The 111,478-nt window shown below is 50.3% G+C and overlaps 7 protein-coding genes and 1 long non-coding RNA gene across 13 annotated transcripts; 2 read left to right on the forward strand and 6 right to left on the reverse strand.

Annotated features, from left to right (window-relative positions):
• Positions 1 to 2,725: 2,725 nt before the first annotated feature.
• IGFBP4 (insulin like growth factor binding protein 4) lies at positions 2,726 to 11,516 on the forward strand. The gene is made up of 4 exons (XM_058858052.1): positions 2,726 to 3,169; positions 8,847 to 9,001; positions 9,109 to 9,243; positions 9,482 to 11,516. Exons 1-4 carry the CDS (start codon positions 2,788 to 2,790, stop codon positions 9,608 to 9,610), a joined length of 801 nt encoding a protein of 266 aa, XP_058714035.1. The 5' UTR covers positions 2,726 to 2,787; the 3' UTR covers positions 9,611 to 11,516.
• Positions 11,517 to 11,669: 153 nt separating this feature from the next.
• Positions 11,670 to 30,057, reverse strand: TNS4 (tensin 4). 3 transcript variants are annotated; one of them, XM_058858050.1, is made up of 13 exons: positions 29,946 to 30,057; positions 23,414 to 24,021; positions 19,488 to 19,899; positions 18,919 to 19,325; positions 18,058 to 18,144; positions 17,483 to 17,602; positions 17,131 to 17,223; positions 16,773 to 16,850; positions 16,301 to 16,372; positions 15,163 to 15,331; positions 14,804 to 14,872; positions 14,563 to 14,589; positions 11,670 to 14,033 (listed from the first exon to the last, which is right to left on the reverse strand). In XM_058858050.1, the coding sequence occupies exons 2-13, from the start codon at positions 23,898 to 23,900 to the stop codon at positions 13,904 to 13,906; spliced, it is 2,151 nt and encodes a 716-aa protein (XP_058714033.1). In that variant the 5' UTR covers positions 23,901 to 24,021; positions 29,946 to 30,057; the 3' UTR covers positions 11,670 to 13,903. The 3 variants fall into 3 exon arrangements, 2 of the variants coding, with proteins under 2 accessions (XP_058714033.1, XP_058714032.1); XM_058858049.1 differs by having other exon boundaries at positions 18,919 to 19,328; XR_009279680.1 differs by having other exon boundaries at positions 14,009 to 14,033; positions 14,563 to 14,647; positions 18,919 to 19,328.
• Positions 30,058 to 41,057: 11,000 nt separating this feature from the next.
• Positions 41,058 to 63,643, forward strand: LOC131588927 (uncharacterized). Of its 3 annotated transcripts, none has more exons than XR_009279674.1 (6): positions 41,058 to 41,083; positions 43,590 to 43,726; positions 44,223 to 44,415; positions 44,585 to 44,739; positions 62,009 to 62,528; positions 63,557 to 63,643. It is a non-coding gene; the product is annotated as an uncharacterized LOC131588927 (long non-coding RNA). The 3 variants fall into 3 exon arrangements; XR_009279673.1 differs by having other exon boundaries at positions 44,242 to 44,415; XR_009279672.1 differs by lacking the exon at positions 44,223 to 44,415.
• Positions 49,029 to 57,545, reverse strand: CCR7 (C-C motif chemokine receptor 7). Its single transcript, XM_058857997.1, has 3 exons — positions 57,439 to 57,545; positions 52,440 to 52,489; positions 49,029 to 51,132 (listed from the first exon to the last, which is right to left on the reverse strand). The coding sequence occupies exons 1-3, from the start codon at positions 57,446 to 57,448 to the stop codon at positions 50,068 to 50,070; spliced, it is 1,125 nt and encodes a 374-aa protein (XP_058713980.1). The 5' UTR covers positions 57,449 to 57,545; the 3' UTR covers positions 49,029 to 50,067.
• A 1,537-nt stretch (positions 63,644 to 65,180) lies between the features above and the next one.
• On the reverse strand, positions 65,181 to 80,793 carry SMARCE1 (SWI/SNF related, matrix associated, actin dependent regulator of chromatin, subfamily e, member 1). 2 transcript variants are annotated; one of them, XM_058857995.1, is made up of 11 exons: positions 80,712 to 80,793; positions 79,914 to 79,964; positions 79,367 to 79,410; positions 76,382 to 76,486; positions 74,018 to 74,098; positions 72,769 to 72,900; positions 71,082 to 71,253; positions 69,279 to 69,451; positions 68,144 to 68,245; positions 67,442 to 67,652; positions 65,181 to 66,730 (listed from the first exon to the last, which is right to left on the reverse strand). In XM_058857995.1, the coding sequence occupies exons 2-11, from the start codon at positions 79,918 to 79,920 to the stop codon at positions 66,519 to 66,521; spliced, it is 1,239 nt and encodes a 412-aa protein (XP_058713978.1). In that variant the 5' UTR covers positions 79,921 to 79,964; positions 80,712 to 80,793; the 3' UTR covers positions 65,181 to 66,518. The 2 variants fall into 2 exon arrangements, with proteins under 2 accessions (XP_058713978.1, XP_058713979.1); XM_058857996.1 differs by lacking the exon at positions 80,712 to 80,793 and adding an exon at positions 80,391 to 80,683.
• A 4,285-nt stretch (positions 80,794 to 85,078) lies between these two features.
• Positions 85,079 to 90,630, reverse strand: KRT222 (keratin 222). The gene is made up of 6 exons (XM_058858097.1): positions 90,514 to 90,630; positions 88,753 to 88,881; positions 87,811 to 88,031; positions 87,219 to 87,295; positions 86,939 to 87,044; positions 85,079 to 85,613 (listed from the first exon to the last, which is right to left on the reverse strand). The coding sequence occupies exons 1-6, from the start codon at positions 90,607 to 90,609 to the stop codon at positions 85,400 to 85,402; spliced, it is 843 nt and encodes a 280-aa protein (XP_058714080.1). The 5' UTR covers positions 90,610 to 90,630; the 3' UTR covers positions 85,079 to 85,399.
• Positions 90,631 to 92,541: 1,911 nt separating this feature from the next.
• LOC131589015 (keratin, type I cytoskeletal 12-like) lies at positions 92,542 to 95,429 on the reverse strand. The gene is given in 7 exon segments (XM_058858115.1): positions 92,542 to 92,639; positions 93,117 to 93,399; positions 93,761 to 93,886; positions 93,985 to 94,146; positions 94,414 to 94,570; positions 94,800 to 94,882; positions 95,229 to 95,429. Coding segments are annotated over 7 exon segments (1,095 nt in total). The 5' UTR covers positions 95,415 to 95,429.
• Positions 95,430 to 97,594: 2,165 nt separating this feature from the next.
• Positions 97,595 to 101,971, reverse strand: KRT20 (keratin 20). The gene is made up of 8 exons (XM_058858114.1): positions 101,549 to 101,971; positions 100,710 to 100,792; positions 100,348 to 100,504; positions 99,675 to 99,836; positions 99,468 to 99,593; positions 99,103 to 99,323; positions 98,503 to 98,543; positions 97,595 to 97,853 (listed from the first exon to the last, which is right to left on the reverse strand). The coding sequence occupies exons 1-8, from the start codon at positions 101,969 to 101,971 to the stop codon at positions 97,756 to 97,758; spliced, it is 1,311 nt and encodes a 436-aa protein (XP_058714097.1). The 3' UTR covers positions 97,595 to 97,755.
• Between the last annotated feature and the right edge of the window lie 9,507 nt (positions 101,972 to 111,478).

Below are 111,478 nucleotides of genomic sequence, written 5' to 3' on the forward strand. Positions count from 1 at the left end.
TCCCCCTGGAGGCTTGGTTCCGGCGTCTAGGGGCTGTTGCCAGAGGAGGTTTGCTCAGCAGCACCTTCCCCACGCGCTCCACGCTGGTGTCTGTGTCTGCAGGAGCAGAGGAACGCTGGGATGGGAGGTGGTACCAGGCTGGAGGGGTACCAGGCTGGCACAGCACTCCCAGTTCCCAGCACCTGCCATGGCCACAGCAGTGCCAGCAGCAGCCCTAGACCCTGGCACCCTCCACATCACCCTCCAAGTGCCCCCTCCATGCTGAGGTGCAGGAATTCGGGGTGCTGGGATCCCCATCCTGCCATGCCTACCTTCCTCCCCATCCAGGGCGGCGGGCGTGGGGCTGGTGCCTGGATCGGGGGTGGTGTCCTCTGAGCCCAGGGAAAACCACTGGGCCGTGGCAGGGTGCAGGCACCCGGCCAGCACCGAGACGATGCAGAGGGTGCGGAGGAGTCTCAGGAGACTGCTGGACCCCATTCCGCTGCCTCGGGGCCCGGCAGCCCAGGATGGAGATCCTTGGATCATCCCACTCGTCTGGTCCCGCGGCCCCGGCACGGCGCCCGCTGTTATCGGCGGCCCCCGACACGCCCCTTGCCCGCCCCGCACCCGCACCCCACGGACCGCACCCTACGGACCGCATCCGGCGGTGCTGGGCACCCACGCAGCCAGGTCACCGCCTGTCCTGCCAGCACAGGGAGAGGGGGGCAGTGGGAACCACAGGAAAGGAGCCAGGACCAGGAGGAGATGCCAGAATGGATGCGAGGGAGGGCTGGGGAGGAGAAGCTGCCTGGAAATGGGGAGTAAATCCAGTGGAGGAGTGGGCTGGCTGAGAAGGTCCTCGCTGGGGTCTGTCCTGCTGCTGGTGGCTGGAGGCAGGAGGTATTGGCGACCTGCAGCATCTTTGCAGGCACTGTGTCCCAAAGCACCTTCAAAGGGTCTGGGGTCTCACTGGTTTCATCAGAGCCACCCTCAGTTGTGGGGCTACAGCCTTCTCTGATCCCCAGCCCCCTCCTGCTCCTGCTGGTCTGCGACCTCTCCCCAGGGCTGGGGCAGCTCCAGACCCTGCTGGGGTGTGTGGCTAAGGAGCAGCAGCCAGTTTGGGCCCCCACAGCCTTTGGAATCCTGAAGAGCTCCCCCATCAAGGACTGAGGGCATGGAGCTGCCCCAGGCAAGGACCTGGGCTACACTGAGCACCAAACACCAGCACTGAGCCCCTGCGTGGCCTCAGAGCTGTGGTTGGGGTAGGGGCAGCACGACTGCGGGGGCACCAGCCCAGCCCCAATCCATTTTACAGGATGGTGCTGGGACAGAGACCTGGAGGAGCAGTGCCTGGGTGGAGGTGAGGGAACACTGTCCCCCCCGTGTGCCCCACTGGCCGCTGGCGCTGCCTCTGCCTGCAGACACAACAGTCTCCCTGGCGAGCACTCAGTGCTGCCAAGGCCTGATAAGGTGCCACAGCCTGAGCGGGGCTGGGCACCTGTTTGGGTTTGGTCTCTGCTGGGACACTGGGTCAAGGCTGGTGCCTCTGCCCCGAGTCACGGCCACTGTGCAGCAGTGCCAAGCAGAGCAGGGGCTCAGAGCAGTGCTGGGTGACCATACCTTGTGGGGCCTGGGGGGCGCAGGGGACATAGACCCTGTTTGCCCCTGTCCTGTCTGCACTTGCCCAACTGACCTGCAGGGGAGAGAGAAGATGGTCTGGAGAGCCCTGGTGGCAATGCCATCAGTGCTGTTGCTCAAGCCTCAAAATGCCAGTTTAAGCACTAGATGTACTCATCCATGAGATGAGTTTGGGGCTCTCAGCCTAGGCCCTGCATGACAGGCAGCTCTGCTCCTCTTGTCCCACCCACCACACTGACTCCCACACCACGGCCCCCCGCTATATCCAAGACCCCCGTGCTGTGCCCAAGACCCTGCTGCAGTGCCCACGACCCTCTTGCCACATGTAGACAGGTCCCTCCAATTGCCCCAGTCCCGATGTTGACTGAGATGCCCCGGGGCTCGGGGATCACCAGCCCCGGGTGACGCTCGGGGACTGTTCCCCGGGCACAGGGGCTGCTCCCTGCCGTCTCCCGAGCCCTCGCCCGGTGCTGCGGGGACTGACGGGGCCGGGGTCCCAGGAGGCAGCCGGGGCTTCCGCCCGCTCCCTCTTTTCCCGAGTAGCCACTAGGTGCCGGCAGCCTTCAACCTATCCCGGGCTGTGCGGGGCGGGGGGCGCGGGGGGCCGCGGCTGCGGGACCGGGGGCAGGTGGGCTCGGGGAGCCGGCAGGGCCGCCCTGGGCCGTCCCGGGCAGACCGGGGCCGAGCCGCACGGGACGCTCCTTTGTCAGCAGCACTTTTCCTCCCGCCGGGGCCCCCCACCACCCGGAGCCCGGAGCCCACCCCGGGGGTCCCGGCCGCATTCCCCGCGCTGCAGCCCCGCACGGTGTGTCCCCCGTTCATCCCCGTTGCTCTCCGGACTGAGCAGGGGGTCGAGGGGGCGGGTGATTCGGGTGGGTGTCTCGGGGCTGGGGGCTCCGGGCCGGCTCTCCGCACTGCCCGGCGCAGGGGCTGCCCCGCCGGCGGCCCCGCTGCTGAAGCCGCCGGTGCCAGTGCCGGTGTGGCCGCCGCCGGGGGGAGCGTCGCTGCCCGGTGAGTTCCCGGTGGCGACGGGGGCGGCCCCGCCGGTGGCCCCGGTGGCGGCGGCGGGAGGTGTGGCCAGGGGCCGCATAAAGCCGCATAAAGCCGCCGCCGCCGCCCCGCGCCCGCCGCCAGCCGAGCGCCGCGGAGCGGGGCCGGAGCGGGGCCGCCATGCGCCCGGGGCCGGGGCTGCCGGTGCTGCCGGCGCTGCCGGTGCTGCCGGTGGTGCTGGCGCTGCTGGCGGCGGCGGCGCGGCCGGGCAGCGGCGAGGAGGCGATCCAGTGCCCGCCGTGCTCGGAGGAGCGGCTGGCGCGGTGCAAGGCTCCGCAGGGCTGCGCGGAGCTGGTGCGGGAGCCGGGCTGCGGGTGCTGCGCGACCTGCGCTCTGCCCCGCGGCACCGCCTGCGGCGTCTACACCGCTCGCTGCGGTGCGGGGCTGCGCTGCTACCCACCCCGCGGCGAGCCCCGGCCCCTCCGCACCCTCATGCACGGCCAGGGCATCTGCACAGACCTGGCCGACGTCGAGGCCATCCAGGAGAGCCTCCAGCCCCCAGGTGAGGCGGCGGAGGGGCGGCAGAGGGTGGGTGCCCAGGGTGGGTACCCTGGGTGGGTGCCTGGGGGTCCTTGTCCCTCACAGGGGCAGTGGCATAACCCCTGTTGGCACCAACCCACTCCCTGCTCACTCGGCAAGAGCTGTGACTAAAGGATTGGACTCATCAGGGACCTTCCCGTACTTAGAGGAAGCTGATAAAAATGATGAGGAGTGACTTTTACACTGATAGATTGTGGCAGGGCAAGGGGAAGGATTTTAAACTAAGAACGGAAGATTTAGATTAGATGTTAGGAAGAAATTCCTCCCTGTGAGGGTGGTGAAGCTCTGGCACAGGTTGCCCAGAATATTTCTGGCTGCCCCATCCCTGGAAGTGTTCAAGGCGAAGTGGGATGAGGTTTGGAGCAACCTCGTTGGGTGGAAGGTGTCCCTGCCCATGGCAGGAGGGTGGAACTGGGTGGTCTTTAAGGTCCCTTCCAGCCCAAACAATTCCATGACTCTAAGAAGCAGGATGGGAATGCAGGGAGCATGTTCCAGGGAGCAGAGACAGGCTGCAGGAGACCTGGTACAAGTGGCTCCCGTTTGTGCCATCCTTACCCACTGTGGGCACAGCAGTGTCACAGCCACTGACACCACATGTGCTGGAGAGGCAAACCTTCACCTGCTGTGCCCTGGCTGCAACGTGGACAGCCCAGTGTCCCACGAGCACCTGCAGCCCTTGGGGACACATCCCGGCTGCCAGGGAAGCTCCCGTTGCACAGTGACCCCTGGGATGCTGCCAGCAGATCTGGCTGCACTGCCGGGAGGAAACAGGAAAGAGGGCACGGGGCACCTGCTTTCCTCCAGGCTGTGTGGGAGCTGTGCTGTGCTGGACAGGGCAGCGGGGTGCAGGCAGGGCCAGGCTGGAGGAGCTGCTGCCCGTGTGCTCTGTCTGCCTTGCAGGTGGTGATCGTGGCCCCCCTGCCACGCCCCTGCTGCTCGGGCAGGATCTGGGGTCTGAGAGCAGAGCTGGCAGTGGGAACCCACCCCAGAGCTGTGCAAGTCGCACCATGGGAATGAAGCTGCTCCCAGGGAATGAGTGTGGGGACCTGGTCCATCGGTGGTCTCCTTTTCCCATCCTGTGACCAGGACTATGTCCCCTGATGCTGGGGAGTGTCATCCCAGAACAATCTACAAGCTGCTCTAGCCTGACCCTGGGTCCGCACGTGGGGTCACTCGGAGCTCCCTGGGGGGCAGAAGGGACTGGAGCAATGTTTGTCCCTGCCCATGCAGGGAGCTGGATCCCACTTCCATTCCCTCCTTGCACGTCTGATCCATGGCATCTCCTCTGGTGTCCCTGCTGTGATGAGTGCCGTTCGTGGATAGACCCCTCTAGGCACCCCCCTGCAGGGACAGGAGCTGGCTGGGAGTGCTTGGAGCCCCCCTGTCCTGCCTGTCTGTCCTCATCCCACATCCTGCAGGAGCTGTCTGGGCTCCCTGGCCCGGGGCTGCGCCGTGCTGCCAAGCCCTGTTGGTTTTGGCCGTGCCCTGTGTAATGCAACATTTTTTCCCAGAGCCTTTAGGAAACAGACTTGCATTTTTTCCCTTCCTTCCCGCGGTGTTTTGGCTTGGCCGGGGATGGGTGGGTGGCTGCGGGAGCCGGGTCGCCCGCCGGGCACTGTGCTGGCCAGGCAGCAGGATGGGCAGGAGGAGCCCGTGTGTCCCGGACAGCCCGTCAGGATGTGGGCAGGACACCCACAGAATATTGGTCGGTGCAGTCCCAGTGGTACCTTCCCCCGCGGGTCCCTGACCTGCTCCGCAGCCCGGGGACACCGGGAGTGTGGGGCTGGGGGCTGCGGGACCCCTCGCTCCCACACAACGCTGCCTGGCACAGCGAGGGCACCCTGGCACGGCCTCTGATGTGTCCCTCGGGATCAGCAGAAGGGAATGAAATGCCTGTTCAGGGACAGGGGCGTACGGAGCAGGTGCCCCCGGCTGTGCCCGCGGCCCCGGGGCCGAGCGGGTGCCGGCGGCTGGGAAGCGGTTAACGCGCAGCTCGTACAGTAAACACTTTGTCTGGGGGCTCTGTCCGGGGGGCTCCGCATTCCAGGGAAGAGGCTGGGATCAGGGGGCTGGGCTTTCTGAACAGTTGGACATGGCTCCCGGTTCCATAGCCAGGAAGAGCCTCTCTGCTCACCCGGGAGCTGTGGCACCCGAGGGATGTGAGGGAGCACTGGCTGCTCGCCTGACTTGAGACCGTCTTCCATGGCAGTGGGCACCTTGTGCTGGACCCTGTCCCTTGTCACTCCCTCCCAGCCCCGCCAGCTCAGGACTGGCTTTGGGATCCCACTCCTCGGCCAAAGTCCTGTGCAGGGACTGGCTCCAAAACGTCCCAACCATGGCTTTCCATCACAGCTGGAGGTGGTGGTGGCTGAGCCCGTGTGTGGCAGCCAGGAGGAGGTGAGGACATACTCCCCAACACACAGGATGAGTGATTTAGTGTTGGGTAAATGATTATGTCTGGGAAAACCTGACCCATGGGAGCTGCGTTCATCCCGTGTGGTCTCTGTAAACTGGGACAGATCATGTTTCCTTCCTATGTGCAGTGACTGGGAGGAATGGCAGTGGCTGAGCCATGGCTGGACCGTGCACAGGTAGGGAGGACAGGCTTGGTTCGGCCAGGCAAGGATCAGCCGTGTCCCATCTGTCCCCTGGGGTGGGGCTCATCCACACCTGGGTTTTTCCAGGCTGGGTGCTGCTCCTGGCAATGTTCTGGCGCCTCTGGGGAATCACCTCCATCTGCATCCCTCACTCCCTGTCCTGCATCCTGACCTGCCCTCCCTCGGTCCCACACTGGTGGGAGGTGCTCAGCCGTGTTTGAGCAGGGCAGCGTGTCCCGGGATGGGGACAGGCCAAACTCCCAGCTGCCACCCCAGGCCAAGGGGCAGTAGGTGCCTGGTGCCTGCTCCCCTGCCACCCCCATCCCCAGCTCCCCACATTCTGCCAGAGCCAGCACTTGGCAAAAAGAGCGCAGCCCTCCCAGTGCTGGCGCCTGCCAAGTCGGGAGCCCAGAAAGGCAAGAGCCAGCACTGCCACGGTCCTGCCAGGACCACCCACATGTGGCACTGGGGGTGCTGGGCAGGGACATGGAGGGTGCTGGAGCTCGCTGCGGCTCCTGCCATGTTGGCCACAGACACGTGGATGTCCTTTCTGGCCTTTGAGGCATCAGAGGTCCTTCGTGCTGGGGCTGGTGGCACAGGGAGCAGCAGCGCTGGGGCTGTGAGGGTCAGTGACACTTGTCTGTCCCCATGGACACACGCACGAGGTCCCAGGGCTTTGCTGGCTGCCCCAGGCTCTGCTCCCACGGGATCCGCGCGGTGGAGCCGGAGCCCTTCACCGCTCCCTCGGACTCAGCGCTGTGAATCACAAGTTCGGCACGTGACCAACCTCATTTGCAGCTCCCGTTAATTGAAGGCGATGCTGAATGACTCGTTTGTGTCCCCTGTCCACAGGCCGGGCAGGAATCCTCCTCCTCCTCCCGGGACAGGCTGTTTTATGTGTCCGGCGAGGGCAGCACCCCCTCCCATCCCCTCGGCACCCACTTCCATTCCAAAGCGAGCAGAGAGACTTTCCTTGGCCAAATCGGGACCCCCCCTACCCTCCATCCCTCCAGGGTGGTGGTGCCCATGCATAGGTGGCAGACTGGATGGCATCAGGGCAGCTCTGGGCTCCACACATGTTGCCTTTCCCAAGTCTTTGTGCTGAGGGTGAATTTTCTGATCCAGTCTGATTTCCAGGGAGGCGAGAGGCTCCCTGAGCAGCTGTGTGTCACTTTGCAGGGGGACAGTAACCCCAAGGGCAGCAGCGATGCTGGAGCTTCCCTGAGAGCCGGGGACCGCGGTCCCGGGTGCTGTCAGGAGCCGCCTCGCTGCCCGGAGGCACCGGCGTTTCATGTGACCTTATGAAAATGTTATTGGCATCTGGTTTTATTTAAGCCGGGAGATTTGATGCTCTGGAGACGGCTGGCGGGCGGAGGAGGGGGTGTTTGGCTGTGCCGGCGATCGGTGAGGGTTTCCCTGCGGGGGCAGCGCCGGTGCCTCCCGGTCCCGCCTTTCCATGGAGTGGGAGCAGCGCATGGAAGTGCCGGAATTTTGGCATGGTGGTCCCCACCGGTGCCAAATCTGCCCAGCTCTTCCTCTGTGTGTCCCCACAGGGGTACAGGGGAGGGAAAGAGCATCCTTGCCAGAGCCCCTGAGCCCCCGGCAGGGCTCTGCCACCAGCGCCCGCGTTGCGCCACAGCCTCATGGCGCTGGCACCGCTCTGTGCAGGGTCCTGGAGACTTTGGGTTTGTGTTTCAAATTTCAAGGGCATGAGCTATTTCCTGGAAAATATGGACAGATTAAGCAAAAAGTAAATAACACCCACGAGGGAGGGGGCTTTGATTTGGGCTTCGCTCTGGACTTTAACCAGACCCCCAGGAGCTGGGCCAGGAGCCCTGCACTGCAAGGGACCGTGGCAAGAGGTGCCAATGGGAGATCAGGAGCGGGATGCCGTGGGGATACAGTGGGCAGGAAACTGCGGCTCCGACCCCTCTGCCCGCCTGTGGGAAGCGCCTGTACCAGGCATCACCCAGCAGCCCCTGTCCTGGCACTGTGAGCCCCTGGGTGTGCCACCGACAAGTGACCACCCCCTGCCTGGTTTGGGAAGGTTTTCCCTGCTGCCAGCTGCAATATTGATTTGTTTAAGCCCAACCCCACGAATTTCAGCCACTTCCCTGCACAGCCCAGGTGGGCTGGGGGCAAAACACTGCTCGGGCTGTGCCTGATGCAGCTCTGAGCACAGGAGGAACACTGGCTCCTGGGGTGTCCCCCTTCCACAGAGTCTTCACGGGCCCCAAACCGGAGGAACCGACAGCTTTTTAAAAACTAAAGTCACGCCGAGCCCTCGTCTCATGACGCTCTGTCCAGCTGCCAACATCTGGGCCGGCAGCTTGGCTGCGCTCCTGGCGCAGGCGGGGATGCCAAGTGCCGCCTTTTGGGATTGGCCCCTCGGGAGATTAACTTTCTTATTCCAGGAATTTCTTCTTTCATGTCTTGGCGGGGGCCGTGCCCCGCAGCAGAGCTCGGCTCCACTCCCGGCTGTGGCGCCCGGTGCTGCCCCGGGCGTGGCGGGGGCTCAGCACCGCCCCGGTGCCCCCACTGCCACTGCAGCTCCTCAGAGGCAGATTTTGGGGGGCACTGGGGGTGTCCTGGGGTTCATTGGCTGTGTGTCCCAGGGTCAGCTTCCAGGCCTGTAGCTCCAGTGCTGTGGGTGAGCCCCTGGTGCCCGGTGACACGTGGCTGGCAAGGGCACAGCCAGAGCCAGCACACAGGAGCCACTGCCCAGCACTTGCAGCAGGCATTTGTGACCCTGCAATAACAAACACATGGCAACAAGTTGTTAGTCGTGGCTAATGAGTAGGAAAAGCTCCCAGGAGTCTTTCCCAGTGCTGCAGGGAGCTCAGCCCTGCAGGGGCAGGATGGACGCAGGACTGTGAATGACGCCTGTGGGGAGCAGAGATGGTGATGTGCAGCCTGCCAGAATCCACTGCATGCTGCTCCTCGGGGTGCAAGTGGCACTGTGGAGACTGGGGCACCGTGGGGGCTCTGCCACTCCCAGGCCTGCCCTGTGGCACTGAGCTCCCTTGGTCTGTGTCTCTGCAGAGAAGGAGGAGATCGACCACCCCAACAACAGCTTCAGCCCCTGCAGCATCCACGACCGCAAGTGCCTGCAGAAGCAGCAGGCGAAGAGGGTCAACAACGGCAACAAGATGCGCAGCAGCGGGAGCCCTCACCACCGCGAGGACACGCGGGTCATGGTGAGCACGAGGCTGGGGAGGGCAGGGTGGCTGCTCCAGGGTTTTGGGGCTCTGGGCCAGGAGCAGGTGCCAGCCCTGCCACCAGCTCAGCCCCTCCTTTTCCCCAGGCACAGGGCTCGTGCCAGAGCGAGCTGCACCGGGCTCTGGAGAGGCTGGCGGCCTCGCAGACCCGGACACATGAGGACCTGTATGTCATCCCCATCCCCAACTGCGACCGCAACGGCAACTTCCACCCCAAGCAGGTAGGAGGGGCTCTGACCTATCGTGGGGAACAGGGGCGGATTTTTAGAGCCAGGGTGAGGCTGGGAAGGCTCCTGGCTTTGGTGGGAATTACCCTTGCCACGCTGGGGACCCTTTACAAAAGCCCCAGGGTGGGGTGGGGGTGGTAAAGCCCCAAAGAAAGCTCCTGGTTGCCAGGCAGCCCATGGGAATGGCCACGGGGCCCAGGCTGGGTGTCCTTGACCGAAGCCATCCCCACAGTGTCACCCGGCGCTGGATGGGCAGCGGGGCAAGTGCTGGTGTGTGGACCGCAAGACGGGAGTGAAGCTGCCGGGCTTCCTGGAGCTGAAGGGGGACTTGGACTGTCACCAGCTGGCGGACAGCATGTGAGCGTGACCGCGGCGGCCCCGCGCCGTGCAGGGCCAGGACCCCCGCCGGGGCTGCCTTGGAGAGAAGGAGAGGGGACGTGACTGCTGAGCAGCGCCCTGGTGCCGGGGGACCCCGGGATGCGCCTCGGATGGCAGCGTGCTCTGCGCCACGGGCTGCCCACGGCACCGCCACCTGCGCCATGACCACTATCGGCCACTGCCAGGGGTCCCGGCACACGCCAGCGGCACCTCCATCCCACACGGACACGGCTTGGAGCATGCTGCTCTGGGGCTGGGGTCGGGCTGTCTGGGTGGAGTGGGTGGGAGGTACCCTTGATGCTGCTGCTGCTGCCCTGTGGTACCCCTGGTTTTCAGCCTGGCCCCGCAGGCACCCCTGGACACCTGGCACCTCGGGGGGTGCAGTGGCAGCATCGCATTTGCAGCTCGGTGCCCTCCATGCTGCACCTCTGCAGCAGCAGAAGTGCCTCATCCTGCCCTCCCTGCTGGTGAGAGGCTGCCCAGGCAAGGACTGGGGGAATCTGGAGAGACCCCCCCTCGCCTGCATCCCACCCCGAGCGTGTGTGTGTGAAGGGCACTGCGGCCTCACAGAGCAATAAGAAACCTTCCCCCTCCCTGCTGCAGCCTCCCAGCCCCATAGCCCGGGACCTCCTCCCCACAGCCCAGCCCCATCCCACTCCCTGTGCAGGGACAAAGCCTCCCATCCATCCCGTCTCCCCTCCTCCATCCTGGGGTCAGGGGGTCGGGATCCCCAGGCAAGCAGCATTGAGGGGAGGGTGGAGGGGTGAGGGATGCCCAGGAAACACATCCCAGGGGGAAGAGCTTCTTTTGGTTCGAGATTTTTCTTTCTTCCCTAAATTTTTTAGTATTTAAAAAATGTTGTTGGTGGGATCTGTGTGACTGTGAGAGGCCCCGAGGCTGGAATTCTCCATCCCCAGGGACCAGGGCATGATGATGGCTGGTGATGGCTTTGGTGATGGCTCCTGTCTTCTCTTCTTGGCCAATGTGACAAAACTGGGATGGATTCTGGAATGTCTCCGTGATGGGATCTGCAGATTTCACCAGCACAAAGTTCTCAGCTGAGAAATTGTCACTGGTTTTGTACCTGTTTTTTCTTCAAGCTGGGATGGAAATTTTTCACATAAAAATGCCGTGGAAAGTGTGCCAAAGACAGAGGGGACTTCTCCAATCCCCTCCTGCCCCACCCTCTGGCTCCATGGCCCCAGTGGTAGGTTTTGGTTTTCCACGTGGATTTGTCCTGTCCAAGGCCCCCGCAATGGGAATGAAGTGTTTCAGTTTTAGTGAAACACCCTCTGCTCTCCTGATCCCCTGCCTGCCCCGTGCTCTGCCAGATCCCTGCCTGCCCTGGCTGCCCGTGGCCCTGCTCACACACAGCTTCTAAACCGAGTCAATTTGCCAGGACAGTCCTCGGTGGGGAGGGGGGTCCCTGCTGCTGCCACCCCCCAGAGCCAGCGCACCAAGGAAGGGGTTCCCAGGGCCAGTCCCAGTGCCAGTCCCCTGCGGCAGCCCCGGACACTGCGCAGTGGCAGCGCCAGCCCGGTGGCCTTGGCCACTCGGCCGCTCCCCGTGGACACCAGGGCAGCTCCAGCAGGGCCTTTCCTGGTGTGGGGGCTCCTGGCAATGCCGAGGCACCAGGGCACGTTCTGTGTCCCGCTCTGAGGGCTCCAGCGTTTCGTAGCATCTCTCCTGTAGTTTAGGGCTGTATTTACACACAACCATGTACCAGTGTCCCCCACCCCCAGCGCATCCCCTGGTGCCCAAGGGGTCCCTGTCCGTCCCTCCCGGGCCAAGCCCGTCCCATCAGATTCCTGTGTAGCACCGACCTTTTACAGTACACATGAGCCTTTGTATCCTCAAAAAAGGTAATTACTGTATTTAATTTCCTGTTATTTGATGTGTTTCTATTGAGTGTGTTTTGTCTTTTATGGCTTTAAGTTATGGGAGAGGAGGGAGGCAGAGCAGGAGGAGGGGCTGTGGGATCCCACTGGTGTGGGGACAGGCTCTGGTCACCACCTCTGTCCAAGGACTTGGTGTCCTGGCTCTGCATTGGGTTTGGGGTTCAGCAGCCCTGGAAACCCAAAAGCCCACAAGCCTCTGGAATAACTTCACTGAGCAGGGATGGGGTGGGAAACAAATGTTTTCTTGCTTCCTTGTGACTCCCAGCTCAGAGTCTCCAGCGGTGCCACCGGGAGGATCGTCACTGTCACAGCAACACTGCAGACGGCGCCAGGCTGGGGAGGGGACCCTGGACTGGCTTCAAAGTTCAGGAGAGGACAGGGACAGGCACTGGCTGCTCCAGGGACACGGGCTCGTGGCCAGGCTGTGCTGACAGCCTTGATGAGCCACAGCCCATGTGCAGGTGCCTGCTGGTGCTGGGGTGCACCGGGCATCTCCAGCCCTGCTCGGTGTTTTGGGAGGGTGTCAGGATGCGGGCGGGAGATGTCCAGGCACAGGAATTCTGACAGCCGCACACTTCCCGGTCATGGCTTGGCTCTCTCCCAATGTCTGCAGCCAGTGCTGCCCAGGGTCACAGCCCAGGAGCTCGCTGAGTCCCTGTTTGGTGGCTCCCGGGGCCGGCAGTGCCATCTGGGGCTGGTGCCAGCCCGATGCCCCGGTTACCGGAGCCGGGCGGCCGGCGGTGCTGGTGTTGTGCAAACACCGCCGGGATGAGGCCGGAGGTGGCTGCAGCCAATACAGACAGCCCAGAAATCTGCTGGCATGGCAGATCGGCCACCAGACCAGGGCTGACACCAGCCCTCTTGGAGCCCAGCCCTGTGTCCTGGCCCTGTGCTGGTGGCTACCAGGGCTGGCTGGGATCAGGGGAGGCAGCACAACCTCCCCAAAGCACCGTGTGGAGCCAAAGCCTTTGCCTGTCCCCACCCCCATCCTGACCAGCAACACAATAACCACATCAGAGTCCAGCTCTGGGGGTCCCAGGCCTGCCCCAGGGTCTCGGGGCTGAGGTCCCACAGCCTGAGCTGCCTGTGGCCTTGGGGAGCTGCAGGCCCCTGGTCCCTGCAGCACAATGGGGACAGCAGAGGCTCCTGGATCCCCTGGGCATCAGCTCCCCGGCTCACCCTGCAGTGCTGGGATCACTGAGCAGAGCACAGGGCAGAGGGACCAGGGGGACAAAGCTGCTCCTGTGTCCTCGCAGAGCCCCATGTGCCCCCTCTGTGGTGACCCCAATATCTGTTTTGGTCATTGCCAAGAGTGGCCACAGCTGGAGCCTCTCCACAGCCTGGCTGCAGAAGAAGGGCTCTGCCATGGGTGCATCTGTTCAGCTGCTCTGGAGCAGAGCGAGTGTCTCTGTTGCTGCCATCCCTGTGGTGCCTGTGGCAGGATAAATGTTCTACTGCTTTACTGAAAATACCCCTGAGAGGGCTTGTTAGCCAAAATTAAACCAATGCAGAGGCACCAAATGAGAACTAAGGTAGAGAAGAGCGTGGTGTCCTCAGAGCCGCTTTCTGCTCCAAGCTACAGCATGAGCTGACCCTTCAGCTGCTGCAGATCACGGCAGCACCGTCTTCCTCAAGGCCCTGCCAATTTACGTCATCTGAGAATCCAGCCCAAATTCAGGCAAGTCATTTCCAAAAACCCGATGTTTCACTGTCATGGAAATGTCACCATTTATTTCCCAGCTCTCTGCAATGCTGGGAGGTCGAGCCCGCCCGCAACCCTGCGCTGCGTAAAAGGGCAGGAGAATTTCCCAGCATCAGGAAAAATGCACTGCTCTGTCATTCCTGCCTGTGGAAGCTCCTCGAGGGGAACAGGTTTCCAGCAGGACTTAGTCATTTTATACACTTTGATTTGCAAAGCTGCCTCTTTGTGCTGCTCAGGGGGGCGATTCCTTCCCCAGACTTTCCCTCCGGCAGCACTGGGGCGTCAGGGCTGGGTCCCCAGTGGTGGGAGCTCAGCCAAGCTCCTTGACCTCCCTCAGCCCAGACACCCCAAGAACAGAGAACCTCATGGCTGGTAGTGCACAGAGCACTGTGGTCCAGCTGGGGGACAGTGGTTCCAGAGAGAGCACAGCTCCCGTCCCTCCCGGGCAGCTCTCACCCCTTCCCCAGGGCAGCCAGTGCCCCACGGAGAGGCTGGAGGAGCATCTCATCCCAGCAGAGCTGAAAGTCTTTAGCTGAGACTCCTGACGTGACGGTGCGTAACAAAAAAGTCTAAATACATGCTGTTGCCAAAATGCAACCCAGAAGCAGAAGGGGAGCAGGAGAAGCTCAGCAGAACGTGGGCAGCTGCTGGCCCTGAGCGTCCCAGGGTTCTGTCCCTACGGGCTGGGCAGGAGCTGGCGGAGCAGGTCGATGACAAGGGACACTGGCTGCACGGTGTCGTACTCTGCAAACAGGTGACACAGGTTCTCCGAGTCTGCCTGGTTTTTGGCCACGAACCCGAAGATTCTTTGAGAAAAAAAAGAGGCTTATTCAGTTTGCATCCAGGAATCTGAAGGAATAGGCTGAAACCAGCCCAGCCACAAAGCCAAATCCCAGTTCCAGCAATTCCACCTTGGCCCGCTCCCCAATCACGTTTCCTTGGAAGCCAAGCAGCCGGGAGGAGCATTTTTGGCAAGGCTTCCCCAGCTGCGAAAAGATTCTTGAGCACAAGGTAGAGCCAGATATAAACTCACTTCCTGAGCCCAGCACAAGTCCCTGGGAAGGCTGTGGGATTTGGATGAGGGGTTCTGCACAAGGGGATGTGGAGAACTGGGCTCAGCCAAACCTCTCATCCAAACCTACAGAGAAACTCTCTCCCCACAAAGCTTCACCCATCAGTCCCACGCCTCATCCTGCCACCATGGTAACTTCTATCACATCCCCTTCTCATTTTTAAGCTCATTCTTTGCTGCTCTGCAATGCAACCACTTCCCAAAGCAGCACCATTCCCCTGGATTCCAGCCCCCCACTCCATGCGGGAAGTTCCTGCTCTTACCTGGAGGACTTGCAGTACTTCTGCCACCTGGGGGAAGAACAGAATTGGAGTTGCTCAAAGGCTGATGTTTAACTCATTCCATCAGCTGCAAAGCCAAGGGTTATGTTTAGATCCACCCCAGCACAGTGTGCCCAGGGCAGTTTTATGGGATTTGGGGTCTGAAGTGGTGCAGAGGCACTGGGAACCACAGAGAAGGGAGCACAGCGAGTGGCTCTGACAGGCACAGCTGCCCAAAACTCACTTTCTGTTCTCAGGGTCCATCCCACAGAACCTGATGGCAGCCAAGGGGTAGTGTCGCCTGAAAAACACCCTGGAAGAGGAGAGGGAATTGTTAGGAAATGAAGGGCCTGGGCAATGACACAAATTCACAAATCCAAGCCCTGTTGTGCTTGTGGGAGATTGAGGATCCCAAGGCATCCCAAAATCCCAACCCTGGTTCCTGCATCCCACCCCTGCCATGGGGTTGTTAAGGGGTCCAGTCCATCCCTGGATTGTGACATGAGATTGTCCAACCAGGACAGGTTTTCCTGAGGATGGGAGGTGAGGACAGAGCTGGAAACCTCCCTGGGGCCACCCCCCTGGCCCATCCTGGGCTCTTACTTCCTCTGCACGTCGGTCAGCGTGACGCCCTGCTCCGCCACCCTGAAGTGCACCAGGGTGGGTGTGGGCAGTGTCTCCAGCTCCAAGGTGCAGGAGATGGCTTTCAGGATGGCTGGGGCTCCTGTCAGTGTCTCCACGTTCACAGAATTGAGGTACAGGACGTTGCACACTGCAGGAACAGCACAGGGCCCTGCTCAGTGCGGGTGTGACCCGGGCCAGATCCAGGGCTGGGTCCCAGGGGTCATCCTGCAGATCCCTCACACGGACCCAGGTCAGGTTTGTTTTGACGAAAATTAAAAGATTTGGTGACTCAGAAATTCTTCACTAATTTAGTTTGGTTTACTTTAATTCTTTGCACTAATTGTTGTAAAAGTCAAAGTATTTAATTTCCCGTTTCTAAATGTCACATTTGCTGTTTTCTTTTTTTTCTGTTTATTACATATTTCCTTTAATGAAAAGCAGAAATACCCCAAGCCAACGAAGGGCTGAAGGCCAACCTAAAACATGACATTTCAGGCTGATTGAGCTGTTTAAAGGGCTATGCTGGGTCAAACTAAACTTTCCAGCTTGCCAACTGATTTTTCAGAATTTCCAGCAAAACAAAGCACTCCCCAGCTCCCCAGCCTGCGTTGCGACCCATCCGTGTGGTCTCCTGCCCTTCGTTCTTTGCCCTCACCTGCAGCCCACCCAGGCTGAGGTGCACAGACCCTTCCCTGTCATTCCCACATGTGCTCCATAAGGTCCCTTCAGCAGCCCCTGACTGCCCATCCCTCTCCTAAAGCCCCAGCTGTTCCACCCCCATCGAAGCCCATCAGGAGAGAGGCTTAAAAATCAGGAACTCATTAAACCATGGAAACCAGGGGTCTTTTATCGACCTCATGACCTCAAGAACTGTGTTTTCGAGCATCTTGAGGACCCCAAGTCTCCTTTCCTTAAAAATATCAGCTTCCCTTGCAGCCCAGGGAAAAATCTGCAGAAATCCTGCAGGTATCTCCAGCCCCATGGGGAAGCTGAGGGGGATGTCACACCAGTGCCCACCACTGCACAGGGGTGATCTGCTGCTGTCACAGCGTCCCCAAGGCTCCAGCTCTTGCCAGCCAGGCTGTCCCCAGGGCCAGCAGCCAGCTCCTGTCCTCACCTGCAGTTTTCCTGGCCAGGGACGGCGCAGATTCAGGGGCGCAGTCAGGGCTGTCCTCTCCATCAGCGAGATCTGCACAAAGGACAAGCAGGAGCAGTGATGCCACAGGCCGGGCTGAGCTGGTCACCTCTTTGGCCGTTCCTTATCTCACAAGAGGCTCAAAGGCCCAGGACAACTCTAATTGCAGGGGTTTAGAGCAGTAATTAACTTAATTGTCCTTCATTTCCCTCTCCAGGCTCTGTTCACCTCTGCTTCACCCACTCCTGCTTCCCTTGCCCTCTCCCCATCCCCAGAGGAATGGAGTCACCACCATCCCATCCCCAGGTCAGCTCTGCAGGTCCCTGCTCCACCTGCAGCCAGGGGAGCAGCCCCTCGCAGGCACCTGGGGGGATTCAGACCCCTCCCCACAGCAGAACCGCTCCCACCTGCCCGGAGGGGCCGCTCGGAGCATCCCTCGTGTCCCATCACCTACCTCGGGTGGGGATGCTGAGCTTGCAGGGCAGTGCCAGCGGGGTGATGGAGTGCTGGTAGACAAAGGCAGAGAGGCTCCCTGCAACCAGAACTGTGAGTTGGGGGGGGTCTGGTGCCTGGAACACTCCCCACCCACACACCTCCAGCCTGCAGCAGTGTCCCGGGGAGCTCATGCTCCTGTTTTGGAGCCACTGCCACCGTCTCACTGTCAGGGAAGTGCAGGCAGGACCTGGGGCTGGGGGGTTCCTGTGCTGGCAGGTGTGCAACACATTCACCAGGTCCTGGCTGGTGCTTCCAGGGGCTTTGGAAGCAGCTCCTGGGGCTGCTAGAGCTGCTGTGGGCAGCAGCAGTGTCCTTACCAAAGTACAGCTCCTCGCTGGCACCTTTCAGGTGAACCCCTTTGGTGGAGGACTCGATGAGGAAGTGCCGGACGAGGTCACTGCTCTCCTTCCCTGCAAGAGGGACCAGCATCAGCATCAGCACTGGCCCCAGTGCCACTCTGCCACCCCTGCCCACCCCAGAGTGCTGTCCTGGGGCATCACTGGAGCTGCTTTGTGCCATCACCGTGGTGCCAGCCCCTGTGAGAAGTGGAATGGGCACCCACAGACTCGCTGCCAGCACCTCCCAGACTCCTGTGGCTTCTCATCTGGCTTTAGTTTGAGTAGCCTCAGTTAAACCCTCGAAGCAATCCCCCCATTTGCACCCCTGTACCTGTCTGGCTGTCGGAGGGAGAGGCAGGAACCTTCATGGCCAGTCCAAAGGAGCCCCGGAATGAGGTGCTGTCCCGCACGAGGAACGTGCCCGGCTCCTTGTCCCTCAGCAGCTGGATTGCTGTCAGAGCACAGGCAGGGGCTCAGCCAAACACAGCAGGTGGGACCCCCTGCTCTGTGCCCTGCTGCTCTGCAGGGAGTCGCTCCTTGGCAGCGGCAGGAAAAGCTCTGGAGCGTGTGCCAAGGACACGCACAGCCCTTGTGTGGCACCAGCTGCAGCGTCCCTGCAGGGCCCTGGCTTGGTGCCATGGCCCCTGCAGTCCCCAGGACACTCAGCCCTTGCCCAGACCACACTGTGTGACAGCTTTGCTGGACTTGGAGGGCACAGAGGGGCCGTGGCACAGTCCTTGTTTCTGTGCCACCCCCCCTCAGCCTGTGAGAAGGTCCCTCCACACCCATCAGCCCCCAGTAGGCTTTGATTTGCCCCCACTGAGTCCCCACAGGGACACCAGAGAACTCCAGGGACAGGCCAGAGCCTGAGGTGGTCTCACACCTGTGGAGCCCTTCCTGCCTCACCTCGGTCCCTGCTGATGCTTGGCTTGAACCAGTATTTTGAAGTGTCCATCACAAACTTCATGGTGGGCTGCCCTGCCTTCAGGGGACCTGCAAGAGACCACAGGGATGTCAAGGCCAGCAGGAACCTGAAGGACCTCCACAGATGGCAGAGCCCAACAAAGACATTTCTCGCTCAGGCTGGCCAGGGCTGAAGGTTTTTCAATCCTTTTGAATCCTTTCCTCCCCACTCCTCAGAATAGCTCATTCTCCATGTAATTATCTCTCTTGGCAGGCTGTGATGTAGTGCAGAGAGGGTCACATGGAATCCCCTGGCAGTGCCAGCCTGTCCAGCCCTGCACAATCCACTGGACCATGGGATTTACACCAGGATCTGACCCACACACCCTCTTGCTATTTCCATAAGGATCCCAATTAAAACCCTCTGCCCTGAGAGCTGCCTCTGCTCATCTCCTCCAGAGAACAATAGCCCCAGTGTTTGCTCTTGAATGAGGGACCTGGTGAACCCTGGTACCTTTGGATGTCCTCAGAGCAAATGGGAACCCCAACCCCTCCTCACAGCCTGGTCTGGGGCAGCAAACAGGACTGAAGGACATTTCTCATTCTCAGGTACTATAAATAGGTGCATCTGCATCTCCTGGAGGGAGCAGAGCATTCCTGGCTGCCGAGCCCATGCCCCAGGACGCCGGTGGGCAGAAGGCTGTGGCTAATCCAGGGTCAGGAGACCACCTGGAGCATGGGGAGCAAGGAGCTCTCATCCACAGCCTCTCATCTCATCCTCTGCTAAAGCAAAATGGGGTTTGCTCCCCCTTTCCCAGCAGGTTTTGGGGTCTGCAGCTCCTCCCTGCCCTGCCCGTGACTCACTGTCGGAGAGGCAGCTGAGTGCGGGCGCTGAGAGCGCATTGTTCAGGCCACCGAGCCTCGAGGCTGGGCTGCAGCCGGGCATGGGGGGCTGTGTGCCACAGCTGGGGGGGGCTTTGGCCAGCTGAGCAGGTCCATCTCCCTGTTCCAGGCACCCGTTCACCAGCAGCACCGGGATGTCGGCAGCGGAGGTGAGGATGGAGGGGGGGCAGCTGCTGGCCTGGCCCTTCTGGCCCAGGGAGGTGCTGGGGGAGCTGCCTGCCTGGGGCTGCGTGGGGCTCTGGCCAAAAGCCTCCCTGGAGTGAGACACGATGGCAGAGGAAGGAGAGCAGGGGCTTCCCAGGGAGCTGACGGGGGACGGGGAGGCAGCGGCCGAAGCATCCGAGTCCTCGTTGTGGAGCGAGTGGGTGCTGCTGCAGGAGGGAGACAGAGCAGAGATCAGGGGGTTGTTCACGCACAGACACCGTCCCAGCCACTGCAGCAACCCTGCAGGGCATCATCTCCCAGCCCAAGGAATGAGGGACTTGGGGCACTGCCCTGTGCCCCTTCCACCAGGCACAGGTGGCATTTACCTGCCCAGGATGTAGCTGGTGTCAGAGCCAGGGCTCGTGGAGAGCTGGGACACCCAACTGCCCCTCTGCCGGGCCCTCAACACCTGCAAGGGCTTCAGCAGATTGTCAACACCTGGGGAGGTGCTGAGGGCCCCGGGGCTGTGGGAGACTGTGTCCGTGTGTCCTGCCAGGCACTGCCAGGGCGTGCTGGTGCTGCAGCTCAGGGCGGCCGACTGCGGGCTGGAGGGTCCGGGTGGGCTGGAGAAAACCACGCTGTCACTGCTGCTGTATTTGCCTCCGAGTGCCCCTTTTTGGGGCAGGAAGCTGTTGGCCTGGGGGGATCTGGAGAAGGGGGTGCCCGAAGGGCTGGGGGTGCCCCGTGGCTGGTCGGGCCCCGTGGCTCTGCCCGGTGTCAGCTCTATGTATTTGATGTCTGCAGAGAGAGAGAGAGGAGGTCATGAAGGGTCTGGTGTGCAAGCTGGGTTCCTTAGCAAGGCTCTGTGAGGAACGTGTGTCTTCTGTTCTTCCTGCTGTGAATTCTGGCTCTGTGGGGCTGGGGGTCCAGCAGTACCCTTTGTTGAGAGCCTGTGAGGGCTGATTCCCCACAGATCCCAAGGTGAGGTGACCCCCCGGTGCTGGCAGGCTCCCAGGGAAGGGGGTTACGTGCGGTCACGTCTGGCTGCTCAGACCCCCCTCGCCAGCATTACCCAGCCAGGACCTGCCGAGACATGCAGCCAGAGGTGGGTGTTCCCTCCAGCAGCTGCTCTGTTTGTACCTGACTCAAGAGAAAAACACCTGGCTGCTCCCCCCAGGGTGACGTCAGGTTCGGAGGGTGGCCCTGCACACCCGGGGCAGAGGAACAGGGGGATGTCACCTGGCCCCAGGTACAGCTGGACTTCCATCCACACTGTGGCAGTGAGGCAGAGGAAATCCACGTGGGACAGGGGCAGTTACAACACTCTTGGTGTCCACTGCAGGACCAGACCTGGCAGGGGCTGGCTGCTCCCTCCTCCTTTCTCCCACCCTGCACAAATCTCTCCAGAGAATTAACTTCCAAGGCAGCCTCTGTGCCTGTGTCCTGTTGTGGGATTCTTCCCTCTCTTCCATTGGTGCTGAGAGGCAGCCCCTCCTTCTGACAGAGCATCTCCTGTCCCAGACCCTCAGTGGAACCTCACAGCCAGCACCAGGGCTCCTGATGCACGTCCTGGCTTCCTTGGACAAAGCCAGCATTTCTGGCTGAGCTGGAAGAGGCCTTTTAGCAAGAGACATTCAGATTGATTTGAGTGCTTGCAGCGATGGCAGATCCATCACATCCCAGGGAAGCTGCTCTGGTGGTTAATCACTCCAGTGCCAGAGGTGTGCACCTCCCTTCCAGTCTGGACGTGCCCAGCTTTGCTTCCAGCGCCTGGTTCCTGCCCTGCCATGGAGTTCAGGAAAGTTCCCCTTCTCAAAGGTGTTTCTCTGAGAGAGAAAATTCTTTTTACTGCAGCAAACTGCTTGGAAAGCCGTGAGCTCCCTGCCCAGGGTGTGACAGGTCCTGATGGACCTGCTGTGCAGGAGCTTCTGGCCCTGGCTACTGCAAGCAACAGCCTGAGCTCTGGGCACGGAGCTGGATGAGCAGGAAAAGCACGTGGCTTTACAGAAGTTACTCCCTGAGCCCTTTCTCTGTGCCCATCCCAGCACCAGACTGGATAAACACGGCCAGCCACGAGCACCAAGGAGGCGCTGGGTGAGCCAGGAGGGCTGGTCCCAGTGGGGACACAGCTGGATCAGGCAGGACAGAGCCAGAGCCAGAGCCACAGCCTTGCCCCTCCACAGCCTGGCTGCCAGCAGCAGCTCCTCCAGTGCCCAGCCTGGGGGAAGCTCTGTGGCCACGTGTCCTGGCACAAACCCTTGCAGTTGAGCTGGCCAGAAGCTGGCCGGATGCTTTTTGTCAACGTCTCCCCAAAAGGAGAAAGAAATGGGGATTTTAATTGTGCTTTAAAGGACTGACAAGCATCCGTGCACCAGCCTCATGAGGCCTTTTACCTCCTACTTCTCTGCCTTTGCTCCTCTTATCACCTGTGGTTAAACCTCAAATATTTGCTCAAGACCTTGGCAAGTTTTCCAGCATCAAGGAGTGGCAAAAGTGCCACAAATACAGAGCTCAGATGTCACGCAAGCCGAGATCTGAGATCTCCTTTCTCCTCTAGGAACTAGAAGGATCCAGAGGGAATAGTGCTTCTCATGAACGTGCCTCCTGTTGCTGCAGCATTTCACAGAATGACAGACTGTGCTGAGTGTGGTGGTTTTAAAACTAGCACACTGAGTTGGAAGGGACCCATCAGGATTGAGTGCCATGTTTAAAGCTTCCTCGTGGTCTCCACAAGACAAGAACAGGCCCCTCTCGCCTCTCTTGGGCTCCATCAGTCCCTGCCACCCTCACATCAGGGCACAGGTTGCAGGGCTGGAGCAGGAGGAGGTGAGTGAACAGGGACACTGCCCCATGGGAGGAAGTTTGTGTAAAAAAAACAAGAGCTGTTAAAAGAAAATGAAAGCTGAAGTGAGGCTTTTCCCACTGAATTCCTGGCCAGCTTTCCAGATGTTCAGTTCCACACTTGGAGCCAGATTCTCCAGACCACCAGCACGTTACCTGTGGAGCTGCTTGGGGCTCCAGCCCCCGAGCATGGAGCAGGGCAGTGGAATGGGTCAGGCACTGAGCAGCCAGAGCTGAATCTGCACTTTGTCACGGTATTTTATCTGCAAGGCCACCCTGTCCATCCCAGCAGGAAGCAGGGACACTGCTCTGGAACTGCCTGGCTGCTGCCCTGTCCTGTGCCACCTCATCCTTCTCCAGCCCCACCATCCTCGTGTTTGAGGGCTCACATCCTTGTTGTGTGAGGGCTCAGGGAGAACTGAATTTTTTTCTTGTCTTTAACATCCTCACATTTGCTGTGGAAAGAAGCCTGAGGACTGATTGTCAAGATATTTCTGTGTGTAAAAGACAGGGACAGGCAATAAGGATTTTGGGAAGTACCTGAGGCACCTGAACCACCCTGGACCTGTCCTGCCAGCAGTGTCAGCTCCCCACGCGCTGGGGCTGTGCCGTGCACAAGGTGTTGAACACCTAAAATGAGCAGGAGAGCCCAGGCAGGAATACTTGGATCAGGAGCAGCTCGCAAATCAGAGCTTGGGTTGCAGGGATGACAGGGAAGAGCTGCACAAGGGTTCACATAAGGCACTTGTGAGCAGAGACAGGGCTGGTATGTGCTGCTGGTGCCTTGCCTATGCCAGGTATGCTGCCTGGGGAGTGCACAAGCCCTGGAAAAAGAAATTTCCCTGGCAAAAGAACTGGGAACACTTAAATGGGATGGTTGTGCAACACTCGATACCTTAGCCCAGGGCTCTGGAAATCTGGCTGCAAATCCATGGGCTCCCACAGGTCAAGTGTGACCCTGGGAAAGGTTCTGCTGCCCTTGAGGGGAGCAGGGTCCTCACTGGGCACCCAGAGCCCAGGGCCAGTCCCTGGTGGTGACAACTGGGATTCGAAGTTTTCCAAGAGCAGCAAGTCCCATTTGTAATGAGAATTGTTTTCTCCAAACACAGGGAAATGAACATCAGGTAGAACTAAAGGCTGTTTTCCCTCTTCCCTTCTGGAGCCCTTTGAGCTGTCTGGACATGAGATACGTCAACAGCAATCAGACCAGGGCCATGGAAACACCGGAGATCGGCAGAGCTTGGATACACAGCCTGTCCTGCTCCTTAACCCTGATGTCAGAGAACAGTCCTCCACGCTGAGCCCCCTGGGGACAGTGGGGAATGTCCCTGATGCCCATTTCCAGCCTCCCCAGGAGCACAGCACCTTGTGTGGGTCCAGGGGACAGGAGTGTGCCCAACCCCTGTGCCCCAGGTTTTCACCAGGTGGGAGCTTCTCTGTCTCCACAGCCCGAGCGCTGCCTTTGCCTCACCTACTGCCTCCGGCTCTGGCTTCTTGGTGGCCGCAGTGCCGCCCTGAGCAGGCTGGGCTGCATCCTCCACCGGCCTGTGCGGCAGCGGCTGGAAGGTCGGATCGATTTCTAGGATCATCTGGTTGAGGGTCTCGATGGTTATGTCCAGGGAGGGAGACGTGGGCTGAGCCTCGGGGTCTGTGCCGGTGTTCTCCTCCCCGCTCGGCTGGCGCGGGGCAGGGGCTCTCTCCAAGGAGGAATTCTGCTGGTTCCTCCCCTCCAACACAGGCTGGGCTCCGTACGCTCTCGTGCTGGGGAGCAGGGGAGCCTTGGGGCGCACCTTGGAGTGGGGATCAGTCCAGGTCTCTGTGGAGTAGTAGACGTACCTGGCCGGCAGCGCGGAGCAGCCCGGGTACCCCGCCGGGCGCAGGCTCTCGCTCTCCTCCGGTGAGGAAATACACACAGTCTGTCCAACACGCAACACGTGGGATTCTATCACCTGTGACATGCTTTGGTTTTCCGGTTTCGCAGCTTAGAGGCCAAGGGAAACCTCCTCCTCCTCCTCGCCTCCTTCCTCCACCAGGGACCTCAGACCCCGTCTTCACTCCAGTCTCCAGCAGAATAAGAATCTGAGGAATGCAGAGAGGAGCGGTTACACAGGCATGCCCCGGGCAGGAGCAGACTTCAGCGGAAAAGTCTATAAAAGCAGGGATTTGGAGTGAAAGCTGGAATTCAGCTCAAATGAAAACAAGTCACCCTCTTCCTGCTTTTCCACCCCCTCCAGCCTCTGCTCCCGGTGCCACCGTGCAGCAAGACAAGAACATGAAAGACTCATTGGCAACAGCTTTTCAGGATTCAAAGGCCTAAAATGGAATCCTGCTTTTATTTGCTAATTTTCTGGATTAAGAATGAAATGAAGGCTCTAACAGCCTTCCCATGGGACCCTGACCCCCCGGGAGCCAGCCAAGGACAGGCAGCAAGCCTGGAGCCCTGCAGGGCAGAGAGCTGGAGCTGCCTGCCAGGGCAGTGTCCTGCAAGTGGGTGTACAGCTAATCCAGGATTTTGTTTTCCTGGTACAGTGAGAGTGTGGAGCCTGTGGACGTGGCTGCTGCCTCAGTCGTGGTGCTGCTCAAGGAATCAGACTGCAGATACATTTTGAATACTCCCTGGCTTTGCTTTAGGCATAAAGTATTTTTTTATTCCTCATTATAAAGCCCTGTGGAAGAGGTTGGCTTCCCTCAGGAGTATGAGAAAGAGGGTCTTGGGATGCTGTTTGGAGGTGGGGAGGTTGTCCTGCAGAATCAGCGATCAAATGGGGCTCCCCCAGCTGCTGCCCCCTCTGCTTGGCAGGAGCTGTCCCTCAGGACACCAAACAGAGAGAGCCTCACTCCTTTGGCTCGGGATGAGGACAATAACCCCATCCCACCTCGGTGCCCACTGTGGCAGCTAAGCCTGGTGTCTGTGTGCTGGGGACATCCAGGCCCTGCACATTCCCCGTGTCAGCACAGCCCATCCTCTCTGCTCCCTGGGGAGGCAGCGCTGGTGGGGACCACAGGAGATCCAGAGATCCAGAGGTTTGCTGGCAGGAGTTAATGCCACAGCTCAGGGCTCCCTCTCCACATCCCGCACAGATCTGGTGTGTGACACTCGCAAACAGAGGGGAACACTTCAGAAAATATTTATCCTCTCCTGCACCAGTCTCCAATGACGGACTTATTTACTCCCTTATCCTGGGCTGATTAACGATGGAGTCACAGGATTAGGAACGAGACACGTTGCTCCAAGGCAGCCGGTCCCTCAGCCCCGTGGGCTGGGCTGGAGCCCTGCGTCACTGACTGTAATCGGTGACTAATTGCCCCGCCAGGTGTTGAGAGCAAGTACGGAGGGTGGCTCAAAACGGAGCAGCCGTGGCCTGGCTGAGTTATATAACCCTGGAGAAGCTCCACATCTTGCTAGAGAGACACCCGGAATAGCCCGGGCTCATGAAGTGTAGGGAATTAGAAGCAAAACATCGCTGCTGTCTGCTGCTGCTGTCAGCACCTGGCCCCGGGCGAGTCACGGCAGGTAAATCCCTCTCCAGGGCTTCCGAGAGCTGCAGGAGTGAATAAATACCTCAAGCCCATTTACCTTCCTGTCAGCCCGGCCCCCGCCGTGTCTCCTGAGCCTCTGAGAGGTTTTAGTTACAGGACTGGCATAGGAAAGGCTTGGGAGCAGGGCTGTGCTGCAGGAAGGGAAGAACCTCTGGAGCCAGAATTCGACAGGTCCAAGGCACCTCTGAATTGTTGCTGATTATTCCTAGAGGTGGGAACCTCTGGGAATTGGGGGCTATTGGAGCCAGGTCTGTCCCAGTTCCCAGAGGAGATGGACTGAGTCTGGGACCAGTTATCCCCGTGGGGAACCAGCTGTGAAGGGATCTGCCAGGAACTGGGGTGCAGGTGGGTGAGGAGCTGCAGGAGGTGGGGTCCCTCCTCTGACTGCAGCAGTGCCACAGCCCAGGGTGACCTCCCATGGCCACAGCACCAGCACGTGGCTCTTCCTTGCCATTTCCAGACCCCAAGCCCAGGGCACAGTGGACACAGGAGCAGGACCCTGCCCCTCTTTCCCACAGCAGCTGGGCTGTGCCAGGGCTCTGCCCACAAAGTTCGTGTCCCCTCTGGTCAAGTGACAGCACAGCTCTGCCTGGGGGTGGTCAGAGCCCAGGTAAGCAGGTGCCCACCTTGGGAAACCACCCAGGGTCTCCTGCCTCGGGGCACCCTGTGCCACAACACTGCCAGCTCTGCGTGAGAAGTGCAGTGTGGTACAAGGCTCAGAGGGAGCGTTTGTTAAATATAAAAAGAAGAGTCATTCCAGGTCAAAAACACAAGCGAGATGGAGTGAAAATTGGATTCTCCCCTGGGGAGAAGAACTGCCTGGCTCCAGTCAGCATCTGCAAGAAAAGGCTGGTTTTAATTTAAGTAGGTACAGAAATAACGTGCAGGATGCATGAACCAGGGCTGTCAGGGCTTCCAGGAGCATGCACGCAACAGCTTCCCTCCTTTCTTGTACTCCTGCCCCGAGTTTTTGATCTTTCTCATGTGTGATGCTGCCAGAATTAGCCTCCAAACCTCATTTCTCCTCCCTTCCCTTCCCTTCCCTGGGTTGAAGTGAGAGGTCTCCTGGGCTCCTCACAGGAATTTTGGGCCTCAGCTGCGGGCTCTTGTGCTTGGAGGAGCAAAGGAGAGGGGCTGAGGTGAAGGAGGTGAATCACAGGGTGGCTGCTGGCCACCAGCATGGCACAGCCATGGGATGGGCAAACACTGGCCACAGACATCAGGACGTCCCCAGAGCCGTGTCCCCATGCACAGGCCCAGTGTGGGCTGGGCAGGGTCTGGCTCTGTCCCCCAGACGTGGGCACAGGTATCACACATCCCCACAGCGTGCCATCAGCCGTGCCCTGGGCTCGTGGCAGCAGCAGACAGCTCTGGGACACTCAGGGCAGCCCTGGCAGAGGGAACCCCAGCACTGCAGCCATGCCTGGACAGGCTGGTTCAGCCAGGGCTGGGAGATCAACTGCATGGAAATTCCTGGGAAGGAGCTCTGTTGTCTCAGCTAAGTCAAGGCTAGCACAGAAAGAGATGGAAATAAGCTGGCACAAACACATCCAGACTGGAAATTGCAGAGTTTCTGCTACTGGAAGCAGACTGTGGAACACAATTCTCTCTAAGCAGAAGGGGACGAGTCACAGATTTCACATGCTGATGGACACTCCTAGAAACGTCCTGAGTGAGGGACCTGCCAGCTGTACCAGGACACCCAGGCTGTGGGGCTGGAGCTGTAGCTCAGCCCAGTAACCCCAGCTCTGCTCCAGCCCGGCTTGGCAGGCAGCAAAATGAGCTGGGCTGGGGGTGTGAGGAGCGGGACTGCAGCACCCAGGCGGGGCAGGAGCTGGGGGGCTGGGTTTGGAGGGCTGCAGGGCGCTCCTGGGCGCGGCTGCGAGAAGCCGGGTGCCCTGGGGCCAGGGCTGTGCCACACCCCGGCTGCTCGATAACCACCCGCCCTTCCCAAAGCCGCCGGGCACGGGCCGAGCCCGGGGATCCGCACCGAGCAAAGTCCCTCCCGCTTCGTCTGCGGCAGCTCAGGGAGCCCGTGGGACCCCCCAGCCCCCGCAGCGGCTCGGGCAGGGGAAGGGCAGAGCTGGCAGAGCTGCCCCGCAGCATCGCCGGCAGCTGCACGCTGGGTGTCCCAGAGAGGATATTTGCAGCTCAGACATACGAGCCGGGACACGGCCTCGCTCCCTGTCTGCGCAGACCCCAAAACAGCTCAGCCAGCTGCCAAGTCTGGTTGTTTTTCCTTGCAACGTGAGCCCTGGGAGCCTCCCGATGACAAGGCTGTTACACAGCCCCTCGCCAGGAAGGGCAGAGGGAACTGCTGGGACACCCAGGATTTCCAGAGCTCATTATACACCGTTTAATCGCTGCGAGGGCTGCGGGCGACTTTCCTGGATTAGAGGGGCGTGCTGAGGGGGCTGAGGAAAAGAAGTTCCCATGGTTATGATGTGTTTTCCCTGCAGAGCAGGGAGAGCCGCGGTATCACATGGCAGATATTAATAAATCCCAGCTCCGGGGGGTTCCAGCACCTGGTGCCCGAGGAGGGGCTGCCCTCCCACGCCGAGAGAGAAGGACAGTCTGTCAGAGCCTCCTCCCTCGCTCAGACACGGGCGATTAGCAATCTCAGCGGCAAGGAAAAGAAGCGTTTATGAAATCCCAGACAGCATCTCGGTATCTGAGCAGCCCCCGGAGCCGCAGCACGGGGCAGAGCCCGCATGGGCAGTGCCAGTGAAGGAGGTTTTGGTGGGGCAAAAGAAACCCTCCAGTGCAAGCCGAGAGCATCCACAGCAGGAGCCACCCACCCCCAGCGACCCCCCTGAGGACCCCCCCGCCCTCCAGAAGTGCTGCTTGTTTAGCAACATTTCAGACTTCTGGAAGGGTCTCCAGGCTTTTGGAGGAGGCGGGTCATTAGGAATGTTGAAATCGCTGCTCCAGCAGCTCCCCCTCCCACTGCCTTACAGCCTTTTCCTCTCCCGGGACAGCTCTTTCCCCTCTGGCAAGAGCTTCTCTGGGTACAAGATCAGCACAGAGCCTGGGCCCCGTTTCCAAGAGAAGTCCCAGCACAGCAGGAGAAGTTTCCCCTCCCCTCTTTGTGGGTGAGCAGTTGACATGGGAGGCTCAGGGACAACAACGTCTTTAGAACAGGGTGTCTGTCTAAAAATAGGCTAAATTAGCAAATCCTAGGAATGTTTGAGATGAGTTACAGGAACAGACACTAACGAGCTCCTCGGAACACCAGCCAGGATGTTTCTTCTCTGAGACCATGAGAGCATCTCCCTCCAGCCCTTGTGGGATTCACCAGGCAGCATCAGACAGAGGAATCTGCAGCATAAGAGACTGTTTCCCTGCATTTCAGGGGTGCCCAGGGGAGGGAGAGGATGGCAGCTGCTGCAAAAGGGGGGCTCTGCACACTGCAGGTGTTTCAGAAGGGCCCTGAACATCTGTGCTGGCCTGGGCACCTCCCCTGCTCCAAAGCGCTGCACCCAGGCCTGGAAACCTCGTGAAGCACCAGAACATGCTTCAGGCTCTTCCCTTGGGTCCAAGCAGTAGAGGTGGGACTGGATCCTTTTCCTCCCATCCTCAGACTCCATTTTCCTCCCAATACCTCTACCTACACCAGCAGCAGATCCCAGTGCTCCCACCTGGAGCCCTGGCTGCACAGCTTCTATGCCATCCTCCCCATAATCCCTCTCCCTGACACAAGGATGGAGGCCCAGAACCTGGCTTTGGTTTCACAGCATTTTTGTTGCTGACCCCATCCCCAGTGCTTTGACCTTCCTGGCTGTCTGTGGCTTAAGGAGGTTCAGTGGTACCACAACACCCTGAGTCCCCACACAAGCCTCTGCCTCAGCCGCTGACACTTCTGCTCCCACGTGGCACTTTCATTGCCTTGAACTCTCCACAATTCCCACACCACAGCCTCCCACGGGGAGGAAGGAGACACTGGAACACTCAATCCCAGCCACTTCACCTCACCTGAGCTCACTCGAGGCACAGGAGGAAACACGCACTTGGACACATGCACAGACAACAAACACCACTGGAAATCTTAAATAGGCTTCAAAAGGGTGAGGAAGGTAATTGCTCATGCCATAAACCCCATGGACTACTGAGAAAACCTCAGAACCTCAGCTAGAGCAATATGCGTAATCCCACACCACTGCTCCCAGCATTATCCAGCAGCTTTCCCCACCCTGGATCACCACTGCTCAGTTTCTGCCCACCGGCAGCACTGCTGGGGCAGGAACAACCACGTCTTGGCTTATTTGAGATCGCTGCAGCAGGTTCCTCCCAAGGCACAGGAATAATCCCCAGCTAAATGCAAAGCAGTAGAAAGACGAGTGATGGAAGGGAAGAGCTGATACGAACTGCACGCAGCATTAGCATGAGAACTGAAAGAAAGAAAGGACTTGGAAGAGTCACGGCCAAGGCAGAGATGGGCCCTGGGAATCAGCGCTCGGAGGTACCTGGGCTGCAGCGGCTCGTCCCCCTCCGCGGCTCTGCTGCAGCACCTGGAGCTCATAAACCACAAGGGTGAGTCTGGGCAAGGACCGGCTTCCCTGGGAGCTTGGATTTAACGGGAGCCCGGTCCCTCCCACCTGGGCCGAGCTTCGCCGCCCCTCCGTGCCCCGCAGGTGTGGTGCGAGAGGGAAGAGCCAGACGGGCTCTGGGGCAGCGCAGGGCCGGAGAGGGGCCAGGCTGCCCCCGGGCACGGCAGGGCCGGAGAGGGACCGGGCTGCCCCCGGGCACGGCAGGGCAGGGCCGGAGAGGGGCCAGGCTGCCCCCGGGCACGGCAGGGCTGGACAGGGACCAGGCTGCCCCCGGGCACGGCAGGGCTGGAGAGGGGTCGGGCTGCCCCCGGGCACGGCAGGGCCGGAGAGGGGCCGGGCTGCCCCCGGGCACGGCAGGGCCGGAGAGGGGCCGGGCTGCCCCCGGGCACGGCAGGACCGGAGAGGAGCCAGGCTGCCCCCGGGCACGGCAGGACCGGAGAGGAGCCAGGCTGCCCCCGGGCACGGCACGGCAGGGCCGGAGAGGGGCCAGGCTGCCCCCGGGCACGGCACGGCAGGGCCGGAGAGGGGCCGGGCTGCCCCCGGGCACGGCAGGGCTGCAGGCAGAGCTGCCAGCCAGGGACGGCTTTCAGCTGGAGCACAGCGAGGAAAGCTGCTCGGGACAGGTGAGGAGCTATGGACTGTGCCTGCCCCTGCATCCCCCGGGCAGCAGCAGCCCCAGCTCTCAGCCGTGGCCCTGTCGCTGGGGCAGGACTGCTGGGGACTGTGCTTCAGCCTGTCCGAATCTCGGCTGTCAGCTGTGACAATAAATGAAAAGGGAACAACAAGCACAGACTCCTCTCCAGCTGGAGCATCGGAGTTGGGTTCCTCCCGCTTCTTTCCAGAGGTACCAGCTCCTCCTGGGTGCTGCAGGCACCACAGACACATTTCTGGGAGGGGACAGCCTGTCCTGTGTCACTGCCTCGTGGCAAAGGTGCTGCCTTAAGGAGGGAGATTGGTTCAAAGGGAAAGACACTATCATCAGTCTGGTTAAAGGGCGTCTGTCGCCATCCAAGGGTCTGTGATCAGTCACCACTGGACTGTTATCCCTGCTGTGTTACAGGGAGAAGACTGAAAAACATTTTGAAAGGTAACCACGTCTCTAACACGTGTTTGCAGTGTCCAGCCCAGGGCAGACAGGCCTGACTGCTGCACTCAGCATTCCCACATCAGGGAACAGGGGATAATAAATAACCCCCAAACATCCTCCTGGATTGCTGTACATTTTGGCTCAAGGGTTTCTTCCAGTGTCAGTGGGCACAGAGCCATGGAGCAACCTTTAAAACCATGTCTCTGAAATATCCTTTTTCAAGGAAACTGCCTATTCTGCTGCCCATAAATGCCTTGGGCTCACTGCAGTGTTGCCACACTGTGAAAGGACACTTTGAAATGTCTGATTTTATCAGGAAATAGGCCATATAAACTCCCTGCCTTAAATTCCTTCATCTCACTTTACAATCTTTTCAACGTTTCATTTATTACCAGCCATTGTTTTTTCCTGTCCTTACATCCCAGGGCAAACAGTTTGTCATGGCCAGCACAGCCCCTTTCCATCTGTGATGGCTGTGGAATTGCAGTGGGAGTGATTTCCCAGCATCTTTCCTTTTCCTGCTGGTAAAATTCACCTGGATGAGGTCCTTGAGGGATGGAATTTCTCACCTGGAGGACATTTGGTATCACACACATCCTGACTCCAGCTGGAGGGAGCCAAAGGGGAGTGAAGTTGGGTTGGGTCCCCCAAGCTGAGCATCTTCTCTGTCCTGGCGTGCTCGGGTGGTTACAAAGGACAGGGAAGCACCAAGGCTGGGGGAAGAGGAAGGTTTTGGCAGTAGGACAGGCTGTCTCCATGCTCTGGTCCTGTTTGCAGCCAGCTCTGAGCACACACAGCTTTGACTCTTCACAGTGCTGGGAAGCTCAGCAGGATAAAATGTGTTCAGGGCTAAGCACCTCCTTTGGAAAAATCACCCAAAGTGACCTTGTGCTGTGCCACCCCATCCCAGTGCCCAGCTCCAGCCAGCTCATGGAGGTGGGGATTGGGTGGGACTCACCTGTGGAGCCAGGATGGGCTCCCCAAAGGAAGGTGCTGTCACCTTCTGCTGTCACCTTCTGGTGCCATCAGCATGCTCAGCAAGCCAGAAATCAGAGCAAAGCTCTTTGCTGTGTGTTCACATCCCGTGTTGGCCCCAGGCTGAAGAGGCCTCTGTGTCCTGGAGTGATGCAATTCTCTGTCAAGGCACTGGGTTGTTACTGTTTTTGGCACTTAGGAAACCAAATTGCAATTCTTGTGCTGCTCTAACGTTGCTTTTCCGTCTTTTCTCTCTGCTTTTCCATCTGTGTTGTGCAAAGCATGAGGAGATGGCCTGGGGGAGCAGCTGCTATAGAAAATGGTTTGTTTCTAGCAGGGCTGTCAAACTCCTCCCCAGTGCTGAGGGAAATGCAGAGATATTGCAAGACCCTTCAGAAAAAAACATCATTTACCTCTGGCTTTGACATTGCTGGTTCTGCAGTGAGGCCAAGGAGTTCAGTGGCACTTTGGCCAAGCTGTTACATTTTCTTTGTGCTCTCTGTATCCACAGAAAATCAACAGGGAAAAAATAGTGGGGTGCAGGGAGGCTTGTCCATGCAGCAGGATGTTCTGCCCTGCCCCTGAATCTGTGTCACAAAGGGGTAAAAATCTTACATCAGAGCTCTGTTACCCCAGTTAGAACCCAGCTTACACTGAATTTACTGCAGAAGTTTTGGATTGAAGCAGCAATGCCTGTGAGAACCACGTCAGCCAGTTCACCTGAGCAGGTGAGGATCCCACCAGGAACAAACCCCTGTGTCACCCTGGATTTTCCCACCCTGAAGGCCCCAAACATTATTAACAAACAACACATCCCTAAACTTTGGAAATGGTGATACAGGTGTGCAGGTGAGACCATGGGAGCATGGATGGGATGGGGTGGTCAGCAGCAAGTTAAAGCCACTTTTCTGTTCTCAGGGAGAAAGCAGAGGGAAATGAGGAGTGAGAGACTGGGGAAGAGCACTCTGCTCACAGCTGGGGATGGCCAAGGAAAACTGGAGTGGCCACAGGACAGGCTGGAGGAAGAACAAGAGAGGCAGAGAGCCACAGAGTCCCTCCTGCAGGGCTGCAAATGTGTGGCTCCTTGTTTCTGGGATTTGAGCAAAATAAACGCCCAGACACTGACGAGGGACCCAACATAAAAGAACATTTTCAGAGGAACAAATATTGGTTATGAATAAGACTTGGGAGTGTTTCCCTGGAATGCACCTGTGCAAACGAGGAGAAAAGGATGAAACATCCCTCTCTTTGTCACTCACACAGGTTTGGTTCCTGTGTGAGGGGAGGTGATCCACGGAGCTCCAGGGGCTGCAGGATGGGGGCAGGCAAGGTGGGAGGCCTCGGATCTGAAATGTTTGGGCCATGCAGAAGGAACAAGGGATTGTCCTCCAGGTCCTTCTCCTGCAGGAACCCCTCTTGGCAGTGACGGTGGCAGAATTCTCTGTGACCCCTCTGAAGGTGCCTCCTCTGCCTTTTCCTTCCTAAACCTGACCTGTCTGTGCAGAGCAGACTTCTCCAGGCATGGCCCTACCCAGGACGTGCTCATAAAGGACAAAATATTAACCTGACAGCTAAAAAAAGAACAAATAAAACGCGTGAGTTGGCCCAAGCAGCTGCTCTGCCCCGTGTCCTGAGTTGCCACTGCCACTGACTCTCTGCTGCTACCAGCTCTGGAAAACCTTCCAGAAGTCTGACACTGGTGGAGTGAAGTGACACCACTTCCAGCACTTCAGAAGTGTCACGGGAAATTGAGCAGTAAATCTGTGCAGAAAGCAGACTGCTTCTATCTCCTTCCTTCCTCCTCCTCTCCTCACTCCTCCAGCGTTCCTCCTTCCTCTGGGGCCTTTGAAAATGAAGAAAACATGTTAAGTGCTGCAATACCTGGCTGAAAAAGGCACAGAGGGCTGTGGCATTTGGGGATTGATGGCACAGCTGGTACAGGCAGAGCAGGTCTGGGCAGCTCCCAAAGAGCCCTCTGAGGGGTTCCTGACCTGCCTTGTACCCAACCGCTGGCACAGGGCAGGAGAGAAGATCCCAAACACCCCCAAGGGTCTGTAACTGGCTCCTGTTGTCGTGTCCAAACACCCCCAGAGATTCCCCCAGCCAAACCAGCCCCTTCCTCTGATGTGGGAGCCGGTGAGCACCGTGTCCAGCGCTGCATTCAGCACTGGGGGGGTTCAGCTCCTCGGCATTTGGGGACTCGAGGACAGGGCTGTGGGGCAGGGCCAGCCCCTCACACCTCCCCCGGACCTCAGGGCTCCTGGAACAGCCACGTGCGGCTGCGGGGACTCACGGCTTCCTCGCCAGGTGAGTCACCCTTTTCATGGAATAATAACAAAACATATTTACTCAGAGGGGTGACGAGGCCCTTTGGTTCCCCTGAGGGGGTGTTAATCAGCCTCCTCTCAGCGAGAAAGGACTTTTTGTTTTCTAGACCTCACAGTTACGGTTTTCACGGTCCGAAAGCGCCAGGCTCCAGGGAAGTCCCATCGTGCTTGGAAGCATCGGTGACATCCAGAGCCGGGGAGAGGAGGGGGACAGCTCCGTGTGGCCGTGCCCTGCGGTGGGGCTGGCGGCTGTGGCTGTGCAGGAGGGGATGGAGGAGCAGCAGGGCTGGCCCCGAACGTGCCAGAGGCGTGGGCAGGGCTGAGCACAGCTCCAGGTCTGTGCCTGCACACGCCGGGCGCTGCGAGGGGAAAACCACTGACGTCAAGGACACAGGATGGGGATCCTGCTGCTGCCCTGCACCGGCTGCTTCCTCTGCCTCCCACCAGGAATTACCTGCCTGTGGAGGGGGACCACGGAGAAAACCCCTTTTTTGACCAGTGACACTGATAGCTGACCGTGTGCCAAAGAGCTACAGACGAGCCCAAAAGAAATCTGGCATCTCTGGGCTGCTTGCCCCAAGGATGTTGATGCTCAGAACATAACTGAGGAACCCCAGGATGAACACCTTGAATTTCTCTGGGCCGTTTCCCAGAGGTTCAAAGCAAGCAAAGGAGCACAGGACAGCTCTCCCCAGCCTGCATCTGCAGGTGCATTTTGCTCTCAGAACCTCCAAGAGTCAGAGACTGAGCTCTTCTTTCCTTAGCAGCAAGCCCTTTTCCTGCAGCAGCTTTTGATGGATCATTTCCAGAGAGGAAACCTCACATGGGGAGTACCTGCCTCCCTATTGCTGTGGGAAGGCAGGAAAAGGCAGCACAGGTTGTCCCACATGGCATCATCCATCGTCAGAAGCTGGGACGTCATTGTCCAAAACTTACCTTGGAAAGATGCTTCCAGGATCCACCCTGGCCCCAGCCATGAGCCATTCCACACTGATGTCAGGCAGTGAATGAATCACGAAGCCTCCTGGCTCCCCACCACAGACAGATCTCAGCCTGTGCCAGGTGACACCATCCCCTTGCAGGGAGCCACCCTGGGGCCACCTCTGCCAGCAGAGCCCCAGGGACCCTGAGCTGGATTGTCTGAGGGGCCTCTGCAAACTGAGCAGGAAAACAACTTCCTTTTCCTCAGGAACCAGAGGATATTCCCAGTGCCTGCTCCAGGCCCCTCAGCAGCTCCACAAGGACAGTGTGGTGTGAAAGGCACAGGCCCTGGGGCCATCCACTTCCCACTGTAACCCTGTGTGTCCAGGGGAGCAGCAGCACCCCTGCTGCTCTGGTTGTGCCCCTGGGAGCTGCTTCTCTTTCCTCTGGTCCCCAGGCACTGCCTCGGGCTCAGCCCCCAGAGAGAGCCAGAACACCTTGGACACCCCTGAAGAGCCATGGACCAGTGAGCACTTCCACACTCCTGTACGTGATCAGTGACACAGTGACACAGGGCTGCCTGAAAAAAACCCACACTTGGAGCCATTCTAGTAACTATCAGCACCATTCTAGTAACTATCAGCACTAAATCCCAGGGATTTTCAGAGGAGACTGTCCTGGTCACTCCCAGGCTGAGCACTCGCCCTCCCCAGTGAGCCAGCAGCAGTTTCATCATTAAATCCATAAGCTGGTTCAAACTCACTGGTCCCAGGGGAGCTGTGTGCTGGGAGAAGCCTCCAGAGCTCCTCAGCAAGGAGGGGCTGTCTTGGTGGAGAAATGCAGGAGGAGAAATCCTGGAGGTGTTTGTGTTTGTACCCACAGACACAGAGGCTTCTCTGCAGAGTGAGATCCTCAGGGGTTTGTTTCCCATCCGTGCAAGGTTGGGCTGTTCCTGCTGTAAAGAAATCTGGCGTGCTGGCCCTAAATCCTGCTGGCAGCTGGGCCCACGGTGCAGGTGCGCAGGTGGGGATGGGGAGAGATGGAGCCATCACACCTGTCCTTGTTTGCGCTCCAGTGACCTCTCAGCAGAAGCATTTCTGCACACACTGACAGCACGGCGATGGGAGAGACATTAACCTCTGAACTATAGCTGCTGACAGCTTCCAAACAAATAATCCTGGTAAAGTTCTCCAGGGTAGGAGACTTGCTGGAGGTTTCATGGTGGTGGAAGAAGAAAAGGAAACGAAGCCCAGCTCTTCTCACTCTGCCTGGACTCTCCTTCACACCTCTGAACTGCATTTTTAACTAATACACCAGTTTTTCAGGAGTGAGACTCCTGCAACTCCAGGGCATGGAACCGTGAAACAGCTTTTGTCTTGAAGCTGGCGTCTCTGTTATCAAGGTGAACTCAAGGAGAACAATTGCTTTCCACACTCACTTTTCCCCTCCACAATCAGCTCTGTTTGCTCTAGCTGCGGCGCCCCACGCCAGCACTGATAGGGGTTGGCAATTCAGGGGAATTGCTCCCATATTTGTTCAACGGAAAAACCTTAAATCCTGTGAGGAGGGAAGGGAGAGGATTCTGGGCACAGCCAGAAGGTTAATTACAGCTCTTACTGCTAATAGCAGGGGTGAGGAGGAACGAGCAGGGCCGGCAGGAAGGGGAAAGGTAGAGCCAAGGTGTGCTGAGGGCCTCCGGATGGGTGCAGCAACAAAGGGCTGGAGAAGAATAGGCTGATTATTCTGGGTTTACTGGGATAAAGTGGGCAAGGATGGTGAGGATCATTCGGTGCTGGAGGGCTGCCAAGGGGCTGTGAGTGGGACAGGGAAGTGCTGAGGGGTGCAGCTCCCTCTCTGAAGCTCTGCAGGGACAGGCACACACACGTTTCCATCTTACAATGGCTCAGCCTCACTGAAAATTGTAGCAGCCTTTGAGGGACTGAGGATCAAGCACTGTCCCAGCAGCTGTTCCCGGATTTTTCTTGGGAGAAGAGCTTGGGACGGAATCTCAGGATCCATTTTCTGTGCTGAATCCCGCACAAAGTGCTCCAGGGCTTCTGGGGAGGCGGCATCTCCCCTCGGGTCCCCGCAGCCTGGGCATCACCGCACGGGGAATCACAAGGTGCCTCCTCACCGTGTCTGATCCCGGGGCAGCAGCGGGGCTGCCGCTGTGGGCTCCCGTTCCGGGGGACCCCAGACAATGGGAGCATGCTTTGGTGGCTGCAGCCAGTGCCAAGGGCTGACTCACAGCTGCTGACACTTGTCACGCTGAAAGCATTTTGGTATTTATGGAGGCTGTTTCCAGCCGCAGTGCGGGCACAGCGGGGCCAAAGGCTCCTGCCTTCCCCACCCTCAGCCCAGCCCGCAGCGCCCTGGCCCGGCTGCTGCCAGGGCCGCAGGATGGGAAGGGCACCTGGATCCCCCTCCCAGCCTCCAGTCCGGGCCACTTCCCAGTGAAGAGGCAGCTTTGTCCTGGCCAAAGCTCTCCCGCACGAGTCCATCCATTCCTGTCCCACACGGTCCTGAATTCTTCCTTTCCAGCCTTTGTTCTTTGCTCAGGGATGTAAAACTCTTTCTGACTGGGATGGTAAGGCCATGGGAAAATCTGGGAACAGCTGCTGGGACAGTGCTTGATCCTCAGAGCCTCAAAGGCTGCTACAGATTTCAGTGGGGCTGAGCTGCTGTAAGATGGAAATGTGTGTGCCTGTCCCTGCAGAGCTTCAGAGAGGGAGCTGCACCCCTCAGCACCTCCCTGTCCCACTCACAGCCCCTCAGCAGCCCTCCAGCACTGCCTTATCCTCACCTATCTCACCATCCTTGTCCACTTTATCCATAATAATAACCCCTAATAACCTGATAGCAGGGACAGCTCAGAGCGAAGAACCAGCGCCCTGAGACCCCTACACAGGCCAAAAAAAAAAAAGAAAAAAAAAAAAAAAGGGGCCTGTTTATCAAAACTCTTCATTAAAACTTTGCTTTGGGGAACCCACTGCTTCGTCTCTTTCCAGCCTTTGCCCTGTTATTGTCCGAGCCTGCAGGAAAAGGAAGGAGCGGAGGCCCCCGCGGTTCCTTCCTGCCCGGAGCCGGGGCTGCTCTGGCCCCTCTCCGTGAGCTCCAGCCCCCGGGACCACCACGGTGACAACTTTCACAGGACCACACATTGCCAGGCAGAGGAGAGGGAGCTGCTAATGGACGCTAATGGAGCTGTGAGGATCCTCCCGGGAGGCAGCCGAGCTGTCCTGTAGCGAGAAAAGCGGCGAGCAGCTCACCCGCACTTCCACGGCTGCTCTGGCTGTGGCTCTCAGCCATCCCTCGGGGTTACAGCTTCAACAGAGTAGGGCGGAGGAAGATTTGCAGCTCCGGGCAATCCACAGAGGTGGGTTGGGAAATTTGAGGCCAGTGCCGCTACTGCAGATGAATTTGGGGATCTCACAGCTCAGCAGCATCCCATTTCCGCCAGGTAACAGCGGCATCCTCCTCCGAGGAGCTCTCAGGTGAAGGAAATACTGCCGGGGCTGGATCCTGAACACAGGGATGAGCCTGACCCAGTGCCAGGAGTGACACGCCGGCCTCTTTCATTTTTATTTTGCCATTAAGAATTTTCAAGACTTTTCTCATAACAGAAGTGTGCCGTGGGAAAACCAAAAAGAATTTACAAGAACAAGACGGTTTGCCCCCGATTTTGTTGTTTTCCTGCCCGTTTGTGAGCTAGCACTCCTGCTCCCTCTGCCTCTCCCCAGGGATTACCCGCGGTGCTCGGCACGAGGAAGGGATCAGCTCCAGACTTTCTCCAGGAATCGAGAGCTGCAGTGCCCTTCCCGTACTCCGCAGGCGGGTCATGCTCTATTTATCGGCTCATTTCCATAGCCGAGTGCTGCAGTGCTGCTTCCTCAGGCCCTGCGAGTTCCAGTGCCACGGGCTGTGCCAGCAAAACGGGACCGGGAACGAGCTGGTGACATTGGGAACAGCCGGCCCGAGCATCACCTTGGGCTCGTTGTGACACACACTGCAAGCTCGGTTCCCATCTCCAAACGGCCCTGAGACCCTCAGGAGGTACCAGAGCAATGGAAAATGTGGTTCTCCTGCCTGGTTTCCTGCTGGGCTTTGCCACTGTGCTGTTCAAGGTTTGGAGGAATGGGAATTGTGCTCGGTGGTCACAGATAGGGGCACTGGGATTTACCTGGTGTGAGGCTGTGCTGGAAGGAGAAGCTGCCACCTGCAGCCAGGTTTTTTTTTGTGGATTTCCTGGGCATCACCTGCTCCCTGCAGCAGTCAGTGGTGAGAAGGGAAGTGGGAACAGCATTTGCTTGGGAGGCACGAGCACATCTGAGCACCAAACTGAGCTTTTAGACCCTTAATGAGAATACTGAAGGTCACCAACAGACCCCCTTGCCCCAGAGTGACACAGCACACAGCTCAGAGTCAGAAACTTTCCTGGGAGATGATAGAGGGAATAAAAAACATTCAAGGTTAATTTGGGCTTGATCCTGGTGGCATCTGCAGCTCTTGCATCCTGCTGCAGCTCCACTCCTGGCAGTACTGTCCCACAGTGACAACTGTGTTATAAAACCATGGACTCATGGAAGAGTTTGGGTTGCAAGGAACTGTAACACTCATCCCGTCCCACCCCCTGCTACGGGTAGAGACACCTTCCACTATCCCAGGCTGCTCCAAGGCCCGTCCAACCTGGCCTTGGACACTCCCAGGGATGGGGCAGCTGCTCTGGGCACCTGAGCCAGGGATGGTTCTGCTGCTGGCTGTGCTGGCTCAGAGGGTCCGGGTGTCCCGGTGAATCCGGTGGTGTCCGGTGGGCCCGGCTGTCCTGGTGGCTGTCCCACTGGATGTCCTGGTGGCTGGATGTCCTGGTGGATGTCCCGATGGATGTCCCGGTGGATGGATGTCCCAGTGGATGGATGTTCCCAGTGGCTGTATGTTCCCGGTGGATATCCCGGTGTCTGGATGTTCCTGGTGGCTGTATGTTCCCGGTGGATCGATGTCCCGGTGGATGTTCCCGGTGGATGTCCCGGTGGATCCGGTGGTTCCGGTGGATGTTCCTGGTGGATGTCCCGGTGTCTGTATGTCCCGGTGGATGGATGTTCCCGGTGGATCCGCTGATTTCGGTGGATGTCCCGGTGGATGTTCCCGTGGCTGGATGTCCCGGTGGATGTCCCGATGGATGTCCCGGTGTCTGGATGTCCCGGTGTCTGTATGTCCCGGTGGATGTCCCGATGGATGTCCCGGTGTCTGGATGTCCCGGTGTCTGTATGTCCCCGTGTCTGTATGTCCCGGTGTCTGTATGTCCCAGTGTCTGTATGTCCCGGTGTCTGTATGTTCCCGGTGGATCCGGTGGTTCCGGTGGATGTTCCCGGTGTCTGTATGTCCCGGTGTCTGTATGTTCCCGGTGGATCCGGTGGTTCCGGTGGATGTTCCCGGTGTCTGTATGTCCCGGTGTCTGTATGTTCCCGGTGGATCCGGTGGTTCCGGTGGATGTTCCCGGTGTCTGTATGTCCCGGTGTCTGTATGTCCCGGTGTCTGGATGTCCCGGTGTCTGGATGTCCCCGTGTCTGGATGTCCCGGTGTCTGGATGTTCCCGGTGGATCCGGCGGTCTCCGGTTCCCCCCAGCGGCGGCGGGAGCCGCGCTCGGCTCGGGGCCGCCAGGGGGCGCTGCAGGGTCAGGCGGGGGGGGCGGAGCGAGGGCGCGCGCGGGAACACGTGAGGGGGACACGTGACTGCGCGTGCACAGGTGAGAGCGGGACAGGTGAGGGCAGGAGGGGACAGGAGGGGACAGGAGGGGACGGGTGAGAGTGAGGGGACAGGAGGGGACAGGAGGGGACAGGAGAGAGTGAGAGGACAGGAGGGGACAGGAGAGAGTGAGGGGACAGGAGGGGACAGGAGAGAGTGAGGGGACAGGTGAGAGTGAGGGGACAGGTGAGGACAGGAGGGGACATGAGGGGACAGGTGAGAGTGAGGGGATCAGGTGAGGACAGGAGGGGACAGGTGAGGACAGGTGGGGACAGGAGGGGACAGAAGAGAACAGAGAGCACAGGTGGGGACAGGAGGGGACAGGTGGGGACACGAGGGAACAGGAGAGAGCAGGAAGCACAGGTGGGGACAGGAGGGGACAGGTAAGGGACAGGTGAACACAGCAGGGATGCAGGTGAGGGTTCCTAACCTAGTGCCTGTGCTGTGCCGTGCAGGGGAGACACATGGACAGCATTTTGGAGAAAAAAAACCACTGAAATGTTTTGTAAGGGGGTGTGGGAACCTTTCCTTGAAAACAGATTTGCTGTCACCGAGTGTTTATTTCCATTAGGTCTGAGGGGGTGGGCTCTGGCCCCCGCAGATAAAAGCCGGTGGCATAGGTGGGGTGAGTGGGGTTGTTTTTGTTCGTTTGTCTTCTGCAGAAGCCACAAAAAAGGACTCTTTTTTTCACTATGCAAACAAGGGGGAAAAGGCAAAACCCAAGTGAAGAAATGTGTGTGGAGCCGGCGAGGTTTCAGTTTGCAGGGGGCGTGTTGTGGGGGGAAATGGGAGTAATTCAGTTGTGCCTCACACTTCTGGAGGAGCACAGTGGTGCTGGGAGAGTGTCTGAGGGGTTTGGACACCCCCTGGAAAATGAGTCTGAAGTCGGCGTGTTTCTGCACTAAAAGCTGTGAATTTTCACGTGCATCTTTGCTGACGAAGAATCAGGGAATATCCTGAGGATCATCCACTCCAGCTCTTGTCCCTGCACAGACACCCCAGCAATCCCACTGTGTGCTGAGAGCATTGTCCAAACACTCCTGGAGCTCTGTCAGCCTTGGGGCTGTGCCCATTGCCTGGGGAGTGTGTTCAGTGCCTGAGCACCCTCTGGGGTAAGAACCTTTCCCTGATATCCAACCAACCCATCCCAGGCTCAGCTCCAGCTCTTCCCTCAGGTCCTGTTGCTGGTCACGCAGAGATCTCCCCACCAGGAGCATCAGCTGCTCCTCCATACCCTTCCCTTCCTTCACCATCCTCACAGCCCCCTCGGGATGCTCTCAAACAGCTTTAGATCTCTATCTCTTGCACATGAATTACTCCAGAGCAGTTTGTTCACACGGTGGGTTTTTAGGGTGACAGAAGCTCCCAGCAGAGGAACATTTACTGTCAGAGTTTCTGTCCATCCTCTACCAGCTGTAGCTTCACCTCGGTGCAAAGTTCACACCTCTGCAACGTTCATTGTCACCTGCATAACAGTGAGAAGTCATTGGGTCACTGACAGTGTTTTTCTCAGTTCGTCTACAAATTCAGGAGCTGAAGCCACCCGTTCTTGTGTGGTGAGAGATGGAAAAGCACAGTGAGGCCTCGTGGAGAGGAGGGTGTGTTCGTAAAGCTTGCTTGGAAAAATCATCTTCTGCTTCCTGATAAATCCCATTTTCCAGGCTGGGATTTTTCCAGAGCAGCTGCACTGGAGTTTCCCACAGGGTCACACGTGGTGGGAGGTGGCTGGAAAAGGCCATTTAGGTTTTTCAGAGTTGTCTAGAAAGTTTGGGTACAAAGCCAGCGGAAGGTGATCTGTGGGAGATGTCATTTCATGGGAAGATGGAAGAAACAGGATGGGATTTAGCACTGAGAATGGATTGTTGAAGTCACATGGAAGAGGTGTGGGCTGATCCAGAGGGAAAAGTCAGGTGAATCAAAGCCATTTAAAATCACTTCCAATATATTTAAATGAAACCAAAGTAGAGCAACTCCACTTTTTAGCCTGGTTGCCGACAGAGGGATTCCAGATGATATCACTGATACGATCTGAGCCCACACCTTTACTTCAGGGTAAGTTTTCCCGAGTTTTTCCAGGAATCCTGGCTTGGAGGGCAGGAGGTGTGTGTGTATCACTTCCCAGCCGTTCCCACATGGTGTCAGCAGCTCTCAAGGGGAGCGCTGTGGTCGGTCCTGTGGGGAGTTCAGAGGTTTGGCTGGGAGCCCTCTCCCAGGAGCAGGGAACTCATGACCCAAGGCAAGAGCAGAGGAGGGTGGCTCTGAGGGAAGGACATGGAGGAGACCTTGTCCCTGCTCTCCCCTATCCCAGCTTTCCATCTCTGGTTCCCAGGGCTGCAGCCAAAGGGGGCTGGTGGCCACAGACCCGTGCTGGATGTGCTGTGGGTCACTCAGAGCCTGTCCTGCCATTCCTGAGGCTGTCACTCAGGCCCTGGGGAGGTCACCAGTGCTTTGGGAAGTTCTTGCTGTTCTGGGCTTTTCCTAATAATCTCAATTTGTTTTTGTTTCAGATGTCAGGGAGGAGAAGGAAGTGTTTGTGTCTTGGTCACTGGAGCTCTGTGTCACTGTGTGTTTCAGGCCGTGTGCCATGACCTCCTCCACGGCTGCAGGAGGAAATGCCCAGCGAGGGAAGGCTCTTCCTGCACAGGTGATTGTAAAGGGGGCTCATTTCCCTGCTGGAGCTCAGGAGCAGGTCCTTGCTGGGGGTGGAACATGCACCACAAGTCCCCTGGGAAGAGCAGCTTTTCTGCAGAGCTGCTGTCTCAGTAGAGCATCACCTCCGTGCCCTGGGGCAGCTGGGACAGGACCTGTGGCACAGCTCTGGGGCTGCTCCCCACCCTGAGCTCCCTCCAGCCCAAACCATTCCGGGATTCCATGATGACCTTCTCTGGTGCGGCGCAGCCTGGGCAGTGCCTGGAACAGGCTGCCCAGTGGAGGCAGGAGGCTCTGGCAGCTTTTCAGGGCTTGTTTGTGGTGTTGGGGAGACCTTTTCTGTTGGCTGTTCTCTGCAGCTCCAGAGCAGCCTCACGCCTGCGGCTGTTTGGGCTGCGCAGGCAGCGCTGGCACGTGAGGGCGGCTCGCGTGGGGAGGGTGGTGGGGGCCTGCCAGGAGCTGCTGGCAACACAGCTGGATGAGTCTTGTAGGGATCTGCTGCCTTTCCAGGTCTGCTGCAACCCTCCAAAGCCTGCTGGAAGCCACGTCTCTGTCAGGGGGGGATGTTTGAGCAGGAGCCTCGTCCCTACCTGTGACCCCCTGGCGAGGCAGAACCAGGACCCACCTGCAAAAGTGTGAAACTCTTCAAAGGGGCTCATGCAACAGTGCAGGAGCTGAGCCTGGGTTAGTCATCCATAAAGGGCTTTGTTTTTTCCCTCTCCCACTCCCAGCCCTGGCACAGGGGCTGAAGCTCTTTCTCGCTGCGTGGTGTGGCCAGAACTTAGAAGCAGCATGTTATCTCCCAGGGAATCAGTCAACTCTGCCCTGAAAACACGAGTTTCTCTCTGTGCAGCCACAACAGCTGGGTTTTGCCCCAGTAGTGTTGGATTCTGCTGTGATTGCCCCAGAGTGAAACCAGGACACGTGTGTGTGCTCGCTGAGCTTCGTGTGGAGGTGGGATGTTCCCTGATGAGAAGACAAACCTGCAGGATCCAGGAACTGGAACTGGTGAGAGAAGTTCTGATTTTGGTACAGAGCAGCATGCATGGATTCCAAGTCCTGGAAGGCCTTTTTGTCTATTTAACTGGAAATTACTTGGCCTTTTCCTCACCTGCAGGATGATTCTGAGTATTAGTGCTGTCCTTCAGTCATGGAAATTTCCCAGTAAAGCCCCTGATCGCTTGACAATAATTTTTGTGCCAGCAAGCACAGAAAGGAAAGTAGCTCTCTTGTTATTTATTTTTTTTTTTAGACAATTGAATTAAAAACAAAGCAGCAGGAAGGGAAGTTTCAGTTCCTGCACATGAGGAGCTGCAGGGGCTCAGCAGTGGCAAATGCCTGGGCTGGCTCTGCATGTGGAGCCAGAAGGCTCCTTATCTGTTCAGACCTGAATAAAGTTTCTACAACAAGCTGGGACAGTGGCAGGTGATGGTAGAATATCAACACTTGACTCTCTGCTGGTTTAATATCAATACTCAGCTCTGCAGAACTGGGGTCTTAGTGAAAGTGAAAAAATAACTCTCATTTTGGGCAGGCCGGTGGCTGCCACAGCCTGGCTTGAAAACTGCAGATTTCTGCTAAATCTGAATGTGTGAAACTCTTCATTTCAGAGGCCGTGAGGGCTCCCACACGTGGGACGAGCACAGAGGCTCGTGGGATGTTCTGCCTGGTTTTAGTGCTTGGGGAAGGAGCAGGATGGGCTGGGCTGAGGAGGAGGGCTGGGGACACGGCTCCCACTCCGGGCTCTGAGGTGGTTTAGCAGTGGATTGTAGATTGTGCTGCTGTCATTGAATGCAGCAGCACACTGTTAATCTGGTTATTTTCCCTTATATCTCTACTGCATGTTCCTGTCCCCTGCTTGGTGCCAACTGTTGGCTCTGAGCTGATCCTCCACCTTCTAATCCATAAACAGTGGATTACAAATGGAACAGTGGATTCTAATCCGTAAGCATATGGATTATGGAAATATATAATCCATATGGATAGCTAATACATAAACAGTTGGTTACAGACTGGAAACAGTCCTGGTCAGACTCTTTGATTCACTTGCTTTGAGGTCATGAAGCTGCCTGTGATGACACAAAGGGCATCTCAGCTGCCTCAGTTTCCCCAGGTGCCTTTCACCGTGGCCCAGGATAGATGGAACCCCACCGTGGCCCCAAGCAAGGCAGCTTTGCCAACAAGGACAGTTGGTGGTACAAGAAGTTCTCCCCTGAGATGTGACACCTCCACCCCCAGAACAGGAGTTTGGGGTTTTTTTTCCTTACAAAAGAAGCTGTGAGGAGGAAGCCATGGGCTGCTCTCAGCTACTCTGACTGATGCAATGTGCCCCCACCCTTCCCCACCACCCACGGGCATTATTTTTAGGGTTTGTTTACCTCACTCGGTTCCAGCTCATTCTTTTTTGGGGTGACAAGGACTTCCCTCCTGCAGCTGCCCAGGTGGCACATGAGAAACCACAGCCCTGCCTGGAGAGCTTTCCCCTTCCCATCGAGTGACGGGGGGCAGTGCCTGGGACAGCAGAGAGGGGGAGGTGACACAGCAGTGCCACGCTTTGAGATCTCTGGGAGCAGCTGCCAGCTCCCCCAGTGCCAGGTCTCTTCTTCCTCCTTCCAGTTTGGCTCCCACCCAGCCCAGATCCATTTGGCACTAAGGGCTTTCAAACCATAGCTTAAAAATACACGTGCACAGAGACAAAGAACTGTCAGGGAAGGAAAAATGATGAGCAGTGATACTTATCCAGAGCAGTGAAAAGTCCAGGGCTTCTGAGTGATGCAGGATTCCCCACAATAACCTGGAATAAGGATTGCAGGAACCCCCCAGAGTCCACACAGCTGGGACTGGGCAGTCACTCCCTCCCCTGCCTTTATGCAGTGAAAACCTGTGTCCCCATTCTCTAATGAGGTCCAGGCTTTTTATTGGCTTTTTAAAGAAGATTTGGAACTGTGAAAGGAAATAGGCAGTAGATTTTAGTAGATTTCTGGTGAAATCTACTAAAATAGGTTAAATCCATCTGAGAAATGCACATTTTTTTTTTTTTTGTAGCAAGTTCTGCGTGACTTGGCTGCAATATTTGTTGCCCAAGCTGTGATTTTGTGTGGTTGCTTGGTGGGTAAGTTTTACTGGTTTAAGTTAGGGCTTTAAGGTGGAGTCTGTTTTCTTAATCAAGAAAGTTCCTGGATATTAAGAGTTTCAGGAGGAATGGCTACAAGGGCTGTGGCTCTCTGCAGATCCCCAGCTCTTGCTCCAAGCCCTGCCCAGCTGACTGCACCTTGTGCACAAATGAGCCTTGGAGCAGTTGAGGACCTCGCTGTGGTGAGACCCAGTGTTTATTTAAGGATCCCAGGGTTTGGGGCTCTGCATCTTGTGTTGTGCTGCAGTCTGGAGATGCTTCTGGAGTCTCTGTGCCAGGTGCTGAAACTCGCCCTGTCCTTTCTCTTCCGGGAGAAAACGTGAGGCTTTCACCTCTCAGTGAAAGCAGAAATGGGCCTTAGCCCTGGCATGGGGGGGTCAGGCTTCTGTCTCCTCGTGTTCTGTGAGTTTCTTCCTCTTTGATTCCGTGGTTACAATTACAAGGCACTTTTGGTGAAGGATATGGGTCCCCCCTCACTCCCCTGAGTGCTTTGAGGCACGAATTGACTGGTTAGGTCAGGCAGGAGCATTGTGTTCATTGTTTTAGCTGCAGTTCCTACTCTCCCCCTGGATGAGGATGGGGACCCAGACCTGCTGCCTCTCCCTGGGAGCAATTCCCACAGTAACGTGGTGGTTTATTACTGAATTTTAATTAAACATGAGCAATAAAGTCCTACAGCTCAAAGAATTTTCGCTTAAACGTTGATGAGTAGCCATTAGGTGCACTCAGCTGTGGAGCAGCATCAAGGCAGGTGGGTTCACAGTTAAAAGAAAAACTTCATGTGCTGCTGACATGTGTCTTTTATAGTCCATCAGCAGAGGAAGTAAACCAACATTTTTCTATTTAGTTTATTTTCCACGCTCTGTCCTGCAGGGCAGCACTGGGATGAATCTGAGCTGATCAAACAGCTCCTGACAGGACAGAAGGATTGACAAGGACTGTACAAGGATGGAGAAAATGCAATGGAAAACCAGAAGTAATTTGTTTAAACCATTATAATTTATTTTTCTCAAGTAGCAAAATACAGTCAGTTTTCAGACATCAGTGGGGAACCTCAGGTTGGGATCTTAGGCCAACATTAACGTGACTCATCTAAATTAGATGCAAATTTGTTCTGTCCGTTAAATTTAACCAGGGAAAGCCAGGCACTCTGACATCACCACTGCCTCTCTGAGGCACCAGCTGTCCCAGAGGGTGCCTCTGCATCTCATTTATGGAAGCAGATGTGTATTATCCTGTTTGGAATTCATCTGGTCTGTGAGGACCTGGAGACCTCTTCATTTGCAGGAGGGGAATGTTTTTTATCTACAGGACACAAGTAGAGCTCCAGGTGCTGGTGGAGCAGTTTCCTGGCTGGAATTAGGTGAATGGATTCTGCATAAAAAGGTTCCATGGAAGCAGAGTGTTCTCAGGGTACATTCATGAACAGATTGAACTTTGTCTGTGTAAAGCAGCTTTACATATTGAATATACATTAACAATGTATTGTTACTGATGAGGAAAACTGCAAATATCCCATGCTGGGGGTGTCCCTGGCTCTGGCCAAGATCATGATAGCTGGGTCTTGCCCAAATAAGGATGAGAAGGAAACCAAGGGTAAATAGCTGTTCAGTGTCAGTTGTCACTCTGTTTCATGTGACAGAGAAGCAGCACTTCTGTACAGTTACCTGGGCATTGTAAATGAAAATGAGTTCAACTCTTGAGCACAGATAGGCAACACGGAGCAGAATGTCCTTTCTTCCCGAATCCCAGCCCTGGGCAAAAATTCCACACACCAGAGGTTTCTGGAGAGTTTGTTTAGATTTGGTGGCAGCCAGGTAAATAACTGGCAGTGCTGTCTCAGACCGAGCCAGTGAATTCTGCCTTGGAAGGCTGATTTTAATCCTCAGTTCTCTAAAGCAATCCCCTCCAAACCTGTGAACCAGGGAGTTCTCTGTGTCGCTCCTGATGGATCCGTGTGTTAAAAGAAAAGGATAAATGTCTGTTTAGTGAGTGTTTTGCTGCTCATGGCTCTGTGTGTTCAAGGGAACATGGACATGTGTCCTCTGTCAGCCCTGGGAGCAGCTCCAGGCTGAGCCCTCTCTCCACTGGTGCTGGCCCTGGGAGAGGTGGGTGCTGTGGGACCAGAGCACACAGGACAAGGACAGGGACAGCTGCACAGACTGTGCTGACGTTCCCCTGTCCCACCACAGCGCTTCCCAGAGCGTTCATCTGTCATCAGGAATCTTCGCTCTTCCTGTAAAAGCGCCAACTGGAATTACAGTCTGGGCTCCTCTGAGGTCTGACTTTGCAGGACAATAATCTCTGTTCAGCTGCTGTGGCCCTGGCAGTGGTGGGGCTGCCTTCAGATCAAACCTCAGTCAGCCGTGTCTGTGTTGGTGCCGACAGCACCGATGCAAAACACGCCCCAGTAGCTTATGAGTGAAGTACAGATCTGACTTCAAAGGCAGCTGAAGTCCTGTAGAAGGATGGGGAAGGGAGGAGAAAACCCACATTCATTTTTATCTCAAGGTCAGCAGGTGATAGCCCAGAAACAGCATACAGGCAGAAGTGGAATTTGTACTTTTCCTGACAGAGCTACGAGTGGCTACAATATTATACAAAGTAATTGAAATTATGGCTAGGGTTTGTATGGATTTAGCATTAGCTGCGGTCATCTCTCACTTTTCATGGGGGAAGGCAGAGCAGTTGTGTGCTCAGATACTCCACTGCTGGGCTTGTGTGTTGGATCAAGCCTGCGGGTGAGGGTTGGCCTCGGACTGGCTCAGTGCAAGGGCATTTCCATGTGATTGCAGAGCTGTTGTCTTGTTAAAAGCAACATCCAAAGCAAGGGTGATGCTCCTGGCAGCTCAGCTCCAAACAACAGTCCTGCTGCACCAACGTCTGTTTTCTCTTGGTGCTTGTCGCTTTTAGGGTAAATGTTCTATTCTGAGCATTTCTCATTTTGACAGGGAAAGTTCTAAACTGAAGGTGAAATGACAGGAGAAATTGTAGACTCACCACCTCTCCCTTGCTTTGCTGTTAGTGACAACTCCGTTGTAAAGCCTGTCCACCCGTGGGATATTGGCCAGCAGTCCTCACTGCTTGTAACAGGGGAGGCTTCTGGATTTTCCCCTTGACTTCTCTGCAGTGTGGCAGGTCTTGTTCTGCCAGGAGTTCAGACTAGAGAAAATGTCTAAAGCCATTTCAGCTCGACCAAGAGCTCACGGGGAGAAGGTGGTGGTTGTCTCTGTCTCCATGGCGAAGGAGGACCTCTTGTTGTCGCGGCAGGAGGTGAGCTGCCAGAGGCGCTCCTGGCTCAGGCAGCCCAGCTCCTTCAGCAGCTTGAAGAGGTCGGTGCGGAATTTGACGCCGATGAAGGCGTAGAGGAACGGGTTGAGGCAGCATCGGAAGCAGGCCAGGGTGTAGGTCACGTCATCCGCCACGTCCAGCTTCTTGCTCTCCTCACACGAGCTGGTCTGGTTGAAAGCTGAGATGGTCTTGGCCAGCATGACGCCGTTGTAGGGCAGCTGGAAGACGACGAAGACGATGACCACAGCGATGATGACCTTGATGGCTTTGTTCTTCTCAAAGTTGCGGGCCTGGAGCAACGTTTTGATGATGATGAGGTAGCAGAAAGACATGACCAGGAGGGGAATTAAGAAGCCAAACACCATTTGGGACACTTTGATGCCAGTGTTGAAGGTCTGCAAGTCATTAGCAATGATGGAACAACGGGGATTGCTCTCTGAGTAGTTGACACCACTGTGAACCAGCTCAGGGATGGAGAGGATGAAGGCCAGGAGCCAGATGAGGATGCAGGTCACCTTGCTGATGAATATCATGCGAGGACGCAGGCGATGGGCCGAGGCAGCCTGGACGATGGCGAAGTACCTGTCGATGCTGATGGACAGGAGGAGCAGCATCCCGCTGAAGAAACTCATTTTGCAGATGCAGTAGACGGCTTTGCAGGCAAAGCTCCCAAAAAGCCAGTGCGTGACCGCGCTCGTGGCCCAGAAGGGAAGGGTCAGCAGGAAGAGGATGTCTGCCAGAGCCAGATTCAGCAAGTAGATGTCTGTCATGGTCTTCAGCCTCTTGAAGTAGATGTAGGTGAGCATGACCAGGCCGTTCCCCAGCAGCCCCAGGAAGCAGATGAGGCTGTACATGGCCGGGAGGAAGGCAGCACGGAAGTTACGGACCTCCTTCTTCTCACACAGGGACTCAAACATGCTGTAGTCAATGGTGCTGTTGGAGTCGTAGTCATCAGTGACATTGTCCCCAGCACAGAACTAGAGCAGGAAAGAGAAGAGTGTGTTGGGACAAGGACTGTGTTCCCTGCGTGGCCGTGCTGGGAAAGGAGCCTGGAGAGAAGTCCCAGGGAGTTCCCAAGTGCTGTTTCATGCCAGCATCACAAACAGAGCTGACAACCTCGTGGCTGAAAGCGTTTCCCATAAATATATGAGGTTTGGGGCTTTTTGGTGGGCTCCAAGTGGGAATTTCACCAGAAATATTTTGTGCTCAGCCAAAGTAACACCTGCAAACCCTCAGATGTGTGGCAGCTTTCCAGAGTGTTCCAGGCCCTGCCTCCAGCTGTGTGTGCACAGCCAGCTGTCAGATAAAATGTGAGAAATAAGACATCCTTTGGCTGAATTAAAAATCAGCGAAGGTGTCGGTGAGAGTGTGAGGAAGCGCAGTGAGTGCAGCAGGAAGCTGCTTCCGTGTTGGCGCGGATGTGGGGCCGGCATCTCATTCAGGCCCCTGATTTCAGTTCTGATTACTCGTTTCATCTTCCTACACTGCCATAACCTGCAGGGCAGACAGGGCCTGCGGTATCTGTGCCCTGCTTTTTGTGACTTATTAGTCTCCAGAACCTTCTCCCCATCTCACAGACATGAAAGGTTTCCTCTGGATACCCCCACCCTTTATCGGAGAGCACCTTGGTGCTCTCCATCTCAGCAGGTTTGGCTTTCACCACATCCTGCCAGGCTGCCAGCAGTGAAAGGGAAAAGCACGGGTGGCTGAGCCCCAGGAGCCCCACGGGCTGGGGGTGGCCACTGCTGCCGAGGGACAGCGGGCACCAGGACCAGGCCCTGGCTTTGGGAGCAGCTCATGGCACAGCTCCGTGCTTGGGGTCCTCCCTGCTGGGCAGGAACTGAGCAAGAACAGGCAGGGGAGATGCTGAGCTCTTCCTCCTCGGGCACATCCCTCTCTGGGTCTATGCTTGCTCAGAGCCCAGCACCTTGAGCAGGAATCTGCAGGGAGCAGGAACCGGCTGCTCCCTGCCATCAATGTGGTGCACTCCTGTCTGCCCTGGAAATGCTCATCTGGGGCTAAAAGGGGACTCCTACAAGCCAGGCCACCTGAAAGTCACTGAGTTTGTCACTGTTTTTCTCTCCTTGGTTTTGTTTCTCTTGTTTGTTTTTCTCTAGCTGGGCTCTGCTCTCACCTCCCACCTCCCACAGCTGGATCCTGGGGTGAGCAGCTGTGTCCCCACACATTTCTGGGACTGTGGGTGGCTGCTCTGAGTTTTTGAGATCTCCTTTTACCCACTACACAAAGCAGCTGGATCTCAACAACATTGTTGAAAACATCTTACCTGAAAAACGAGCGGCAGGCTGAAAACAAGGGTGACCTTTAGCTGCTTGCCTAGGGAAGAAGGAGATGCTGTGTTAGTGGCTGAGTGGGGGTTTCCACAAGGTTCTCTGTTTGAAAAAGCAGAGGGTCATGTTGTCCATGGCACTGTGAACCCTGCAGAGCCCTCACCACTGAGGAAGCCAAAACCTGGGGAAGATGCCAGCAAGATAACTCAGGGTCGTGTGTGTTACTGCCAGAGCACTGCTCAGGAGTCTGGCCCCTCTGGCTTCACAGGTCACAGTTTGGGTTGGAAAGGGCCTCTAAAGGTCATTCAGTCCAACCCCCTGCAGTGAGCAGGGATGTCTTCAACTCGACCAGGACCCCGTGCAGTGAAGGCTGAGAGCTGAGAACTCTTAACTCAGGCACAGAACACCCATTCTGATTTTATCCAATACTTTTCCCTGCAGGCAGCCAGCAGCCTGTTCCCTTGTGTCTGAGCAGTGAGGGTGCAGCTTAATCCATGTGAAAATACCCAGCTGTGAGGGCCATAAATCCAGCCCAGCTGTGCCCGTGTGGTGCCTGGGCTGCGGAGAGGAGAGCTCAGCTCCCCATGGGACAGATGGAACTGGAACTGGCTGAAATTTATTGCATGTCTCTAAATGTCAACAATTGGCTTCTGCTGCCTTGGGATGTAAAAATACAGGATGCTGACAGCTGGGAGGAAAAACTGAATTCAGGGGCAGGTGTGATGGTGGTGAGAGAGCAATCTCAGCCGAGCAGCTCTTCCTGCTGTGGTTAGCAGGGCAGGGGCCAAGGAAAGCTTTCTCCTCGCTGGTTTTACAGTTCACACCAGCATCTACCTCAAGCAGTTGCCACTGAAAGTTGCTCAGCTGGAATGTGGCAGAGAGAAAGCCCTGGGCTCCACTCTGGTGTGGGGAGGAGATGTGTCCCTCCCTGAGGAGGACACCTCAGCCCAGGATGTCCCTCCAGGCACTGGCTGGTCCCTGCAGCCCCTCTGTTACTGTGGGTTTCTGCTCTGGGGGCACTGGGCAAGGAGATAGCTTTGGCTTTCAGCTCCCTGTTCATCCTGGAACTCTGCCTTGCTCCTCATGGCCTGGTTGTTCATGAATGTGACTGATTCCTTAGTGTCTGCTGGACTCAGCTCTGCTTGGTTTCTGCTGGGTTTCAGTTTGGAGCCTGCTCTGCCAGGCTCCTGCTCATGTTTCACTGGACCAGGATGATGAACTTCCACTACAGGTAACTGCACCCACTGCAGGCTGTTTGTGGAGTTAAAATATATTTATATAATAACACCAAGTCCCCATGCAAAGTCACATGCAACAGCTTCACTAATAACAGATAGAGTTACCTGTGAGTGGGGATGGTTTTTAATACGTGAGGGTGATGTGTGGGTGAGAGTTCCTCAGCCACGTGTGAAACTCGTACTGCTCATCCCTGGGCCTGTGTGAGCACCTCCCCTGAGCTCTTCTACCAGCTCTGTCTCACCTTCCCCCCTTATTTCCATCTTTTATGCTCATGCAGCTGAGAGCTCAGTTGTGTTCATCCTCCCCTCCCCTTCTCCTTAGTGCAGGTGACTCAGGAGTGGAGGAGTGCAAGGCAGGGACTGAGCACAGAGTGAAGGTTCTGGCTGTTCTGTCCAGCCAGTGGCTTTCACTCTGACCAGTCCCAGACTGCAGGAAGAGGTTTTGTGTCTGCTGTGGTTGTCTCCCCTTCAAACTGCTGCCCTGGCTTTTGCATATAGCACAGGAAATACACGAAAAGCCCCAAGGACTGAGACCCGCTGGGTGGGTTTAAGCAAGCGCAGGCTGTAGCTGCCCTTCCTGCCTGGGATGGGGCACGGGGTCCCTGACTCTGCAAACACCATAGCAGCCTTTAGCCTTCCATTGCAGCTTCTAAAGGTTTCCCTGGGACTCCTGGAGCTGCTCCTGGCTGCCTGGGATGAGTGATGAGTACCTGTGCTGGTAGCTCAGCCCCACCAGGAAATTACCCCTGTGGCTGCTGGAAAAAAGAGAAGAACCACCCTCACTCCATGAAGGAAAAGCCCCCACCTAAACCAGACCCCATCAGCTCTCTTTGGCTTGGTTTGCAAACTCCAGACCCAGCCCTGGTGAGGGCTCCTTTACTCTATTCTGTTTTCTTATCACCCTGTAAAGGTCTAGAAAAACAGGACTGAGAACGTGACTCAACCAACTCCTGAAACAGTTCAGCCCATATCATTCCTTTGAAGATCATCATGGGTTTCTTTTTTTCCCCCCCTTCTCAGTTGCTGTTTCAAGTGTCTTAAATGTCAAATGGCTTTTCAATATGAAGAAAGTCTGTGCTGTTTCTGCCCCTCTTCTGTGCCCCCACCTCAGATTACAGATTTGTAAAAGCACAACCAGAGAGGCCCTGCTGCCTCCTGCTCCCTCTGCACCAGTTTGAGCACGTTTGTGTCCCTGGTTTCAGTCAGACTGGACAGGACTTGCATCTCCCCAACTTGTCTTGTGGTCTGGGGCAGTGGGCAGAAACAATTATCACAACATGAATCTTGCTCTGCAGTTTATCAGGCAGTTTTTCTTTAGTTTTTCTATTTTTTACACCTCCTGGCAGTTGGCTGCTGTGGGTATTTTCTTAAAGTTTTTAAAGTTTTGTTCCTCAAAATATTAAGGAAAGAAAACCCCTCTCAAAAGTCCCTGCAACCAGTTGCACTAGAAACCTCATTTATAAAAATACACCAAAACCCCACCAGAGCAAATGAGTCAGCCTGGCCCTAAAGCCCCGTGCCAGCCCCATGGCTCAGCCTGGGAGATGCTGGTCTGAGGCCATCCTTGTCCTGAAGGACCTGGAAACAGATGGAAAGGGGAATTGCTCCATGGGAATGTAGGAATGAAGGGGTCTGTTCATGGCAGGGGATGAGAACCCCCCAGATTTACAATCTTCCTCCACAGATTAAGCCAAAGGGGTGGGATTCATCCCTTGGCAGCTGTTGAGCTGTTCAGGCTCCCTCGATAGCAAAGGGAAAGAAACAGGTGTTTTCAAACCCCAGTTCAGGTGTCCTGGGGTGGGCACCTGGGGTGGGCACCTGGGGTGGGCACCTGGGGTGGGCACCTGGGGCACAGTTCAGGCCCTGCTGTGGCAGAAGGCTGGGTGAGTTTGGACAGGTAGATCCCTCCCAGTTTATCTGGACCTCCCTCAGCACCAACTACTAATTGTAAGCACGGTAAGAGCAGCTGCAGGAGCGGTGGATCCCATCAGGTGGACCCAAAAAGGCCTCTGGAAGTGTTTGGTGTCAGGACATCTGCCTGGAGGAGAGACAGCCCTGAGGGTGATTAATCAGATCACACAAATGACCAGGGCAGCTCTGAGGGTCTGGCTGCTGCTACAGCCAAGGGATGCACAAGAGCAAAGCAGGAGTTGGGAATGCTTTGGGAGTGTTGGCAAAGCTGAACACACCTGCTCTGGTCAAACCCTAGTGGTGAAAGAACATTTTTTGGCCATCCAGGATGGCAAGGCAAAAGTTCCAGCCTCAGCACACTTGTAGGCAGTGATTAACCTGCTCTCTGTATTTTATACATGTACCAGTTTCTGGTGCTCCAGCAGTACAGGAAGCTTTCGGGGGAAGAACCAGATATTTCTGAGAAAAGTTAATCATACTTAAGTTATTTAATGACTATTGGCAGTTATCAGCCTCCTGTCCCCGCTTCTCCTCCTCACAACGGGCAGAGGAAAGGCACTGTCATCTCAGGAGTGAGTGGACCCAGTGAAACCCAGTCATGCTCTTATTTCATGTGTTCACTGATCTATTGCAGAAGAAAGTTAATAATTATCTACCTCCACTCCTTTCAGGAATCTGTGAATCAAAAGATAAGCAGAGAGAAGCAAGTAAAAAACTTCCTGCTGAAGTGAGCCAGTTGTGTTTTTAAGAAAGCACCACGGTGGTGCAGCTTCCAGGGAAATTAAATATTCATTTGAAATATGAAAAACCCAAAGCAGGAAAATTATCATAATCTGGTCAGATTCTCAGTAACTCTTTCTTTTCCCTGTCATGATTAACCTTTTCCAGGAGCTAAGTTCAGCTGTCCCTGGACACTGAACCCCTTGGAACAAACAGCCCACAAAGTGCCCACAGGATGATGCAGAGGCCAGAAATTTAAATGAGAAGAATGATGTGTGGTGGGCAGGTCCAGCTGGGTATTTGTTTGGATGCAGGGATTCCAAAATCCAGGAATTTCCTGAGCCATTGATTGCCAGAGGCTCTGAGAAGACATCCAGGAGAAGGAAAACTCCCTTGGCCCATTCCCTGCTCCTGCCTGGAGGGTCCTGTGGGACCTTCCCCCCTTTTTCCCTGCGTCCCCCAGGGCTTCCTGCATCCCTGGAACATCCTCAGAGCTTCCTTTATTCCCCAGAACTTCCTGCATCCATCCCCCTGAGCATCCTGCACCTCCAATGCATCCTGCTTCCCCCAGTGTTCCTGCAGATATTTTTTAATAGAAATAATTTGCAAAAGGCTGGATGGACTTAGTGAACAAACTCAGCTCTTCTTGCTTACAATTCCTTGATTGATTCACTGAATTAAAATGTTGCCAGGGAAAGTGTTCTCTCTCTCTTTTTTTAAGTTTTATTTTTTAAATTAAGAACACAGAAGAAAAGGTGTGAATTATGCAAGATTCCATTTGCTTTGGAACAAAAGGCCCCCTTAAAATTGCCTCCCAGCCTCTTTTTTTGTGTTTGTTTCTGAAGTGATTTGAGGTTTTTGAGCCTCTAAAAGAGAACTGTGCTTTTTTTTTTAATTTTTTTTTTCTTAAATAGTAAAAATGAGGAAGATTAAAGTCTTTTACACTGTTTAAATACTCTGATAGAAGTGCTCCACTCCTGTGTCACAGGGCAGGGACCGAGAATTATTAATAAAGCTGAAAATTATGACTTAATTATGACTTAATTATGACTTAATTATTAATTAATTATGAATTAATTATGAATGAATTAATAATAAAGCCCGAGGCTGCAGCCCAGGCACTCACCCCCATCCATGGTGTGGTTCCAGCACGCTCCAGTCACAGAGGTAGCGAGAGCATCCCCAGCCCCAGCGCCGCCTCCTCTCCTGCAGGACCCTCCTCGGGGAGCTCTGCTTTTGTACCTCCTGCGCCCCTCTGAGGAGGTCACGGGCACCCTGATGTCACTGACATTTAGTAGCCCCTGCTCCTCCTCCTCCTCCTCCTCCTCCTCCTCCTCATGTGCTCAGAGCTGTGCTGAGCTCTCGGGGTGCTCAGGTGCTGCCTCGGTGTGTTCTGCACACCCAGAGCTGCTGCTGACGCTCGGGGAAGAGAAGTGAGCTCTGCTTTTGGACTGACACATGAGGAATGGTCTGTGGTGAAGGAAACAAGGGAAAGAGGCTCTTTCTTACCTCCCCCTCCAGCAAATCCTGCTTCATCTGTGGAGCTCTCAGTGCTGGAGGAAACAGAGGATCCCATCCCATTCCCCAGAGCTGTTTTGGGAAGGGGGTTCAGGATGAAAACTCTCAGTGCACAGGACCGCCCATGACAGTAACCCTTTGTCCTTCTCCCTTGCTACACTGCCAGCAGCTCAGTGACTTCCCCCGTTCTCTTTCTGGGTATTTTTGTCTTCCCCAAAAGGCTCTGAACTTTCTCAGTGTCACGCCTTCCCCCAAGGCAAACCAGTGGTTTTTGTTTGATGGGTGTCAAAGAGGGTTCTGCTCTTGGAACAGACCCCTCGGACAGAGGGGTTGTTTCTCAGACAGAAACATCTCCAGCTCCTCACAAACTCACTGTTCTCCTAAGCCAGGCTCACCTGGAAGTGACGCCTTTGGCATCTTGTCCTTTCTGTCTTTTTATGCTATGTCAGTGCTGTTACTGCAGCCAGGTGGAAAAATAGGGCATCACAGGATGGAATCCCAGCCCAAAGGAAATATACCTGAAGCTGAGGGTAGTTTTGGGGCTCCTGTGGATTTAGATCCTAGGTCATAAGGTCTTAGGACCTTTATGAAGACTCAGATCCAGTTTCAGACCCTCCTTCAATGTGGTCCCAGCCCAACTCAAAATCCTCTCAGTGGACCAGTGCTGGTGTGGCTCTGAGCCCATTCTGGGGTGCTCAGGGAACAGGCTGCTGGGGTACTCAGGGTCAGGATTTTGGGGTTTTGGTGGGGGAGGAGGACTGTGATGGTTTTCCTCTTCTCACACAAGGTGACCCCACTCTCCTTGCTGCTCTGTGAGTGCATGGCACCGACTCCTCCTCACCTCGCCTGGCACTTATCTCAGTCAGCAGGTGCCGTTCACATCTCTGCAGCTATTTATTGCTCTGTTTGCCTCTGCTCATCAGGAATCCAGGCAGGTACGCTGCCTCAGGAGCTTTATCTCATAACCACTTCCGCCAAGGAGGGCTGGAGATGAAAGGCTTCCCTTGGGTACCGGCAGAATACCCGGAATCAAGGGGTGTGACAGCTCTGTGGAGGCTTCACACAGGGTCACACCTGGGGAGCTGTGGGTGTGCAGAGAGGGCACGGGCCCCTCGGGGTGCTCTGTGCTCACCCTGCCCCAGGGAGAGGCACCAGGCACTGTTCTGGTGGATCCATCCCCATGTCCACGCTGGCCGAAGCCAAAGGTGAGGCAGGGGAGGCAGGCAGGTGGTTTGCAGCTTGTTTTCTGCTCATGGTCCCAAGATTCAGCTTCAAAGTTTTGGTACCTGCCAAATTCTGTGTTGTTAGAGCCCAGTCAAGCAAACGGTTTTTCTTAAAAAGTATGGGAATGCTTAAAATGGGAATATAAAAATGGGAATATTAAAATGGGAGTATTTAAAATGGGAATATTTAAAATATTTAGATCAGTTTGCTGTCCATGTATGACACCGAACATATGTATGACATACATCTGTGTATAACACTGAACTTCTTGTACTGTTACATTTTATACCCAGGGATTCTCAGAACATTTATTAAATCTTTGCTTAGTTTGATTGTGTATATTTGCAGTCTATTTCATGCCTGAGTGATTCCATCTCTTTGGAACATTGCCTGAACCTGGGTGTCCCATGAGCTGCTTTTCACAGAACTGTGATCCTGTGTGAGCAGACTGACAAACCCAGACACTGCCAGGCCTGAGCTGTGCCCATGAAAGCCATTGCTACTAGAACCTATTTGTTATTCCAAAGTTAATTAACTATATAAAAAGAATCAAATTACCAGGCATTCCAGTCTCTGGGTGCCTCTGCTCCCCTCCAGCACCCAGGAGAGTGGAAGTCAGTGATTTAAACCTGCTGCCCAGGCTGCAGCAGAGCTGGGTGGCAGCTTTCATCCATAAACTTCTCAACAAAAATGCAGCTCCTGAGAAATTCCACAGGAAATTACTCAGATTTTGGTTCAGTTCTCATTGGTTCCACTTGAATTGAAATATTGAGTTGAACTGAATTGAACTGTGTAATCCTGAATTGTCCTGACATTAAATTGCAACTCACTCAGCAATGGAACATCACAAGGAAGTTTAGCTCTGTGTTTCACATCCCTGGCCTGTGTGTAAAATTGGAATTCCTGTGTTTTGTCCCAACACAGTGTCACAGACATCCTGAGTTGGGAAAGATCCCAGAGCTCCAGGAGAGGGTTCCAAGGTGGCACATGCAGGATGGGAGACCTTGGAAATCAGAACTCAGGGCTTTGCCTAAGGAGGTGGAATTTGGTCTGAGAGAAGCACAACACAGGATGTTCTTGCATCCTGGATTCCAAACTTTTTGGTATTTTCCATCAGTTTTGCTTGAGGTGATTTGAGATGGAAACTCTGACTCCGTTCCCCTGTTCTGACATGAGCCATGGGAAGGTTTGTCCCCGTGGCTGGAGGAAGCCAGGGGTGCCCAGACAGAAGCGTTGGTGAGTTCAGGGTGAGCCTTTCCCAGCTGTACTTCCCAGTCACATCCTTGCACTGACGTCAAGGAGGGACCCTCACGTCTGTCCTGCTGTTCCTCTGCCTGGCAATGCCAACTTGAGGTGCCTGGGATCTCCCAGCTCCAGCCCTGCTCCTGCCCAGACCCCTCCTCTGACGTCTGGGGACATCCAGGGGGGTTTGTGGTGGAAGTCAGCAGGGTCGCTCCAGGGGCTGTTGACGTTGTTGTTCCTCAGGCAAATATAAAATAGCAGAAGTGAAATCGTGAGTAAATTCCTGACCTTAAGAGTGGCACCAAGCTGGGATTCTTCACCCAGGAGAGTTCTTTGAGCGGGTGTTGGGGATGCCCTGAGAAACATCTCGTGATTGCGATCTCACCACCAGGTTATTAACAGATCCTTATCCTCCCGAGGGAGGAAGCAATCTGTGCAGGGCCAGGCTCTGATGGGGATGCACAGCCACCCGTGGTGGTCAGCCACAGCAGAGAGGGGCACACCCAGTGTCACTGGGAATTCACCTGCTTTGTGCCCACATCATGTCCTAGGTGATGGCCTGGCTCTCCAGTTCTTTTTTTGGGGAAAAATAAAAGATTTACCAAATTGGCATCTGCCTTGCACTGAACAGTTGGACATCAGCAAGAATTTCTTCATGGGCAGGGTGGACAGGCATTGGAAGGGGCTGCCCAGGGAGGTGGTGGAGTCCCCATCCCTGGATGTGTCCAGAGAACGACAGGATGTGGCACTCAGTGCTCTGCTCTGCTTGGTAAGGTGGGGGATCGGTCACAGGTTGGACTTGTGACCTTGGAGGTTTTTTCCAACCTAAATGACTCCATGATTCTACTCCATGAAAGCAACTCCCTCATCCTGGAGCTCAGGAATTGAGACATGAGGAGGGAAACAGAGCCAGAGATGCCAGTGAGGAGGGGTCAGGCTGGCAGGGACAGTGACATTCCCCTTTCCAGCCCCAGGGTGAGAAGGGAATTCCAGTGATCAGCCACTGACCACTGCTGGTCCCTCTGTCCCTCAGGGCAGGGCTGGGCAGCTTCCAGTGGCTTCTGCTCCCTCTTGTCTGCCCAGGCTGCAGAGGGGCTGTGATGAACAAACTGATCCTTTCTGGATCTGAAGGAGACAGTGGTCCCCTCAAAATGATGAGTGGGAAAGGAGAGGTGATTGAAAATGGGCAGAAAAGCTCCTGGGATGTTACAGAAACTATGTCAGGGGGAGCATATGAGTACCAGATGTGTCTAGAGATGGTAGAACCTTCTCACCCAAGTGGGCAAACTGCTGGGCCATTCACACAGGATATCAAACCCTGGTGAGCAGTGAATCATTTAGAGGCATAACAAGATACAGTTTAGGGTGATAAAGGCATATTGATTAAAGAGGTAAAGCATTATGGCACTTGAAAATAATTGAGAGGTGAAGTGTCCCTGACCATCCAGCAAACATCACTCCTGCAAGCTGTGTTCCCTTGTTCAAAAGGTGGAAGGTGTAACACCAATCTGCTGCTGCCTTTGGATGAAAACTGGATCTAGAAACTGGAAATAATCCCATCAGTGTTTGCTCCAAGAAGAGCTCATCCAGCCCTCTCTTACAGATCTGGCATTTCTTATCCCTGGGATTAAAAAATTGTAATAAACCCATGATAATGTGATTTTTCACTCTGGTTCCAGAACTAAAATGGCTTTTTCTTGATTTTTAAACAGAATCGGGTGATAAAAGCAAATTGAAACTGGTTGTTGACAGAAATGACTGACTTCTGGAGTCACAAGTGAAGCTTTACGTGATGATTTACAACAAAATAAGACACCAGGCTGATATGTGCAAAACCACTTCAAAAAACCCCTCGAAGACTGTGGAAAAAGAAACGTCAAAGTGAAAGAAGGGAACTGAGAGCACAAACAGCAAGACAGACCTGAAGCAGGATCTGGGCTTTCAGATTCAAGTGCCTGATCCCATTTGGCCATCAGATCCTGCTGGGAGAGGTTTGCCAGCCTCTGTCAGTAACACTCTGAGCACAGGGGGGATTCCAAACCCAGGGATCCAAGCCCTGGATTCAAAGTCTCGAGCAGGTGTTGCAACTCCTCAAAGGCACAAACATGGCTGTGACAGTCCAGGATGAAACTGGAGCTTGCCTGGGAGAACATGTGGAATTCCTGAACCCCCACTTCTGCAGTGTGGCACCCACAGTTTGTATCCAGGTGCCTGGAGAGCTCAAAGCTGCAGGTGAGTGACCTGTGAGCATCACCCTGATCCAGCAGATTGGTACAAATACCTCACCCTGTGAGTTGGTACAACTGCAGCTCACTCTGAGCTGCTACAACCAGCAGCTGTGAGCAGCTGGACAGAGCATGAGGTGCCACAGCTGCTGCTGCTGGTGGTGGCACCGACCATCCTGTACAAGAAAAGCAGCGCTCACGTTTACAGCCCAGGGTGGCACAGTGTGTCCTTTGGGCAGGTTGATGAGGACTCCTGGTGGCAGTGTCTGCTGCGGCTCACACACCTCTGCCAGCACATATCCTGCACTAATTCCATCTCCAGTCTGCCATGAGGGGTGTTTCCCCCAGTGTTCCAGCACCTGGGACTGCTGGGAACACTGGGCAGTTAAAGGGATGAGGGGAGGTCACACTGGAGTGAGGACACCCAGCATGGTGGGGAGGTTTGGATTGCTGGCTGATCAAGCATGCTTTGAGTAGCTTTTCAGAAATTGAGGAAAAAATAAATCCAAAATAGCATTGTTTTTAAAAAAAATGAACAACAAAACCTGCCTGGCTGGAGGTTCAGGGCAAAACCTGGGGCAAGAAAAGGAGAAATAAACCATCCCAGGATCCTTGGGACAGGGCAGGCACAGAGGCTACACTTGGAGCTGGTGGGAAATGGGAAAGCAAATCCTGGGATAGAGGAGGGGTCTTGGCAAAGGCCTGAGCAGAGCGCGGGTCTGACCCTGCTCCCTGTGTGCTGCCCACCCACACCTCCCCTCCTCAGGACCCTCCTCAGGACCCTCCTCAGGACCCTCCTCACCCCCAGTTTGTCACCACACACGGGTGGATGTGAGTTCCCCCACCAGGGGCTCTGGACCTGCTCCCCCGAGTCAGGGCTCAGGGGCTCTCTGCTCCTGCCCTGAGCACAAGGCTCTGAACATCCCTGACACACACGAGCTGCCCCAACACCCCTTTGTGCCAGCATTCGGATTGGCTTTGATATTTTATTCCTGTAAAGCTCCTTTAATCTGTTTTATTTCTTTCTGTCACCAGCATAATCCTCTCTTGTGAGCAGCGTCTGCAGCTCATTTGGCTCCAGGCAGAGCAACTTGGCAAGACTTGTCCAGGTGATGCACAGGTGATTTCTTCCATTTATTTTTTTTCTAAAAACAACCTTGTTCGTTTCTCTAGAAGTCTTTTTTTTTCTTCTCTGAAAGTTCAGCTGCTGAACAAACACAAGGCTTTTGTCTTTCTGGGAAGCCAAGCTCAGTCCTGTGTGTAGGTGAGGGGTTTGGAAGGGATTTGGGTGCATGAAGCTCTCTTGGGCTCTGGGTTCACTTTACCTGGTGAATAATTTCTGAACAAACTCACAAGGTGCCTGGTTCATATTTTAACATCTAAATCCCTTTCAAAACTTACCCTTTGGGCCTGCTTTGTGCTGTGTACCCGTTACTCTGTACCAGCTTTGTAGGTTAGAAGGTTTTTGGGGTGATAAAATCTAGTAATTACATAAATGAAAAAAAAAAACCCAACAAACCCCCAAACCATCAAAAAACTTGAGACCAGTTCTTTTTTTAACCCAGGCTTCTTAATAACTTTTACCGAATGTGTTTTTGTGGTGAGATAAAAGCATATTTTTGACAACGACCCAACACAGACAAGAACCTTTGCCTGCAGAGCAAACCAGCAGCAGCACCACGGTGATGTCAGAGGTCACAATGCCTGAGTCAGACTTGAAAACCCCTGGTTTTTCTCAAAGAGAAAAACAAACCGAAGAAAACAACTCCCTCGCATGATGTAAAGCTTGGATTTGCCTCTTTGCTTCAGTCCCCTGGGGCGTGAGGGACTCAGCAGCTCTCAGCACCCCACGGGGGATGGCTGCACCCCAGATCTCCAGCCTGCACCACCACCTGCCAGACAGGGCACCCTGCACCCCAGATCTCCAGCCTGCACCACCACCTGCCAGACAGGGCACCCAGCAAACAGAGCAGCTCCAGTGGGACCAGCAGCAAAGCACATGGCAGGAAGGGTTTCTGGCCCTGCTGGGGCCCTGCAGGGTCCACCAAGAACATCCCACTGAGGACCTGTAGGACACAGGGCCTGCCAGGAGCTCCAGGTTGCTCTGGGGAAGGGCTGCTGCAGGAGCCAGGTTTCTCCTGAGGCCTGTCCCTCCCCTGTGCTGGGGTCCCTGATGCTCCTGTCCCTTGTAGGCACCTCTGCCTGGCACCATGGGGCTGGTCAGTGCTCCAACACTGCCCATGGGCATTCCTTCACGTCCTCATGTGCTTGGACAAGTTATTTCACTCGTGAAGACGACACCCACTCCTTCACGTACACACCCTGAGCTGCACACACCCGTCTTTGCCAATAATTAGTTATTTACATACACCTTGAGAATTTGGAGCAGATGAAAAGCACCCCCGGCCTACAGAACCCAGGGCTGCTGCAGATAAAAGCTGTTGCACAACAAGGGTTTGCAGCACCTCAGGTGTGGAACCCCACCTGGTCCCCATGGTATTGGGGGAGGGAGGGGGGCTCCAGTCCAGCCAGCAGCTGGTACTGTGTAAGAAATAAAATCCTGTGTGCTTATTTTCCTCTGGTTTGTGATGGGAGAACAGCTGAAGAAAGCTCTGAACCAAACACTAGCACTACCTTAAAAGACAAGAACAGACCACTGTGAGTTTAAAAAAAAACCAAACATGTTGGATTTTATTATTTTTAGACCATTTAGAAAAAAAAGGATTTAAAAAACACCATCTGATAGACCCACTGCTCTGTAAATACACATTGGTTCATTGAAACATTATGTGTTCCCTCAGTTAAAAGTCAAGAAGTGGCCCATGGCTGTTGCTGCAACTCAGTGTATTTATTTGTGGGCTTTTGCTTATATAGGGCAAATTATGGCCTTTTCAGTATGTTTGTAGAGTCTCCAGAGGTTCTGAAAGCTCATGACAAGCAAAACTACTATTTTTTACCATTTGTGCCATATCAGTGACTGTCTGCTCAGAGAACATGTGCGTGTCTAAACGCTCTCCTGCTCTGTTCTGTGCCAGGTCTCTGGCTGAGGTCACACCAGGGTCTCTTGGTAGCAAGTAAAGGAGTTAATTGGAAAAGAAAAGCAAAGGCTTGTTGAAAAGAATCCTGCACCACAGAAAAAAAAAAAATCCCTCATGATGTGTCATTTCCTGCAAGACTACACTGAGCTCTTTGGAACTGGATCTCCTGACATGCCACACACAGACCATGAGAAAGTTTCCACCACTGCAGAGCAGCTACTCTAGAAAAACAAGTTACACCAAAAACCCCTAAACCCCAGACTTTCAACCTCACTCTGGAGCTGCTCCTGAGCACTGAGAGCCTTCTTTAAAAGCACAGACTGGGGCAGCTGCAGCAGAAATTGCCTCTGTTGACATGCAGCGCAGTAGTTGTGGGACACAGGGGACTTTTGGGGCTGTTAGGTAAGAAGAGGCTCCAGGGGATGCCTTAGGCAGCATCAGGTCTTTGCTCCATGGTAAGAACATGTCTGAATGCTTCAGCCATATTCCAGCCTCTCCAGAAAGCCAGTGCCACTGCCAGGAGCACCTCGTGCAGTCAGGCCAGGACTGCAGCACAGGTGAGACACCTACACCTGACTGCTGCCACAAAGGGGCAGGAAGGGCCTTTGGGGAAAAGTGCCACTGTGTCCATGGCATCAGAAGAAAAGGAGAAGGCCTGATTTCTCATACAGAAACCAAAACTAGTGGTGTCTTTCTAGGGAACAATGACAAGTGATATAAGCACCTCTCCACACTGTAATAGCTGTGTTTAGACACATGAGGTTCCTTTTCTGCCTGCTGCAGGATACCCTGTGCCTCTCCAGGCCCCTTCACATTGCTACACTGCTAACCTGACATGTCATTAAGCCCTGGTATCCTTTGGAGACGAGTGACAGAGGCAGGGAAGGTACAACAGCTGCAGAGCACGTTCTGAAATCAAACAGTACTTCATTACAGAGACACAGGAACTGAGTCAGTGATTATTCTTTCTTCTCTCCCTCCTCGGCGATGGGGTCTGCGGGCGGCTCCTCCACGGTCGCACTGTTGCTCTCTGAGCCGGTGTTGCTGTCGCTGGTTCCCTCCTCAGCTGTGCTGTCCACCCCTTCCTGCCCACTCTCCTTGTCCTCTGGGGTAGAGGTTCCTTCTTCACCATTCTGCTGGTTCTCTGTGCTCTCTTCTGGGTGAGGCTCTTCTGGAAAAACATATTTCTCAGTGTCAATTACATGCCAATATTTATTTAGATTGTGCAATTAGGATTTAGGAAGAAACAGAAGCTGTAATAAATCCGAGTATTCCATAGCACTCACTTATGTCACGTAGAACATGCAGGGACAGGCACAGCTCAGGGATCTCTCAGTGCAGAGGACACATATGGTCCTGCCACAGCATCCTGATGTCAGCCACAGCTGCCTGACCTCAGAAAGCCATGCTCCTTGTTATAGCAGAAGCACTGGAATTCAAACTCCTTGGTCCCTCTTTCCTTATGCCCCTGCTGTTGCAGCAGTGACTCACTGATGTCACTGGGACTCCTGAATCCAGCAGCATTTCTTACTCCCACTGTGCAGAGCACAAAGCAGCTGGAAAATTTGCCTGAGAGCGGCATAGGAAGCATTGCTGGTGTGTCATCCTGGCTGGGCACTGACACTGGGACAAGGAAACACTCCCAGTTGCTCCCAGTTAACCAAAGTCTAACTTCTGGTTTACTATTTTTCCCCCTGGGTACATCACACACAAAGCATGACATGGGGCTCTGTGGGATCTTATCCTCTCTTTTAAAAATGAGTGATTTAGTGAGAAGCAAGCAAATGCCTTTGTTCACCAAGATGCAATGAACTGTTCTCCTCAGAGACCCTTTAATGCAGATCCTTGGAGGATTCTGCAGCTGATGATTGGATGCAGTTACCTGTCTCCATTGGAGTGCTCTCCTCTTCCTTCTTCTCCTCCCCCTTGCTGGCTGCCTGCTCCTCCTCGGCTGCCAGGCTGTTCTGACTGCGCTCGGCTTGCTCAGCTGCTTCCTTTTCCCTTTCCTCCTGTCTCTTGCGAGCCTGTTCCTCAGCTTGAGCAATTTCAGCTGCAATTTTTTCCATATCCACTTCCACCTTCAAACTGCATAACTAGCAATTAAAAACAAAACAAAACTCTTTAGCTCTTTTATTACCTCAGTTACCCTGAGAAATAAATCATCAGTAAACCCCAGTGATGAGTTCATTATTTCTACACGCAGCACAGTCCTTTTGATTTTACAAAGTTTATATTAAAAGTAACTAGGGAGGGAGATACAGGCATATTAACAAAAAAAGGGGAGAGGCAGTAAATAAAACTTGTTATTTGAATGCAGCCAAGGAGAGCAGTGGCTTCAGGCCACCTTCCTCCAACTACTCTGAGTGAATTCACCCAGCCCAGCCTGGTAGCACTTCTAAACTGTACTGGCCCAATGTCTCCTAAAGGTCACTGAAGGAGGAGGAAAACATCCTGTATTTTGTACCACCCACACCAGGGCACTGCCCCAGCAGCTGGGCAATTGCTCAGAACTGAACAGAGAACTGAAGCACTTATACCACTGTGGAACCAGCAGCTTCCTCAGAGTGAGAAAAATGAGTTGTACCCTTTTAAGTTCGTTGTTGAAAGATTCTGTGCTTTCCAGAAACTTCCTCTTCTTTTCCTGGTGACGCTCCTCAATTTGCAGCAGCTCAGCTTCAAGCTTACGCTGGAAGTGAAAGAAAAAGCAAGAACCTCACTGTGCAGTCACCTAAAAACTGGGCAAAGCTACAGCTACACATACAAATTTTCATATGAGTTTATTTTTAAATATTGGTCTAATATGTAATCATCCTTCTGCCTGCCTCTGATACCCACTAACTCAGAAGTTCATACTGAAAAGTAGGAACACTACATGGGTCTGTGCAGCAGTTTGAGCATATTGTAAATGAAACACTGTGTACCTGAGGTGAAGCTTCCAGCCTCAAACCTGCACATTTTCTTTCCTATTCTGCACCCCCAGGTCTGTGCATACATATCCCACAGGTCTGTATATACACAGCTCACAGGTAGAGACACACCCTCCACATCAATTATATTCTCTACCACAGAAAGACCACTATTCACAGGAAAGAAGGACAACCACCCCCTCCACCCTCCAAATCTTCTGTGATTAAAAAAGAACTCCAACAAATTTCTACCTAATTCTGGTCTCACTTCACTCACACACACACTGATCATGCTGAAAGGGTTCTTTTGGTAACATGAGTGCTTGGAAAAGCACATGCATGTGCCCAAAGCTGGGTGAAACAGGCAGGTGTGGCTTCACCATATATTTTGTATAAATTTAACTTTCAGTGGAAAATGTTAGAATAGGGACAATTCACTGCAAAAAACCAGAATCATTACAAACAAGATGACTTGTCAGGTATCCAAGATCACAACCCTACCAGTACTTACTAACCAGCAGACTTTTACACTGCATACAGAGGGTTGTGTGTAATAATGAAGAACTATGCAACTAACACTTAGGATATCCCAAAGAACAAAATACAGTTTAACATGATGCTCCAGAACAAAACAGCACAGAAGGTGAAGTCTCACGTTCTGCAGCTCCCAAGAAATCCTAGGGATTATCTCCTGGAGCACACAGAACACTGACACCCAGCAAGAACAATCATGTAGGTGATCGAATGATCCAAGACTTGGAGTCCAGCCCAACCCCACCGTGTTTTAACCGCATCCGCATCCTTTCTTTTTACCTGATGAACCATTAAAGACTGAACCTGGCGTTTCAGGACTTGCATTCTGGCTGTGGTGACCACGGAGCGGACGTCGGGCACCACGCTCTCGCTCAGGATCTCGCTGATGAGCCGGTGGTTCCTCTGGAACCGAGCCGTGGCCGTGTGCTTCATGGAGAACCCATCGTCGTAATCTGCAACAGGAGTTTGAGGGGTAACTGCTTTGATTCCACAAAATGAGAGCCAAGTCTAATGATGCTGTACCCACACTAGCACTCACAGAAAACAAAATACAAGCCCTAACACCAGTAGTTCTCATGTCACAAAGTTCACAGTAACACAGACAGAGCATCAGAGAATCACGAGAGGAAACAAAGTGTGGCCAGGGCAGCATTTACCTGGCACAGCTCTAATGGCTGATTTCACATGCATTTCCCACAGCTGAAATTGGGACTGACCTAGTTATTCACTCTGTTGCTTTCCACATTTCCACAGTAAGAGGACTATTAATACACCAAATAAAAGACCCATTCCTGATTAATCATGTTTCCAGAACAAAATGCCAGCAGGATAGTCATTCATCTATAAATAACCTTTGCAGCACAGATCAAAAACACTTATTTTTTTAAAACATGGAGGGCTGAAAGCATGAAGCAGTGAGACACATTTACTCATCACCAAAAATTCACAGTCATGTATTGAGAATATTTGATTATTTATTAGTAAGTGCATTTTCTCTAAAGAGAAACTAGTTAAACAACAAGTATGAATTATTTCCCAGAACAATGCCGTGTATTAAAGTCCAGAAACCTAATTTGTTTTACATTAAATATTCCTACTGGAGATGACTATCCCAATTATTCACAGAAATCTTAAGAAGCTGAACACCATGCCAGGGGATACTAGCAAAGAAGAGAACTAGTTAAATGGAAGTTTCTTTATTTCGAATTGTTATATTGTATCTCATTGAGTTATCTGATTAAACAAAGCAAGAAAGAGGTAACAGTTGGTTCTCCCCCAGCCTACTTTGCTCAGGTAGCACAGAACAGAATCTCAAGTCCCCAGGTTCCAGCTATTCCAGCATGAAATGTATTTACATATATGTTGCAATTACCTCACACGGGGGAAAGTGCTGTTTGCCATGAGCTTTATCTCAGGGGTGTGCTTTTACAAGGGGGAAGGAAAAAAAAGGGTGTAACTGAGTACATTTTTCACCCTCAGGTTTCAACAAGTATTTGGTGATGAATTTAAAAGCAGCCATGAGGTGTGTGAGGCTGACTTTTCCCACTGGGTGGGGTGCATTTCCTTGCAGTCAAATAAACTTTCAGAATTTTCTCATCAACTTGTCAGCAGCAAAGGCACCTCAATACCCAAACAATCTCAAATGACAGTTGTTGAACACATTCAAAGTTCAGGTGCTCTTAATCACACCAGAACTCTGCCTGTCAGATTTATGTGCTTCTGGTAATAAAGCACAACATTCCATCCAAGCCAGATTAAATCAGGCATCTCAGCCTTTTCTAAAGCATGTGCTAAAGCCATTACAGAACCGTAAGCAGACTGATTTGGTTTGAACTATTAAGCATTACTTCACACTTAATTAAGAAGGGTTGGAATAACTTTTGCCACGGGTGCCACCTTAGTTTTGGGAACAAAGTCAGCTGTATGGAATAAAATGTGGTAATGAAAATCAGCATTAAATCACCAAAGCAGAAACAAAGCCATGTGAAGCGCTGCTGAAGGTGCACATGGGTGGTTTTCTGTATCTCCAAGGCCTGTCCTGCCATGAGAACATCCCACTGGGAGTGCACACAAGCTCCTTACCATCGGGATCCTCCGCGGGCTGGATGCTCATGTAGGGCTCCCCCTTCTCCATGCGCGACTGGCGCTGCCGGCTCTCCTCTTCCAGCGCTGCCTCGGCGCGGCTCTTGGCGTTGATGTAGGCCAGGTAGGCAGGGGAGTTGTGGTAGGCCTTCATGGACTCGTTGTACTCGATCTGAAAAGTGACCAACACGGTTTGATTGCACCACTGGGTGATTCCCACCTTGCCACAACTGCGCTCTGTGTAACTCACAGTGTGGTTACACTGGCAAAGCTGAATCTGGCTGAGATACAAATGACCAGATTCTCTCAGTCTTTCTTTTTTAAAAATTAGAACTTCCTCTATAGTCGTTCGTGTTTTAAAAACACAGCTGGTTTTTAGGTCCTTTTCAGTTTTACTACCTGGAAGTCTTAGGATAGCTTTGTTTTCTGAGATTTCAAATTCAAACACCTCAGAACATTTATGATCAAGTTCTGGTAAGATGAAAATAGGAAACACAAAATATTCTCGGTAATTCTCTGAAGTTCTAACTAAATCTGTGATTCTGATTTCTTCTCTTTCCTTATGCCAGTATGTCACGAACCACTTTTCAAAATCACTTAAGATTTGTCCATTCTTTGACCCATCCCTGCTCTGGGATGACACAGAAAGCTGCAGCCAGGCTCCTGTCTCCTCCTGGCAGCAGGACAGCAACACTATTTTCATTTTCTTTGAAATACCTTTTCCCTTTGAATTGCTTTCTTTAATCTCACTTTTAAGATTTTATACAGTGATTTGAGCTATTTCCAATGAAAAAATGGATATAATCTCTGATATTGTTAAAGGTACCTAAAATGTTTGTTTATGATCAGGACCAGAATTCTTCTGCCTTGGCACTGCACAAACAGAAACCAGCTGGCCCCTGCCCCAAGGAGCTTACAATCTAAACATCATTACCAAGGTAAAAATAGAATTCCTGGATTCTTTTTTCTCAGCTAAGAGCGCCAAGCTTTGCAGTACTTCTCTACTGCCTTGGAATAGAACCAGCTGAGATTTGACCAGGTAGCCAGAGCCTCAGGTGCCTGCCAGGTGTAAGCACAACACATCAGCTGGAAAATTCTCCCTTTGTACCTGAGAATCACAAGAACAGTCTCGTACAGGTGCTCAACACTTACCAACCTAGACACGAGGCAGCTGTCATCTCTTGTCATTAAGATCAATAAAACCAAAACAAAAGCACAAGAAAACCCTACAAGTGGTATCATTTTCTATTAAGAAACAAAACACTAATGCCACAGCGTGGAGTTCCACCAGGAAAACCAAACCCCACGTGACTGGAAGTCTCTTAGGAACATGTTCATGACAACAGCAGTAGTTGCAGAGCACCAGTTTTGAAAGAGGATTTTGGTGTTGAGACAATCTTTTCAATACTGATGTTGTACAATCAAATCCATTCATTAAACAGTTAAAATCGACACTCAATTATAAATACTTCATTTTGAATTAGGTCTAAAAACTGACCAGTCACAGTTGATGCACAGTTATTTAAAAAAATCTAAGAGACGTGTCAGGACAAACTTCCATTTAAGTTACATACAGGGCTCTCGTGAATGCCTCAAACACCCCTGCATGGGGAGGATGAATTTTTCTTCTCAGACCAGTTCCTAGAAGAATCAGCTGTAATAAACATCCCAGATTTCTTCCATTTACCTTTTCAGCTTCATATTCATTCAAATACTCTTGCTTCTCTTCATCAGTGAGATCTCGCCACATTCCTCCAATAATCTTGCCAATTTCCCATAACTTCAAATCAGGATTGGACGCCTTCACTTGGTCCCAGACCTTAACAGAAACAGCTGGAGCTTTACTAATGATATCTAAATACTTCCAAATTAAACATTTTATATTGTCATCTCAGTGTTCTTTCTGGAATCACCATGAAAAACAGGATAAAGTTAGGAATGAGTCTGGCTAAACTATCTGGATTATTTTCTGGGGCAGGAAGTCAGTAGGAAGCCAGCTACTGAACCAGGTAATTGCTGAGTGGCTTTGGTCTCATGGGAATATTGCCTTTAACCCTCTCAATTCTCTTCTTAAATGAACATCGCTGCATCTCGGGGAAAAAAATGCTACTGAGTAAACACATCCAGCAGTAGATTATGACAGAGACTGAGCTTTTCAGATCAGAATGTAACATTTCACAATATTTCAGTCTTGCTGATCAATCTGAGTTCCAACAAGTTCTGACTCCACCAAAAAGGTTTCTAACTTTATAGGGAAAAAAAAAAGGAGAGCTGCCAGTGTAATTTCTTGCTGCGCCACTTGACTTTTTTTTTTTTATTATTATTTTTTTTTTGGTGTGTGTGTTGATGTTTTTTGGCCTAAGACAGACATGCTGGTAAAGATACTTTACCAGAAGTGGAAGAAATTCCTTCTGGCTCACCCGCTTCAGCCAGGCTGCCATGCCCTCCCCATGCCCCATCAGATTCCAGACTCCACAAGAGTCTCTCTCCTACTTTCTGTCAAACAGTTCAGAATAGCGAAGCAAACGTTGCCACGGGCTAGGGTGGTGAAGGAGAACATGCAAAGTCCACTCATTGCTACTCTTCAGTCCAGCTACAGCACTGCACAAAGCCCAGAAAACGCAAGGAATACTTCCTTTATATAAAAAAGTTCTGTCAGTAAGTCACAGGAACTTCTGAATGTGGCAGGGTGGATCCTTGTCAGCAGACAGTGGTAGGAATTAGCATTTTAGCAATTTTCCCCCCAGAAATTGGCAACTGTGTGACCAGACTACTGCTGCCTTTGTTCTGCAGGGCAGACTCTGTACTTTACATCCCCTTAAGAGAGCGCAGGCTGTTAGGAGTCAACGTTTAGAAGCTGAAACTAAGATCATAGCAATTAATTGTTAGCACAAACGAACACTGACTTTATTACTGATGGACACTGTAATACCCACCTTCCGGCTGTACCTCATGTAGGGCATCAGGGGCTTGTCTGGGGGTTTGGGGGGCTTTGGAATGGTAATACCAGAGGAAGCCTATAAAAGAACCGGATAAATCCATTCGTTAATGGGGTCGCTGAATAGTTTCTGCACGCACTAGTTTTGGAAAACACTCATTCTTGTGCATTCACATACCCCCACCAAGAGAAGCAAGCAACATGACCAAAAAAATTACCCAGTCTGTAAATGAACAAGCACTAGCTAGAGCTGGTCCTCACAGGAATAATTTTCCAATGTAAATTTGTTCTTTTCTCTCTAAGTTTACAGAGCAGTAACTAGACAAATCCTCAAAAGGGCTCCATGTTCTTAAAACTGAACTACACAGATAGGAACTGACATGGAAACACTAATCCCAGCAGGTTGTTTTTTCTCACTTCTGATGAATAATTTATTTTATCTGTTTTGAGAAATTTAATGTGGCTACTGTACAGGTGAAAAAAGATACAAAGAAAGTTTAAAAACATTAAGTTAGAGACGTTATCAAATAATTCTAGAAATTATTCTTCTGCAAAATTTGTCAGTGGTAATTTGGAGCCAATTAACAGACTCTTCACAAAAAGAAAACAACCCTATGCAGCTAAAAGGTAAATATGTGCTCTACTTGTAGCCAAGCTGTAATGAATTGTCCCAGTTAGTTTGGAACATGTTCCTGTGCTCTGTCTTCCTTTGGCTTTACGTTGCCAGACACAGCGCTGGCACCACACAAAAGGCCACTGAGCTTTAATGCTGCTGCTGCTGGGTCCCCTTGCATCCCCTAAACCCACAGAACACCTAAAACAGTGCAATGCCATCACAGCCCCTGTCAACTGCAGGGTCTGAAACCCTCCACTCTTCCAGCACTTCCACATATTCAGCAGTTCTATTAAGTGGGAGTATTTACATGAAAATATAAAGCAGGCTCAAGATCTTTCAGGGCTGTGGCCTTTAGATCAATACTTGGGTGTAGCCCAGAAGGCTCACATTCAATACTCTGTTTTCCTCCTGACAGGTGTTTTTTTTTTGTTTTGTTTTGGGTTTTTTTAAATTTATTTTTTTATTTTTTGTTTGCTGAATTTATGGAGCTCTATGAACAATGCATACAGAACTGTGTATAAATAATGTGCATGAGGTATATGCATTACCAAAATGTATACATAGATACACATACAGATGGGTTGGAAAAACATTAACGGAAACTGTTTAATGCTTTTAAATTAAGAGGGATTTAAAGACACCATCCATATACTGGGATATGCATGGCAGAGCAGGCTGTGTATGCTTGTGACATACAGAAACAATGGAAGTTCTCAGACAAAACCTGACTTAGTCTTGTATAAGGAAAGTATCCATTTGGACAGTCAATTCCACCTTGTAGGGGAAGGTCCTTTCTGTAAATGCTTTAACAAATTGGATGAACTTCATATAAGAAGTTTGAAAGAAAGTTTATATGAAAGGCATAAAAAGAGTACACTTCTTTAAAAGCACCATGTATTTGGTCCTTGAGAAATCTTCGTATCACCTTCCAAACTGATAAGAAGTTTTGAGGTACGAAGCTCTACATGGAAAAACTCTACAGTTGTGAGATATTTAAGAAAATATCAGGGATTTACTCTCTTTCTGTTGTGGTATAAAAGTGTTACATTTCCACTGTCTACTTTTGTTTCCCAACTGCATACAATGCTAGGACTTGATTCATGTTTGAAAGAAGCTGTCACCTCCCTCATCACTTGTCTCCATCTCACTTTGTTTACCCCATGAAAAATGAATGTAACATCCATTTCCCACACACTGACACATATATGAGCTGAAAGGATTCTATTTTATTATCAACATCACGCTTTTGTTGAAAAAATAATGACTGAACTTGGGACTGTGCAGTTATTATCAGACTAAGACTAGAAAGAAAAATAAAGGCCTGTACCTCTCACATGGCTTAACAGGATGATGCAACGACTATCAATGATCTCCAGCTTGCAAAATGTTCTTCCTTATTTTTGTACCAAAAAAAGCAGTTCCCTCCCTCCAAAAATTCATACCAAGCTACAGAATCTTTTCCTATGCATGCAGTGGTTACTGAAGACCACACACTCTGTCTTTTTGGATGTCTGCATCATATACCATTACCAGTATTCCCTGCTGAGTAAAATCCCATTTTCCTGCAAAAGGTTTCAGAGTGAAAGGGAAGGGGGGAGAAGGTAAGAAATAAGAATGAGAAGTCAGTTTAGTTTTTTTTTTTTATAAAGAAGTGGCAGCAGCCAAGACTCCGAAGAACCTAACCCTAAAGCCATTTCTGGTCAGTTCCTGGTGTTTGCCGGAGGATGTAATAGTTGATTCTCCTACCGTGACCCGGCTGTTGGTGCCCGGGTTCCCTCCCAGCCTGTAGTTGTTGTAGGCCAGATGGCTGTATGGATTGTATCCCACAAACCCTGGGGTGCTGGGCATTTGCTGATGGAAACAAATGAGACAAAAACACGAATGAGAAATGAGCTCAAACGAGGAAAACACAGAAATGAAAATGAACTGCAATATGGCATGCAAAAGCAACCAGAATTCAAACAAGCAATGAGGTGTAGCAGTTGGTGTCTTCCCAACACACACAACTTACTTCAGTATAAACCTAGTAAGGAAACAGGACTTTTAAGCAAATGTGTCACTACAGATTTCTGTCTGAAATTGTTGATTTTAGTTCTATTAGCTGTGTAACTCATTTAAACAGGTATTCCTGTAAATTCAACTCATGGCTAATGAAGTTTTCCAACATAAGCCACCAAGGAATTCAGAAGATTCTTGTCTCCCAAGGGTGAAAGTTAAAGGATAACACAGCACCCAGTGATGGGGCAGAAATCCCCAGTACCCACATTTATTGAAAAATCCCTGCCTGCTTTTCTTCCCAGAATTCTGCCTTCCCAACAAATGCGTCAGGGGGGGAAATCTCTCAGAGCACCATTTGTGCTCCACTGCCAGTGGCTGAAGATAATTCCCATGGACATCCCTCTGTCATAAGGCAGGCTGTAGACTGACAGAGCTGAGGAATTCTACATCTGCAGTAAGACCTGCAAGTTAAAAACTTTAAACTAGTCTGAACACATCACCAAATCCAAGACAATTCAGAAGTTAATCAATACATCATCATTCATTCATGGAAGTAGATTGTTTTGTTCTCACCTCAGTCATGCAGAAAAAAAAAAAAAAAAATCTTGTTTCTTTACATTCCCTCTCATTTAGCAATAGACATTCAAGTTTCACCAGGTTCCCTGCATTCCCCTCCTCAAATAAATCTATTTTTTTCCATTATTCCCCCTTTCCCAATCAGATTTTGTTGGAAAAATAGATCAGCTATTTAATGGTAATAGCGATTAAGTCCTGACTGTGGTGGTTCTATGATTCCATTAGGATTTACAGGAGTCTGGAGTTTTTCTGGACATTTAAATGTCATTCCCACAGTGTCCCACTCTCCAGCAGCCCTATAAACATTCCAAGAAGTCTTCCACAGCGATTCTCTGATTGGACCTGTTCCAGATTACAGTTATAAAAATTACAAATAGGTTCAGGACTCTAAGAACCAAAGTATGACACACACAAACACGGAACAGAAGCGTCCTAGGAGCTGACTACAGTAACTAGGAAGGTTTCAGGTCAATGCAGACATACTGCAGGAGTTTATTTCTCAACACACAAGTGCAGAGGAAAATTATCCTTTAACAGTCAGTCTTCAATAGAGATTTTATTGCCAAGCTTTTGAACTCCGTCACAGCAGCTGATGTGCTCATCTGTATGCCTGGGCTCATGACATACACATTCACTACTTCATAAGGCACCGTTTTACTACAGTTTTTTGTATTACCATAACAACAGGTTTTGAATATGTTGAACTACACCTCTTCAATAAAACCAGATGACAATTGCAATCTCCGTCTGCTTAATTCTTTATTTCTGCAAGACAGGATTTAAATGTTACCAGGAACTACCTTGCATCACATGGAGAATTTTTATTTCAGGTACAGTACTGCAGTTTTGAGTATTACTGGGATTTTGTTGACTGCAGCACCTGGAACTGGCTGTGGAAGAACAAGCAAGGTTATTTGGCTACTTTGTGACTTGAATTAACAGAGCAGAGGCCATCACGTGAAGGACTGTATAAAATATAATACAGAATAAAAGATGCTTGTAAGACAGGCAATGCATGTCACTGGTTCTGACATGTGCTTCATGTATCCTTCTGAAGGACTGCACCACATCAACATGAACCATTCAACATTTGTATTCATGCTACAACCCAAAAGAATCACGTGTGTATGCACAGCTCTCGATGCGGGAATCCAGAGGTCAGAGTGGATCCATCATGTTCCTTCTAACACTGCCACAGATCTATTTCGCTGTGTGCAAAATGAAAACTCTGAGAAAACTATGCAAATCAAGTTTTATTTACGTAAACTTATAAAAACATAACTTGTATTTATGCATTATATAATTTTCAAGCCTCTTCCTGTAAAGTATGGCACAATAAATTTGCACGTTCCTTCTAATTCCCCTCCTGCAGAGATCAAGGACACACTACTGGATAACAGTTTTTCAAATCACTTTGGTAAAAAAAATTCACTATAGCATCTTTTCTCAATCTTCTGTACAAAGGATTTGTTCTAAAACCCAAACTATTCACAAATGTGACCAGGGATGTGCATTTACTTTCACACAGTTACTGCCCACAGCACACTGGTACTGCAGCACTTTGCACATCCAGGAATGTCACCTGACGGGATTCAAAGCTCCTGTTTATGATTTCCTCAGTGACAGGCCACACCACTTTACTAGAAAGCAAAATACTTCCCATGCCCTAGACTCCAAAATACCAGTGATTTCAAGGAATGCAAGACTGGCATCAGGAGTGTTTCATTATTCTGACCCGATAAAACAGGATGTTTCATAATCCTGCATTACACTAAAATGCAGCTCAGTACAACTGAAATGTGGAAAACGCACTGTCTGCCCATGATTTGGGCACAGGCTGAGTAGGATGTTTTACAATCAAATATATCAGTTGATTCTTAACCATTCCAGTTCTGCTGCAACCCACTGTGAGTCATTTGAGACAAGAGACTGCTCACAGAAAATTCAGTGTCTGCGAGATCCAGCCTTAAAGGCAAACCAAATTTATTCAGCTTCTCTTTCCCAAACTCCTCAAAAAACCAAAAAATATACTAATTTGAACAATTCATATCACACTAATATTGTGTTTCCCATACAGGAAGATGATGCAACTCCGTAATTATTGTTCTGGGAAGTTACTAAAGGGTCTGTGTTAATGAGAAAAATCACTATACTTACGGTTGCAGGAGCTGGGGTGGGAGGTGGGGCATAGGATGGCCTTTCTGTTAAGATAGAAATGTAAGCACATTTTTTTTTTTCTTGAAAATCTGAACGAATTTTTAAGGCATCTGCTGTGGCCAACATTTTTAAAGGAATGTACAAAACCAAGCAAATTCTACTCTGAAAGACTTTGCGTTTTGCCACTGAACAGCAAAAAGCAACACAAGAAAAAGAAAAGCTGAACCCCGCACACTGCTCTAGTCCCAGCCTTTTATTCAAGTACAAGACTGAAGAATATGAAATTCATTTATATATACACCAATTACATGGAGGGAAAGCAAAAATGCAGTCCAACGGGATTTAGAAGCTGTGATATTTGGATTTCCTACAAAAACAATATGCCAGGAATCAGCCACAGCAGGATTTAAGGCCAAGAGTTTAGTCACTACACTCGCTAATTTCTTTTAATGCCAGGAATAATGGCATCATCTCAGAAACAGGTTCTGCGGAACCAGATCTTTAAAACACCAAGTTAAAGAAAGAAAAATCTTTTAAAGAAACTTACTTGACATTTTGATAGTCAAATTTTCAGCCACCTGACATTATATTTGTACTTCTGCAAGACAAAAGAAGATCACGCTAATAAGTGGTGTACCTTTCCCCCCACCAGATCTTTGAAGCTTCGATTGTTATTGGTATCAGTGATTATCAAAGTTTGTCAATTTTGGAATACAGAAAGAAGGATTTTCAGAAACCAAGGTGTTATCCCTTTGAAAAATTAATTGACTTTACAAGGAATCTGACCTTAAATAGCTGTGCACGAGCTATTTAAGAGAGAGGTTTAGATCACTTTCATATTAAAGGGTCTAAATAAATACATTTTGTCCCTTAAGGAATAAAAAGAACACACCCCATTATTTTACACTCAGTCTTTTAGAAATCTGGTATTAACACATAAATGACCAAATTATGTATTTCCTTTACAGGGAACACAGAACAATCACCGAGCCCGGCAGCTGCGGTCTGACAGGCAATTCTTAACCTTTTAGCGAAAAACCCAGGAGTGCGTCAAACAGCGCTGTAAAAAAGCGTTTCTTCGGTCCTTCTCTTCAAATAACGCCACAGCAGCTGCAACCTCCTTCAGAATCCCTATTAACGACGTGCTCCGGGCTCGCACACGGGGCTGGCTCGGGGAGACCGGGCAAAGCCTGAGCGGGCCCAAGGCGGCCAGCGGGGGGGGTCCCTCGGCCCTAGCGCCCCCTCCCCGGGCCCAAGGGCCCTCCTGAGCCCCGCAGCGCTGCCGGAGAGGGGCCGGGGCCGTCCCGAGCCCCCCGCTCAGCCCCGCCGGGCCCCCCGCACTCACCCGCTCGGCGCGGCCGCACTCCCTTTGTTCCCACGGGCCGGGGTGGCGGCGACGGCGCCTGCGCACTGCGCTCCGCACTTTCGACACACCGGCCCCGGCCCGCCGGTGACTCTCTGCTCGCTATGGGGGGCCTGTTCGGCTGCCCCGCGCCCCACCGAGGGGCCAGGGCCGTCCCCGCACCCTCCGGGACGGCGGCGACTCCAGGGGCCGTTGCGAATCTGCGGGATCCAACCCGAGCGCCGCGCGAGGGGCGGCCCCGCCCGCCATTAGCGGCAGGGAGGCGCTGTCCCGCGGCGTGTGACCGGGGCTCCCGAGGCGCCCCAGACCCTCTGTGACAACCACCGCACCGTTCCCTCCCCATGGCCGTGCCCCGAGTGATGGCTGCCCGTGGTGAACCTGCGGCGCAGAACGGGCTCACAGGGAGGGCCTGCGGACGCCTCGTGCCCGCTGCGCTTTGGCGCCTTTTTCCCCTCACGGGCAGCGCGCGGCCCCTGAGGGGAGTTTGGCGCCTTTTCCCCCTCACGGGCAGCGCGCGGCCCCTGAGGGGAGTTTGGCGCCTTTTTCCCCTCACGGGCAGCGCGCGGCCCCTGAGGGGAGTTTGGCGCCTTTTTCCCCTCACGGGCAGCGCGCGGCCCCTGAACCCTCCGGGCTGCCGTGAGGCCACGGGGAAATGCTGCGGGGTCGTGTCCGAGCCCGAATAATATCCCATAAAATCAGCGATGGAGTCAGGTGAACCGTCCGTCAGTGCTGGGGGATCCTGCTCTGTGCACAGTGTAGTGCCGAAATGGCTGTTTGGAATGGCAGCGCTTCCAGAGGCGGTTCAGTGGAGCAGGATGAGCTCTGAGGGCAGCGGGAAGGTGCCGGCGTTTGGGAGAAGGTCAGGAAAGGGATGGCGTTAGGGATGGCTGGGAAGGCAGCGAGATGGACCCCGAGTATTAAATACCATCATACATTATAATTGTCAGCTAAATGAGCCTGACGAACTCAAAACACTTTGCTGCGGAATCACACAGGATTATAAATTACCCAGTAGTCTGAGAGCAGTGGAATTGTCCATAATTCCTTGCAGCAATCAGCAAAATTATCACACACAGGTAAAACCCTCACAAATATCAAACAAGGTGAAGCATGTGGATCTGGGGATGTGAAGAGGATGAAGAGTTCCAGACCTCAGCATTCAGCTTTATGAGCCTTATACACTGGAAATTATCAGTGACTGAATTAAATATGAAAACTTCGGCAGTGAAACTTGAAATTGAAATTTTGGTATTGAATGTTTGACGTTGAAATCGAATGTTTGGCATTGAAATGCTCTCACTATTTCTAGACATTCATGTGGGAGAATTTGTGTGGATCTAAGGAAAGCCAAGGGGGTTGATACCTGCCTAACCCAAAAGGATAGAAGGTAGAAGGTGAAAAGAAGAAAAACTAACTGAACATGGGTTGCTGCAAGTTGTGTCCATTTTTCTTGATGATTGCAGTTCCACTGGCTGGCCCAGTGTGTTTTCCTGCTTAAATAAACTTATTTTTATGGACAAATAAAGAGACAAGAGCTCTGCCCTCATCTGCTTAGACTCTGCTGACTATACCTACAATAGCCGTTTATTGACATGCAGCAGAATAATCTGTGACTTCAATTTGATATTAAAGCAAGAGTTGAAAAGATTCCTCAGCCAGCAAAATACATCACACTAGTTCACCAACTTCACTGGGTCAGGAAAAGGTAAAGAAAATGTGAGAAAATACTTGTAAGAGGTGAAAAATCACTTGGTTTCCCCATGCTTTTGACCAGGTTTTGCCCTAGTTTTATACATTCACTTCTAGTTTATTATTAACATGGTTTTGTTGATAGTGTAAATTGCATTTAATGTTACATTTAAAATTGAAATTTTGAAGTATTTATTATTTTTAAATTACACTTTAATTTTTAAATTTTAATTATTTTAAATGCATTTATTTTTAAAATGGAATTGCTTATTATGGTGTTTAAGTACATTTATGGAAACTCACATTCTGCACTAATTATTTTAAATCATTATGTTTTCAAAGCCACCAGTGTATTTCCTGCTTTGTTTTATTCCCCCTTTTTTTTCTTACTGTGCTCCTTGCCTCAATTCCATCTTGTGATAGTGAAAGGTTTTTGCCAGCATATGCTATTTAATATCCTGTACAATATATAAGTACTTTTACTGATTTAATGGAATTGTTTATACTTCACCATGCTCACCAGGGGGGATGTAAAAGCTAATTCTTACCCAACTGTTTTAATTACCAGCAGTTTCATAAGCTCTGGAATGAGGACAGACATTCACTGGGAAGTAGGTTGAGACAATGAAACTCGTTTTTACATCAGCCATTTGCAGGTGCTGGTTGGCAGAGGCTCAGCTGGTCTGGATTTAATTGGACCCACAGAAATGAAGAATTCTCTTCCATAGTACTAAGCTTCAGTGGGTTTTTTTGTTTTGTTTTTTTTTTTTTTTAAATTCAGCTTTAAAGTGACCTAAAAATGAGGGTGAGATATTATTTGGTGCCCATGTGGAGTTCACACTGACACTTGTGGAAGTTCACTACATCGTGAACAAAAGAGTGTTTTTTACATTTCAAGAGCTGGAATTTGTGAATAATGCAAAAATAGATACTTACTGAAAGGGGTGAAAACTTAGTTAAAACCAGAACGCCCTCTTAAACCAGGCTTAGAGTAGCAGAAGCTACTGAAGTCGGTATGAGGAAGTCGCACCTGAAGAAGATAGGCAGGGTGACTGGATTTACCAGGAAAAAAGAGTAAGTTTTGTGGCAGGAGAACACTCGCATGTTATGGTAAAGATTCTTATCTGTAAAGATAGAAAGAAAGATAAAGAGGGAATTTGTGTCTTTCTAATTGCAGAGAGGCTCATAGAAAACATTTGTTACAGTGCTACAGGTTTTCCTATCTGCAACTTTTATTTTGCATTTTTATTTTAATCCTTTCCACTTAAGGAGGAGACATTGACAGACACAAAATATGCATGGACAAACCCCATTTTAATACTTTTTTTATTGTAGTACTATAATTTACTTTGGTAAATTCGTATCCCTGTTTAAAGTGCCTTAAAGCAATTAAAACTTAGTTTAAATTCAAGTATTGTAAAATGTACAGAGTCTAAGCACAAAAAAAAGCTGCATAGTGAAAATACTGGAGCAGGCTGATACATTCAGGATGCCAAGTACTCAAGTGGTAACATCAGCTCATGATTCAGGTTAAGGATAATTAGCGAGTTTGATACAGTACAGACAGGATGGGGCAATATTGATGCATTGTTCTTACCATGAAAAAAGGATAGAAGCATAAATTAACTCAGAAAAAATCTGCAGTATCACTTTTGTACACATGCCATAAGTAATAAGGCAGATACTGACACTGAAATCAATCCTTTACATGCTGCTGTAATCCAGCAAATCCTGTGTGTGGGTTTTGCAGACTCTGAGCCCCAGGAATCCCAGTGTTCCAGTGAGAGCTGTGACATCCATCCTCTTCAGAATACTCACAATCATTCTTGTCTTTGTACAATCTTTTTTGAGTCTTTGTAATTTGTCACATAAGATTTTACAGAAGGATGGCTGTTCCTCTGTGTACTGGTGCAGGGTTTCTGTTGGGGTTTGTGTTTTCCCACAGTACTACTTTGGGTAGGAGTGGGGGGTACTTAAGGGGTCTGGTTTAATTGTAGTTTGAATTTGTAGCCCTTATTTTGCCCAGTTAATTTGAAGTACTAACAGTTGTACCCTGGTATAACAGTGACTTGTCACATGGACTAGATCAACAGCATCACTTACCTGTAGTTTTTATCAGAAGAGGAATTTGTTGAGGATATTTCAATGCACATTGTCATAATAAACAAAATTAATGGAATACCAGCATTCAAATGGTTGTTTGACTCATCCCATTTCAACAATTAGAGAGTAATTTCATTTGCCTTGGCTGAGAGACTTGTAGTACAGGTGTGTGTGGACACATAAGAAAATGATTTTTCAGGGGAAATTACTGCTTCAAAATCAGTTGAACAATATGGCTAAAATGTTACTGGATTGTAACAACACTTTAAAATAGGTGTATAAGGATGTAGAGGAAAGATATTTTTGTTCAGTTGTTGCCTGAAAAAAAGGAATTTAAAAATACTAGCCACTTCTAAAACTCTTCATTAATAGTTCATGTATTTTAAGAGTAATTTTGTATGTAATTTTTGCTCTTAGAAAGTATTATTTTAAAATATATTTCTGGAAGTATGATAGCTGTGATATAAATTATTGCAAGGATTCACCAGTCATTATATGAATGGAATATTGAATAATTAAGCAAATAGGCATTTCTCAATTTTGGAAAGAGAAAACAAGTTCTCTTTATAAAGGCAAAATACGTCAAACTATAAAGTTCTAGTTTAATTTTTGTAATATTTGGTGAAATTCTACAAAACAACAACAATGAGAAAATGAAAGGGCTGCACCCAGAGTATAAAACCAGTAAAAGCAGGCTTTCTTGGAATTGGAACCCCCTTGCTCTTCACCCTTTCTTTTAAAGGACTTATATGGTTTTATTGTATTGATCCAAGTGCTTGGTAAGATGTTGTGGTTGTAGCAGACAGCAGCCGTGGGAGTCCATCTACAGTTTATTTCCGGAGCCCATTGTGGATGCACTTTGAGGGAATTGGCTGAGGTTAAGGTTTGATGGATGGGATGCTGCAGGATCTCCTCATCACCAACCTGACTTCAATGTCGGGGAGGGTTTTCTTTTTCGTGTGCAAACACCCTTCCTCTGTGGCTGCCAGGTGGAGATCAAAACGCAAGGAAACGGACTTTTTCCTTAAGCGAGGGTTGTCCTTAAAGAAAGAACCTTCCCATTCCTTAATAACTTCATCCACTTTTTCTGTCCTGAAACAATAAAGAAAATGTATTTATGATTTTTTTGTCTGTATTAGTTATCTATCTTCAGAACTGCTTTTAAAACAGAGAGAGAAATGGCATCATAAAAAGTCGAGTTATTTTATATGGTACTGAGATACCAGAGGTGTCTTTTTTTACAGGTTCATTCTCCAGAGAAGCTAAATAAAGGATGAGGGGTTCATTATGTTCTTGTTTTTGTACTTTTAGGTAGACATGGCTACAAAACCACTGCTCCAAATACATTAGGCAGTTTGTTTCCAAGGAGAAAGTTTGTAATCCAAGCTCAAAAATTTTTCAAGAAACCTCAGTACTGTAGTGAGCAGGACAGAATTCCTGCATCTGAAAACCTTCAGAATAGGGAGGAGAAAATCTAGTTTAGACTCTAACCTCAGAATGTGCAGCTATATTACATCAAAGAGAAGAAGGGGCAGAAGTAAAATAGTGAGAATTGAAAAGCCAGCTGATCCAGGAATATTGAGGCACCCAAATCCTATTGATTCAATTCTTTATGTGTGTGTAAGAATTCAGATCTGAAAGTCAGGCTCTGGGGCCTCACCCAGCTGAGTACACTGCACCTGGTGGAGTAGCTTCTTGCAGATCTGAGTGTGTGATGAACAAAGCACAAAAATAAACGTCACCTATAGGGTGTGTCTGGTGGGCCTTATGCTGGCATTAATTTTTTCAGCAGCTGATTATGGTTCAGTGTTAGGAATGGCCCACTACAGTGAGTTTAAAGGTAATATTAAATTAGCCTACAAAAAAGCTCAGAGAGCAGCAGGAAAAAAAAAAAATAAAAATGAGGCAATCCATTGCTATTAAAGTAATTTCAGGTGAATAACACATCCTAACAGACTTTCACATGCCTACTTGGGAGCCAGGCTCTCCCTCCCCTGTTTGGGGAAACGTAGGAGTTTCCAAGGAGCAAGTTGGAGCAGCTGAGCCTGAATTTATGTGCATAAATATGCCCCAAAGGGACTTCCCAAATGTGGTCTGGGCTCTTTGCTTTCAGCCTTAGGAAGATGAATTATTCATAGTTTCATTCTTAACAGAAATAGAAATTACAAATCAGAAGCACCAGAATGGTATTGTTTGCTTGTGAAGCCAATGCTAATAAAAAGAACTTTTAAATGTAATGTATTGTTAAACACTGCCATTGAGTGCACCTTCAGGAGCTCTCCCTGTGCTTCTGAAGCTCCTGGGCTCTGTGGGCATGATATAACAGATACCAAGTAACGGAAAATTCAAAGCTGCAGAAACATAACCTCCACCCTTTACTTCCAACTGTTATTTTGTGAAATTCCTGTTTATCTTACTGTACAGTGCCATGAGCTTCAGCACTTTCCTTCATGATATTTCCATCTAGGATTGCTTGTTTTGTCATCAGTTCCACCTTCTTTGGTTTGTGCTTCTTTACACCCTCTGTAAAAGAATATGCAGATATACAGTGAGCATGCAGAAGGGCAAGGGCAGTACATAGGACCTGGAGGTATTTCCCATACCTTTCCCATTTGAAAAGGTCCTTTTTCAGGAATTTGTCAGTAGTTGTGAACAGTTAGGGCCAAAATCCTTAAGGAGAAGGTGCCTGAAACTCACCTGAAGGCAGCGTAAAGGTGATCTTGCTAGTGCTGGGCTTTTTGTCATCCTTCTGAGCAGGTATTGAGCAACGGAACCTGCAAAAAAAAAAAAGATTCCAGGCATCTAATAGTATTGGATTAATTTAATTCCTAACTTGTCATATGTGAGAAATTTAAAAATGTGAGAATCATGAGAAGTTCTGTTTGATGGTGGTAACTATTTGTTGGGATTTCTCATTCTGAGGTCAGCACTGGAGGAAGTTACTGACAATATCTGTGCAGTTTCCTGTAGGGGTCTGTCCTGGTCTGAGACATGGACACTTCATGTGTGTGGACTGGCCCTGTCTGCTCTGAGATCTGAGGAGCCACAGCCCCCAGTGTCCCACAGTGCCTCGAGTGAGGCTGCAGTGACTGAGCTGCTCTCTGCAATGTGTGTGAGACACTGAGCACCAGAAACTCTGCAGTCAGTGAAGCTACCTTACAACAAAACCTTTTCTAAGATTTTATACTGTAATTTTTTAAGGTTTAGTTCATTATTTACAATTCTCATTATTTAAGACTTTCAGAAATGGAAGACAAATTTGAGATCTTTTGCTCTAAGCAGCGTGTACCTGCTTTCTTCTTGTTCCAACAGACTGCGATATGTCGCTATTTCCTCCTCCAGCTTCATCCTCGTGTTCAGGAGAATTTCGTGCTCTCGAAGCTGTTTCTCAATTCCCCTTCTCACATCCAACAACTCTTTCTCCAAGCATTCAATCTCACCTTCCAAATTTTGTAGCTGCATGTGGTACTGCTGTTCTGTGGCCCTCAGTGAACGTTCCAAACCCTTTTCCTGTGAAATTTAAGTCATATTTTAAAATTCGGAAAGTTTGTGTGTAAAGATGTTACAGATGTACATGGTTTCATTAACAAACTGTGAATTTTTACATTAGTTCTTGTAAGATTATTCTTTAAGAACAGGAGTAAAACTTTTAAGGTAATATTTTGGCTGAGAATTTTTCCACAGTAAAATCTGTGGTAATTTAAGATCAGATGAAAGAGTGGGCACATCTTGCACAGCAATCCACTGCCTTGAGTTTACAGATCTCTGATTTTACAGTTAAACAATGTCCAGCTCAGTGCTGTATGAAGTGTCTGTGTGCTCTTGGAGCTTTTCTATACTGCTGAATTGAGCAAATGGCTGACATTTTGTCACTAATGAATTGTTAAATCTGGTCCACACATTAAAAACGCTCATAAACATGCTGTGAGATAAGGCAGAATGACCAGGAGCTTGGTGGGGGAGTATCATGCAAATATGTGCTTGGGAGGTGTGAAAACAGGACTCCAGGCGTGTCTGGAGTGGCAGATCCTGCTCCAGAACATGTGCTGGGGCAGTGTGTGAGTGAGATCTCTGTGAGGAGCTGGAGCCCCCCAAAGCTGAGCATTCCCATGATGGGTTTCTGCTTTATGGTGCCTGTGACTGTTACAGAAATTGACTGTGGGATAGTTTACATCAAGGACAAGACTTCTTTTTTTTCCAAGAGATTTCAAATTTCATTTCTGACTCTTACCACAGCATGGAGAGACTCGATTTCGATCTGCATGTGGTGCCACTGCCGTCGGGCTTCACACAGTTCTGCTCTGGCTGCCTTTAGTGCTTCTGCATCTCTGTCCATTCTTTTACTTGTACCTTCTTCTAACTACAGGGGACATACAAAAGATAACAATATTAAAAATATTCAAATAACGATAATAAATTGGCACATAAAAATGTCTAGTTGGAATTTTTGTTAGAGTGGTATAAATGTGTGAAAGCTCACAGTGAGGAGTTAACATTTTTGTGCTGTGTAGAGGGAAAGCCATTATCCCACTGTATTTGATGGGAAGTGGTTGGCCACATCTCTATCCCTGGCACCTTTGTCCTAGAGGAATGCTCATAAAAATTACCCAAATGTATTGAGACCTTACTCACCTCTAGAGTAAAGAGGCTTAGAGGAGATGCAGATAGTTCGAACTTCCAAGTTTGAATAAACTGCTTTAATTTTAATGCATTTTGATTTCAGAATTTTGGTTTTTTTTCCTTTTATCCTGTTAAAAGTAGTTTTTTAAAACCACTCCTGATCATGTATGGGGTCATTTTAGATCTGGACTTTGATTTTGATAGTGTGTTCCTGCATGTAACTTCCAGAATGACTGTTTGGCTTATGGAAGTTATTTTTCTTTTTTGATTCTGGGTTTCCCTGCAAGTGGTGAAGTTGCCATAAGCCCTTGAAACAGCATTTGCTTTTTTGCATATTTTACTGCTTTATGCAGGTTCTTATGATGACATTGACTCTAAGAAAATAATCTCTTTAATTCAGGTCTGATAAACTAAGGAAAATAAAGGGTTTGTTCCCCTGTACATTCTGACCTATTGCAACTTTACCAGATGATAATTTTTGTGAAAAATCTAGATTTGTCTCATCCACAAGTGAACCCACAATGTTCTTTGCTTCCCGTTTCTTGCCTGGGTACTGCAGAATTTGTGTGACAGGATCAAACCAATGTGCATTGGTTGCTTTGTGCCAGCACAAAGACAAACTTGGCTTCCCTGTCGGGTGTGCAGCTGCCGTGTGCCTGGCACTGCTGGTGGATCAGCCAGGCTGCAGCAGCGTCTGGCCTGTCCTTAAAACAAACCTGGGACTCCTGCAATACCTGACTACAAGGTGACAGAATACCTGATTCCCCCCTGAATTTCTTTACATTTGATGGCTCAAAATTGTTTTGCCATTTGATTTCAGTTGGGTTTAGAGCTGTTTGTATGTAAATCCCTAACAGCAGCATTGTGTGTTGGTAACATTTAATCAAGCTATATGAGAAAGCAACTGATATTTGCTGAAGAGCAAAACAGTTTTTACTGTGAGCAATAGAAAATAGTTCCTGCAGAGTTACAGTGTACTTTACTAGAGGGCTAAAAATGGCAAAGATTGTTGTATATAAAAGGATTCTCTTCAGGATTCTTTTTTTCCTCTGAGATAACTACATGGAGCTAGAGGTTACCCTGTTACAGCCTATGTCATCATCCCTTAAATCCCAGCAATAACCCGGCTGCAGGGACAGAAAAGCATCCTGATGAATTACACAGCACTCGTTCAGCGTGAATCTATACCCTTAACAAAATCTATTTCCCATTCTTCTAGTTCACATCTTACTGCGGTAAAATCCACGTCCCTTCCCCGAAAATCTGCTGCATTGAAAGGAATTACTGTACCTCATAGAGGCTGCGGGAGGAACTGTACGGCCAGGGAATGGCTCCGTACTCTGCAAGGTGTGTGGCTGTGAGGAGGCATTACCTGCGTCCTTGCTGAGCTGACGGTCTTTATCTGATTTCGGGTGATGAGCGATTCATACTTTGCCCTGATCTCTCGGCGGAGCCGAGCCGGCTCCATCCTCCTCCTTCTTCTCCTCCCATCCTCCCCGGCTCCCGGCTCCGCTGCCGGTGGCGCGGGGCTGCGGCCGCGGGCCCGTTAAAGCGGCAGCGGCCCATTTCGGGGAGCGCGGGGGGCTCCGAACCTGCCAGCCCGTCCTGGCAGCAGGTCAGTACAGCAAAGGATGGCACTAAAAAATCTATTACTAAATGATGTGCCGAAATTAATATATCAATGTCTTAATGTTTTTGTTACACTGGAACACTGTGGGGTTTTATAACCTCAGAAATGTGGGGGTAAGAGAGAGAAAGCAAAGGATAAAGATGCAGTTTCCCAGCATGAGATGTTCTGGCAAGAGGAGGTGGAGGGACAGAGCCTCCCCTGCACAGTTGGGTTGCTGGCAGTGCCACTGGCAGGTGCCTCCACCGTTGTTAGGGATAGCACAGAATTTCCATCCCTGAAGGTATTTGAGACTCAGTGAGATGAAGCCTTGGGTGTCTGACCAGTGTTGAGGACTGTCCCATTTCAGAAACGAGCTGGGCTCCTGGGCATCCTCTTTTATGGGAGAGGAACCAGCACTACGGGTAGTGAGTTTGTGGTATGGGCTCCTCTTCTGCAGATGGCAAAGTTCTGGTGAATGTACACTTCAGACACATCACTGCTGTCAGGAAAAGGGTCTTGGTTGCCTCTGACAGTATTTCAGTACCTGTGCCAGGTGTTGTTGTGCTCAGTACACACAACATTCAATGTATATGGGGCCCAGGCAGGTCAGCACAGGTTGCCTGGTGTGCTTCTTCATGTCCTGCTCACTGGAGCACTGTGTGATCCCGATGATCTTGTCTGCTAAGAATGACTCTTACCTATTTAATTTTACCTCTTGCTTATTTAATTTTTTCTCAGTAGCACACAATAGCCAATACACAGTAAAAAAACTCCAATTTAAATAGAAATTTAAAATTTAGCAAAGAGAGAAATGCATTCTAAATGAGACTATACATCAATGAAATGATAAAACAGGCAGTAAACTTTCACAAGACACATCTTTTTAGAAGTCAAAGTATTGTACCACTTAAAAGTCTCTTGGTGTAAAAAGGCTTCCCTGTTCTTGGCTGGGCCTGTTGGCACATATGAAAGGATCCTGTGTTTGGATTATATTTTCCTTAGCTGACTGTCTTCCAGTTGACCTGGACTGAGATGGAAAGGTTTTGTTGTCCACTCTCTTTTTTACAAATATCTCAATTATCCTTGTTCTGTGTAGCTCTAAACCCAAAATATTGGCAGTGTTTGTCATTGATGGGATGAGAACAGTTACATAAGAAAACCATTAGGAACCCATCAGACAAACACAAGGTATTGCACTTGGGATAGTATAAACTAATGCTTTCTTTTTCTTTTTTTTTCAGGTGTGAAGAGAACACCTGGCTATTCCTGAAGGCTAAAGGTAGGTAGGTATAAGCAATTGCATCTTTCCTAGAACTTCTGGAACTTTGAATTCTAGCTGCTTTCAATGTTCATATTTTATTGCTGGTTCACCACACAGCGGGAGGGGGTCATAGAGAATAAAGGGACACTAATACATTAAAGCTTGTTGAGTTTTTTTTATTAGGGATGAAAACTGGAAAATGAGGTTAGAACAGCAAAATTCTTTTATCTATTGATTATAATACGAAAGATTATAAAAAGGCAGATCTAATTAAATGTGTGCATCTTATTTCTGGTTATTGAACAGAGATTTGATATTTTTAAAGAACACCATGGAAATCATACAGGTAATGCTGATAGAGTGAAGCAGAAAATATATTGCATGTCTGCAAGGAATGAAGTGCCAACTTTGTCTTATCTAAAAGATTCTTAGTACAAAGCCAAATGTTTTATCACTTCATACAAAAGAATAAAATTATTTATCCATTTTGGCTTGGAGCAAATGGATCCTTTGCCACATCAGATTGTGCCTCATATCTTCTCTTCAACTTCCTTTACGTGGGATGCAACAACCTTTCCATCTACCACTTCTTCGACAATTGTCTTGATCTTTCTAGTTTTGGTTGGATCTAAACATCATGAACAAAACAAAAAATATTTATCAATGTATTAAAAATGATCAACCAAAGCAGCACATGACCAGTGCCCCCTTTTCCTTTCCAATTGGCTTCTGATTTTAATGAACTCTATGATGTAGTTAAACAGGATAACATATATTATTCGAGTTATAAGAATGACTTTAGAAACAAAATTTTATTCAATCAAGTTGTACCTACCTTGGGAAGAGTCCAGTGATTGTGTTTGAGATTTGGACCCTGTCAGGGATGAACTTTCAAATGTAACTCCCTGTCCAGCACCCCTAAAAGGGAATCAGAGACACACTACTGCAGGGTGTTCAATAGGATCAGGATAAATTCTCTTTTCATGGTGACATTGATACATCTTTTAAACAGTGAGCAGAATGGCTCACTCTCCTCAGTCACAGTGATATTTCAGATCACTGTATGTGCCTTACTGTCTCTTGGAGAATGTTCCACTTATTTTACCTGGTATTTTCCTGGAAAGGATTTTGCTACAGAAAATAAACCCAAGGAGATATTTTGTTCCTTACACAAACTCGCCATCCAGCAGGCGCCTGTAGGTTTCAATCTCCATTTCCAGACGAGTCTTGATGTCTAGGAGCTGTTGGTACTCTGCGTTCTGGCGCTCCATGTCAGCTCTGACCTGGAAAAGCTGGGACTCCAGGTTCCCGATCTGCATTTGGATTTGTGACAGCTGAGCGCAGTAACCACCTTCCGTTTCTGCTAAAGTGTCTTCCAGGGATTTTTTCTGTGTAAGGATATTAAACAATCTCTGGTTAAGGAAAAAATCTCTTTACAAAACCAACTGAAGTAGTTTAAGGGAGTGAGCACAGCTGCATTACTTAGAAGGTTTTATTTTCTTTTTGAAAGCACCAGTTTGAAAATGGTCCCTTGTCACTTCCCTAAATGTGATGTAAAAACTCATCTGCTTTGTGACATGCTGTTTATAATCCAGTTAGCTATATTACTGCTATTTAGGAACTAAAAGAATATAGGATTTAATCGTAAATAAATGCAAATCATCAATTCTGTGGAGTAGGATTAGGTCTGAAATGACTTTTGAAGTTGCCGAATTGGCTCTGAGCAGTCAGCAGCTTCCCAGAACATACCATGGCGAGCTGAGACTGCAGCTCTATTTCCAGGCTCTGGAGAGTCCGTTTTAAATCTGTGATCTCGCTCTTTCCCGATTGAAGCTGCTCAGTGTTGGTGGAGATTTCCCTTTTCAGCTCCCCGCTCTGAAATGACAAGAAAGAATGGGGTGTAATTTTACAGTTCCAAGTATTGAACTAATTTTCCCATGCATTTTGCTGAGTTTGCTCTCTCTGGTTGTTACTTTTTCATTGAACCACGCCTCAGCCTCTTTACGGTTTTGCTCGGCAATGACTTCGTACTGTCCCCTCATATCATTCAGAAGCTTGGTCAGGTCAGTCCCCGGAGCAGCATCCATTTCCACGCTGACTTGGCCAAATTCACTGCTTTGGATGCCCTGAAGCTCCTGGAGAGATTGAAAATAAAGAGAAGGGTCTGTTAATAGAAGACAAAATAGTTATACCAAAATATATGTAAAGAAATATATGTGATACAAATTCTGTTTCAACAAGGATCTGTAACTTGTTTCTTGCACACTTTCACTTAGCAAACTCAAAAAATAACAGCAAACAAAACCTATAATGAAACCCAGGACCTGGTTTAAATAAAGGAGTAATTTGATGTTTCACAATTTCATGTGTCTTGTTATGAATTCACAAAGGAAAAAAATAACCTCTTCATGATTCTTCTTGAGATAAGCCAGTTCTTCATTCAGGCTTTCAATCTGCATCTCCAGATCTGCCCTGGTCATGGTCAGCTCATCCAGGACTCTGCGCAGGCCATTGATGTCGGCTTCCACACTCTGCCGAAGAGCCACTTCATTCTCGTATCTAAGCATAAAGGGATTAAATATTATTTTTTACATGGTCAATGAGGTCAAATTCAAACTATTAATGTGCTTTATTTTAGCTTTAATATGAAAACTTAATACACATAATTATTATAATATTGTTTAATAATTATATTACAAGTATTCTACAAGGTAAGATATTTTTAATACCGAAGAACTTTTTCCTTAAGATATTAGTAGGAGTTTTTGTAGCATTAAGATATCCTTACTTCACTCTGAAGTCATCAGCAGCCAGTCTGGCATTATCAACCTGCAGAATGATCCTTGCATTGTCGATGGTTGCATTGATGATCTAGAATACAAACAGTGTTCAGAGAATGATGTTACAGCCCAAAGGCTTCATGGCTTTGTAATGGCTTTAAACTCTGTGTTTTACAAGGGTTTGTAGAACTGAAATCCAACACTGCCTTCTCCTTTATTCAGATTAGACAAATCACTGCGTGACACTGCTACAGAACAGCTTTAATGTACAGGAAAAATTCAGCACATGTCACCAGTGCAAGGTGACAGAGGTCACTGCAAGTGTCAGTACCAAAGGATAAACGTGCTCTGGGTTTCTGAAAGAAATTTGTTATTTTTATTCATACTATTAAGTGAGTTACAAATATAAAGATACAACAAATACATTGCTTTTCTACCTTGTTTCGAAGATCTTCAATGAAGGGGTAGAATTTACTGTAGTCATTCCCAGATCCAGGGGTGCCAGTGCCAGGGCCACTTTTCTCATACCACTCACGGATTTTGCGCTCCAGCTCGGTGTTGGCATCCTCCAGAGATCTCACTTTGTCCAGATATGCAGCCAGACGGTCATTGAGGTTCTGCATTGTCTCTTTTTTTGAGCCAGAAAGAATGCCACCATCGCCAGCACCAGCAGGGCCAAACCCACCTCCAAAACCAGTCCCTAAGCCACCACCAAAGCCACTTCCAAAAGCAGCACCTGAGCTGCTGCCAAAACCACTTCCCAAACCTCCTCCAAACCCACTGCCCAAACCGCTTCCATAGCTACCACCCAAACCACCTCCAAAACTTCCACCAAAGCCGCTGCTTCCATATCCTGCACCTGAGCTGCCCCCAAAGCCCCCACCGAAGCCAGAGCTTGAACCCAACACAGAAGCTGCGCCAAACCCTCCACCAGATCCCCCACCAAACCCAAGCCCACTGCCACCAAAGCCTCCTCCACCACCAGAACCAGACATCCTCAGAGATCCCCCTCCAAATCCGCTCCGAGAGGAGAATTGCCGGGACCCGCCGCTTGTGCGCACGGAAAGGGCCATGGTGCTCGAGGTGCCTGGATCTGCCCCGTGGAGGATACAACAGAGAGTAGGGCAGAACGGGAGCAGGGTCAGCTTTATAGAGGGACAGCAGTGGGTGTTTCAGGAGGAGTCCCCACCTCCTGGGGAGAGCTCTCACTCTCTCCTTCCTGTTTGGAGGAGATGTCAGTTTCGTATGTTCTGACCAACTGAAATGATATGTGCCAACCGAAATTGCCAATGGGAGTGGAAATCTGGTGCCCTCCAGGTATTTGTATGAGGGGAGATGGGTGGAGTGGAGCTGAGATATCATGATTGTGTTCTGCCATGTGCAATGGAGCACAAAAAGTTCTTTTTGCATTTAAATCCCTCCTAAATAATTGTTTTGTCATTGCAGATTCAGTGCTTCCTGCATTTGGGGCTGTTCTTACAGGAGTTTGCTAAGTCAGCAGAGTGATCCCTTTGATCCCTGCTTCTCAGCCTGTGTGACAGGAATGCCTTTCTTTTCATAATGCTCTTCTGGCAGGAGCCTCTGCTGGATTAGTGCTCATGGGTGCTTGATAGGAAGTAAGAAAAGTGACCATCAGGTCTCCTAGGGCACATAGATGTTCAGTGAGCTGCAAAGTGATCATTAATATGAAAATATAAATATACCAAATAAGATTTGGAATTGGGTTTATGCCCTAACCCTTGAATCATTGAAATACCTCAGAGTGATATGCTTATAGTCTGTATCATATAGTCTATAGCATATGAGAATTTGTACTTTGGAGCTGGGAACTCACCATTGTGTCTGCTAAACAGTTTGCTGTTATCTCAAAATAACAAACCTGATTTCTGTATTTGGTGCTTTTTATAATACAAATCTAAAGATCAAATGTAGCGATTCTGGGTGCAGGTTTGGGCATGGGAACCCTTCCAAGCCAGTATGTTTTTCTTTTGAAGTTATTTTGATAAATGGAAAATTATTTTTCCTTTGTCCTGGCTTAATTATATCATTGGATTTGTCAATTTAAATGCGTTAATTTTTGATTTATCCACACCCAGGAGCATGGGGTGCTTTTGGGGCAGAAAAGAGCGGAAGATCAAAGGTGTAAGTAAAGCATTTCTGTGGAAATGAGCTGATAGCCTGGTCTCAGTGACTCGGAGCAGTGAAAGCAGAGGATTAATTCTTTGGCAGCTGTTTATGTTCAGTACATAGCTCTGGACAGGTGAGGTTTCATAGGGAAGAGCTTTGTGTGTTTATGTTCTCAAGAGGAAAATGTAAACTTCTGGGACTGAGAATCCAGGTGTGGCACAGGGGCCTCCCTATGGGACAGGGAACGTTATTGGCACAGGAAGGTTTGAAAGAGAGGGAGATCATTTCAAATATATTCTTCTTGATAAAATATCTTGGCTTGCTGTAGTCCCTGGTGATGTAATCATTCACAGAACGTGAAAAATATCAAAAAGGCTTCTTCAGTTTATTTTTTCATGTTAATATATTATGAAAAGCAAATTGACACTTCATAATTATTTGAAAATCAGGTTTTAATGAAGTGAAGCTGCTTTATGTTTGAGTGGGAGTTCACATTGAGAAAAGGTGTGCTGAACTGATGTCTTAATGCATTTTAAAAACCTAATACTTCCATTTTTATCTGTGTTGGAAGCAATTATACATTCATATCAGGCCGATTTGATTTTTTTTCATCAAGGTTCTTAGTCACTATGTAAGTTAACCCAAAGTCTTCTATGTTTTGACTTACAGAATTTTATTAATGCTCCCCCACAAAAACAACAACAACAAAAGATTTGATATTTTGGTGTTTTTTAATCCTTCTGGGATTTAGGGTGAATTAGATAAGATTCTTTATAAATCTTTTATTTTTGGCATCAGCTCCAGGGAACTCAGAGGCATCTTTTCTGCTGGTGCCATTTACATCTTTTCTTCAATCTCTTTGACCTGAGAGGAGACAATCTTGCCATCAACCACCTCCTCAACTATTGTCTTGATCTTCTTAAATTTACTTGATTCTGTTAAGGAAATTGAAAAGAGAAGTAATTTAATGCAAAGTTCACTGACAGAGTAATATTGCTGCAGTAGTAGCAGTCAATGAGGAAATATCAAAAAGCATCTTCAGTCCTCAGGTCCTTGAGGTAAACTTTTGCAGCGTGCAGGGTGTGGCTGCTCTTTTGGATATTGAGTATGTTGCCTGTAGTGGACACTGGGTTCAATAACTCTCTAGTGCTCCTGATAGTTTTGCTTCAGTTTAGCACTGACTTGTAGACATAAAGCCTTGGAATAGACTTACACCAAATTGGAAATTTTTGCTATGAAACTGGATATGTTACTCGGGAGCCTCAGTCTCCCTGTGCAGCCAGGAGGGAGAAGCAGATGCTTCTGCAGCTCTCCAGAGGGGAATTCAGTAATTCTCTTTTGTTCTCTTGGCTCTCTGAGGACTCACAGAATCACAGAATGGGTGAGTCTGTGATTTTACACTGGGCACCTGATTGTATATATAAACTCAGGTTTGTATAGTCCCCACACAGTTGATTACTTTCTTGATGTGATATTCCACTGGCTGATTGCCTGCTCTGAAGCTGTTGTTTTATATCAGGCTACTTCATTCCATAGTATTTCAATAGGCAGCCATCAAAACAGAAGGAAGTTGGTGGGACATACCTTTTTCAGTCTCTGTTGTCGACGTTATCACTTCCAAATGCCTGTCCAAATTATAAATTAGAACATGTAAATATATGTAAATCATGTATTGAACAAACATCCTTGTGCATTTCCCATGTGTTTGATCAGGACAGCTAATCCCCTTTCATCAAGACATTTAGTCAGGAGATAACTCAGTAAAATGAGTTCTCTCAGTTAAAGTGAAACTTGCTAAGCATAAGCTGTAGGTGCAGTTAATCTGCAATGCCAGGACTTCACCTCACACAGGTACACCCAATCTAGTTCCTGAACAGGTAGAATCTGGAGGGAAGTTCCAAACTCTGCTTAATCTACATGGACAGGTCGATAGAAAACTGTATTAGTGGTGTTCCTGGCATGTGAACATCTACCCGACTCCCCAGCTCACAGAGTGACAGTCTGTAAGCAGGGAGAGCCCACCTCAAAATTCCACAGCAGCTTCAGCAGCCCAGCCTGAACAGCAACCTGCTCTGATTCTGTGGCTGAGAACTGAGCAATGGGCTTCTCCACCCCAAAGCAGCTGGAGAGAGGCAGATCTGACACAAAACCCAAACCAAAACGCAAAGCCATGTGTGTGCTCACCCGCTTTCCTCTCCCTCTAGCAGCCGGCGGTACGTGGCGATCTCCATCTCCAAGCGAGTCTTGACATCCAGCAGGGTGCTGTACTCATTGTTCTGAGCTTCCATGTCAGCTCGGAGCTGCCTCAGCTGAGCCTCCAGACTGGAAATTGCTCCCTGTATCTGGTCAAGCTGGTAACTGTACCGTGCTTCTGTTTCAGCCACAGAGCCTTCCAGGGTCTGTTTCTATAGTCCATGGCAAGAACAGTGACATATTATTTAGAGGATACATTTTTCTGTTGAAATAACATTTTGATTGCCCCTCATTCCTCTATTTATCTGTGTAACTCCCTACTATCCACAGTCCTTATTTTGCTTTTTGTTATTTACCATGGTCAGCAGGGACTGTAATTCCAGCTCCAGGTTCTGGAAGACCTGTCTCCGTTCCGTGATCTCTTTCCTTTGGACCTCCAGCCGTTCAACATTGAGGGCAACTTCCTGGTTCAGTTCTACTGTCTGGAATGAGGAATGGAGGGACTGTGAACTGCAGCCAGGCATGACCGAGGTTCTTACTGGTGTTTAAGCAGCTGACTTTACCTGCTTTTCAAAATGTTCTTTGGCTTCTTGGCGGTTCTTTTCTGCCATTTCTTCATATTGCTTTCTCATGTTTTCCATAATAGCTGCGAGATCAATGCCGGGAGCAGCATCCACCGCCACGTTCACAGAGCCACTCGCCTCTTTGCGCAGCCTGTCACGGTCCTGCAGCAATGGGGACTGTGTTAGCACCAGCTGCTGGCTGCTGGCACTCCTGGGCACTCCTTTGGACACAAACTCAACATCTACACGCATAGGACTAATCCTTAATAGTACCTTGGGGCAAGACAACTTAATCACTTTGTAAATACTATTTAGTGCACCTCATCTTGGAACAGCTTGCTTACTTTATGGCAATAAATGTTATATCATAGATAAATGTATCATAAAAATTATTTCCTCAAAACTGAACCTGTGGAATGAGGGCAGAAGTCGTGGCTCCCATTTGCATACTTTTTGAGGTAGCAATTCCTGAACCATAAATTTTTCTTAGAGGATACCTTCACTCCTCCGTTCCTGGAATGGAGGAGTGTTCAGCCCTCGATTCCTGACAGCTTGAATGTCCCTTAGGGCCACATATGGTTACGCTGCTTCCAGGAAGGATAGAAATGTTCCCTAGTGAGGTTGTGTTTGCCACTCAAAATCCCTCTCCCTGGCAGTGGTCAGCTGCTCTCACCTCCTCGTGGTTCTTCTTAAGGAAAACGAGTTCCTCTGTTAGACTCTCAATCTGAGACTCCAGGTCAGCATTTGTCAGAGTCAGGTCATCACGGACACGGAGCAGTCCGGTGATGTCACTCTCCACGCTCTGCTTGAGCAGGTGTTCGTTCTCAAACCTGTACAATGTAATGCCTTTTGTCATCATTGGAATGCAACAGTTTGGAGTAAATGTTAGAATCACTAACTACCACAGTCATTGTGAAATTTTCATTAAACTTAAAGCTGGAAAATGTTCACTTCTTGGCATCAGCTCCAATAAGTGGAAGCTTTCCTAAATAAGAGGAGCATGAAAGAGAATTGATATAAAATCGTGGAACTTACTTCAGCCTAAAGTCATCAGCAGCCAGCTTGGCATTGTCGATCTGCAGGACAAGCCTGGAATTTTCCATCTGGGCAGCAGAAATCTAAAGGGAATGGTGGACAAGCAATGAAACTTTGCATAGAAATTTACACTTGATCTTTTCCTGGGAATGAATACTGTAAGTGGGCTTCATCCTCCTTCACTTCAGCTGTCTGTTGGTCCGCTGGCTTTAAGCTAAGATCCATTTGAAGTGCATGAAAATAATTAGGGATGTCCAAAAGACAAGTTGTCCTGCCATAAAATAAGAGTATCAAATAGTTGGGATGAACTGCTCTCTGAAGGGATCTGCTTTTAAATGTTGGGAAGTAGAACTGATAAAAAATAAAAGGGAAAAGACTGAAGGAAGTTCTGGAAACATGATTTGACAAGCGTTTCAGTTGATTGTTTGGAATATTTTATTGTTTCCAGTGGTAATTTACTATTTTAAATAGTGGTCTTTAATTTTATTCTGAGTGTTTCCTCTTTTCTGAAAAAACACTTTGAAATACACTATCGCTAAACTATATTTAAATATGTAGATTACCATTAGTACTTTCTCTAATTAAAGCCATCTAAGGCAAATATCATAGAACTAATTAATTTTGAATCACAAGTTTTTCAGGTATGAGATTATTCACAACTGCAGGTATATATCTGGTATTACAAATGATCTGCCACTTATTTCTAGCTGATCAAAAATAAACTTCTTCCCAGCTAGGCCAATTACAATTTGGAAAAGTACATTTTCTACAGCAGATTATTCTCTATCTCACTGATGATTGCAATTCCTATATTTATGGAGGGCTCTAGAATCTCTTACCTTATTTCGGAGCTCTTCAATTGTTTTGAAGTAGGAGCTGTAGTCCTGCCCTGTTCTTACGGTGTTCTTTTCGTACCATTCCCTGATCTGCATCTCAATCAGGGAGTTTGACTTCTCCAGTGAGCGCACCCTCTCCAGGTACGCAGCCAAGCGATCGTTCAGGTTTTGCATAGTTGATTTTTCGCTGCCAGCCAGCAGCACATCGCTCCCAGTGATGCTGAGCTGGAGGCTCCCTCCAAGGCCCTGGCCAGAGCTGGTGCTGGTCGATATGCGGGTGCCATAGCCCCCGGCTCCCCCGTAGACACTGGGTGCCTGGATCTTCTGGATGGACATTTTCCTGGAGGTCAGACTACTGACACTGGGTGCAGGGGGCTGGACACGGCTGCCCGTACTCCACTGGATGCTGCGGGTGGAGAATGCCATTTGTGCTCTTTGTCTTCTGGACTGAAGCAGGTAAATCAGCACGGAGAGAGACAGCAGTGAGCAGCTGAGTGTGCACTCTGCACCTTTATACAGGTCCAAGAGGAAGCACAGTGCCTGGAAACCCCACCTATGTTGACACAGAGTGTCACTGGTATCAGCACAAAGAGCACACAGGATATTGCTCCCCCTCCCCATAATTTGAAGGGATTCTCATCTGTCCATCTGTGTTTGAGGAACACTCCCTGGATAGTTTACTTGCTTTGTTATTTTGTATAACAGATAAACAAAAAATGATCTGTTGAATCATTTATAACCATGTACCTGCAGCCAACCTGCTCTGTAGCCCTTTGGAACAAATGAGTAGGTTCTAAGCCCCCTGCGCAGTGCATGAATTTAAAATGAGAGTTGCCTCTATGTGACAAGAGACTTAAAATATTTATATTTCTGTTGAGTAAGCAATAACTTGGGCCTCAGGACAGTCTAGAACAGTGTATAAATTATTAGAAAGAAGGCATCTGTACTACTGTGTGAATTCATTTCATAGTAAGCACAAACCAACATCTGCACTGCCAGTGAAGAGTGGAGGCTGTTGCCATCATCTTGCATTGAATATGCATTCGTCTGGTATTAGAAAACCCTTGCAAGTGGAATTTGAGCTTTCAGTACAGCTGAGATTGAGTGGGAAGGGTATTTCTTTGTCCTTAAGTGAGGTAGGAGGAATGAGAATATTGGAAACCCTCACAGCCCACTGTGTTTCACATGTGAGATGCTGAGGTCCATAGAGTGGCAGGAAGTGTTGAGTTCCAGCTTCCAGCAGAATGAGCCTCCAGCCCTCCTGTGTGGCTGAAGTTGAAGCAAAACAAGTTTCCCTCCTGCCTCATCAGAAACTACCAGCTAACAAGTGCCATGCTGGGGGGTCTGTCCCCAACACAGGGGCTGTGGTCATTAACAGGAAACCAGCTGCCTTTCCATGGCATGAAGAGATTCAACAATCCTACTGCTGATGGTGTGGAGGAGGCTCCTGGACTGACTGTGCTGTACTTGATACAGAAAGTGCATGGAGAATTTGTAAAGCAAGGGAAGGACCTGATGGCGTTACCTGAGGGGTTGTTAGTGCTGCAGGAGAGCAGGTGGCAGGTGTGTGTTGGGACAGTGTGGAGGAGCAGCTCCTGGGGCATCGTATTGACAGTGCTTATGTGTGTTACTGATGTTGTCAGGTAGAACAATGAACACACATGGCTTGGTTAGTGAGAGCAGCTGCTGTATGTACTGATCTCCCACCTTGGGGCAAGGAAATTGGTGAGACACGGAGCTTTGGAGGCATTGAACTGTGTTTTGGAGGCACCTTCAGCTTTCTGAGAGCACCCAACCCAGAACAGTCGGGTATTAGAGAATGCCCAATATATTGGGGAATCAGTATTGCCAAGTTTTTAAGTTACTGTGCTAGGGATTAGTCTAGCTGGTCATGGCTCAAGGCAGAGTTAAACTATTGTACTTGGCTGTTCTGGAAACACAGCTTCCAAATTGAAACAATCAGTATGCAGGGCAGGATTTTTATTTTTTTTTTCTAGGAGGATGCTGTGGAGTGTCTTTGGACCTTGAACTTCTTTGGGTGCAACTCATAATAAAAAAAACCTTTATGAGATGTGAAACCAAAGTACACTGGCCGTGATATTTGATGTGTCATTACAGACATTCAGGGTATGCTATTTTTTGAAATGATTGAAATTATTCGGGCTGAGTAAGAATTACTCATTTTAGTAGAGCAGAATCTATACCTTTAGACTGTAGGAGGAGTACAGAAGAGATCCTGCTGTTCCTACATCCCTTGGCTCTATATCTCACTGCCTAGATCTCTGCAGGATTGTGTGGCAGTCTATTTAAGAGCAAACATTCTGCTTTGTCTTCTCAGTATTAAAATTAGTTTCCATGTTACCTTGGTGTTATTTTTTTCTGAACATCATTTGGAGGTTCTATTTTTTCATTTAGTGAGGAAATGAAAAAAGAAGTCAGTGATCTGAAGTAAGGTGAGCATCAGGCTTAGGTCAGACATTTGCCTTGTGTCATGGCTCTGCTGCTTTTGTTCAAGCTGAACCTCCAGCAATTATTTTCCTCTACACTATTCAGCAGAAGCATCCAACATGTATACAAGAGGAAGCAAGAAGCAATGGCATTGTGCAAACCCAACATGAAAAGATACAAGACGGAATTTTCTTAGTGTTCTTTTTATTCTCATCCCTCAATTGTTTACTGACAATTTCTCTGGTCTTATAATTTTATATATGCTTCTATCCTCCCCAAAAAGCTAGAATATTTGCAAGAATACTTCCTAGGATCAGGATAGATTCACATCAGAGATGGGGTTTTCTCCTGGTTTTGGTTCAGTACACTTTTTTCCATGACATGTATCATGACTGGTTGTATCAATGACTGGAAACTGCCAGAGGGAGCTGTGAAGCTGCGGCCATGGCAGTGACAGGAGAGCAAGGCACCAGCTGGGCTGGAGGGCAAGGGACTCCTCAAGGCATCAGCTGGGAGTGGCCACAGTGTCCTCCACCCCTGGACTATGCCCAGGAATTAATCTGCAAGAACACAGGCTGCCTAATTTTTATTTATTTTATTTTATTGGTTGGGAGAATAAGTTATTGAAATAGATATTGGGCAACCTAGAAGTGTTTTGTCCAGTACTGCAGTTCTGGTCAGCATTGAAGAAGTGCTGTAACAGTTTGCTGGTGCTTTAGCTCAGCAGAGCAGTTTCAGCTCCAGACTCAATTGTGGGAGCTGTAGAGGACAGTCTGTGGGTTCAAGGGTAGCACTTCCCTTCAGTGACGTGCTTGGTCAGAGTGGATTGCCTATAGACATAATAAAACATTTATAGCAACACTAATGAATTGTTTGATTTCATGAAGAAATGTCACCTGTGTGACAGAAGTTTAATGTGCATTAGAGGGCCATGGAGATAAGTTCTGCAGGGCTCTGATAATGTGGATGCCATTCCATCTGACTCACCTGTGCTAACCAGCCATGGGCAACCAGTCTGGAGAGTTCAAGGGAAAAAGACACACCCAGCTGTGGGTCTGCGTTTTTGCTGCCTTTAGGTAGAACAGATGCTTTTCTTTTGGCTGACATAAATACTGAATTTTGACTGAAATAAAGCAAAGTCTTTTAGTTCAGTCCATAGAGATGATCCATTCTGGGAGTGAAATCCAACACCCTTTTGTTGGTCCCTGTGTTTGGGTTTAGCATCATAAGAGTTTGATTCTGGAAGATCTACACTAAAGTCCTGAAAGGACATCACTGTGCAAAGTGAAAGATGCATTCAGTGTTCAGTGTTCCAGCCTTATTCCAATATTCAACATTTCTGGGTCTGAGATATTCCCCTCCTTTTCTTAACTACTTTGCACTTAACTTTGCCCCTCCTGTTAATGCCAATGCCCGTGAAGCCTACTCTCTCCAAAGAGCAAAGCAAGGTGTTTTGTGCTTTGCTGAATGGGATCAGAGGAAAGTTCTGGATGATGTCACCAACTCAGCTGGATTCACCTAAACCCTGAACATTTGCAGCTCAAGATCTTACACCGTCTGTCTCATGTATTTTTCCCCCCCCTCATTTCCCTCTCCTTTTTATCTTTTGTCCAATGAAAATATCTCAATCATCAAACCACTGCACCTTATTTCTTTCTGCCTGGAGCTTTGACCAGAGGGGTAAGTTAAAACATTGCATATTTATGGTACTTAGAGAGGTGTTCCAGCTCCTGGAATGGTGTGTGAGGCAGTGTGTGGGTTCCATCCCTCCCCAGCCACAGGTGGAAAATGAAAGTCAGGAGCTGCCTTTCCTGTCTCGGCTGCTCTCCTTGAGCAGAATCAGATCTCAGTGCCAACAAAAACAGCTCCAGGCCACACAAACGAACCTTCTCTTTTTTCTTCCCCAAAAGTGCCATTAAGATCAGCTCTTAATCTGCCAGGACTGCTGGCAGATCTCTCTCCTTTGGAAAAACCCTGTGCAACTGAAGTGTCGGGGGAATGAGAAAACCAGTGAACTGGAGAGAGTTTCAGCCTACTGACTCTCTCAGTTCCATAATGCTGGAGTAGTTCAGTATCCACAAAAAATATTGTATATTTCTGTGATTCAGGAGGCAAGTACAATTTTCATGGCCCTGTGCAAGTATAGGTACACACTGATTGTACACCATAAAAAATATGTATAAACACGTATCATGTGTATCATATCTGTGTAGACTTTTTGGTTGACTTTAAAAAAAGTTTCTTGAGGTTCTGGGGATCTCACTTGTGTTACACTTGGAGCTCCCAAATCAGAAGAAAAACTCAATTTTTCCCCAGGGTAAAATTGCACTCAGAATGCCAGGAGGTGCCTAGGCAGAGGCACGGCTGCAGTTTCTCGTCTGGGGACTGCTCTGGATTAAGATCCTTTCAGCGCATCCCAGCGATCCCACTGCAGTCCCCTCCCGGGTTTTGTACAACCAGGAGCAAGCTACGGGCTGCTTGGAACCCAAAATACCCTCCCAGGGTCAAGATCTGTGTCAGGAAAGCAGATACCAAAAAAACCAAATAAAGGAAACAGGCAGAAAATCCGTCTCCATGCTCCCCTGGAAGAAGTCTGGCGCTGTTAATAAGGTTCATTGCACAAATACCGCAGCAGAAATTTCCAGTTCGCAGTTGTTCCCCAGCCGCAGGAGCCCCCGAGGAGCGGCAGGAGCAGGGACAGGCACCGGGCTCCGTGCGGATCTGCCAGGTTGTCACTAGAGGCCACCACCGGCCTTCGCAACGGAGCTGCCCCAGCCCTCCCCGTGCTGAGCACCGAGGGACAATCCGTGCGGAACTTGAACGAGAGAATAAAATTTACGGATTACATAACAAAATATCTCATATTATATGCTTTCCTGGCCCACAGGAAATTTAGTTGCATCGCTCTTGTGACCAAACGTTCAAAGGAATATTTCTCTTCAGAACCATCAGCCATAATTAAGGAGTTCAGTGCTGTGTATGGAGTGGGTTTGGAAGCAATGGCAAGAAGAATGGGCTATCTTTCTAAATTCTAAATTAGTCTTTGAGAATAAGGAGTGTTCATTATCCTTTTGAATTACACCCGTTTATATGGCTGATGCTTGAGTATCTCAATTTTTAGGCAGCAATAGGCTGTAGACATTAAAGAAAAGGTTTATTTGGTTGTGTTTTTAAGGTTTTTGTTTTGTACAATAGCAGAGGATACATTCTCAGAATGTCTTGAGACTGTCTCTTGTGAGATTAACCTGGCAGCAGAGCCTGGGTGATGGAATGGCTTTCAAAAATTAGTCATTGTTGTCATTAATAAGACATAAGAATTTGTTTTCTTTCCTGCACAGAGTAACTTTAAGATCACAATTTCTGTCTGCTTGCAGCAATGTTACAGATTTCCTGCTTTGAAATCGTTCTGGCAAGAGTCACTCCCAGTTTTTTGTTTGATACACTTGATGTTTTATTTTCTCATATGTTGGTTCAAGGGTGCAGAGCTGAGCCAAAGCTGGTAATTCTCTAAAGGCAGCACACCTTTAACTTCTGTTCCAAGGAAGAACTGTAGTTAGTAGCTACTTCAGCCTGTTTGTTTCTCCATTTCCCTGCCTGCTCCAGCTAATTATGCCTCTTAATTGAAACACATTTTTCCAAATTATATTCCTCATTTTTGTTGCTTTCTATAGAGCTTAATTACAACCCATCACATTGACTCCTTTGGACTTGTCCTTAGGACATTGGAAAGCCAAAAAATTTACCCCCGAAGTCTATATAGTTATTGAAAGTGTCTTTACCACAGCTGGTGTTATGATTTTGTGCCTTTAAGGTTCTGATGCATATTCAGACATTCAAAAAGCAAATTAACATGTCCAGAAGAAGCAGCCCTGCACCTGCCTCACCATTAGGTCATATTTCTCACCTCCTGCCATAGGGACACTCCAAACTGTCTGGCACTGATGCTTCTGCTTCATGGAATATTTTTGCAGACAATTGGTTTGTGCCAGTCCTAGGCCAGTGGCTCAAGTAGGTCATTTCAGTATAGTCACACAATTAAAGATATCGTAAAAGTACAGCTTGAAAAGAATCAAAAATTTTACAGAGGGAGGAATGATGAGGAAACAACACATGGTAAAACTTTAGCTGGGATTTCACCAAGCCAAACATCCAGGTAGAGTCAATAATTAAGATGCTTTTGCTGTATAATGCATGAAATGGGGGATCAGGGGGTGCAGCCTCTCCAGCATTATTCCTTCCTTGCTTCTCTGTTTATAGATTCGTCCTTTTTCTAAATGATTCATACACAGGAACAGGCATCTCCTAGCAAAACTTTAGAAACCTTTATAGGTCAGGGTGTGGACATTGTGAAATGTTTTACCGGCTCTTCTACCTATTCTCTCTGCTTCAATAATCCATAGAACCCGTGGGCTTAGCAGTGCTATAAAGGTGAGATTTCTTTTCTTCTCTTTCTGAAATGACTTTGTTAATTTTGCATCAGCATTAACCAGAAAGGCAGAAAGCAAAAATTTTCATTCTACAGATGTGGCTGTTGATAAATAAGGCTGAACCCCAGCAGTGTGGGGCCAGCTCCCCAGAAGAATGTGTGATTAATAGCACAAACCATGACTGCATTACCTCATCGCACACTTCTTCCAGGGGATCAACACTTCACTTACCAAAGCTGCCTATTGTAATACACCTTAATAAGTTTTAACATTTCTACAAGTGAAATGAGCTGTGACTCATGCCCAGGCTGGAGTGCAGTCAAGGCTCTTGGAAATCATGCTGAGGATTATTCCATGCAGGACTGCCTTAAATGGCAGGTGAAACTGCGAGGAGCCGGTTGTGAACGCTGATGGTTTCAGCCTCCTTTTATAGGCTGAGTTCCTGTATCTTGTTGGTTTGCAGAAGTATTGTTGCATCATTCACTTAGACTGAGAAATGCTGTTCTCTCCTGCTCATGTTTCTTTGCTATCCTTTTCCATTTATGGGAAATAAAGTTTATTCACTTGGAGAATGTTGTTTTTAGTGATACTTCATATTTTTCAAATTGCACTTTCTTTGTGGCTGAGTCCATCACTTTCTTCATGTCAAAATGGCACTTCTGTGTGTATGGAATATTGAAGGAGAACAAATATGAGCTGGCAGAGTTTGATCAGTTTCAATACAATGAATTAACAAAGTCATTTTTCAAGCCATACATCATCACAGTCCTGAAATCAGAAACAGCACCACCTGTGCTCTTGAAGTCTCCCAAATACTACAAAGCTGCCAGAGCTGCCAGCACAGGGTTCTGCACAGGACTCATTTCAGTCGGGCTGTTGGCACAGGTACACTGAAGAACATCATCAGAGTATGTGCAGGGTCCTGACCAGCCATAAACACTTGGAATGAATCAAGGGCATTATCTCTTCCGAGCCATCAGACACTGACAGGATTGCTGTGAGTGGGAAATGGCTCTTTGGGAAGTTGTATTATCTAATAACTGGGCTAAGTAGAAGCTGTGAAGTGATGGATTCTAATTTAGTGGCTCTCAGTGACTTTCTATGCAGCCCTGAGCGATTTATGTCATCTCTTTTTCCAATTTCTCAGGCAATAAAATGGGAATGATAATACTGCCCCCATTCATTATCTCCCTGACTTCATCTCTCAGCGTGGTGTGAGAATGTGATGTTAACAGTGCATGCAAGTGGTAAATATTAGCATCATTATTTATTATTTAGGGTGCAGACCCACCCTAAATATATTTAGGAATGCATAGCTTATCTACCAGAGCACAAATTCAGAGGTAATGAGTAACCACCAGATACCGGGCACACATGGCTGGTGACACGGTGTCACAAGCTGTTCAACACAAAGGAGATCTGCAGTTGTACAGAGCAATCTGAAGCTGTGAAAGGTTCTCCAGAAATAAGCATTTTTTTCCAGAAACAAACAGAATATGGTGTAACGCCTGTTTGTAGGTTTAAGGACTAATTGGTTTACTCTGTGTAGTAAAAGAACTTGAATGGCTGTGTTGGAGTTGTCAGTGCAGGATGGTGTCAGTAACAGTGAGCTGTGTGCATGGTGCTGTGAGCTGTACTGGTGTGGCCTGTACAGAGTGCAGCAGAGCAGGTGTAAGAGAAAGTTAAAATCATCAGAGTGCTGGAGTGGAGTGGGAATTCTGCTGCCTCTCAGCAGAGAAGAACAGGAATTCTGCTGCCTCTTATCCAGCCCCTCTGGGACCACAGCTGAGTGTGACACAAGGCATGGGGAGTGTATCTCACCTCTGCATGGTGAGGGGACACCAGGGCAGAGTAAAGCCAGAGCATTGCTCGGGAATGTGAAATAAGGGCAGGCGTGTTCCATAAGGCACTTCAATTATTTGCTTTTCCTTCTTTCTTGTAGTTCAGCACAATAACCCAGCACAAAGCACATACTTTGCTTTGATGTAGAAATAAGGGGCTACTTAGAAGTTTTTATAATTATTTGTGTCACAGCAATGTGGCTCAGCTATGTAAATCTGATAAATGAACATATCTTTAAATAACACAGAAAAGAAGACCTGGGCACATTTTGTCCAGATGCTGCAAACACCAGGTCTGGCTTGTTAGATCTGGTAAGCCATAAGGAAGGACACTCTTAATTAGCCAGGAGTTACTAATCCTGTATTACAAGTTTTACCCAGTTTAAAGAAACCATTAGGTAATCCATCCAATGCTTTTGGGATCTCTTTGTGCAACAAGGGTGGAGAGTTGGGCTGCGGGGGGCAAGGGGGGATCAGGAACTGGTTGGAACATGCCAGTAGCAGAACACAGTATGACAGAAGTGGACTTTGTTCAGTTTAATCTGCATTTCCTTTGAGATTTCCCCTTTCCTTTGTGAGCCCTGTTTCAAAGCAAGGCAGGTAACAGGAGCCCTTTTGTGGGAGTCCACGGTGTGTGGGGATGACAGAACACGATGACAATGTCGCTCATGAATGCGAGACTGCCCTGGACACGCAGACGGTGACTTTGGAATGCAAATCCCTGACACACTCATTATATTCCATTTGGTCTCTCTTCCTTCTGCCTTACACTCTTCCTCATCTAAACATCCTAATGGTTTTTCTCTTTTCCTTGCCCAGATTTTATCTTTGCACAGCTCTATTGCTGTCAGGGTCTGCTGCTGACTCGGGCATGAGAAAGGGAGAAAGCCTGAGTTTGTCTAAGGCTGACAGCTCTCCCTGATGTTAACATGCACTGTAAACACCAGTCTGGCCTGACTGGAGAACCCTTGACAGAGACAGTGAACATTAATTTGAGACCAAATAACAGAGATGGTTTTTTGAATTACCTGGGTCATCAAGAAAAAATGAGTGTCTGGAAAAGTACTTACAGGCTCAGAGGGAAAGTGAGTGAAGACAGTGCTAGAAAATTTCTCTCAAACTGAAGAATAAAGAAACTTTTCTGGGGGGCTATTTTTAGTAAAGTGAGTTTGCAACACTCCTACTCATAATGCTGTTTTAAATGGTGACATTGATAA

This window comes from Poecile atricapillus, chromosome 27, assembly GCF_030490865.1.
Source record: "Poecile atricapillus isolate bPoeAtr1 chromosome 27, bPoeAtr1.hap1, whole genome shotgun sequence".
Classification (NCBI taxonomy): Eukaryota; Metazoa; Chordata; class Aves; order Passeriformes; family Paridae; genus Poecile; species Poecile atricapillus.

What these genes read in the sequence shown, in the direction of transcription:
- IGFBP4 (XM_058858052.1), top strand. Translation starts at nt 2,788, where the DNA reads ATGCGCCCGGGGCCGGGGCTGCCGGTGCTGCCGGCGCTGCCGGTGCTG. An exon ending in GCGAGGACACGCGGGTCATG is followed by an intron (nt 9,002 to 9,108) that starts GTGAGCACGAGG and finishes CCTTTTCCCCAG; the next exon opens with GCACAGGGCTCGTGCCAGAG. An exon ending in GCAACTTCCACCCCAAGCAG is followed by an intron (nt 9,244 to 9,481) that starts GTAGGAGGGGCT and finishes CCATCCCCACAG; the next exon opens with TGTCACCCGGCGCTGGATGG.
- TNS4 (XM_058858049.1), bottom strand. Translation starts at nt 23,900, where the DNA reads ATGTCACAGGTGATAGAATCCCACGTGTTGCGTGTTGGACAGACTGTG. An exon ending in TCCCTCCGACAGCCAGACAG is followed by an intron (nt 17,224 to 17,482) that starts GTACAGGGGTGC and finishes TCCCTCTTGCAG; the next exon opens with GGAAGGAGAGCAGTGACCTC. An exon ending in CCTGGCCAGGAAAACTGCAG is followed by an intron (nt 15,332 to 16,300) that starts GTGAGGACAGGA and finishes CTGTTCCTGCAG; the next exon opens with TGTGCAACGTCCTGTACCTC.
- CCR7 (XM_058857997.1), bottom strand. An exon ending in GCCTGCCGCTCGTTTTTCAG is followed by an intron (nt 51,133 to 52,439) that starts GTAAGATGTTTT and finishes TTCCTGCTCTAG; the next exon opens with TTCTGTGCTGGGGACAATGT.
- SMARCE1 (XM_058857995.1), bottom strand. An exon ending in CCACCCCAGCTCCTGCAACC is followed by an intron (nt 76,487 to 79,366) that starts GTAAGTATAGTG and finishes TGTTTCCATCAG; the next exon opens with CAAATGCCCAGCACCCCAGG. An exon ending in ACATGAGGTACAGCCGGAAG is followed by an intron (nt 72,901 to 74,017) that starts GTGGGTATTACA and finishes GTTTCTGTTAAG; the next exon opens with GTCTGGGACCAAGTGAAGGC.
- KRT222 (XM_058858097.1), bottom strand. Translation starts at nt 90,609, where the DNA reads ATGGAGCCGGCTCGGCTCCGCCGAGAGATCAGGGCAAAGTATGAATCG. An exon ending in TCAGCTCAGCAAGGACGCAG is followed by an intron (nt 88,882 to 90,513) that starts GTAATGCCTCCT and finishes TGTCCCCTGTAG; the next exon opens with TTAGAAGAAGGTACAAGTAA. An exon ending in TTGGAACAAGAAGAAAGCAG is followed by an intron (nt 87,296 to 87,810) that starts GTACACGCTGCT and finishes TTTTTTTTGCAG; the next exon opens with GTTCCGTTGCTCAATACCTG.
- KRT20 (XM_058858114.1), bottom strand. Translation starts at nt 101,971, where the DNA reads ATGGCATTCTCCACCCGCAGCATCCAGTGGAGTACGGGCAGCCGTGTC. An exon ending in TTAAGAAGAACCACGAGGAG is followed by an intron (nt 99,837 to 100,347) that starts GTGAGAGCAGCT and finishes CCATTGCTGCAG; the next exon opens with GACCGTGACAGGCTGCGCAA. An exon ending in GACAACAGAGACTGAAAAAG is followed by an intron (nt 97,854 to 98,502) that starts GTATGTCCCACC and finishes TTTCCTTAACAG; the next exon opens with AATCAAGTAAATTTAAGAAG.